This window comes from Camellia sinensis, chromosome 7 (assembly GCF_055761805.1).
Source record: "Camellia sinensis isolate YWXY chromosome 7, ASM5576180v1, whole genome shotgun sequence".
NCBI classification, from domain to species: domain Eukaryota; kingdom Viridiplantae; phylum Streptophyta; class Magnoliopsida; order Ericales; family Theaceae; genus Camellia; species Camellia sinensis.
This window is the reverse complement of record NC_138967.1, coordinates 73,687,750-73,810,770: the sequence shown is the minus strand read 5'-3', so window position 1 is coordinate 73,810,770 and position 123,021 is coordinate 73,687,750. Positions and strand designations below refer to the sequence as shown.

General features: G+C 40.2%; 1 protein-coding gene across 2 annotated transcripts; it reads right to left on the bottom strand.

The window, feature by feature from the left end:
- Positions 1 to 1,550: 1,550 nt before the first annotated feature.
- Positions 1,551 to 65,784, bottom strand: LOC114257547 (ion channel CASTOR). 2 transcript variants are annotated; one of them, XM_028197310.2, is made up of 12 exons: positions 65,305 to 65,784; positions 64,888 to 64,959; positions 57,636 to 58,250; positions 57,307 to 57,489; positions 54,120 to 54,179; positions 53,834 to 54,037; positions 53,382 to 53,630; positions 52,089 to 52,187; positions 51,629 to 51,823; positions 50,858 to 50,950; positions 17,948 to 18,214; positions 1,551 to 2,839 (listed from the first exon to the last, which is right to left on the bottom strand). In XM_028197310.2, exons 1-12 carry the CDS (start codon positions 65,695 to 65,697, stop codon positions 2,621 to 2,623), a joined length of 2,649 nt encoding a protein of 882 aa, XP_028053111.2. In that variant the 5' UTR covers positions 65,698 to 65,784; the 3' UTR covers positions 1,551 to 2,620. The 2 variants fall into 2 exon arrangements, with proteins under 2 accessions (XP_028053111.2, XP_028053112.2); XM_028197311.2 differs by lacking the exon at positions 52,089 to 52,187 and adding an exon at positions 52,245 to 52,343 and having other exon boundaries at positions 65,305 to 65,760.
- Positions 65,785 to 123,021: the final 57,237 nt, after the last annotated feature.

Below are 123,021 nucleotides of genomic sequence, written 5' to 3'. Positions count from 1 at the left end.
AAAGCACGCTTGATATGATGGAATGGGCTGGAATGGAATAACCATCCTAGCTTTATGTTCCGGCAAGCATAAAATATTATAGCCAATTACAAATTGTCACATACTACAAAAGTCTACAAAATATAACACAATTATTTGCAAATCAAATCTTGCTATGTGTCTAATTAGTCTTAAATCAAGATTACATGGTAGTCAAATCACAAGTTGCCATGTGTCAAAATGATGCAATCTTCAAGATGACAAGCCTTGGGTTAATCAAATTAAACCACTCATCACATTGAGTTGATCAAGACAATAAAATTATGGCACGTTATTAAAGTGATATTTTGATAGTTATCTCTAAATGAATTAGAAATAATTATCAAAGAAATTGAAATCTATTAAGACTCTCCTTCATTCATGCTTATAAATAATGTTGATCTCAAACATGACTTTACATAACAATTCTACATATAAAAATCATGTAGAGAGAAAAATTTACATCAATTCATGAGAGAAAGTTTCATCCGATTCAAGCCTTTAAAGCTCCAAAGGTCTTTGTGCCAAAGTCTATCAAACTCCATAAAGCATAAAACTCGGAGGAACAAATCAACGTTCGCCATGAAATTCTATAAATTTAGTTTCTTCTTCTACTAAATTGATGAAGATACTACAAATCTGATTTGAGAATAAACTATAAAGCTCTCAGGTTAAAATTCTACAAATTCGTTATTTTCTTCGCGTTACATAGAGGAGATTTGGCTGTGTGATTCGAGAACAAAATGTCAAGCACTTGAATAAACTTTTTGAAGAGAAGAATCAAAAGATTAGTTTCTTTGATTAGAAAATTCATTTGAGATTGTACTCGTTTTATTCAAAATTAATAATTTTATATTTTGTCACTTTATTTTTCTGTCTTTATTTTTGCAGGCAAAAAATTTGTGTTCAAATTTTGGAAGACGTAGTGCCTTTGCCCCCACTGAGGTTGAGAAGGTTGTTGACTTGTTCAACGTCATGAGAGAAACACTCTTCTTTTCCCCAAAAATTTCGAAGAATATGTGTAGACTTCAAAGTTGACTTGTGAAGAGAAGAGATACGAGGCAGAGATTGTCCAACTGGACATGCTAAATTTGTACACAAATTTCTATCTGCAAAATAAAAACAGAAAAGTAGAGTAACAAAATATAAATTTATTGATTTAAAATAACTTGATTACAATCTCTGAGAAATTCTTGTACAAAAGAATGATCATCTGATTATTCTCTTCAAAAATTTGATTTGAGTGCTTGACCGTTTGTTCCCAAATCGAACGGCGAAATCTCCTCCAAATAACACGAAGAAGATAACAAATTTGTAGAACTTTGACTTGAGAGCTTGACGGCTTTTACCCAAATCAAAGAGGGATTCAACTTCATTTGGCCATTCTGCTCACAAGCTTCAATTTACTTCACTTCCAAAATAGCTGAATGAATCAAAAGGTGACTTGATACAGATATTGTGAATGTTGTTGACCCTTGTACCTTTAGTCTAAATAGGATTTACTATGTATTCCCTATGATACATCAGCAAAGTAAAACAGATAAATCAATATAAGCCAGTAATATCAATTAATTTACAACCAAAACCAGATGCAGTATATTCACATCCGTCAAGTAGAACTATCATACAAATGACATTCAAAAACATGCATTAACTTACCTAACTCACTGGCACAAAGGATTGTTTCAGAGTACGTTACATTATCACACTATATCCTCGTGTGCACTCACTCTAATGAAAGGAAAATAAAATTAGAAAGGCAGAAGCGCCATTCATATCTGCCAAAATGGAACTATCATTTGAATATTATTCATTTTGCACTAGCTCACTGAAATATAGGATTCTTTTGGAATACATTATCGTTTCACTATATACAAAATCCCTTTTAGCCTCGTGCAAAAAAGAAAAGATTACAAACAATTTTGATTTGTGTAGAACATCAATTATGTTATTATAATAAGAAGCATATAAAATAAAATTTGAACTCAGTAATTCCTTCGATAGCTTTACCTGACCGATATGTTTGAATTTGTGACACACGGAGTTTGACAGAAATGTTCGTCCTTTTTTCTCAATCATGTGTCATATCATAATGTTAGATCCTTTGTTCCTATCCTCTTCAGTTATGTATAGGACAGTCACATGACACATGGAGAAAACACGACATTCCTATCAGAACCCCTATGCCACAATTCAAGCCACAACATATTGGTCAGGCAGACAGGCTTTGACAGTGCCTCAATGAGAGAACTTACCTTCATAAAGACTGAAACCGATCTGCCAATAACCTAAGGATGACAAAGGGCTGGCTGACGAAAATAGTCCACACTGGAAATAAATCAGAAAAGATTCTACATTCAATGCTAAAATTCCAGCTTCATTTTTATTTTTATTTTTATTTTTATTTTTATTTTTATTTTTAATATACTTGATGTTCTACCATCAAAATTGTATGTAACCTTTCTCTTTTTTAAATTTCTTATCGTCTTCTTCTTCTTTTTTTCCCCAAGAAGAGCATGTAAAGCTAAAGGGGATAACCTATATAGTGAAAAATCCACTTGCTAATGATCTCCTCCTTAGTGTGTGACAGAATGAAAAAGCTTCATTCCTTCTCAGCAATTACTACAAAAACATCCTCTAGTGACCACCTCCGCTTCTCATTTTTGCCTGGGGGATTGATAACAGCTTTCTCTGCATTAGCTAGACGGTACCCGATCACAATCTCTCTCCTCTGTCGTGCACGTAGGAGTACTTCATAAAAACTCAGTTCCTCACCATCCTGAAGGTAGAGATCTGCTCGCCTTATATGCATCTCATTGCCCTGGTAAAGTCAAAAAGATTTTATTGATGGCTTAGAGAAGAATATGAAAGAATAGTTGGAATCTGAAAGTGCAAGTTCAAGAACCATAATTATAATGAAAATATGGTATATTAACATATTTGGGGGTCAAATGAAAATGTTGAATGGTTTAGGCTCAGTACTAGTGAATTTCATCGCGATCCTAGTATTAACAGGTTGCCCGCCCTATGTCAGTGTGGCACATTAGATTTGCACAACCTCATCGCTGTCACGACCCACTCTCGGTATCCAAGGGTTAGGCATCGCGACCAGCCAGTAACCGTGGTTACCCAAGGCCGATTTTAGAACTAAACAGATTAACAAACACAAACAGAAGTAATTATTTAAATAGCGTACCAAAATATACATCGGAGCTTCTATTTAATTATAACAAAAAGGCCATTAAACCAAGATTTTCAAAATAAGAAAATAAACTTGTACAAATAGATTTGTAAATATTATAAAAATGCACTATGTGTCTACTCCATAGCCCCATTCCCATAACAAGCCATACACCTCCCTCTCTAATCGTCATCTCCTAAAATTGGTAAACAACTTATAAGCGCATATCGCAAAGTGAGGAGTATTATCGAGAGCATAAAGGTCATAAAATCACCATGAATAAACATTTAGGCCAAAACTAATCAGTCGATAATATTTCAGACAAAATAGATAAGTTGCCTGTGTCCACTTTAGATTACATAAGATAACAGAAAAATGTTTTAGAAATCATGTATATACGGCACCATACGGAACATATAACCATATCCATGGGTAGTACATATCAGAGGGTCACACTAATGGTGACTGCTCGTCACAGGGTCAATGGATCCATAACAAACAGAGGGTCAGCAAAGTGACAATCAAAGGGCCAATGATTATTAAAGTCTCTCAAAGGCATGGGATCTAATGATTATTCACTCTTCCACTCTCCACTTCTTCATTTCTTTCCTTTCCACGACACAACACATGCACAGAGCTCACACACACACACACACACACACATATATATATCAAACTGACCCAACATGCTCATAAACATTTGGCTGCCAGATGTCTTGAAAATTGAAGGTGGCAAACTCCCGTTTCACAAATTACAATTTGACCCTAGAAGTAATAATAATTACACTACTAATTATACTTTTTTATAAAATCATATATTTTGAACCCAACTATAAAATTAAATATAAAATTATAAAATAAATTCTACATTTTTTTCCATTTATAATTAAATAATAGTTACATTTTTCGGGTGACAGTTGCCCAAGCCAGAATTGCAACCCGAGATTTTTCACCCAAACACGACCTGAGTTGGGCCCAAATTGCCTAAGTTTCCCGAATTGCTATAAATTTGAGTGTTCTTTTTTTTTCCCAACTGGGTAGATTAATTTGTTAAAATCGTACTCTACTAACATTTGTTTTAGTAAAAGCATTAATAACATTAAAATAAAGAATTCATATGATGTGAGATATGAGAATTAAGGAACCAATGCACTGCTACAGTGGTCTTTGTAATTTCTGTGAGAAAAGAATATGATAGGATTGGTGTTCTATTACTTGTGTATAAGACATATAGTGAATATGATCTAACGATCCAAATTATTTTAACATTATCCAATAGCTAATAATTTATATTTACATCTAATATTTTTATATATTCATATATACAATTTGGGCTTCGGGTTCCTTAGATTGTTTGGTGTCTTTTCCCAAATCCATCCGAATTTAATTCAGGCTTCTAAATTTCTGTCCAAACCCACACTGAATTCAAAAATATGTTGCTCAAGCCCTAAAAATTTCAAGTTGGGCTCAGATTGCTTAGGTTGAGCCTACCCAAGTTGCACCCCTACAATAAATATCTATAGATGTAATGGTAAAGAAGAGTAATATGATAACCATAAATACAGACGTTAGAGAGAGGGGAAGACCTAAGCCGATATGAGATGCAATAGTGGGGTAAAAACAAAAGGAATCTATTTAATTTAGCTGAGCATATAGCCCTTGATAAAGCATAATGGCGAAAAAAATTCATGTAGCCAACCTCACTTAATTTAGACACAAGGCTTAGTTTGGTTTGGTTATACAGGTTGGTTGTTGTTAAGTGTTAGGGGTAGTTTGGTCTTTATGTATTATTCTTATTAGTATAAGTAGTTGTGTGTAAGGGGAAAACCCTAAGTTTTGAATCAATAATCTACAGAAGCTTTCTCTTGTTCTATTCCTTCTTCTTCTTCTTCTTCTTCTTCTTCTTCTTCTTCTCATCTATACATTTAACATGGTATCAGAGCACTATCTTCCTCCTTGAAGATTGTTCCTTAGAGCCCCATATTGTTCCTGGTACGTCTGTTACAGCCAGAAAAAAAATAATAATAATAAATAAATAAATAAATAAATAAATAAATAAAAAAATAAAAATTTACAGTATGCTCGAAATTTAATGGGTAATCACCCTATAATCTCATTTTGATTGTTTGGTCATTATTGATTGAATTTTCTAATTTTTTTGATTTTTCGTCAAAATTGGGTGATTTTTCGAAAATCACTGTTTGACCCTCTTTTTTCTGGTTTTGTCCCTTCTTCTCCTATCCTTGGGAGCCGACTGGAACCCTAAGGGGGTTTGTTGTCCCTGGTTTGATGTATTTTGGCCCTATCTTGGATTTTTATCGCTGTTTAGATGCTCTGCTTCGGTTTTCTGACTTGTAGTTGATCTGGTTGCTCTGTTCTGGGCTTCTTTTGGACTGTTTTAGCCTTAAAAGGTGTTTGGTGTGCTGGTTGGGTGATTTGTGAACTTGTTTGATATCCGGCTTGTGTTTTTTGCACCCTCTTTTCTCATCTCATGGCTGACAGCTTGGGTCAGGACTCTAAGGGCAAGGAGGAGAGTGGACTGAGTCGTGGTCTGACTCTTGGTGATAGTCCTTCTCTCCAGATTAGTCCGGTCAAACTTAATGGTCTTAATTACTTGATTTGGTCCCGCTCCTGTAGTCTTGCGATTGCCGCCCGGCGTTTGACTGGCTATATTACTGGTAGTAGTTCCCAGCCACCTACTGAGGATAGTACTTTATCTGCTCAATGGATTTCTGAGAATGCTTTGGTTATGACCTGGCTCATCAATTCTATGGAGCCTACCATTAGTCGGACTTTTCTCTTGATGGATACTGCTCACAAGATCTGGATAGCTGCCTCTCAAATGTATTCTCAACAAGGGAATGATGCACAGGCCTATGAATTGCGTAAGACGATTAGGGGTTTGGATCAGAAGGATCGCTCTCTGGCAGTCTACTATGCTGAGTTGAGTGGTTTGTGGCAAGAGCTAGATTTCTACCAGAGTTTCCAGCCAGTTTGCTCCAAGGATGCCACTATGTTTCAGCAGACTGTGGAGAAGGAGCGGGTGTATGACTTTCTTGCTGGTCTGAATTTGGAGTATGATCAGATACGGGTTCAGGTGTTGGGTCGCTCTCCGTTTCCTACATTGCGTGAGGCTTATGCCCTGGTTCAGCAGGAGGAGAGTCGTCGCAGTGCTATGGTGCATGCTCCTGTTCTGGATCGGTCAGCGATGGTTGTCGGCCCCAAGTCACGTGATACTCCACCTTTTCTGCCTCCAGGTGGTGGTAAGGGTCCATTGGTTGATCGGGACCGGTTGAAGTGTGAGTATTGTGGGAAAGATAGACATGATAAAGAACACTGTTGGAAGTTGCATGGCCGCCCTACTCGAGGCCGTGGTCGTGGTGGTGGTGTTCGTCCTCAAGCACATGTTTCTGAGACTACTGCTAGTGCCTCGAATGATGCTAGTTCTCTTTCCCCGGATGAGCTTCACACTCTCAGACGTTTGATGGCTCGACTTGATTCTTCATCTGCCTTAGCTCCTTCCTCTTCTGCCTCTTCCAACTTTGCTCACACAGGTATTTCTGCTAGTGCCCTCAGTGTTTCTTCGTCGTCTCCTTGGATCATTGATTCCGGTGCTACCGATCACATGACGGGTACTTCTAGTTTTTTCCATTCTTATTCACCTAGTTCTGGGCGAGATAAGGTTAGAGTGGCTGATGGCACTTTATCTTCTATCTCCGGCAAGGGTTCTGTTCGTTGCACCTCTTTACTTTCGCTTTCATCTGTTCTTCATGTTCCTAATTTTTCAACTAACTTACTTTCTGTTAGTAGCCTTACTACTGCTCTCAATTGCTCTGTAACCTTTTTTCCGACTCATTGTGTCTTTCAGGAACTGGCTACGGGGAAAATGATTGGCAGTGGTAGAGCACAAAGTGGTCTGTACTTTCTGGATGCCATGCCTGCCTCACCTTTGTCCTCTCAGGCTCTGCAATGCTCTTCTGGCTCCTCCCTTCGTCTCCTTCATCAGTGGCATCGCCGTTTGGGGCATCCTTCCTTTAGCATTTTAGAGAAACTTTTTCCTTTATTAGTTCGTGATTGTCCTAGGAATAACTTTGTTTGTGATGCTTGTGAGCTTGCTAAGCATAAACGTACTTGTTATCCTTCAATTAATAAAAGAAGTACTTTTCCTTTTATGCTTATTCATACCGATGTGTGGGGTCCTTCCCCTGTTGTTTCTACCTCTGGTTATCGATGGTTTGTCACATTCATTGATTGTTATTCCCGTGTGACTTGGCTTTATTTACTTCGCACAAAAAATGAAATTTTCTCATGCTTCAAAAGTTTTCATAAAATGGTATCCAATCTCTTCAATGCTACTATCAAAATTCTTAGGAGTGACAATGGGACTGAGTATGTTGATGGCGCTTTCCGGGCATACCTCGACGACCATGGCATTCTTTATCAGACTAGTTGTGTTGGCACTCCTGAACAGAATGGAGTTGCTGAACGTAAGAATGGCCATCTACTTGAGGTTGCTCGCTCTCTCTTGTTTACCATGAACGTTCCTAAGTCCTTTTGGGGGGATGCGGTTCTTACCGCGGCTTATCTTATTAACCGTATGCCCTCTAGTGTCCTCCACTTCCAAATTCCTCTTGAGCTTCTTCCTGTGACGTATCCCACTTCTTCTCTTCCGCCTCGGGTTTTTGGTAGTGTCTGTTTTGTTCATCTTCACCCTCGGCCTCGTGGGAAGCTTGATCCTAAGGCTGTCCGGTGTGTCTTTCTTGGTTATTCTGCTACTCAGAAAGGCTACAAATGCTATGACCCTCACTCTCATAGGTTGTATGTTAGTATGGATGTCACCTTCCGTGAATCTGAGTCTTTTTTTCCTGGTCCTCCGCCATCTCCTCAGGGGGAGCGTGGTATCGATGAGATTGCGGATGAGACGGCATCATATCAGCATGAGTTGTCTTTTTTCCCTCCTCCTCAACGGGCTGTTATTTGTGGTGAGGGGGAGCCTAGGAGTTCTGTTGATGAGGAGTCGGATATCAGTGGTCGTTTGGACAGAGCTGATCTTAAGACTTATTCACGGCGTCAGAAAGAGCCGGCTTCTCTTGTGCCACCAAGTCAATCATCATCTCCTATGCCAGTTCCACACCCAGTTTCCACTAACTCTTCAGGTAATGATCCTCATCTCATTTCTTCACCTGTTGTTGATGGTCCTATTACGGATGATTTGAGTCTTCCTATTGCTCTCAGAAAGGGGGTTAGAGCTTGTACTCAACACCCTATTTCTAAATTTGTGTCATATGATTCGTTGTCTTCTACGTATCGTGCTTTTGTTTCGTCCCTTTCTTCTGTGTGTATTCCGCAGGGTTGGAAAGAAGCCATCAATGATCCTAAGTGGAAGGTAGCTATGGTAGAAGAGATGCAAGCTTTGAGTAAAAATAACACATGGGAGTTGGTGTCTCTTCCAAATGGGAAACACCCAGTCGGATGTAAGTGGGTGTTCACCATTAAGCACAATGCAGATGGGACGATTGAACGGTACAAAGCAAGACTAGTGGCCAAGGGATTTACCCAAACATATGGAATAGATTATCAAGAAACTTTTGCCCCGGTAGCAAAGATGAATTCCATTCGAACTATTCTGTCATGTGCGGCTAATTTGGGATGGTCTCTACAACAACTAGATGTGAAGAATGCTTTTCTTCATGGGGATTTGGAGGAGGAGGTATATATGGATGTACCTCCAGGATTCTCATCTCAGTCTACAGTTGGAAAGGTTTGTAGATTAAAGAAGGCTTTGTACGGTTTGAAACAATCTCCTAGAGCCTGGTTTGGTAGATTCCTCAAGGCAATGGTGGGATTTGGATATCAGCAAAGCAATGCGGATCACACCTTGTTTGTCAAACGCAATGTACATAAGGTAACAGTGCTTATTGTATACGTGGATGACATAGTTGTGACAGGTAATGATGAGGAGGAGGTGACCCATCTCAAGATGCAGTTAGCCAAGGAGTTTGAGATAAAAGAACTTGGTCCATTAAGATACTTCCTTGGGATTGAAGTTGCTAGATCTGACAAAGGCATCTTTATTTCTCAAAGGAAGTACATTCTAGATCTTCTTGAAGAAACGGGCATGTTGGGCTGCAGACCAACTGATTCACCAATTGAGACTAATCATCATCTTTGTAGTGGAATTGGTGAGCTTGTGGAGAAGGAAAGGTACCAAAGACTTGTGGGAAGACTGATATATCTCTCTCATACTCGTCCAGATATTGCCTATGCAGTTGGAATAGTTAGTTAGTTTATGCATGATCCTCGTGTACCTCATTTGGATGCAGTCTATCGCATTTTGAGGTACCTTAAATCTGCCCCTGGAAAAGGAATTTTGTTCTCTAATCATGGTCACTTGAGGTTGGAAGCATTCACAGATGCAGATTGGGCAGGCTCTATAGATGACCGACGCTCTACATCTGGTTATTGTGCTTTTGTAGGGGGAAATCTAGTTACATGGCGTAGTAAGAAGCAGGGGGTCGTTTCTAGATCTAGTGCTGAAGCTGAATACAGGGCTATGGCACATGGAACATGTGAACTAATGTGGCTTCAATCTTTGTTGAGTGATATAGGGCTTGATTGGAGTGGTCCCATGACTTTGTATTGCGACAACAAGGCTGCTATTAGTATTGCACACAATCCTGTTCAACATGACCGGACTAAGCATATTGAGATTGACAGACATTTCATTAAGGAGAAATTGAATAAGGGTGTGATATGTATGCCTTTTGTTAAGTCTGAAGATCAACTGGCGGATGTTTTTACTAAGGGTCTTAGTAGTAAAGTCTTTCACTCTATTTGTTGCAAGTTGGGCATGAGAAACATCTTTGCACCAACTTTATAGCGATCCCGGGTTTACCCTTGTTGTACAGTGATCCGGACATGTGTCCGTGGATGTTGGTAGTTGTTTATTATCTTGTTTGCATCCTTTTTACTTCGTATTTGAGTTATAGGATGTGTTGGGCGGATTTGTTTCAGCTTGGTTGAGTTTAGAAACCAAAACTAGTTGCCCAGATTTTTGGCCTGTCCGCTCGAGCGGAGGTGTTGGCGCTCGAGCGGGGAATACATCCATCCAGTATCTTGTTGTGCAGTGTTGTGAGCTCGAGCGTAGGGTTGGGAGCTCGAGCGTAGGTCTGTTTCTGCAAAAGTGCTGAGCGAGTGCATTCTGCGCTCGAGCGGGAGGTTGGCCGCTCGAGCGTAAGTCTGTGAGTGGCCGCTCGAGCGGGGTGTTTTACGCTCGAGCGGAGACCTGGGTTAAAGTCCCGAAATTGTGACTTTTCAAATCACTTTTTACTTTCTCTTCTCTCTCTTACTTTTCCAAAAACACCATTGTTGAGTCTCTCTCTCTAGATACTACCTTCTCTCTAGGTTTTGATCTAGTAGGAGTGATTTTCTCACCTTTGGCCTTTACAAAAAGGTTGTTGATCGTCGAGGGCTTCATTTTAATCTGAAAATCTCGGGTTTTGGAGCACGTTGGGTTTTGTCGTCTTCTCCTTTGGGACTCCGAATTTGAGGTAGGGATAACCTACTCCTCTCTATGGGTTTTGTCTTTAAATTTTGGTATTTTGAGATGTTGGGCTTGGTTTGGTAATCTTGTAAAGGTTTGGGGCTTTTGTGTAATTATACAAAAGTTGGGGTTTTATTCATAATAAACCTAGATGCATGTTTGGCATAAAAAAATGGAATGATTGTTGAATCATTGATGAAAATGGGACCTAAGGGTTGAAATGGTAATTATGGAAAATGACCTAATTACATTGTTTAATTAATTGGGATAATTAATTGGTGAGAAATGAGGAAATGAAATGTTGATTGAATATCCATTTGTGCATTTATTTTCTGTTTTAGAAATAACTGCTTTGGGCTATCGGTGGAGGATAGTCGAGATTGTTGTAGACAATGCATGATGATTAGGTAAACGGAAACTAATCAATGGAATGTGTCATGGAACTCGACGGTTGATTGAATACATTAATTGTATGTATTGTGTGATTGTATATAGAACCAAGGTGTTTATATACGTTATGTGTAGAGGAGGAGATAGGGGATGTACTCCGCGGTTTAGGGGAAGATAGGGGATGTACCTCTAAACCGGATAGGTATTTGGAGGAGATAGGGGATGTACTCCGTAGACAGAGCTCATATGCTTGTCTAGAGAAGTGAAGATAGAGCTCATATGCTTATCTTTGTGAAGTGTTGTGAAGTGTGGATACAGCTTGTATGCTTATCTGTGGATATTGTTGATATACATATCTGTTGTGAAGTGTGGATACAGCTTATATGCTTATCTGTGGATATTGTTGATATACATATCTGTTGAGAATGTGAGATATAGTTTTTATACTTATCTGTGGAAATGATGATAGCGCTAGCATGCTTATCTGTTAAAAAGGGAAAATGAAAAGTAATTGGGACTTGTGAGTTGTTAACATAAATATGTAATTTATGTGGTTGAATCAGTGTTGACCAACTATCAATTGCTAATGTTTTAGTCATTGTCCATGGTTGGTTTAGTGTATTTCTACTGGGCTGTGGCTCACCCTATATGGGAATATCATTTTCAGGTACAGGAAGCATGCCACCTCCAAGGACATAGCTGGGAGGCTAGTGGCGGGCATAGTTTTGTTGTTTTACTTTTGATGTATTACATGTAATTTCAAGCCAAGGGCTTAATGTGTAAACGAGTTAGAACTCTTTGTTGTAACCAAGTGTTAACTTGGAAAGCTGTAAGCCCGTAGGGCATTTTGTTATGAGGTTAACATGTAATACTTATGTAATGAAACTCTAATGAATGAAAGAATGTAGTTAGTTTAAATGTAAATGCATGTCTTATCTGATGGGTTTATTGTTATTATTTTGAGGGCGTTACAAACTTGAGGGGGAGTGTTAAGTGTTAGGGGTAGTTTGGTCTTTATGTATGCTGGAAATTTGTGTTAATGCATATAATATGATAGTGGTGTTGGTGGTAGATAGTGGCATGTATAGAATATGATAGTGGTGTTGGTGGTAGATAGTGGCATGTATAGAATATGATATTGGTGGTAGATAGTGGCATGTATATAATATGATAGTGGTAGATAGTGGTAGATAGTGGTAGATAGTGGTAATATATAATATGTATGTGGCATATAATGGGTTATAATGATGTTTGTAATATCTCCTATATAAGGAGTGTCATTTGGTCTTGTAAAATAAGAAGTTTTGAATATAACAGAAATATATTCCTTCTTCCTCATATTTTCGGAGTTCTTCTTCCTCATATTTTCTAAGTTGGTATCAGAGCAACAAAAAACGCAGCAGCCCTAAAACCGTCATAGCCATGTCGGAAGTCACGTCCGAAACCACTTCAACCCCTGCCGCTGCCATTCCGGTGAAAACGTCCAACTCTCACTCTGTCCAAATCACCACCATCCGCCTAAATGGTGATAATTTTCTCCGCTGGTCACAATCTGTCCGGATGTATATCCGTGGGCAAGGAAAGATCGGTTACATCACTGGTGACAAGAAGGCTCCTGCTGTTAATGATCCGCTGTTCGACAGTTGGGACGCTGAAAACTCCATGGTTATGACATGGTTGGTCAATTCTATGGAGGAGGATATAAGCTCTAATTACATGTGCTATCCTACTGCACAAGAATTGTGGGATAATGTTAGTCAGATGTATTCTGACTTAGGAAATCAATCTCAAGTTTTCGAATTAACTTTGAAGTTGGGAGAGATTCGTCAAGGAGATGATTCCGTCACCAAATATTTCAATTCGTTGAAAAGGTTGTGGCAGGATCTTGACATCTTCAACACATACGAATGGAAATCGGTTGACGACTGCAACCACCACAAGAAAACTGTGGAAGACAGCCGTATTTACAAGTTTCTTGCCGGCCTCAACATTGAGTTCGATGAAGTGCGAGGAAGAATTATTGGCAGACCTCCTCTCCCATCCATTGGCGAAGTATTTGCCGAAGTCAGAAGGGAAGAGAGCCGAAGGAGCGTCATGCTTAAGAAAAAAGGTACTGGTGAATCAATTGAAATTTCTGCTTTAATTAGCGATGCTGCGGCCAACAAGGCTGCAAATTACCAGCGCAGGTTTGATGATAAGCCACGGGTCTGGTGTGATTTTTGCAACAAGCCTCGCCATACACGCGAAACTTGTTGGAAGATCCATGGCAAACCTGTCAACTGGAAAAGCAGCAAACAAGGAGAGAAGAATCGTGGCTTTCCTACCGCTAATGAAGCCAATTCAGGTCCCTTCAACAAAGAGCAGATTGATCAACTCTTAAAGCTGATAAAATCCAACTCCTCATCCGGTACTCCTAGTGTTTTGTTGGCACAAACAGGTAGAAATCCTAAAGCCTTCTCTTGCCTAAACTTCTCTCCGTGGATCATAGATTCCGGTGCCTCCGATCACATGACTAGTTTTTCCCATTTATTTAGTACCTATTTCCCTTGTTCTGGTCATGACAAAATCAGAATAGCCGATGGAAGTTTTTCACCTATTGCAGGAAAAGGATTTATTAAACTAACTGAGGAAATTAATCTCAATGCTGTTCTTCACGTCCCCAACTTAGCCTGTAACCTTTTGTCTGTCAGTAAACTATCTAAGGATTCTAATTGTCGTGTTACATTTTTTGAATCCCATTGTGAATTTCAGGACCAGAACTCGGGGATGATGATTGGGCGTGCTAGGATGCTTGAAGGTCTTTACTACTTTGATGAAGTACCTGTTAGTAATAAAAAAGCTCAGAGCTTTAATAGTACTAGTTCAATCTCTGTTCGAGAAAAAATAATGTTATGGCACTATAGGCTAGGACATCCTAGTTTTCTTTATCTGAAACATTTATTTCCAGAATTATTTAAAGGGATTGATTGTTCTTCTTTTCATTGTGAAAGTTGCATTTTTGCAAAATTTCATCTCTCTACTTATTTGCCAAAACCTTACCAGACTTCCAAACCTTTTTATTTGATTCATAGTGATGTTTGGGGCCCTTCTAAAATCACTACTCTTTCTGGTAAAAGATGGTTTGTTACATTTATTGATGACCATACCCGCTTATGTTGGATTTATTTGATGAACAAAAAATCTGACGTGAAAAATTTATTCACAAATTTTTACAATATGATTGAAAACCAATTTCAAACCAAAATTGGTATTTTACATTCTGATAATGGAACAGAATATTTCAATGAGCAGTTGGGTGAGTTTTTGGAAAAAAAGGGGATTTTTCATCAATCTACATGTCGGGATACCCCTCAACAAAATGGCATTGCAGAACGAAAAAATAAACATCTACTTGAAGTTGCACGTGCTATAATGTTTTACATGCATGTTCCTAAATATTTATGGGGTGAAGCAATTTTAACAGCCTCTTATTTGATAAACAGGATGCCTACAAAGGTGTTAACATACAAAACACCTTTCGATTGTCTCAAAACTTTTTTTCCTGACACGAGGTTGTTTTCTGATTTACCCGCCAAAGTTTTTGGATGTACTGCCTATGTTCATGTTCCTAGTCAATTTCGTTCAAAACTTGACCCCCGTGCTATAAAATGTGTTTTTTTGGGATATTCCTCAAACAAAAAGGGGTATAAGTGTTTCGATCCTCAAACCAAGAAATTTCATGTGAGTATGGATGTGTCATTTGTGGAAACAAAATCCTATTTCCCCAACACTTCTCTTCAGGGGGAGACAAGTGGAGTAGAAGACCGTTTTTGGGATATTTCTATCCCGCTCCCCAATGTCATTTATCCTACACAAAAACCACATCTGTCTGATAATGATCACTTAGGAGAACCAAGTTCTATGGTGCCTAGTCAAGAAGATTCTTGTTTAGGGGGAGAAGTATTACAAAATGATCTAAATCCTGAGCTTCAGGTTTATACTAGGAAGCGATTTCATCTGAAGAATAATGACCTGAATGTCCATCCTAATGACCCGAATGTCCACCCGAGTTCTGGCATCGAAATTTTAGGTAATCCTATTCCTTCTATTTCCGACCTTGATGTTCCTATAGCAATTAGGAAAGGTGTCCGAAATTGTATTAAACATCCTATTGCAAATTACCTCTCCTATCAAAGACTGTCTAAAAACCATAGAGCTTTCACATCTAGGATTTCACACTTGTTTGTTCCAAGAAATATACAGGAAGCATTGGATGATCCGAATTGGAAATTAGCAGTCATGGAGGAGATGAATGCTTTAAGGAGAAGTGGTACTTGGGAGATAGTTGATCTACCCAAAGACAAGAAAACAGTTGGGTGTAAATGGGTGTTTACGATAAAATGTAACGCAGATGGAAGCGTTGAGAGATACAAGGCGAGACTGGTGGCTAAAGGCTTCACTCAAACTTATGGGATCGACTATCAGGAGACGTTTGCTCCTGTTGCTAAAATAAATTCCATCAGAGTACTGTTATCTCTTGCAGTAAATTCAGATTGGCCTCTACATCAACTTGACATTAAGAATGCATTTCTCAATGGTGATCTTGAAGAGGAGGTGTTCATGAGCCTACCGCCGGGATTTGAGCAGAGACTTGGAAGCGACAGAGTATGCAGATTGAACAAGTCATTATACGGACTCAAACAATCACCAAGAGCGTGGTTTGAACGCTTTGGGAAGGCAGTTATCAGTTGTGGCTTCTCGCAGAGTCAAGCAGATCACACAATATTTTATAAACATTCAAAAAACAGTAAAATTGCAATTTTGATTGTTTATGTTGATGACATCATTTTAACTGGTAATGATGAAGCAGAGTTAGCAGCCCTCAAAGAGAAACTCGCAAAAGAATTTCACATTAAGGATCTGGGAGCTCTCAAGTATTTCCTCGGAATGGAATTTGCAAGATCCAAGGAAGGTATATTCGTTAATCAGAGAAAATATGTTCTTGATCTCCTTGGAGAAACAGGTATGCTTGGTTGTAAGATGGTGGAGACTCCGATCGAGCCTAACTTGAAGTTACAAGCTGCTAAGGCTGAAGAAGTCAAAGAGAGGGAACAATATCAGCGACTTGTCGGGAAATTGATTTACTTGTCTCATACGCGGCCTGATATTGCCTTTGCAGTCAGCATGGTAAGTCAGTTCATGCACTCACCAGGGGCAGAGCACTTTGAGGCCGTTTATAAGATCTTAAGATATTTGAAAGGAACTCCAGGGAGAGGCTTACTGTTCAAGAAACATGGACATCTTCAAGTTGAAGTATACACAGATGCAGACTGGGCAGGAAGTGTTACAGACAGGAGATCAACATCCGGATACTGCTCCTTTGTAGGTGGGAACCTAGTTACATGGCGGAGTAAAAAACAGAATGTGGTAGCTAGAAGTAGTGCAGAAGCAGAGTTCAGAGCTGTTGCCCATGGAATCTGTGAAGTAATGTGGATTAAAAGAATTCTTGAAGAATTAAAGCTTTCTCACCCGACACCTATGAAGGTCTATTGTGACAACAAAGCAGCTATATCTATAGCTCATAATCCAGTTCTACATGATCGCACAAAACATATAGAAGTGGATAAACATTTCATCAAGGAGAAAATCAATGCTGGCATAATCTGTATGACCTACCTTCCAACAGGTGAACAATTAGCTGATGTGCTAACGAAGGGACTACACAAGAAGCAATTTGATAAGCTGACTAGCAAGCTGGCTATGGAAGATATCTTCAAACCAGCTTGAGGGGGAGTGCTGGAAATTTGTGTTAATGCATATAATATGATAGTGGTGTTGGTGGTAGATAGTGGCATGTATAGAATATGATAGTGGTGTTGGTGGTAGATAGTGGCATGTATAGAATATGATATTGGTGGTAGATAGTGGCATGTATATAATATGATAGTGGTAGATAGTGGTAGATAGTGGTAATATATAATATGTATGTGGCATATAATGGGTTATAATGATGTTTGTAATATCTCCTATATAAGGAGTGTCATTTGGTCTTGTAAAATAAGAAGTTTTGAATATAACAAAAATATATTCCTTCTTCCTCATATTTTCGGAGTTCTTCTTCCTCATATTTTCTAAGTATGTATTATTCTTATTAGTATAAGTAGTTGTGTGTAAGGGGAAAACCCTAAGTTTTGAATCAATAATCTACAGAAGCTTTCTCTTGTTCTATTCCTTCTTCTTCTTCTTCTTCTTCTTCTTCTCATCTATACATTTAACAGTTGTCTAGATCTATTCATTGCCTGTGGATTTATTTAGCTTACAGGATGTGTGAGGTAAAGATCCTAACCACTCATTAGATCTGTAGAGGAGTTTCAGATACCTCAAGCTCGAGGACGTAGTTATGAGATAAAAAGACCTACTTGTCATATAACTACTGTAGTGAAAGATATATCTTTAGATGATCCATAGGAAAGGTCATATAGTAGAGCTTGTTATTTTATGATATTCTGAATCAACTTGGATAAGATTAGTTACCCAAAAAAAAACTTGGATGAGATACAAGAATACTTTCCTTGGACACTCAAAGCCTATAACACTTCAAAGAGACATCATGTTGACCTTTACCAACTGGAAAAACCCTATTTGTATGCTTTGGTAACTCATGTAGATAAAAGATTCAAATTTTCAGTTCACTATGCAAGTAAATAGTTCTGATATGAGTTATTAGGTAGGAAAATTCTTAAATATGAATGATTTTGGGTCCATCATTAACTTTTAGATAATGAAATGATATGGTGCTATTAAATCAACCACACTCATTAAGCAACAAAAATTACCTCTTCTGCAAACAGCTCTTCCAGTACGTCATTTATTTGGCGGTCTTCAGCAACCATGGCCAATGCCATGCTGACCAGTTCATTTGATAGAACATAATCACTTATCTTTGACATGGATAATAGATTTTTAGTCCGTGGGTCCAAAATCTCACTGATTATAACTGATTTATCTGAAGCCTGCTGCATTTCCCCTATCCAAGAGCCTTGTGAGATGCTAGCTCTGTGTCCTTGGAAAATCTTGGCTTCTCTGTATGGGAGACGCTTAGCCTGAAAAGTTTGAAGATGCATTTCAATTCTCAAAGGTTAGGCTAAAATTCGCAAAGGTAAGTCTTAAATTCTTATGCCATTGTTGTCATCTTCAAATGCAACTATGAAGATTAAGAAATTAATGAGGATGGATTTTTTTCACTCATCTGTTCTTTTCTACAAAGTTGCCAGGTAAAAATTCTCTGGCACAAAAACTGTGCAAAGGTAATAAAAAAGAACTACAAAGATGTCGTTCAGATTTTAATTAGACGAGATTAAAATGAGGACGCATATAAGCTACAATTTCGTTAGCAGAGACAATAGATTGGCGAGGGTGAAAATTAGGAATAATGTAATATTTAAATGTGCAATCTGCTACTTTGCAAAGCAGCTTTGGCTCCTGCAAGGGCAAGGTGTTTTTTTCAACAACACCAAGGCTGCATCAAACAGATTTACATGCAGCCTAAGCTGCTTTGCAATAGCCCAGCCAGATAATTTATAATCGATAAGAGTGAATTTAACTGATTCGGGAACTAGTACTATACACTCCTATCATTTACTTGATCACGGTGGTGATGGTTGTAGTGCTGCCAATGATAACAACAAAAGAGGCTATGGTTAGCCAGTTATCGTGTTGTGTGGTCACAGTGGTGGCAGCAGCAGCCTTGATAATAGTTGAATGTAAATATTTGTAGAAACTAGGGTTAGGATTAAGAAGAAAGAAAAGAAGAAAAGCGAATACGTAGAAATTAGGTTTTGGGTGCTTAAACTAACCCTCCACCTCAGCACTTATATTAAACTCAAGTGGTACAATATGACAATAATAACCCTCATTATAGAATTAAATAACACACGACTATTCTAACAATAATGATAGCAATGGAGAAGTGTATAAAATTCCGAAAACCTTTAGAAGAATTTTCAATAAAAAGCACCAACAAGGACAGGTGACACACAACATACACAGTTTTATATTTATTATATGCCATATATATGAATATTTCATTCAAAAATAATAAAAAAATAATAATAATAACATAACCCTAATTTCTAAAGTTTATAGGAGGCAAGATAAATAGGCATGTTTTGTTATTTTATAGGTAAATCACAAATTATTTTGTTCAAACTTGTAATGTGTTTCACGTGTGTCTAAGTGATAGACAAGTGTGTCCCCAAGTCTCTCTATCTAAATAAAAATTTAGATAGATATGCTTCCAAATATAATATACGAATTAGAAATCAAACATGTAAGAAGTCATAAAGTGGTTCTTCACTGAAGCTTTCCATAAAAAATTTATGAAACCTGTTAGTATAGAAGAAATGAACAACTTAAAGGCATTTTACCACTAAGAACGTCGAAAGGACAATGGTCTAGAAATGTGCCTGAGCATTTTTTGCAGAATATGAAGGGGAGAAAAGGTAAAACTTGACTAATTTTGTTTTCCCTCAAAAATCCCCAAAAGGCTAATATCTTGAACTTGTGACTTTACACAACCTAAGACAAAGGGGATCCATTTTCAATAGCTTGTTCAGTCCCATCCACCATCTACGTATGAATTAGAGAAGAATACAAATAAAATACCAAAACAACATACCAAACTGCAATCAAGAACAATAACAATAAACCAAGAACCCAAGAGTTAATCAACCACACAAGAACTCCAAATTAGTGTGGAAAAACCTCCAATGAAGAGGGAAAAACCATAGGGAAAATTCAAATCAATTCACTATCACCAAAATAGTAAATCGTTTGGGAACATGCTATTTTAGTAACTTTTTGGTTTTTTACGATAAGATGTGCAGAAAAGTAGAGAGACTGATGTGACATCTTATAGTGACATTTTGGCTTTTTGGCTAAAATTAAAAGTTGCCAAACGAAAACACATGCCCATAACTTGAAGTGTTAGAATCTAGATAGAGTACAACAGTTACCTCTCAGGAAGAAATATCATGAACACTCACCACAAAAAAAACCTTTCAAATTAGTGGAGAAAAGCCCAAATCTGGCAAAGACGCTAGGCTCCAATTGGACTTACTACCAGGAGGTGGAATCTCACAAAAACGAAGCTTTTAAGCAAGCAATACAAGCCCCAATAGAACCCAAAACAGTGCCCTCCTCATGGCTCCCCATCTCTCTCTTCTCTCATGTTAGCCAACACAATGAACCCATAGAAAACCAAGGTGAGGATTGTGCCTACTTCCCACATATAGATATGTATATGTATGTATATATAGGAGAGAATGGTCCATGTGAGCTTTTATCAGGAAAAAAAAAAAAACTCCCCCAACCTACTGAATGGATTGATTCTCATATGCCACACAAACTTCATTGTGTTGGAAGGAATGCAGAGAGATGTTTCTAAACAGATGCAAGGAATGCAGGCGATTTATAAAAATGTTAGAAGAATAACAACCCTGAACAGGATTTCAGTACTTTAAAAATAAATTAAATATTTTAAAGTAGAAAATGGTGCCCTACATAGCCCCATAATGAGGCATTGATGTTGAAAAAAACAAAGTGAAAATCGACCAAATAAGAAAAGAAAAATAATAAAGGAGAAACTACATTTTAGAGGGAACTGTTAGATTGTGTTAGAAATATTTCCTATTTAATTCTTATGTATATTTGGTATCTTTAATTATACCTTTAGGTGCTCCTGTAATTATGCAAATGATTTAATATAAAAGGGAATGAGAGACCACACATACCAACTTTTCTCTTCTCAAAATAAACATGGTATTAGAGCCACTCTAAAACCCTAGAAATCACAGCACCACCACACCAGCCACAGCCCCTTGGGGTTCCGACACCAGTCACACCACCACAGCACCAAGTCGCACCACCACAGCACTAGTTGCAGCCACCTAGGGTTCCGACTCCACCAGTCGTAGTCGGCTAGGCTGTTGGCAATCCTAGCCATAGCCTCCTAGGGCTTCAACAGCACCCTAGGACTCATCGGAGCCCCCTTTTCCCAGCCCAGGTCTATCGACAGGTTTGGAGGGCCAATCGAGGGTGTATTTCCTCCCTTCTCAGGCTGCCGATAGCCTTTAAGGAGCCTTGGTTCAGTCGGGTCTCTCTCCCATGGGTCTGGGTTACTATGAAATCCTTAATCTATGACCATTGGTACTTAGTCTCTCTCTTTATGTAATTGTTTTTTTTTTCTTTTTTTTTTTCTTCTGTATCTCTGTTTCTGTCTTCTTCTCAAAAAAAAAATGTACTCTTAAATTCTTTTTGTTTTGGTTGTTGTGTTACTCTTCCGGGTTTGTGATCAGACCAGTGTTTGTTTGTATGGCAGAATTGACTAGTGAGTCTACTACTTCGCAGCCTGCTCCTCAAGGCGCGAGTCCTGTTTTGCCTCCTACTATGACTGATTCTCTCTACTCTGGCCAGAAAATCACCACATCTCTCTTTAATTATCTAGCGTGGTTGTAGAGTTTGACTATTTTTTTAAAGAGCAAAGAGAAGATGAGATATGTTGATGGGTGTGTTCAGCCCTCCAGTACCACAGATCCAGGTTATGATCAGTAGAAGATTACCAATTCTCTTATCATGGGCTGGTTGATACATTCCATGGTTTCGGAGATTAATGAGGGATACTTGTCTATGGACACAACACAGGATATTTGGGAGACTGTGGCCACTACGTATTCTCGCAAAGGCAATTTTTCAAAGACTTCTGAGTTGCGACACTCCATTGACCGGTCCGTCCATCCTCCAATATTTTACTTTTCTTAGCAATGGGTGGAAGGGACTTGATCATCTTCAGGACTACAAGCTTGTTTGTCTCACTGATTTTGCTGGTTACCGAAAATTTGTTGAACAAGTGCGGGTCTTTAAGCTTTTAGAAGGTTTGAATGTGGAGTTTGATCCTGTTCGGAATCATGTGCTTAGTATGGATGTGCTTCCTTCTTCCCAAGAAGCATTTGCTTATGTGCAGAATGAGGATAGTTGTCGTTCTGCTATGCTTCCATCTGCCTCTTCTGATAGATCTGCCCTGGTTTCTGCACCCTCTAGAGATGGGGATTGTGGTTCCCATCCTCTTTTTTAGAAGGATACCCTCTTTTGTGACTATTGTCGTCGCCCTCGCCCTCGCCCCTGCCACACCCGTGAGACTTGTTGGAAGTTGCACGGGCCACCATCTGGGGGTCGTGGAGATTATTCTGGTTTTCGCGGGGGTCGCTCTAGTCAGTCTAGAGGCTGAGGGCCCAATGCCCAAGCCCATCATTCTGATATAGTTGAGCCACAATCCCCAGCTCCGGTTGTTTCTTCTGCTGATATCTCTGATTTTTCTACTTTTGAGTTGGAGGTTGCTCTTCGCCACTTGCTAGACCGTCAGGCATCTAGTTCATCTTCAAGTAACTTTGCCCATCCAGGTAACTTAGCTTCTTCTACAACTGCTTTCCTATCTCATCAAACATTGCCTTGGATTATCGATTCTGGTACTTCAGACCATATGTCTGGATCTTCTGATTTGTTCTCAGCATATACCCCTTCTTCAGGACAGGATAAAGTTCAAATTACTGATGGTACCATTTCTTCTGTGTCTGGGAAAGGTTTAATTCATGCCACTGCTTCCCTTCCTTTATCTTCTGTCCCACATGTTTTCAATTTTAATGTTAATCTTTTATCTTTGAGTCGTCTTACTCGGGACTTAAATTGTAGTGTGACCTTTTTTTCCTGATCATTGTCTATTTCAGAACATTATCACGAGGAAGATGATTGGCAGTGGTAGACACGAGAATGGTCTCTATATCCTGGATCAAGCAGACAAGCTGGCTCATTCATTCATTCAGTTACCCTCTACCAAAGAAGACGTATGGTTGTGGCACCGCCGTCTTGGGTATCCATCTTTTTTGTTACTCAAGCACCTTTTTCCTTCAGTTTTTTTGAAAAATAATGTTTCTGAGTTTCATCGTGAGTCGTGTCAACTTGGAAAACAACATAGAGCTTCTTTTGCTCCTATTAATTAAAGTTTAGTTCCTTTTTCATTTTCATTCTGATGTATGGGGTCCCTCTAGTTTTGTGTCTTTAAAGGGTCAAAGATGGTTTGTCATCTTTATTGATGATTGTTCTCGGACCACCTAGGTGTATCTTATGAAGGACAAATGTGAGATTTTTTCGGTGTTTCAAAATTTTCATAAAATGATTTGCACTCAGTTTGGGGCGGTTGTCAAAATTCTGTGTTTTGATAATGGAGGGGAATACATTGACTCTGGCCTTGCCAATTATTTTGCCACTTATGGTATTATTCACCAAACTTCTTGTACCAATACCCCTCAAAAGAATGGCATTGCAGAGCGTAAAAACCATCTTCTTGATATTGCGCGTTTTCTGTCCTTTGAAATGTGTGTTCCTCGATCATATTGGGGGGACGCTGTTCTCACTGCAGCTTTTATCATCGATCGTCTGCCTACCTAAGTTCTCCACAAACAAACTCCTCTTCAAGTGTTGTTAAGGTCCACATCTTCTGGTCTCTCCATTCCTCCCAAAACCTTTGGGTGTGTGTGACTATTCTCCTACCCGTGGTAAGTTGAATCCTAGGTCTCTTCGGTGTGTCTTATTGGGTTACTCCACCACACAAAAAGGCTACAAGTGTTATCATCCACCCTCTCGGAAATGGTTTGTCTCTATGGATGTGTCTTTCTTTGAGTCTCGGTCCTACTTCCTGTACTCACCGGTGTCCCAGTCATCTCTTCAGGGGGAGCCTTGGTGTGAAACAATTCCTGTATCACTACATGTATCCCTACCATCAGTGATTGAGCAGGTTGAGAATGGTAAGGGTGACCCAGCTATTGAGACTGTTGAGTCCAAATCTGAATCCACGGTGAAAGATGGAAAAGTTTATATCAGGGACAAGGATAGAAAACAAGTTACTTGAGTACAATAGACCAATTCGGATTCTCCACTGCTATCTTCTCCTTCTGATGAGTGTCTAGAATCCTCTTCTGCCAATGAAACTCCAGGTAACTCAATTCTTTCTGATCTAGATATTCCCATTGCTAAAAGGAATGGGGTTAGGTCTTGTACTCAACATCCTATTTCTCATTTCGTCTCCTACAATAATTTGTCTTCTTCCTATAAAGCTTTCTTGTCTAAAGTTTCTTCTGTGAGTCTTCTAATTTTCAGGATGCTCTTTCTACTCCTAAGTGGAAGCATGCCATGATGAAGGAGATGAAAGCTCTTGCTAAAAATGGCACTTGGGAATTGGCTGAGTCACCTAAGAGTAAACGACCTGTTGGATGTAAGTAGGTGTACACTGTGAAGCACAAAGCCGATGGTTCAATTGAACGTTACAAGGCAAGATTGGTGGCCAAGGGCTTTACGCAAACTTATGGAGTAGACTACCAGGAGGCATTTGCACATGTTGTTAAGATGAACTCTGTCAGAGTCCTTCTCTCCTTTGTCTCCAATCTCGACTGGCCTCTCCATCAATTTAATGTGAAGAATGCTTTCCTCAACAGTGATTTGGAAGAAGTGTACATGGACATTCCCCTAGGCTTTGAGGATGTTAAAACCAAAGGCAAAGTGTGCCGACTACGCAAGTCACTTTATGGACTTAAAACAGTCTCATAGGGCTTGGTTTGAGAGATTCACTCAGGCCATGCTGCGATATGGTTTCAAACAGAGTCAAGTTGATCATACTTTGTTTGTGAAACACTCCTCACATGGCAAGATGACAACTCTTATTGTCTATGTAGATGATATTGTACTCATAGGGGATGATGTTGAGGAGGTTCCTCAGTTGAAGGACTATTTGGCAAATGAGTTTGAAATCAAAGACTTAGGCAGCTTGAAGTACTTTCTAGGTATTGAGGTTGCTCAGTCCAAAGATGGCATCTTCATATGTCAAAGAAAGTATGTGCTTGATTTGCTAAAAGAAACTGGAATGCTTGGAAGTAAAGCTTGTGATACACCACTAGAGCTTGGACTGAAGCTTAGTGAGGATCAAGGAGGCGAGCTTGTAGACAAGGGGAGATACAAGAGGCTAGTGGGTAAGCTTATCTACTTATCTCATTCATGTCCTGACATTGCTATTGGAGTGAGTATGGTTGGTCAGTTTATGCATGCTCCACGTGCAATTCACTTAGAGGCAATTATGCAGATTCTAAGGCACTTGAAGTCTTCTCTGGGAAAGGGTCTCTATTTCTCAAAACATGATCATCTTAGTGTGGAGGCAGATACAGATGCTGATTGGGCTGGATCAGTCACTGATAAAAGGTCAACCTCTGGTTGTTGTACCTCTGTTGGAAGAAATCTAATTACTTAGAGAAGCAAGAAACATATTGTAGTTGCGAGGTCCAGTGCAGAGGCTGAATTCAGAGCTATAGCTCAGGGTGTGTGTGAGCTATTATGGATTAGATTATTTTTGAGGGATTTGGGGATTCATCAGACAGATTCGATGAGGCTACACTATAACAATAAGGCAGCCATCAATATAGCTCATAATCCAGTTCAGCATGACAGGACCAAGCATGTGGAGATTGATAGACATTTTATCAAGGAAAAGCTCATTAGTGGCATTATATGTACGCCATTCATGAGGTCTGGGGACCAACTAGCTAATGTTCTCACCAAAGGATTAGGGAATAAACCATTTCGTGACATTCTCAACAAGCTGGGCATGACAAATATCTTCGCACCAGCTTGAGGGGAGAGTGTTAGAATGTGTTAGAAATATGTCCTATTTCATTCTTATGTATATTTGGTATCTTTATTTATGCCTTTAGGTGCTTCTGTAATTATGCAAATGATTTAATGGTCCCGTTTGGTAGAGCTGTGGGAAAGTGATTATACCTTATAGCTTAACAGCTTATAGCATATAACTGTGAACATAAGCTGATTTTTGACTTATAAATTAAGCTTCTCCCCCCTCCCCTCCCAACTCAAAGAATAAGTTGATTTTTAACTTACAAAAAGCTAAAAATTGTATTGTTAAGCTGAACCAAACACATCAAAATAGCTTAAATTAAGCTAAAAGCTGAAATAAGCTGGAAATAAGCCCTACCAAACAGGGCCAATATAAAAGGGGATGAGAGACCACTTATACCTCTAACTTTTCTCTTCTCAAAATAAACAGGAACAACTTAAAATAATTGCAACTTTCATAGAGGCGTAAAAGCAAAAGTTGTGACATAAGACAACTCTCACTTGAACATTCATGAAAGTGCAATTATTTTGAATTGTTCTCACTGAAACACAATTTTCTCAACCAAAAAAGGGATAAATATACTAACCTCCCCTAAGGCTTGGAATAATTACAATAAGTCCCATAGTTTTGGCATACCCACACTGATCTCGCTTGAATTTTAATTCTAATAACAATTTAGCCCACACTGTAAGAAGTCTACTAATTATTTAATGTTAAACTTCATTTATACAATAAAATTCCAATTTAACCCATAATAAGAAGGGTTGATCCAATTAAATGGGTTAAGCCTGTCAACACCAACCCGCTACTACCATGCTAAATCTATCGCCTACTCCATCGAAGCCATACCACCTCCACCTCACTTCCCTATTCCTCTTAGTTGAAGTGTAAAGTATGTAGAAATTAGGGTTTGGGTTAGAGATAGAGAGGGAAGAAGAAAGAAGATTATGGCAATAATAGGCCTAGGGTTATTAAACCAACCCTTCACCTCAGCATTTATTTATATTAAACATAGTATGACAATATGAAAATAGTACCCCTCATTATAGAATTAAAATAGACACACACACACACACACACTATTCTAACACTCCCTCTCAAGCTGGAGCATTGAAATTAAACATGCCCAACTTGGTAGACAAGTGTTGAAAGGAAGAACAAGCTAACAATTTAGTAAGAATATCACCCAGTTGATTATCAGACTGAACATAGAAGAGGAGTTACAAGTTGTTTCCGTAACAACAAATCCTGAATGAAGTGGCAATCAACCTCAATATGCTTAGTGTGTTCATGAAACACCGGATTACTGGCAATGAAGATAGCAGCTTGATTGTCACAACAAGTGCATAGGAGTAGGAACAGGAAAACCAAAATCCTAGAAAAGAGAGCGAACCCATAACATCTCAAAAGCAATATGGGCCATTGCACAATACTCAGCCTTGGCACTAGATCAAGCAACAACATTCTGCTTCTTGCTATGCCACGTAACCAGGTTTTCACCAACAAATGTTCAATAATTAGAAGTAAAATGACGATCACTGCGATTACCATCCAATTAGCATCACTAAAGCCATTGACAGACAAAGAAGTAGAAGGATGATACAATAGTCAGGGGCACTCTCAAGTAACGCAAAATACGACATATCAAAGTGATAATGGCGGGGAGCATGCATAAACTAACTAACCACACTTACAACATATGTAATATATGGACGTGTGACAGTGAGATAAATCAATTTCCCAACTAAACGACCATATCGACCAACATAGGAGAATAATTCACCATGTTCATCATCAAGTTTGGCAGACAAGTCCATAGGAGTATCAATGGGTCAGACACCCAAGAGGCTAGTCTCAGAAAGAAAATCAAGCATGTACTTTCATTGAGAAGGAAAATACTTTCAGAAGAACGAACAATCTCAATCCCAAGAAAATACCAAAGATTCCTCAAGTCCTTGGTATGGAACTGCTAGCTTAAATAGGGTTTCAAATCAACAATCCCAGTACAGTCACAAACAAAGATAATAATGTCATCCACATAAATAATCAAAACAACAATCCCAGCAAAAGATTGGCGAGCAAAAACATAATGATAAGAAGTCAATCACTTAAACCTGTAGGCAAGCATAACAGCACTAAAGCAGTTAAACTAAGTACGAAGAGATTGCTTCAGGCGATACAAAGCCTTCCGCATGCGACAAACAACATGCTCACGACCAGGCACAACATAACCAGGGAGTTGGTCCATATATACCTTCCCTTTCAAATCACCATGGAGAAAGGCATTTTTTATATCAAGCTTATATAAGGGCCAATAACAACTAACGGCAACAGAGTGAAGTATTTGAACAGAATTGAGACAAGCCAAGGGAAAAGGTCTCAAGATAGTCCACACCATATGTTTAGGTGTACCCCTTAGCAACCAGGCGAGCCTTGAGGCGTTCAACAAAGCCATCAAGGAGGTTCACAGTATAAATCCAACGACATCCAACAATAGGCTTTCCAAGAGGAAGAGTAGTGAGCTCCCATGTTTGATTCTGATGAAGAGTTCCTCATCCATAGCATGTTTTCAGCCAGAGGTAGACAAGACTTGCCAATAAGAGATGGGAATAGAAACAGAAGACAAAGTACAAGCAAAGGAAAGAAAAACAGGAGAAACATGAGCATAAGAAACAAATTTTGAAATAGGATGTCGTGTGCAAGCACGTTTACCTCGACGTAAAGTAATACGCAAATCAGCAGAGAGGAGAAGAGGGTGCAGGAACCTCTAACGAAGAAGACAAACCAGCGGAGCTATAAGCAACAAAACATCGAGCTTGGGATCGTTGATAAACTTGCAATGGCAATGAAAGAGGTGGATCAATAATGGGAGGCGGATCAAGAGTGGAAGGTACAAGTGAAGGGGAAGTAGAGGAGAACATATTTGGCACCGGAAGAGTAGGCGTTGGAGTGGGGAAAGAAGGCTTCTCCTCACCACAAGAGATAAGATCAGAAGACAAGTGCTGACCAGGAGAAGAGAAGAAGGGGGTAGACTCAAAAAAGGTTACATCAGCACTGACCAAATAGGGACAAGATTTAGGATGATAACAACAATAACCTTTTTGGCTATGAGCATAACCTAAAAACACCTTCACAGCATGTACCCAAGCCAAGTAATTCAATCCATTCAATTTCTTATTAGCAATAGACTTGGGCAAATCATCATCCCTAACCAACGAAGAGCTAGGCACAGCAGCTGTAACCATTAGAGATTTATCCTCAACCATGAGAACATGAGACACAAAATAATCACCCAACCAGTAGAAGCAAGAACAAGAACCACACCAAACCAGCAAGAGGAGATGTAAACCCAGAACATATAACAATAGCAACAACAACAGCACATGCAGCAGCAGCAACAGCAAAGGGACAAATGAATTCTAGGAGACAGAAAACACTTCTGGTGCATCGAATCACAAAACAAACACCAAATCAAGCCTCAAAGGCTTGAGTTAGCCCCTATAGGGTAGAACCAAGCGATCAAAAACAAGAAACAAGGGCAGAAATCGCAGATCACAGAATAGACCACCATAAATTTGAAAATCATTCAAAAAGCAAAAACTCACATCAAATGGCTTCAATTAATTCCACAAAAATCACCATAAATCTCAAGAGGTAGAAACGAGTCAGACCATGAGTTCACTGGAACACGACGTCCGTATGGAAAGTGATCACGTTGACATCATCATACAGATGATGACGTCAACACGACACATTCACCTCGTGATGATCTCCAAATTCTATTGAGCACTTATTTGAGGAGAATCGGATGCTCTGATATCAAGTTGAAGTGTGAAGTATGTAGGAATTAGGGTTAGGGTTGGAGATAGAGAGAGGAGGAAGAAAGAAGATTATGGCAACAATAGGTTTAGGGTTGTTAACCCAACCCTTCACCTCAGCATTAATTTATATTAAACATAGTATGCCAATACGACAATAGTACCCCTCATTATAGAATTAAATTACACACACACACTATTCTAACACTCTTCCCCCATTTGTTACTCCCTGGTCAAACTCTACCATCTTCCCCTTTTTTTATCTATGTCAACACCATGATTGCCATGGTTTTCCCTCTCAAATCAGTGACGATTCTGAAGGCAATGGACAAAGTGACATTGTGGGATCTGTAGAGGTGGGAATGAGAGAGATGGAGTTACCGCCATTTTTTGTTGTTGCTAGCTGATTTAAGACTTCAATTTTTGGTTGATTTATGACTTTAATTGTTGGTTGTGGTGGCTCACAATGGTGGAGGGTTTTTCTTCTTTGGAAGGTTTGATTTCTAGCTTAATGTTGTGGGAGGAGGTAGTTGGCTTTGTGGAGAGGCCAGTGGGTGATCTCAGCAAGGTGTGTTTTTGTTTTGTGATTTGGTTGTGGCAATGTAGTTTGAGGAATACAAGAGGGGGAAAAGAGAGGGAGCTAGAGGTGGCAATGGAAGAATGGGCATGGAGGGGAAAGGCAGAGAGAGCTGATAGTGGAGATTGGGATAGCAATAGGGGTTGGGGTTGGCGTTGAAGGTTGCCAGTGAATTGTTGTCAACCATTGAAGAGGTTAGTGAATGAAAAGAAAATGACAATTGAAGAGGTCAATAAATTGTTGTTGGCCATGGCAGTTTTGTGGCCAAGAGAAAAGAGATGGGAAACAGAGAAGGGCTTTTTCTCATTTGACCATTAATTGGTAAGGGCAAATTGGTAGAAGTGTTTTTTCTATTAAAGGTGTTAACTTGGAGGGGAGGTCAGTATAATTATGTCAAAACTATAAGGCTAATTGTATTTTTTCCAAATCTTAAGGGAGGTCAATGGTTTATGTTAGAATAGTTATATGTTCGTATGTTATTATTAAGTTGAAGGTACTCTGGTCATTTTGTAACGTCAGGTTTTATATAAATATATTTGCTGGTGTAGAGTAATTCAACAACTCTAAACCATATATTATTATCAGTCTCTTCTCTCTTCTCTCTTTCTTCCTCTCAAACCATAACCCTAAATTTCTCCATTTTACATTCTAACTTGGTATCTGAGCAATCCATTCTCCATCAGATATTGTTCAACAGATTTTGGGCATTGATCTAAGGTGACCAAGACGTGCTAACGTCATCATCTGTACGATGATGTCAGCACTATACAGACAAGTTTTTCACCCCAGGTTCGAAATTGCTTCCTGATGATGATGGTATTTTTTGTGGATTTTTTTGATCACTCGTTACGAGTGTTTTCTATTTTTGAATGATTTTCAAGTTTTTTGGTGTCCCTCTTTGAATCTGCGGTTTGTTGCCTTTCTTGGTTGTTTGTGGGTGCTGATACTTTACTTCTTGTTACTAGTTCATCTTCCCTCTATTGTTGACTTGCGGGATTGTTATAGCTGAGCTTGAAACTAAGGCAACACCACCTATGGCTGTGAGCAAGGATGATGAGATGCCTAAATCTATTACTACTAAAAAATTGAATGGTGCAAATTATATGGCTTGAGCTCATGTAGTTAAAGTTTTCTTACGTGGCAAGAAAAAGTTAGGTTATCTTACTGAACTACCTCCTGCTACTGATTATCCTACTTATGATGATTGGTTTAGTGAGGATTAATGTGCTATGGGGTGGATATGGCATAGCTTAGACCCTCATGTTGCTACTACTGTGGAATTTTGTGACACTGCTAAGCAAAATTTGGGACTCCCTTGTTGAATAATTTTCGAATAAGAGTAATGTCTCTCGGGTCTCTTAGTTATATGAGCAGATTTTTGCCAGTCGCCAATCTGGCTGGTCTCTTTTCAATTATTATAGTGGTCTCAAGAACTTGTGGGATCAATTATTGCAACACAGACCCTTCACTACTGATTTAGCCATACAGAAGCAACATTGGGAAGAGTTTATAATGGCCTCTTTACTCTCCGGCTTGGATCTGATTTACGAGGGTTCAAGGATCAGATTCTCGCTAGTAAGGCTCTACCTTCTGCTACTAATGCCTATTCTCGGCTGTTGTGTTCTTCATTGGGACAGACTCAACCCACCTCTGGGGTTCCTCTTCCTTGTCGTCCTCTGCATTAGTCTCTAGCATTGGTGACCGTGGGCCTAATCAAGGGACCCTCTAGTCAACGGGGCTATTATTCTGGCTTACGAGGTACTCGTGGAGGTAGTTCTTGTGGTGGTGGCTCTCGGGGTGGTTCTCGTGGTGGTGGTCGTAGTGGACTTGGTTCTAGTTCTTGTGGTGATCGCACATGTACTCATTGTGGTTCCCTAGGCCATACTGAACCTTGGTGTTGGCAGAAATATAGCAAACCTAACCATGTGCAGCAGGTTATGGATGCTCTATTCTCGTTTTCCACTGGCCCTATTGCTCCTCCAGTTGATTCTCACGAGGCACTCACTACTCAGATTAGCGAGCTAACCGCCCTTGTCCAATCTCTTCGGCCTAGTCTACCTTCATCCTTTACAGCTACTATGGCTAGTTCAGGTAATATTGTATGTGTGGCTCAGTCCACCCAACCTTGGCTCATAGACTCTGGCACTGGTTCCCATATCTCTGGTAATTCCTCTCTTTTCGATACTCTTAGGCCTGTTACTCATGATATTATCCTTGCTGATGGATCTTATCAACCTATCAGTGGTCAAGGCCCTCTTCATCCAACTCCATCCCTCTCCTTACCCTCTGGTCATTATGTTCCTAAATTTCCATTTAATTTACTTTCTGTTAGTCAACTGACTCAAGCTCTCCACTATTCAATAACCTTTTCCCCCACTTCATGTGTTTTGCAGGACCTCCAGACCAAGAGGATGATTGATTTGGGGCATGAGAAGGATGGCTTGTACTTTTTGGACACTGAGAGCTCTCCTCGTCCTCCGTCTACTGTGTTGAGTGCTACAGTATCTCCCCTACAGTGGCATTTTAGCTTGGGCCATCCCTCATTGGCCAAGCTCAAGTTAGTTGTTCCTAATTTGAGTCATGTTTCTCAGTTTGAGTGTGAAGCTTGTGAATTACAGTGGCATTTTAGCTTGGGCCATCTCTCATTAGCCAAGCTCAAGTTAGTTGTTCCTAATTTGAGTCATGTTTCTCAGTTTGAGTGTGAAGCTTGTGAATTTGGAAAGCATCACCGTAGTTCTTTTCCTAGTCGTAGTGTTAGTGGTGTATCTGAGTCGTTTGATCTTGTCCATACAGATATCTGAGGTCCTTCTCGAACTCCCACTATTAATTGGCTTTTTTTTTTATTTTGTTATTTTTGTAGATGATTATTTTAGAATGACTTGGTTGTTTTTAATCAAATAGAGGTCTGATTTGCCTTCCATCATTTCTAAGTTCTATAATGAAATCTTTACTCAATTTGGGAAACGTATTAAGATATTTCGATCTGATAATGCATTAGAATATATGCAGTCTATTGTGAATACCTTTTGTAATACTCATGGTATTATTCATCAGACTAGTTGTTCTCATACATCCCCCTAAAATGGTGTTGCGAAGCAAAGACACCGTCATTTGCTAGATGTGGCTCACACACTAATGTTTAACATGCATGTTCCCAAGCAGTTTTGGGGTGATGTGCTCACCGCTTGCTCACTTATTAACCGCATGCCATCAATTCTATTACATAACCAGTCTCCCTACTCTCAGTTATACTCAGCATCTTCTCTATTTCCATTGTCTCCTCGTGTTTTTGGTTGTCTGGCCTTTGTCCATGTTCTTAACTCAGGTTTGGATAAGTTATCTCCTCATGCTCGCAAGTGTGTGTTCTTAGGCTATTCTCGTACTCAAAAAAGTTATCGGTGTTATCACCCTAAGTCTCGTAGGTACTTTGTCAGTGCTCATGTTACCTTTTTTGAGGCTACTCCTTTTTTTTCTTCGTCTGGGCAGCAGTTATTTGTTGATCTTCTGTCTCATCGTGAGAGAGAGCCATCCTCTCCCCTACCTACTCTTCGGTGCCTTATCTCCCCTCATCCTCTCTCTCACCTCCCACCAGTATAGATCCTCACCCCAGTTTAGATCCTGCTCTGTTACCTCCCTCTCCTCTGTAGGTTTATCAGTAGTCTCAAGCTCGTCGCATTGTTTCTTATGGCCCGGCCCATTCATCTCTTTTGTCTGAGGCTCCTACATCTCTTGTTCCCTCTGCCAATGTTGTAATGACCCAGAATTTTTTTTTAAAATAGCCAGTGCATAATTTAATTGAGCAACTTTTCGAATTTGACTGCTGTGTAAATTATGTGCAAAAACAGTTCGGTTTTGTATTTTTTTAAAATAGTTACCGATCTCAAAAAATTATGAAATTTTTATATGTTGTTCACATACGAGTCTAGCACGCTGGGTAAAAATTTCAGAATTTATTGATGAGTATTTATTTTATGAAAATTCACGGGCTGATTGGTGTTCGGTCTAGTGTACAGCAAAATTTTGTTATTTAATTTTGAATGTTCAGACCATGACTTGAGATAAATTTGTTGGGTCTATTTTGGTATATAATTGGGTCAAGTTTGGCTTAAGGGTGAAAATTTAATTCAAGACCCATGACTTACATTTAATTTAAAATGAGTTTGTTTAATGACTCATGTTTAACTGTTTGGTCCTTTTTAATTATGTGATTGGTAGTACCACCTTGGGAGTTATTATTTATTATATAGGGTTATAATAAATATTTAAAAGTTGAATTTATGGTGTGTACCATATGGTGAAAAATTATATATTTTATAAAGAATGTAATATATATGTATTGTGTAATGAGCAAAATATTATATTTTGGAGTGTACAAAAATGTTGTATTTTGTGGTGAGAAAAATTATATTACTTTATAATTTATATTATAAAATTCTGAGATATTATTACAAAAATTAAATTATTTTTTTTGAAAAACGCATCATTGAGAAAGCAAACCCACATGGGTTGCTTCCTCCCTTTTTCCTTGTCCCTTCATTCTTTTCCTTTCGTTTTTTTTTTCATTTTGTTGAGTGGGAATTGACAGAGGGTTCTGCCTCTCTCTCTCTCTCTCTCTCTCTCTCTCTATTTCTCCATTGATTCTCAATCTTTGAGCTTGGAATGAGAGTCTTTAGAATGAGAGCTCGTCGTGATCTTCGCAATGGTAGTCTCGGATTCATGATCGGGCATGATGTGCCTTCCAAATCTGTTCTTTATTATTTGAGGCAGAGACTTTCTTCATATTTTTACATTAAAGTTATGTTAGGGTTATTTTGAGAAAATATATCATTATAAGAGGTATTTTGTTTGGTAATTTTTGGAAGAAAAATTATGTTGAAATGTTAAGAATGTTGACATTTTGAGATTGATTTGAAAAAATCATTTTGTGTTGATAATTTTGCAAAGAAATCCGAAAATAAAATTGATAGTTGTATGATTGTATTTACATCATATTATGATTAGATGATTTATTTTGAAAAATATATAGTTGATTTTTTTTTTTATCTTTCAGTTTTGGAATTTATTTTTGAGAAGAAAAATAAATTGATGTTGATGAATATGGTGTAAATTGTTAAGTTGATATTATAGAGTTGTTTTGGGATTAAAAACTTTAAAAGTGTTATATTCATGAAATATGATTATGCTTGAAAGATGAGTTGGGTTAAGTTATGTTTGGTATTATTTTTTTTGAAAAAATGTGAATATAAGAAAATTACTAATTTAGTGGATTAAATTAATTTAGTTAAAAATTTATATCCTTTATGGTTAAAAGTGTGTTATTGAGATTATGCCATAACTTTTAATATAGTAGGATGAAAATGTTAATATTTCATCAGTATGAGATATTGGTGAAATTTATTTTGGTCATTTTGGTTGAAGTAGAACAAAATTTATTGAAAGTTTTGTGTGAGTCAAGACAATTGAGAAATGGATTTTTGATTTTAATAGTTGGAGTATGCTAATATGTTGCTTTTGAACATCAAATTTATATATATGTTTTTTTTTTTTTCAAAATTTAGATGATTTTCGAAATCATCCTTTAATTTGTTTTGAAAATTGATTGTTGGTTCAAGAAGATGAGAGATTTTTCTTGAAAGTGGGTTTACTTTCTTGTTCTTTTTAAAATAGAAATTGAGGGTTTTGAACTATGAGGATTGTAGAGAGATGTTTTTGGTGACTTTCTTTCAATAAATGAAAATGAGTGGTTTTGGTGAGAAAACCTAGAAATTGAGGGGTTTTAAGAAAGATGTTGACAATCTTTGAAGATGTTATATTTATTTTGTAGGCCAAAATAAATGATGTTTGAAAAATTGTTTATTTGTTTACATATAAATTATGATTTTCATGGAATATGAGAATTGTTGAAGTTTTGAAAATTGTTGTTCAAAATGTTGATATAGTTTTGAAGTGACTAAATGGTGGAGATTACTCTAAGTGTGAGAATTTTGTTGTCCCATGGATGAATTGGAATAAAAGTATTTATATTCATCTTGAGAAATTATATTGAAATGAGAAACGAGAATTTTGTTCACAATGGGAATATTGTGTGGAAATATTGAAAGTGGAAGAAATATTACATTGTATTATTAATCATTGCATTGGCATATCAATTCATTTGATAATAAACTTTGAAATTTGATTTGAAAGCTTTGCATTGAGAAAGGAATGTTGGGAAACAAGTTTTCATTAAATGATTTTGGAGTAAATACGGTGGCAAGTCTTGAAAGGTGGTGTGGATGATAGGTGTCGAGCCTTCCAGTTAACACTGGTAAAAATGACAGATTATAGGTGTCGAGCCTTCCAGTTAATACTGGTAAAAATGACAAATTAGTAGTACTTTTATAGTCTACTTGCAGACACCAGCCTAGGGATTACCTGAGTCGTATTTACCATCTTGGAATTTTATTGAAATTGTTGGATTAATGTGTCTTCAAAATGGCATTGTGTGTAAGATTTTCAAAAGATGAGAAAAAAATTTTGAGCATGACATGACATATGCATTCATCTCATAAGACTGTATAAAATGGATTTGATGAATTGTTTAATTATTTGATTCAATTGATAATGAGATAATTGAATGAATTGAAAAGGATGTCCTGTTGCTATTGAAACATATTTATTTATTTTAGTTAACTTCTTGTAGTTAATTAAATAAATTGGTTTTAAGAGATTATGTAATAAAATCATATTGTTTTGACATGATATGATTTCACGTATATGTATGAGTATTTTGGTACCTGCATATCTTCTAATGTTTTAATATGAGATTGTTTGGTAAGCTAGTGGTTGCTCACCCCCTACCTATACATGTATACAGGGAATGCTTTTCGGATTTGAAGATCAAACAATGGATCTTACCATTTCATAAGTGTAGTGTAGTGTAGTGTAGTGATGGATTGTACTACTACTCTTTATTTGGGTTGCGTGCTATTTTTTTGTAAAGAGTAGTGACCTATCGTTTATTGTAAGCCTCAAGGTATTTATTTTATTTGTATGTAAATGTCATTGTTGTATAACGAGAGGGAATGCGCATATTTAATTATTTATTATTTCATCCAAGGATGAAATGTTATTTGTAAATGGACTTAATTAATGAATATTGGCAATGTTATCCAAGTAATAAAATACGGGGCGTGGCAAATGTGGCCTCTGATGAGCTTTCTATTGTCGTCCGCAAAAGTAAACGTACTTGCACCTAACATCCTGTTGCTCATTTTGTTTTGCATGATCGTCTTTCTCCTGGATTTCACTCCTTTGCTTGTAGCTTGTCTAGTATTTCCATTCTCTGTTCTTATCAGCAGGCTATGTCCATATCGGGTTGGAAGAATGCTATGGTTGAGGAAATGAGTGCTCTTCATCAGAATCAGACTTGGGAACTTACACCTTTGCCTTCCGGGAAACCTATTGTTGGTTTTCGTTGGATTTATACTGTCAAGTATCTTCTTGATGGAACTGTTGAGCGCCTTAAGGCTCGCCTAGTGACCAAAGGTTACACCCAAACCTATGGTGTTGATTACCTAGAGACTTTCTCCCCTATGGTTCGCCTTAACTCTATTCGGATTCTCCACTCGGTTGCTATTAGTCAATCAGGGCCCTTATATCAACTTGATATCAAGAATGCCTTTCTTCATGGCTATCTCCAAGAGGAGGTCTATATGGATCAACCTCTATGTTGTTCCTGGTCGTAAGAATCTCATTTGTCGGTTATGGAAGGCCTTGTATGGTCTCAAGTAGTCCCCTCGTGCATGGTTTGATCGGTTCAGTGTTGTTGTGCTTGCATATGGGTTCCGTCGTTCTGCTTCTGATCACTCTGTTTTTGTTCGCCACTTGTCTACTGGGAGTATCATCCTTATTGTCTATGTGGATAACATTATCATTTCTGGCAACGACTCCACTAATATTGCTAATTTAAAGACGTATTTGGATCAACAATTTCACACTAAGGACTCGAGTCATCTTCGGTATTTTCTTGGGATTGAGGTTGCTCAATCATCTCAGGGCTTGTTTATCTTACAACGGAAGTATGTCCTTGATCTTCTCACTGAAACTGGTCTTTTAGGCACTCGTCCTAGTGATACTCTCATGGACTCATGTGTTAAACTTGATGGTGAAACCGGGACCTTGTTTTCTGATCTTGGTCGTTATCGTTGGTTGGTTGGAAAATTGATATATCTCACTGTCACTCGTTTGGATATTACCTATGTTGTGGGTGTGGTCAGTCAATTTATGCATGCTCCTCGCCAACCTCATTTTGATGCTATGTGTCGTATCTTGCAGTACTTGAAAAGCGCCCCAGGTTAGGGTTTGCTCTATCGTCCGTCTTCCTCGTTGTCTGTCACTGGTTTCAGTGATGCCGATTGGGCTGGTAGTAGGACTGATTGACGTTCTACCTCGGACTATTATACCTTTGTTGGGGTAATCTTGTTACTTGGTGTAGTAAGAAACAGACAGTTGTTGCTCGTTCTAGTGCCGAGGCCGAGTATCGTGTCATGGCTCGTACTAAATCTGAGATGTTATGGGTTCACTCTCTTCTATAGGATTTTGGTATTTCTGTTCCCATTCCTATGAGTATGTGTTGTGATAATTAGGTTGCCATATTTATTGCTAATAATTCTATGTTTCATGAGCGTACCAAACATATCGAGGTTGATTGTCATTTCATTCGAGATCTTTTATTACGCAAGCAACTTGTGACTTCATATGTTCGTTCTGAAGATCAATTGGGTGAAATCCTTGTGAAAATAATATTAGTATAGTATATATTATGTGAATATTATTTCCTATTTAGGATTAGGTTTAGAATAAACTTGTATATTCAACTATATTGCATACAATATGTACATATGATTTATATAGCAATTCTAGACCTAATCCTAAATAGGAAACAAGAATAAACCTAAACCAACCCTAAATAGAAAACAATATTCGCATAATATATACTGAAGCTTGGGTAACCAGCTTGGGGTATGATAGAATATCACCCCCTATTTATAAATGAAGATTAGGGTTTACAAGAAAGACAATTACAAGGTGATCCCTGAGGGCACACAATGATTACAGACCCTAGTGTATCTTTCGGCTAATATAATATGCCAACACTTTCGGCTAATATAATATGTTAACACTCCCCCTCAAGCTGGTGCGAAGATATCTCTCATGCCCAGCTTGCCTAATATGTCATGAAATGGTTTATTCCCAATCCCCTTGGTGAGAATGTCAGCAAGTTGTTCACCAGACTGGACAAAAGGAGTACAAATGGTACCACTAGTGAGTTTCTCCTTAATGAAGTGGCGATCAATCTCAACATGTTTTGTCCTGTCATGTTGAACTGGATTGTGAGCGATGTTGATGGCGGCCTTATTGTCACAGTATAACCGCATGGAGTCCGTCTGATCAATACCTAGATCACTCAACAATAATTTGATCCATAAAAGTTCACACACACCTTGTGCCATAGCTCTAAACTCAGCTTCTGCACTTGACCTGGCAACCACATTCTGTTTCTTACTCCTCCAAGTAACTAGGTTGCCGCCAACAAATGTGCAATACCCTGAAGTTGATCTCCTATCAGTTACTGACCCAGCCCAGTTAGCATCTGTATAGGCTTCTACACGAAGATGATCATACTTTGAAAAATACAGACCCTTACCAGGAGCAGACTTCAAATACCTCAAGATTCTCATGACAGCCTCAAAGTGAATCTGATGAGGAGCATGCATAAACTGACTAACTACACTGACAGCAACAGCAATATCAGGACGGGAGTGAGATAGGTAAATGAGCTTACCCACTAATCGTTGATAGCTCCCCCTATCCATAACTTCTCCTCCTTCATCATCCCCCAATTTCTGATTGGGTTCCAGTGGGGTGGCACATGCCTTGCAGCCAAGCATCCCAGTTTCCTTTAACAGGTCAAGCACATATTTTCTTTGTGAGAAAAATATCCCATCCTTAGAGCGAGCAACTTCAATTCTCAGAAAATACTTCAAGCTTCCCAAGTCTTTGATTTCAAACTCTTGAGCTAAATATTTCTTCAACAGAGGTATTTCCCCACTATCATTGCCTGTAAGAACTATGTCATCTACATAAACAATAAGTGCTGTAGTCTTACCGCGTGAGGAATGTTTCACAAACAATGTGTGATCTGCCTGACTTTGTTTGAAGCCATATTTGACCATAGCCTGAGTGAATCTCTCAAACCAAGCCCTTGGAGACTGTTTGAGACCATATAATGACTTCCGAAGTTTGCATACTTTGCCTTCTGTTTGATGATCCTCAAAACCCGGAGGAATGTCCATATATACTTCTTCTTCGAGGTCACCATGGAGAAAAGCATTCTTGACATCAAACTGATAAAGCGGCCAATCTAGATTAGCTGCTAGAGAGAGAAGTACTCTGACTGAATTCATTTTAGCCACGGGTGCAAAGGTCTCCTGATAATCAATGCCATATGTCTGAGTAAACCCTTTTGCCACAAGTCTTGCCTTGTAACGCTCAATAGACTCATCTGCTTTGTGTTTCACAGTATATACCCATTTACATCCCACAGGTCGTTTGCCCGTAGGTAACTCAGTCAATTCCCAAGTGCCATTCTTCCTAAGTGCTTTCATTTCCTCAATCATGGCTAGTTTCCACTCAGAGGTAGCAAGAGCATCCTGAAAATGGTTAGGAATGCTAATAGAGGAAATATTGGACACAAACGCTCTATATGAGGATGACAAATGAGAGTATGATACAAACTGTGAGATAGGATGTTGAGTACAAGATCTCACACCCTTCCTCTTGGCGATAGGAACATCAAGATCAATGGACTCAAGAGATTCAAAGTTACCTAGACTCTCATCAGAAGCAGGAGATGGCAGTGGAGTAGCAGAGACGGTCCCGTGTATCCAGTTAACTTGTTTTCTGTCTATGTCCCGGACATAAACATGCCCGTCCTTGTTCTTGGTGACAGTGGGTTCTAGAGAAGAGGGGGGTGTAAGAACAACTGGTTCCATCATAGGAAGCACAGTAGTAGAGGGTGGTGCAAGAACAACTGGTTCCACCATAGGGGGCACAGGACTCACTTCACACCAAGGCTCCCCCGGAAACGAGGACGGTGACACCGGAGAGGACAAGAAAAAGGACTGGGACTCAAAGAAAGTGACATCCATGGACACAAACCACTTACGAGAAGAAGGGTGGTAACATTTATACCCCTTTTGAGTAGGAGAGTAACCAAGGAAAACACACTTGAGGGAGCGAGGGTCCAACTTACCACGAGAGGGAGAGTGGTTATGGACAAAACAGACACAACCAAATATTTTGGGAGGAATAGAAAACAAGGACGGAGAACCGAGGAGGACGTGAAGCGGAGCCTGTTTGTTCAAGACCTGGGTAGGGAGACGATTAATAAGATGGGCAGCGGTGAGAACAGCGTCGCCCCAATAGGGCCGAGGCACATTCATAAAAAAACACATGCACCGAGCCATGTCAAGAAGATGCCGATTCTTGCGTTCGGCCACCCCATTTTGTTGAGGGGTATTGGTGCAAGAGGTCTGATGGATAATGCCATGAGTAGAGAAATATTGTCTTAACCCAGAATCTATGTATTCCCCGCCATTATCAGAACGAAATATTTTGATAGTGGCCCCAAACTGAGTACAAATCATCTTATGAAAAGTACGAAACACAGAGAAAACCTCACTCTTATCTTTCATGAGATACACCCAAGTAGCACGAGAAAAATCATCAATAAATGTAACAAACCAGCGATGACCTTTCACAGACAGAACACGAGAGGGACCCCAAACATCAGAATGTATTAATGAAAAAGGAACGAAGCTTTTATTCAAACTGGGAGCAAAAGAAGCTCTATGTTGTTTTCCAAGTTGACAAGACTCACAAAGAAAGTCAGACACATGATGATTTGCGAAACTAGAAGGAAATAAATGCTTAAGTAAATGAAATGAGGGATGCCCAAGACGCCGATGCCACAGCCATAAATCAGCGAGGGTAGTAGAAGACGTGGTGGAAGAATAAGCAAGTTTGTCTGGTTGATCGAGGAAGTAGAGACCATTTTCTGCACTACCACTGCCAATCGTCCTCCCCGTGACAAGGTTCTGAAAAAGACAATGATCAGGAAAAAACGTCACACTACAATTCAAATCCTGGGTAAGACGACTTAAGGATAACAGATTAACAGAAAACTTGGGAACATGGAGAACAGAAGATAGATGTATGGTAGGAGTGACTTGGACTAAACCTTTTCCAGAAATGGAAGAAACAGTACCATCGGCAATCCTAACTTTGTCCTGACCTGAAGAGGGCTTATAGACAGAGAAAAGATCAGAAGAGCCAGACATATGATCTGAGGCACCAGAATCAATAATCCAAGGCAAAGATGTATGACACAGGAAAGCACAAGGAGAAGATGCTAAGTTACCTGAGCGGGCAAAGGACGAGGAAGCGGTACTGAGAGCAGTAGAAGATCGGCGGTCCAACAATTGGCGCAAAGCATCCTCCAGCTCAGTATCAGAAGCTTGGGTAACAGAAGGAGAATGAGAATCAAGGGTATCAACGGCACTAGACTGATGAGCCCTGGAATAGGAACCACGTCCTCTAGATTGGCCTGACCGACCTCCTCGAGAACCAGACCGATCACCTCGACCCCCGGATGGAGTCCCATGAAGCTTCCAACACGTCTCACGAGTATGCCGCGGTTTCTTGCAATAATCACAGAATACAGACTCCTTAGCAACAGACGGAGGAGGCAGGCTAAGACCATCTCGAGGAGTAGACAGTAATGCGGAACGGTCAGTAGAGACTGGGGACATCATAGCAGACCGGCGACTCTCCTCATTTTGTACATAGGCAAATGCCTCCTGAAGTGAAGGAAGAGTGTCCATACTCAGAACTCGACCCCTAACTGGATCATACTCCACATTTAGGCCGGCCAAAAATTTAAAGACCCGTTCCCGTGCGATGAATTTCTTGTACCCGACAGAATCAGTAGGGCAAACGGGTTTATAGTCTTCCAGGTGGTCAAGACGTTTCCAGCCGTTGGTGAGGAAAGTGAAGTACTGAAGAACAGTCTGCTCCCCCTGAAGTGAGCTCTCAATAGAGCGGCGCAACTCAAATGCCTGTGAAAAATTCCCTTTGCGGGAATAGGTAACAGCCACAGCCTCCCAAACGTCCTGGGCAGTCTCCATAGACAAGTAGCTCTCACCAAGTTTTGGAACCATCGAATGGATAAGCCAACTCATAATCAAAGAGTTGGTAATCTCCCATTGGTCATAACCTGAGTCAGTGGTACTTGGTGTCTGTATCCTGCCATCAACATACCCCATCTTCCCTCGGCTCTTCAAGAACATAGTCAAACTTTGAGACCATGCAAGGTAGTTCTGACCATTAAATAGAGAGGTGGTGATTTTCAGACTAGAGTTGGGGTTCTCAGTCATGGTAGTAGGTAGAATGGGACTCTCACTCTTTGGCGTTTGAGAAGAAGGGGACACACTGGTGGAATCTGTCATGGATACAATACTACCGAACCCGCAACAAAACTAGTGGTAATCACAAACCCGGAAGGTGGTCGTGGGATAACAGGCACAATGATCACTATAAAGACATACAAAATTAAGAAACCATTTTTTTTTTTTTTTTTTTTTTGTTGTTTTTTTTGTTTTTGTTTTTTTTTTGTTTTTGTTTTTGTTTTTCTTTTCTTTTTTATATATATATATATATATATATGTTGAGTTATTTATATATACATGTATTTATATATAAATATATATATCAAGCTATAGTTATATATATATCAGGATATATATATATATATATATTTATATATACCTGGGTTTGAGATCAGAGGACGACGAGGGGAACGAGGGATGAAGACGACAGAGGACGATGAGGACGATGAAGACGACCGACGAACTGCGGGAGGAGATCGATGAGCTGAGGAGCTGAGACGAAGACGAAGCAGATGAAGACGAGGGCTGAACTGCTGGAGGAGATCGACAAGCGGAGGAGCTGAGACGGAGACGAAGAAGAAGCGGAATGACGATGGTGGCAGAAGATCGATTCAGCAGATGATCCAACTAGGTATGCTTTGAACCCTAGCCCTAGAGGTGATGCTCTGATACCATGAAGCTTGGGTAACCAGCTTGGGGTATGATAGAATATCACCCCCTATTTATAAATGAAGATTAGGGTTTACAAGAAAGACAATTACAAGGTGATCCCTGAGGGCACACAATGATTACAGACCCTAGTGTATCTTTCGGCTAATATAATATGCCAACACTTTCGGCTAATATAATATGTTAACATATACTACACTAATATTGTTCTCACAATCCTCACCAAACCTTTAGCTCGGACTTCTTTTCATCGCTTATCTTTCAAGCTAGGCATGTTTGATCTTTATGCTCCAACTTGAGAGGGCGTGTTAGAATAGTTATATGTTCTTATGTAATTATTTAGTTACGTTGAGGGTACTCTGGTCATTTTGTAATGTTAGGTTTTATATAAATATATTTGCTGGTGTAGAGTATTGCTGGAAATTGTGTTCATGCATATAATATGATAGTGGTGTTGGTGGTAGATAGTGGCATGTATAGAATATGATAGTGGTGTTGGTGGTAGATAGTGGCATGTATATAATATGATAGTGGTGTTGGTGAAGGATAGTGGTATGTATAGAATATGATAGTGGTGTTGGTGGTAGATAGTGGCATGTATATAATATGATAGTGGTAGATAGTGGTAATATATAATATGTAAGTGGCATATAATGGGTTATAATGATGTTTGTAATATCTCCTATATAAGGAGTGTCATTTGGTCTTGTAAGATAAGAAGTTTTGAATATAACAGAAATATATTCCTTCTTCCTCATATTTTCGGAGTTCTTCTTCCTCATATTTTCTAAGTTGGTATCAGAGCAACAAAAAACACAGCAGCCCTAAAACCGTCATAGCCATGTCGGAAGTCACGTCCGGAACCACTTCAACCCCTGCCGCTGCCATTCCGGTGAAAACGTCTAACTCTCACTCTGTCCAAATCACCACCATCCGCCTAAATGGTGATAATTTTCTCCGCTGGTCACAATCTGTCCGGATGTATATCCGTGGGCAAGGAAAGATCGGTTACATCACTGGTGACAAGAAGGCTCCTGCTGTTAATGATCCGCTGTTCGACAATTGGGACGCTGAAAACTCCATGGTTATGACATGGTTGGTCAATTCCATGGAGGAGGATATAAGCTCTAATTACATGTGCTATACTACTGCACAAGAATTGTGGGATAATGTTAGTCAGATGTATTCTGACCTAGGAAATCAATCTCAAGTTTTCGAATTAACTTTGAAGTTGGGAGAGATTCGTCAAGGAGATGATTCCGTCACCAAATATTTCAATTCGTTGAAAAGGTTGTGGCAGGATCTTGACATCTTCAACACATACGAATGGAAATCGATTGACGACTGCAACCACCACAAGAAAACTGTGGAAGACAGCCGTATTTACAAGTTTCTTGCCGGCCTCAACATTGAGTTCGATGAAGTGCGAGGAAGAATTATTGGCAGACCTCCGCTCCCATCCATTGGCGAAGTATTTGCCGTAGTCAGAAGAGAAGAGAGCCGAAGGAGCGTCATGCTTAAGAAAAAAGGTAATGGTGAATCAATTGAAATTTCTGCTTTAATTAGCGATGCTGCGGCCAACAAGGCTGCAAATTACCAGCGCAGGTTTGATGATAAGCCACGGGTCTGGTGTGATTTTTGCAACAAGCCTCGCCATACACGCGAAACGTGTTGGAAGATTCATGGCAAACCTGTCAACTGGAAAAGCAGCAAACAAGGAGAGAAGAATCGTGGCTTTCCTACCGCTAATGAAGCCGATTCAGGTCCCTTCAACAAAGAGCAGATTGATCAACTCTTAAAGCTGATAAAATCCAACTCCTCAACCGGTACTCCTAGTGTTTTGTTGGCACAAACAGGTAGAAATCCTAAAGCCTTCTCTTGCCTAAACTTCTCTCCGTGGATCATAGATTCCGGTGCCTCCGATCACATGACTAGTTTTTCCCATTTATTTAGTACCTATTTCCCTTGTTCTGGTCATGACAAAATCAGAATAGCCGATGGTAGTTTTTCACCTATTGCAGGAAAAGGATTTATTAAACTAACTGAGGAAATTAATCTCAATGCTGTTCTTCACGTCCCCAACTTAGCCTGTAACCTTTTGTCTGTCAGTAAACTATCTAAGGATTCTAATTGTCGTGTTACATTTTTTGAATCCCATTGTGAATTTCAGGACCAGAACTCGGGGATGATGATTGGGCGTGCTAGGATGCTTGAAGGTCTTTACTACTTTGATGAAGTACCTGTTAGTAATAAAAAAGCTCAGAGCTTTAATAGTACCCGTTCAATCTCTGTTCGAGAAAAAATAATGCTATGGCACTATAGGCTAGGACATCCTAGTTTTCTTTATCTGAAACATTTATTTCCAGAATTATTTAAAGGGATTGATTGTTCTTCTTTTCATTGTGAAAGTTGCATTTTTGCAAAATTTCATCTCTCTACTTATTTGCCAAAACCTTACCAGACTTCCAAACCTTTTTATTTGATTCATAGTGATGTTTGGGGCCCTTCTAAAATCACTACTCTTTCTGGTAAAAGATGGTTTGTTACATTTATTGATGACCATACCCGCTTATGTTGGATTTATTTGATGAATAAAAAATCTGACGTGAAAAATTTATTCACAAATTTTTACAATATGATTGAAAACCAATTTCAAACCAAAATTAGTATTTTACATTCTGATAATGGAACAGAATATTTCAATGAGCAGTTAGGTGAGTTTTTGAAAAAAAAAGGGATTTTTCATCAATCTACATGTCGGGATACCCCTCAACAAAATGGCATTGCAGAACGAAAAAATAAACATCTACTTGAAGTAGCACGTGCTATAATGTTTTACATGCATGTTCCTAAATATTTATGGGGTGAAGCAATTTTAACAGCCTCTTATTTGATAAACAGGATGCCTACAAAGGTGTTAACATACAAAACACCTTTTGATTGTCTCAAAACTTTTTTTCCTGACACGAGGTTGTTTTCTGATTTACCCGCCAAAGTTTTTGGATGTACTGCCTATGTTCATGTTCCCAGTCAATTTCGTTCAAAACTTGACCCCCGTGCTATAAAATGTGTTTTTTTGGGTTATTCCTCAAACAAAAAGGGGTATAAGTGCTTCGATCCTCAAAACAAGAAATTTCATGTGAGTATGGATGTGTCATTTGTGGAAACAAAATCCTATTTCCCCAACACTTCTCTTCAGGGGGAGACAAGTGGAGTAGAAGACCGTTTTTGGGATATTTCTATCCCGCTCCCCAATGTCATTTATCCTACACAAAAACCACATCTGTCTGATAATGATCACTTAGGAGAACCAAGTTCTATGGTGCCTAGTCAAGAAGATTCTTGTTTAGGGGGAGAAGTACTACAAAATGATCTAAATCCTGAGCTTCAGGTTTATACTAGGAAGCGATTTCATCTGAGGAATAATGACCCGAATGTCCATCCTAATGACCCGAATGTCCACCCGAGTTCTGGCATTGAAATTTTAGGTAATCCTATTCCTTCTATTTCCGACCTTGATGTACCTATAGCAATTAGGAAAGGTGTCCGAAATTGCATTAAACATCCTATTGCAAATTACCTCTCCTATCAAAGACTGTCTAAAAACCATAGAGCTTTCACATCTAGGATTTCACACTTGTTTGTTCCAAGGAATATACAGGAAGCATTGGATGATCCGAATTGGAAATTAGCAGTCATGGAGGAGATGAATGCTTTAAGGAGAAGTGGTACTTGGGAGATAGTTGATCTACCCAAAGACAAGAAAACAGTTGGGTGTAAATGGGTGTTTACGATAAAATGTAACGCAGATGGAAGCGTTGAGAGATACAAGGCGAGATTGGTAGCTAAAGGCTTCACTCAAACTTATGGGATCGACTATCAGGAGACGTTTGCTCCTGTTGCTAAAATAAATTCCATCAGAGTACTGTTATCTCTTGCAGTAAATTCAGATTGGCCTCTACATCAACTTGACATTAAAAATGCATTTCTCAATGGTGATCTTGAAGAGGAGGTGTTCATGAGCCTACCGCCGGGATTTGAGCAGAGACTTGGAAGTGACAGAGTATGCAGATTGAACAAGTCATTATACGGACTCAAACAATCACCAAGAGCGTGGTTTGAACGCTTTGGGAAGGCAGTTATCAGTTGTGGCTTCTCGCAGAGTCAAGCAGATCACACAATATTTTATAAACATTCAAAAAACAGTAAAATTGCAATTTTGATTGTTTATGTTGATGACATCATTTTAACTGGTAATGATGAAGCAGAGTTAGCAGCCCTCAAAGAGAAACTCGCAAAAGAATTTCACATTAAGGATCTGGGAGCCCTCAAGTATTTCCTCGGAATGGAATTTGCAAGATCCAAGGAAGGTATATTCGTTAATCAGAGAAAATATGTTCTTGATCTCCTTGGAGAAACAGGTATGCTTGGTTGTAAGATGGCGGAGACTCCGATCGAGCCTAACTTGAAGTTACAAGCTGCTAAGGCTGAAAAAGTCAAAGAGAGAGAACAATATCAGCGACTTGTAGGGAAATTGATTTACTTGTCTCATACGCGGCCTGATATTGCCTTTGCAGTCAGCATGGTAAGTCAGTTCATGCACTCACCAGGGGCAGAGCACTTTGAGGCCGTTTATAAGATCTTAAGATATTTGAAAGGAACTCCAGGGAGAGGCTTACTATTCAAGAAACATGGACATCTTCAAGTTGAAGTATACACAGATGCAGACTGGGCAGGAAGTGTTACAGACAGGAGATCAACATCCGGATACTGCTCCTTTGTAGGTGGGAACCTAGTTACATGGCGGAGTAAAAAACAGAATGTGGTAGCTAGAAGTAGTGCAGAAGCAGAGTTCAGAGCTGTTGCCCATGGAATCTGTGAAGTAATGTGGATTAAAAGAATTCTTGAAGAATTAAAGCTTTCTCACCCGACACCTAGGAAGGTCTATTGTGACAACAAAGCAGCTATATCTATAGCTCATAATCCAGTTCTACATGATCGCACAAAACATATAGAAGTGGATAAACATTTCATCAAGGAGAAAATCAATGCTGGCATAATCTGTATGACCTACCTTCCAACAGGTGAACAATTAGCTGATGTGCTAACGAAGGGACTACACAAGAAGCAATTTGATAAGCTGACTAGCAAGCTGGCTATGGAAGATATCTTCAAACCAGCTTGAGGGGGAGTGCTGGAAATTGTGTTCATGCATATAATATGATAGTGGTGTTGGTGGTAGATAGTGGCATGTATAGAATATGATAGTGGTGTTGGTGGTAGATAGTGGTATATATAGAATATGATAGTGGTGTTGGTTGTAGATAGTGGCATGCATAGAATATGATAGTGGTGTTGGTGGTAGATAGTGGCATGTATATAATATGATAGTGGTAGATAGTGGTAATATATAATATGTAAGTGGCATATAAAGGGTTATGATGATGTTTGTAATATCTCCTATATAAGGAGTGTCATTTGGTCTTGTAAGATAAGAAGTTTTGAATATAACAGAAATATATTCCTTCTTCCTCATATTTTCGGAGTTCTTCTTCTTCATATTTTCTAAGTAGTATAATTCAACAACTCTAAACCATATATTATTATCAGTCTCTTTCTCTCTTCTCTCTCTCTTCCTCTTAAACCATAACCCTAAATTTCTCCATTTTACATTCTAACTGTTTATATACCAGAGAGAAAAGAAAAGGAAAAAAAAAAAAAAGAAGTCAGAATAGGTGCATAAGAGAATTAACTTGTTAAGACTTTATGAAGCAGAACAGCTATCAAGAAATCTGTTCAATTTAATTGATTCCAAAACCAGTATGTATGAAGAATTGATCCAAAGAAAAGATCAAAATATCAAAAAGAAAAGAAAGAAAGAGAGAAGATCACAATGGTCATCAAAACCCTAATCTCAAAAAACAGCCACAACCATGTACTCAATGTCAATAATTTATAGCTAACTATTACAATAGATAGCCCTAATATTTGTAATGCTTAAAACCCTAATTTAAAATAGGAAACTAAATCATAACATTACTTGGAAAATTAGTCACTAAAAATGAGAAAATAAATATATTAAGATCCTAATTAAACTATCAATAAAAATAAATAAACATAAAAATAAAATTACAAAATAAATAAAATCTCCATGCCACATTCTGCATCACTTTAACTTGTTAGCAGTAGTTACTAGCATTAGAATGCATGGTTTTGAATATCAAAAGCAAAAACAATAACATGATTGTCATCAGACTACTAATCCAATTTTCAATCTCACTGTGGTTCTAAACAGCCCAAACCATGAAAATGTGTACTTACAAACCGAGGGGGGGGGGGGGGGAAGATGTTAAATATTAAGTTGACAGATATTTGAATAGGTAAACCACACAAAAGTAGTCTTTGATTGACAAAAATCAAGTTCCATGAGTAAGATTGAAGTTCACCCTTCAAAGAAGTACCTGAATATCACGAATCAGTAGCAATGTGGCAAGAGATCTGGAATCAGCTTGAATGGCTGAATCTTCCACTGATTCATCAGCCAAAATTAAGATCTGTACAAATCGGGAAACATATCAATGTATGCGTAATTTAGGAATGAAGACAGATACCCTTCCTGAACCCCACAAATAGCAGCTAAGATCTCTGAGACTGAGAAAGATAATCTCAATCAAAATAAAATAAATACATAAAACCTCATCCACTGGGTTTTAGATAGTCAAAATGATGGTTTTTTAAAAAAAATAATTCAATTTGGTGTAAAAGTATTGTCCATTATATTTATATCCGTAATTTAGGAACGAAGACAGATACCCTTCCTGAATGCCACAAATAGCAGCTAAGATCTCTGAGACTGAGAAAGTTAATCTGATTCAAAAAAAATAAATCAGTGGTATTCTTCTAAAATAATTACAGATTTATGATAAACTTTATACACTTCAATGATTAAAGTCATAAACTTTTTCATAAATCAGTAATTATTTCTGGAGTACTGATTTGTAAATTCCCCCCAAAAAAACTAATCCACTGGGTTTTGGATAGTCAAAATGATGTTTTTTTGAAAAATAATTCTCTTTGCGTAAAGGAATCATCCATTAAATTTGCTCTTTCCCTCGGCAGGCCAGCTTGGTGGTGCCAATCCGTCCATGAAATTCCGTGACTTGTCATTTTTATTGACAGCATTTGATATTATAGTACTGAAGATGTCAGTTTCTAAATTTAAAGCTACTTACTGAATCAAAAGATTCTAATGGAAGACTTTCCAGGTGCCGTCGTATAACAGCATTTCCTTCCCGGTTAATAAGTGATATATTCACCAACTGGTTGATGTCAAGACCACCATCAATAAGCTTCTTTTCCCTCTCCTTTTCAGGAACATCATTGAACATCCACAACTCAGAACCAGGTGCTAAAAAGGCCTCCAATACCTAAAGTAAAATAGCAAAGAAAAATAAATATTCAAGCTGGAACGAAGTATTTTAATCATTCTATTGCAGCACATTGCAGCACCAAGGCAGATGTATGAAGTGAAGGGTTTTGGAAAATAGAGAACTTGATGGCAAGACCAACAGTGGATAGAGGTGATGTAGAGAAAACTTTACAACAATGTTTCTGATGTGTCTACCACCACATTGTGTAAACTGAAAACTGCCCCCAGCCAGGGAGCATGCCATTGATTCCTTTTTACATTACCATAATCATATCTTCCATATCACGCCGCCAACCACAAAAAAGTATCCTTTCTGCAGACTTTGGAACAATGAAGTCTTTGGGTAGATTTCCTCTCCAAACCTGCAGCATTCAGGTGAAGAAAAGAAAGAATCAGGGGCTTTGATAGATAGAACTTACCACAATCATATCATCAATGTCCCGCCTCCATCCACAAAGTAGAATCTTCTGTGGCTTTCTTGCTGGCCGGGCAATTTGCATGAATGGTGCTTCAGTGACCTGAATGATCAAATTGATTATACTTATGTAAGTTTTATTTATGTCACGCCCCACTCACTTAAATTCCATGGAAGGAATCATCTCAATGTGCGCAAAGAAAATGAGCATTTCTTTGTTGAGTGGCCAGGCTACCAGTGACATATTTATTTTGTTTCCTCTTTTCTTTTGCAAGTTGATTTAGCCCAAGATAATGGACACAAAAAATAAGTCTTCTATGACATTTGGCACCCACCTTCTTTTTAAAGGAAAAATAAAAGAAAAAGAAAAAGTTAACGACACAGGGAAGGCAGTTTAGGGCAAAGCTGTATCAGAACTACTAGCATGAGGTGGTCTGTTACATAAATGACGTGCAGTCTAACGGACAATTGAATCAATCGATATGCACCATCATGAAATCACAAGACCAATGATATGAAAAATTAAAGAACATTCGCTTGAAATAATAGAGTTAACTTGATGTTTAGGATTCTTGGTCAGTTAAAATTTGTTCTAGGATCAGGGTTGGCACATCAATGTGATGCTCTAGAACAAGAAGCATGCACAATAGACACAACTTTGATACAGCTATAGAAGTCATATATTTTATCTCTAGTATAAATAAAACGATAATCAATTAAGATAATTATTTCTACTTTAAAAATTGAAGCACACAGATTAATAATCAATCTAAAGATTATGCATGGGTAGTGAATTAAGGAAAAGCACATAAAAATGCCTAACCAAAATCTCAACGCATGAAATCATCGCTTCAACATGAAGCAGATGCAAAGTATTCTTATGATATCTTGGTCAAAGTCAAAATCTAATATTGAAGATTAAGTCCAGCCATTCACGCTTTCATTCATCAATTTCTTCAGTCTCTTTACATACACGCTTTCAGTTTTGCAATTAATATACCCGAATAAAACTCAATTTGGCATAAGATCAAATCCCAAATAAGGCAATTATCTCTTTTGCTCTAGATGGTTAATGGGAAACAATGTAAAAACTATCTAGCAATCTACTTGAAAATTTTATGCTGTAAGACAAGGAAAGCACCGTTGGCAATGTCGTTGGGCTATAAGTATCATCGTCTTCTGCTATAACAAGAACTTCATCGGCTTCTTGTAGAACATAGGAGTCATCAGGATTCAGAATAATTTTTCCACCATAGGATGCAGCCTTGATTCCACAAGGAATAGCATCAGGGAAGCTGATCAACGCATCCTCAAATTGCATTCCATCCAACTGTGGCCATCTTTTGATATAGAACTCACAATTTTCAAACCCAAGGATATCTTCCCAGATCTGCCATGGCCCAGTTGACAAGGAAGAAGCATTAACAACATGTCAGATGAATAGTCAAGAAGAATCTGAGATCTGGACTTACTCGCATACAACAAAGATACAGATTAGTAAACAATATTTATCTGAAGAAATTAATGGTATATACATTGACAGATTCTATTGATACTCTTTTGAGTAACTGCAATTAGGGTAACTAAATTGACCTGCGCAAGGCCTGGCTGACGAGCACATTGAATCATCAGGCGACCAATTACATCATGTGCTACAACAGTTTCAACAAGATCTCCACCAACGAGTTTAACAAGGACCTCATTGTCAAGATCGCTTAGTTCCACCACTATGTGTCCCCGAAGTCCTTCTTTCACTCCAGTTAGGCTTAAAACTGTCCTAAGTGCACGAGCATCACTCTGTGTCAAAAGCAGTTAAAGGTTATCAACCACCATATAAAATCAAGCACATGACATATATCAGTTTCTTCATTAAGGTAACCTGGTCAGCATTTCCATCTTCAGCAAGGACGATTATTGCACGGGCCTTGGAGACGGATACCTATAGAATTCCATGCAGTTAGCATATCAAATAGAGCAGATTACAGAGTCTCAAATATTTTTAAATTAGGATACCATTATTCAACACAAAACCGAAACTTTTATAGCGAGGCAAACACAAATGCATATTGTAACAACTGCTTGAAAGCATGAAGCACAAAAATTAACCAAGTTGAGAACACTTAATTTTGATTTGGTAAAGTCTTACATTTCTAATTTGAATTTCCTTCATAGAGAACTGAACATGTTTCAGAGAAGCTTCTGATTCATGCTGGAAGCACACAGCACAAAAATTAACCAAGTTGAGAACACTTACTTTTGACTTGGTAAAGTCTTACATTTCAAAAATGAATTTCCTTCATACAGAACTGAACATGTTTTCAGAGAAGTTTTTGATTCAAGCTATGGGTGTATGGGTCCACCCCTAATACGTGGCATGGTTGTGCCACATGATCACATCATGGATTCCTCAACAAGCCTTATGCACCATGTTGAGGGTATTTAAGCTCTCTCATTCTTTTAATCTCTTTTCTCTCTCTACTTTAACATGGTATCAAAGCCTCTATAGTCTGAAATCGTGGAAAAGTAATTTTCTTTTAATCAAACCCAAACAAAAAACAACAAACAAAAACAAAACAATGAAGTCTCCTGTTCATCGGCATCATTGTCGATGTAGCCTTCCTGACCATATAGATCAACAATCACCTATTATCACACAAATTTGACTCGAGTTCATCATCAACAATTGTCAAACTAGACCCATCATCCAAATTTGACGATCAATACAGATTCAAATCCACAAGTCATCAACCAAACACCAATTCATGAACTGTTCACCCAAATTCATCACCCATCAACCCAGATTCATCATCACACCATCATGCAACTCAGATTTGTCATATCCCTGCACCATCATCTAGATGCAAGCCCAACCCAGATACCCAGGTTCATCTAGTTAAGCATCTAAGAAGCACAAACATGGACACGTGACACGACACAAACACGCGAACATGCAAATTTGCAAAAAATGCAGGACACGACATGTTGGAGACACGTATAGAACATATAATTTTATATATTTATTATATATCATATTTTTAAATATTAAATATTTATTTTATGTCAAATATTTAATTTATCAAGTTTATTAACCTTAAGTATGTTATTTTAGTAAAAAAAATTAAAATTTTGAAAAAAATGGTCAACATGTCCACAACACGTCCCAACGTGTTTGTAGCGTGTCCGACACATGTCCGTATCCAACAAGTGTCAGACACCTTTACGTCACCTCCGAGGAGGTATCCATGCTTCATAGTTAAGCATCGAACTACTTTTGCCAAAAATAAATAAATAAAGTAATTCCCTGTGATTATTCCCTAATGGCTTTTTGCATATATAGTCATGGTTGTTAGAATTTTACGATTCACAATTCAATTCATACGATTTGATACGAGTTTCAATCAAAATTATTTCATTCATGTTATTGAATCATAAACTGAGAGAACCGTACAATTCAATTGCGATTCACTATGATTCACTACAATTTACTATGATTTAGTTTTGTTCGCATAATGCATGAAATAGCATCGTTTTTACAAAAAAAATAAAAGATCAATTAATTATATTGATATATGTGCTTTTATTTGTATATACATCTATACAATTTAGTTGTATATACATCTATACAATTTAGTTGTATTGATACGATATAGTTACATATATATACAACTTAGCTATGTTGGTAATTATTACATTTTGAACATTATGTGTATTTTTTTTATGTATATATACATATAAAAAATTGTATATTATGCTAAATAAAGTGAATCTTACAATTCACTATTCAATACCATTCACGATTCACTATGCCAAATGATTCACGATTCGATTCGTGATTTGAGAAAAATAGTTGTGAGAGTATTGTTTTACTGTGGGTTTAGTTTTTCTTTTTCTTTTTTTTATTTTTTATTTTTTATTAATCAAGGTTGAGTGTAGACTGGTGTACTTTCTAGTGAAATATTATTGGTTGTTGTTGGTTATGGAAGGTTATTAGTGTGTTGGTAGTGGAGAATTGTGGTTATTCTACTGTGTGATAGGCACAAGTGCTACTATGGATTCTAAATCTGGTATCAATGTCTTGAAACCCAAACTATTGAACAAACTACACAAGAGATTGTGTCAAGGGTCTATGGTTCAACTGTGATGTCATAATTACCTCATAAATATATTTAAAATTATATACAAATAAAAATATAGAAATCAAAATTACTTTGAAAAACCTAAATAGTTTTAAATAGTTTTTCTAATTTTTTTTCTTTATTTCTAATTAAAATAAAAAAATAAAACATAGATAGTAATATAAAAATCACAACATAACAATGTAAATAAGAACGTAGAATTAAAAGGACATATACCAATCTAAAGCAAATAATCTCTGTGTTATGTTTGATGAAATTCCAAAATTCCAATTAGTCTTGCAACTTTTATTCCCCAATTTAATATTAGTAGGTTATAGCTTAACACTTTCCATTGTTGTTGGTATTGTGAGTAGCTTCCCAAATCTTATTGTATTTTCATAATCACTTGTAACTTAGCACTTTCATTGTTGTTAGTATTGTACACTGGTTGAGTACATTGCATTTGATCCACTTAGAAAACACTAACTAGTAATCAAGAAACAATACAAAGGGTGTTGGGTGCCTTGGGTAATCACATGCATTGCTTGGCTTTGTCCCACAGGGGTAAGACAAAGATAAACAAAACATCTCAACACATACATAGTATATGTTGGTGGTTGCTCATTGAGCTCTCATCCCACATTGCTCCAATAGGAGTATAAAGCATCTCACCACAAATATAAATACACTGCAGGCCTCTGAGTACGTTCCTAAGTTGACAGAACTAGTATTTTTTTTAGTTTAATCAAATGATCAATCTGTCTCAGGTCTTTACCACAAAAGTTCCATTCTTCCCAAGTTGTACATCATTTATTTTATTTTGGGATAATCCTAAGTTGTATTTTATTCAGAAGGTTTAGTTTCTTGATTAAAAATCAAGCATTCAAGAAAGACAATTGGATTCATGAAAAATTATAAATTCACTCAAGAGAATAATAACAAATATCACACCTTTTTTAGGTCAGCTAAAATCAGAGGGCTTCCACTTCTGGATATGACGGATGTTCCTCTGAAATCAAACTCCATTTTAGCAATGTCAGTTTCCATCTCTTCTTTGTCTCGCTCAGCCATCACTACAACAATCCCTCCACCCAAACTTTCATTGGCTATGGCAAGTTGATTTAATAGTGATCCCTGAGTTCATAATAGTATTTTCAATGGATGAGCATACTACATTTTTCAGGCAAAGTCTGCATGCATTTATGCAAAATTTACAATGATTCTCGCTGAACTTCTGCTGGATCTGTCACAAATGAATAAGCTGTGAATCGAAACCTTACCAATTTATCACTCCAACCAAGAATTAGAGTATGGTTTTGCTCAACCACCTCACTTCTTCCTTTCCTCAATGAGTCAAGCTTCTCGGAAATTGCATCAGAGACAAGTCCAAGCATCATAGCAAATATAAGCATCCCACCAAAGCTAATGGATACTGAAACTAGCCTTGGACCAACACCTTCAGAATTAGTGTGATTGCCTGAGTCTGCTACATACGTCCAAGATAACCAAAGGCTGTCGGCTAAGCTATCATCTGTCACACCAAAGAGTGCCAGCCCACCAAGACAAATTAGTAGTAGGGTTGCTATTAACAATGCCAAAGGCTTAGCGTATGGGTGGACTGATAAAAACACATCTACCCTATATGCTAACTGCTTGTTTAAAGACACTTCTTCTGCAATGTTGTCTGATGACGATCTTCTTGATTTTGAGACATGCTCAACATACTTGAAGAAAAGAAAAGGGATAGATAAAATTGTAAGTAAGGCAATTAGAACAGAAATTTTCAAGCTTTTGTTAGGAAGATGATCACTCTCCTGTGGTATTGAATTGATAATATCCACAGAATCCACCAAAGTGCAAGCCCGTAATCTAACATTGAGCTTGGAAATGTGATCCTGCAAGAAAAATCCGCATTATATCTAGAAAGGATTTACGAGTTAACAAGTCCAATATAGACCTATGTGAAACAATTGACAACTAATACTAGTCCACAAACATGGTCAACAAAATACACAGAAATGTTACCAACCATTTGATTGAATCAATTGTTCATTTAACCTAAAAATTTTGTTATGGAATCCTTGTTAAACTGTTATGCAAATTTAGAAGTTCTACTGGCGATATGTGGCACTCTGCAGCCGAAGTCCACGGCAGCCCACTCTATCAACGTTGACCTGATGGTAACCCTTTTCATTTTGGCAACTTCACTCAATTATTAGTATTCAACACGATAGTGCTATGTCCATACACAATACTAAGACGTTCTAATCCAACCTATAGGTTGCCCTCTCTATTCTTCGAACCACAAAGCTGCAACCTATCTGATCCTATGAAGCACGGATACTCCAAAATGGCCCCCGTACGCGTATCGGATATGTATCAGATATGGATACGCACCTGATACGGCGGGATACGTATCAGATACGGCAAAAAAGTATCCTATTTTTTAAAAAAAATTTTAAATTTTGGATACGTTTAGGATACGCGAGGATACTTCAAGGATATGGTCGGGATACTTTCGGGATACGGCGGGGCAAAAAAATAATTTTAAAAACTTATAATGGGAGTCAAACTATAAAATAACCAAAGTAAGGTAAAATAAAATCAAAAAAACAAATCAACCAAACCCTACGTAATAGCGATAGCAGCAGCAAAGGAGAAGAGGAGTCGTCGTCGTCGTCGTCGTCGTCGTCGTCTCTATCAACCAACTAGCAACTCATCGATCGATCAGGTTCGTCCCTCTCTCTCTCCCTCTTGCTCGATTTCACTCTCTCTCTTTCTCCCTCTCCCTCTCCCTCTCGCTCTCGCTCGATCTCTCTGGTCTGGATGGACAGATCTCGCTTGATCTGACTCTCTCTCCCTCTCTCAGTTGATCTCTCCCTCTCCCTCTATCTCTCGCTCTCCCTGTCGACCTCTGTAGACTTAGATTGTAATGCAACTTGTTTTTTGGCCCCATTTGATATACATTTTTTTTATTGGTATATTGTCTCTGTCTGTAACCTTTTGGCCCATTTGATATCATATATATATATATATATATATTAGCTTTTATATTTATAAAATTTTTGATTATTAGTTTAAAAGAATTAAATTAAAATAAGTTGAAAATGTGTTTGGTTATGAAAAAAGTTGAACCTATTTGGCATGCAAAAAATATAAAAAATGTCCTAAAAAGTTATAATTAAAATAAATATATGTCACTTTATTTGTTCATACATATTTAAGGATTTCAAACACCATAAATTAATTTCTTTTGTATGCTACATTACTAAAAATTGTAAAAATAATGGCTCTGTTTGGCAGAGTTTTTGAACTTTAATTCTACCCTTTAATTTGAGTGTGTTGTTTGGTTACAGCTTTAGAAAATTAATTTCACACCTACTTTTCAAAACACTCACTTTTCAATATCATATGTTACATCACTCAATTCACACTCTTTTCAAAACTCATAACCAAATAATTTTTCCACACTCAAATCATAATTTCAAAACTCACAAACTCAAATTACAACTCTATTCTCAAATCATAATTCTAAGACTCTACCAAACACAACCAATATTTTTATGAACGTATCCCCACCGTACCCGTATCCTAGTTTTTCAAATTTTATCGTATCGCCGTATCTGTATCATATCATACCCGTATCCCGTATCCGTGCTTCCTAGATCTGATCCCATACTCACATAGATTGCGTCCGATTCTATACTTGACATCGTGGCTGGCTCTGATACCACTTTGGTACATAAGAATCCTTCTTTCATATTTTTGGACTTTGGACAAAGCAAGTAGAATAGAAGGGTCACTTCAAGGGGAACCAAGCCTCTACTAACACAGTCAGAATTTGGATCAAAAGTACCTTATTTATTGATGATACCTCCTATTTATACATCAGCTCAAACAACTAATAGCTAAGGACCCACTAACATTCCAATACTAATGTATAAGACTCGACTAACAACATGCATATGACGAGAGTGAGCTCTCAAGCTCAAAAAAGAACTAAGGATATGGAAGACAAGGAAGCAACAAAGATTCTTCTAATCCTATGCCCCTAAACTAGTGAGGTTGGATTTTCCTCATTTTAATGGTGTTAAAGACCCTACTAGCAGCTAGTTATGTTGGGCTGAAGAATTTTTTCAAATCCACAAGTGACTTTGGCATCCTTCCATTAGGAAGCAGATGTGCAACTATAGCACCAATTGATTATGCAAGATATGGCCCTTATTTCATACAAAGTTTTCAAATAAGGTTGCACTCTCTTTTATGGTCCTAATGAACTTAATCAAGAGCAAGAGCATGGTATATACTGTGGAACATGCAATTGCACAAATGGAAACAATAAAGTCAGAGGAATAGTGCAGCAATAATTCAGCAAAGAGTTTCTCCATAATTGAAGAATTCCTTCTACATGTAGATATTTTATCATTCTTTGCTTCTCTGTACAAAGTTACCATATTTAGATATATTTCATTGTGAATTGTATACTCAAGTATTATTATATAAACAGATTAGTCCCTCAATGATTGTGTGGACTATTTCCCATAGAATTCTGTTTCTTTGCTAAGAGTTCTATTTCTATAGGTCCAACTCAAATTCTATGACAGTTTCGACAAACTCAACCAGCTTCAACAAATTAGCTTGGTGAAAGACTACATGTAGCTTTAAAAGCTACTCGCTAAGGTGGATCATCTACCCCAAGATCGGCAAGTGAGTTGTTTTGTTCAGTGGGTGAAGGACAACATCAGAGCTGATGTTCTAGTTGGGGGTCCGTCTTTGTTGACTGCAATTGACTTGGATCGATTATATGAAGCAAGAAATGTATACCTACTTAGAGCAATGGTGCCCAATGACCAAGGGGACAAATCCACGATGACCATTACTGCCATTGAAAGATTGTTCACAATAGAGTTACAAGAATAGTGAAAAAAAGGGTTATGCTATAATTATAATGAGAAATTCAGCCCTGGACATTATAAAAAGCTTTTCCTATTAGAATGCTTTGAGGAAGATGATGGAGATGTCATTATGGATGTAAAATGTGGTGGAAGTGTTGGTATAAGTGGCCCACCAATAACCTAGAACATGCTCTTAAAAACAATGGCGAATTTAAGGGGAAAGGGATGATACACGTGCCTTATAATTTGCTACATTGAAGACTTTCCAAATTATCAGCTTTTTCGTTGTTCTATTTTTATGGGTTGTTATGTAATTCAAGTCCCACACTAGTCATGTTGTTAGTTGAGTCTAATTTGCTAGCATTGGAATGTTAGCGGGTCCTTATCTATTAGTTGTTTGAAATTATGTATACAATAGGAGGATATCATCAATAGAGAAGGTAGCTTTTGATCCAAATTCTAACAGTGTGTTATTGGAGGCTTGGGTTCCCTCAAAGTGACCCACTTCTATTCTACTTGCTCTTTCCGAAGTCCGAAAATAGGGAAGCAGGATTTGTATTTACCAGAATGTTTTGGGATTTGTAAGTTTTGGGCTTTGCTTAAAGTTGACTTATTATAGTCCTTGTAAGAAAATGCATATATTTCTTAGAGCATCTCAGCCCAAACCTTCAAAATTTAGGGGTTGTTTGGGATGATCTAAATAAGTGCACTTTTTGACTTTTTATAAAATATGGGTTGGGTTTGAAGTGATGTGGCAGAGAGGTGATGTGATTTAAATAAGATGATGTGACTTAAATAGGATAGTGACTTTTTGACTTTTTTGTGTTATGCCAAACTTACCCTTAGTATGTCAAATCTTTTTGAAGGCTATGTCAATTTGACATGAAAGCTCTCCACCTAATATGTCAATTCTATTATTATATTATTTTTAAAATTTAAACTCTTTGGATGCTTTAATTAAAGACAAAAGAAACTGAGGGGAAAAAATAAATAAAAAGGCATCAAGGGTCTTCATATCAAAATTGGCATGAAAGGGTGATGCCAAAAGCCACATCAACTTTTGGCACACCGGGTAGAGTTGATACTTGTTAAAATCAATGTATAAAAAGAAATAGAGAATTGTATTATTGATTGATATATGTTGATATATTACAATAATTCCTATATATAGAAGAGAGGATGTGGGAAGAGAATAGGTGAGTGTGTAGTAGGTATGGAGTAGGTGAGCAGTAAGTGGAGAGTAGGTGAAGTAGGTGAGTGTGTAGTAGGTGGTAGTGGTAGGTGTGTAGTAGGTGAATTTTAACAGCCCCCCGCAAACTCAAGGGGGATAGGAACTAACCAACTTGAGTTTGGAGAGAGTAACAAAACAAGAAAATACATAAAAATAAAAGAGGATAGGAGACACTGTATGGTCGTGTCAGACCATTAGTGAAGACACTGGATGGTGGTGTCATAACGTTGTAGAGGACACTGTATGGTGGTGTCATAACGTTGTAGAGGACACTGGATGGCGGTGTCAGACCGATGTAAAAGACAGTTTAGGAGGTCATGGCGGACCGTTGTAGCAGACAATGTTATGACAGTTGTTGTGACAGTTTACAGAGTCTTGCTGGACCCTTGTAGAAACTAACCGGAATCAATGTCGGGACAGTTTACAGAGTCTTGTCGGACCCCTAAAAAGTCGCACCCTCAAAAGGTGTGCCCAATTTGTCAAAAGGCGTGCCATCAAAAGGCGTGCCCAATCCATAAAAAGGTGTGCCGGACATGATGGCGAGGCGCGTGACTACCTTGGCTTGCGCGCCCGTTTTGTCGTCTGGCGTCAAGTGGCGCGCGATGCGCCTGTCTGCCTCGGCTATTTAACCAAGACGGAGGCTGAGGCTGAGGCTGAGGCAGAGACAAACCAATTGAAACCTCTTCGTTCTCTGAGAGCTTGTCGCTAAGAGCTGCAAATCTTGAAACACTCTGTAAACACTCTGTAACCAACCCTTCTCTGAAACACTCAGCAACCCATAACATGGCCTCGTCTTCCCGTGGTCTGCTCACTCTCTTTCCCGACCTCAACGAGTCAACAAGAGAGATAACTGGTGCGGTGGCCAGTGAACCTCAACCAAGCGCCTCTGGTTTTGCTCCGTTGAACTTTCCGATGCGGTCTGTGGAGCAAAAAATGGCGGTGCAAACGGATATTGAGGCCAATCAGTATACTTTGAAGTCATGTGTGGAGACCATGACGGCGGTCACAAACCTGTCGCACCGGCTGCAGAGTAGGACAAATGAGGTGCAGCAGTTAAACGCCCAACTGGCTCTGCTCCAGCGCATGTATAAGGATGCGCGAGCAGAGATAAGTGTGCTAAAGGCGGAAAATAAGGAGCTGAAGCGGAAGGCCACCGTGATGTTCCGATTTGGAGGTTCAAGAACGCAGACCATCAAGCAGTGGTGAACTCAAAGAGCAGCAGATTATCCATAGCCATATTCCAGAACCCAGCTCCAGAGGCAATAGGGTACCCATTAAAGATCAGAGAAGGAGAGAAGTCAATAATGGAGGAACCAATCACCTTCCCAGACATGTACAGAAGGAAGATGAGCAAAGACCTTGAACTTGCTAGGCTCAAGAAGCTTGCCAAAGAGCAGCAGCACTTGGAGAAAACCAAATTAAGAAAACCAAATCAGTGGCTGTCGTGTGGGCCGACGGAGTGAGGTATGTGTAGATGTCCGGCGGGCGGCCAAGGCGAGACTGCCGCCCGCCGGTGAAGCAGAATGACTAGATTGTTAACCTCGCTCTGATACCATGTTAAAATCAATGTATAAAAAGAAATAGAGAATTGTATTATTGATTGATATATGTTGATATATTACAATAATTCCTATATATAGAAGAGAGGATGTGGGAAGAGAATAGGTGAGTGTGTAGTAGGTATGGAGTAGGTGAGGAGTAAGTGGAGAGTAGGTGAAGTAGGTGAGTGTGTAGTAGGTGGTAGTGGTAGGTGTGTAGTAGGTGAATTTTAACAATACTTGATGCCAAAATATGGCTGTTGTAGTGCCACATTATATTTGAAATATCGGATAAGGTTCCTTAATTTCTAAAATTCAAATATTCCCTCAAATCATCACTCATTCTGGCGAGAGATATAAAAGAACTGAAAATTCCGTGAACTTCCACTCTCTGCTAGCTGAAACATGATAATGCAAAAACAGAAAGAAGTATGATATCCAAATGCCCAACATTTTAATACACACAACAAAACCCTTGAATCAATTTATTGTTTTGATTGAGTTTTGACTTATACATAACAAATTAATGGTATAGCTTAATATCACCAACCATTGATTTTAAATGTTCATCATATACACTCTGACAACTACTTACTAGCACAAGGGTATATCCATGCATTCATAGATAAGACACACATCTTGCATTCACAAACCAAGTAGTGTATAAAACTCAGCAATTTACTTATCAAACACATTGAGGGCACACTTTATGCTTCAAAATTTCAGAGCTAGCCACAACTAGTTGCAAACTTTGACAGCCACACAATGTCAAAAATCAAACATGCTTAATTTTTCCAACACAAACACAAATACAGAGAAATTTGGAACTTTGTATATATTATTCTTCATTAAGCTAATAATTTGTTACCTGTAGATCAATGATCTGATTTTGATAAGAAAAAATCTTGTGTAGTAGAGACGAAAATGCAGTTATCAAAATCTGCAACCAAACACAAAATTAATATAAATAATAGTTGAAATTTGAAAATAATTTCATAATTGAAACAATAACAAAGGGGGAAAAAATTAAAATTTAAAATTGATATACTAATTACAGACCTATTTAATGGAGAGTATCTAAATTGAAAAATTCAATATACACCCTTTTTAAAACGGTGTAATATGTCATTTTCTTCTTTAGTTATCATTTATGAGTTTTTTTTTTTTTTTTTTCGCGTATGGCACGTGTTTTCCATCTAAATTACTTCAATATATTCATTTATTTATATACATTTATTTGAACATATACGAACTCTAGTATATGTTAGAGAGAGAGAGAGCTCACGGGCAGTAAAAAAGCCATCCGCCAGCGAACCTTGTTGAGCTGGAAAGCGCCGATGCCGGAAGACTTGTTCCCGAGGGATGATGTGACTTCGAATTTCTGTGGATTGGAAGGCGAAACGGCATGGCGATGGTCGGACCTCTGGGTCCGGCGAGCGAAGTCGACGCGACGGCGGATTCCGGCATACTTGGGGTCAGTTGGAGGTGATAGGGTCTGAAAGGAGGAGTGTTTGGGGTCGGAGTCGTAGGGTCTTTGAGCCCTGGGGTATGTGGAGAAGCGCCGGGTGGGGGTTCTGGGGAGGTGGTGGTGAGAGGAGTGGATGAACGACGGCGATGGGAAGAACCAGTCTCTGCCCGTCGACGGTGACGGTGACGGTGACTCCGAGTCGAGGGACATTGTTAGAATTAAGGGCGACGTTGAGGGCTTTCACTGTTAATTAACCCGTTTGGGACGTTGACTGAGAGATTTATTGTTATTATTATTATTTTATTATTTTAGTGAGGCTTTCCCCATATTAAGCTTAATTTTTAGGGACTTTTTCTTAAATAAGATAAAATAGTAAATCAATTCCTAAACTAAATCTAGTTTTCAAAGATTTCCCAGAATGAGCTAACTCGCGGTTCACAATTGCGATTTCAACATTTTTTCGCTTGCCCCGCGTGGAAGTGGGCAAAACTTAAATTCGTGGTTACAAAAAGCGCTTTCGATTAACAAATCGTGGTTACAAAACGCGATTTTAATTAATTTTTTTTGCTTTTGAACTCGCTGTTACAAACAGCGATTTTATCCAAAAGCATTCTTAATTTTTTTTGCTTTTGAACTCGCTATTAGAAACAGCGATTTTATCCAAAAACATTCTTAATTTTTTTTGCTTTTGAACTCGCTGTTAGAAACAGCGATTTTATCCAAAAAACATTTTGTTCTTAATTCGTTGTTGAGAACCACGAGACCTTTCTGAACTCGCTGTTTGTAACCACGAGTTTAACAAAAATCATTTTTCTTATGAACTCACTGTTCCAAACGACGTTTTATGAAAAGCAAAAAAAATCATATTCCAAACGACGCTGTGAACTCGCTCTTTGTAACCACGAGTTTAACAAAAATCATTTTTCTTCTGAACTCGCTGTTCCAAACGACGTTTTATGAACACAATTAACCACTCACTTTCAAACCACGCTTTTTTGCTAAAAATTTTTTCTCCTATAATTGTTGTTATGAACCACGCTTTTAGCGTAATTTTTTTTTTTTAGTTTCAATTTAACTGAACTGTAAAGAAGAAAATTTTTTTTTGTTTGTTTCCGTTGTCATTGTTTTGGTGATAATGTATTTCAGAATAATTTTTTGGGTTAAAATTGTTTTACTAAAACCGTTCTCATGTAAAAATTTTTTTCTTTTCTCTTGTCTTTATTTTGGATTAGAATGTGTAATTCAGCATTTTTTTTTTGTTTGACTAAAGTAAATTTATTTTATTTTTCCTTGTGTTTGTTTTGGGTTAGAAGGTAATAATGTAATTCATAAATTTTTTGAGCTTTAGTAAAGCCGTTTTGATGTAAATTTTTTATTTTATTTTTTTTTCTTTGTTTTGGGTTAGAAGGTGTTATTCAGTAATTTGTTTGGGCTTTAATAAAGCCGTTTTCATTTAAATATATATATTTTTTCTTTTGTCTTTGTTTTGGGTTAGAAGGTGATAATGTAATTCATAAATTTCTTTTCGCTTTACTAAAGCCATTTTCGTATAAATTTTTTTATTTTTTATTTTTTTCTCTTATCTTTGTTTTGGGTTAGAATGTGTTATTCAGAAATTTGTTTTGGCTTTACTAAAGCCGTTTTCATGTAAATAATATACATTTTTTTTTCTGTTGTCTTTGTTTTGGGTTAGAAGGTGATAATGTAATTCATAAATTTCTTTCGCTTTACTAAAGCCGTTTTCATGTAAATTTTTTTATTTTTTATTTTTTTCTCTTGTCTTTGTTTTGGGTTAGAATGTGTTATTCAGAAATTTGTTTTGGCTTTACTAAAGCCGTTTTCATTTAAATCATTTTTTTTTTCTGTTGTCTTTGTTTTAGGTTATAAGGTGATAATTTAATTCATAAAACCTTGAGGAAAAAACACATAAGTCTCCCACAAAAATACATAAGTAGTACAGACATAAGTCTCGGACAACAATACATTGTGGACACCATGAACTGAACACACAATACATAGATAAACATAACAGTTAGACAGACAAATATTAGCCAGACAATCTGACAAACTCATTACGGAAACACTTACTCTAATACAGACATTGCATATTAATGCATGACCTAATATTGGCGAAGTGTAAACATTAACACCTAATTCGCGCTTAAATCGGTAGGTGGCTCAGAGTCCGAACAATCCGAAAGCTCAGCGTCAGAGACAAGCTGAGGATCCTCCATGATACCCTTGATAGCCGCATCATTTGGTTCTGTTTTGTTCTTCTGGGCATTCTTCTTAACTATGTATAGCTGCATATCGCGGGCTAACCTACGGCCCATTTGAGAAATCTCACGTTGTAGTCTTTCACATAGTCGATCAACATTATCAGGATCTTCCTTTTGGATCTCAACAGAACGTGCTTTTGGCACCTTCAGTCGATTTTCCCGACATAATCTTTCCATTTGCACTCGCTCTATAAATAGTGCGGGCCACTTCAGAAGTCTAGCATTTACTAAACCATATCCTGTTTGATTATCTGATGGATCCTCCACCAAACCACATGGATCTCGATAGTACTTGGGCATGACAAAATGTCGCTTCCCAAACCTATCATGATAAGCACAAGAGGCATCTAACAAAGGAAATGGTGTTTCATCTTCAGCATCGCCACTTCGTCTTCCCCCTCCTCATCGTGAATTGTCACCCCTTTGCAAGTTCCTACCACCTCTGCGATTCCCACTTCCTCCCATGAACCATGTAGCCATGCTAATTTTTTAAAACAAATGAATGATAATTTCGTAGGGCGAAATGAGTTGTAAGGTTGTGTCTTCACCTTTAGTCGTTTATATAGTTGGTTATGAACAGCTTTAGAAAGATGGCCCTGCATGACAATCCCACATATACGAACAAGGTATGAGTTGTCAGTAGAATGAAAAAACAGAGAAAAGGAAATATTGTGTACTAAGTCACGTGACTTGACAATCCATCTGCATATACCGACAAAGTAAGGCATGCTCACTGTAAGGTAAATCAGTGAATTCACTGTTGCCATGTGACTTTCTGAATTGAGAATCGCACATATATTAATAAGAAATGAGTTGTCATTGTAAGCAAAAAATCGAGCAAAAAATCGAGAAAACCAAAGTCTGTGCACCAAGTCACATGACTTGACAATCTGTCTGCATATACTGACAAAATAAGGGCATGCTCCTTGTAAGGTAAATCAGTGAATTCACTGTTGCCATGTCACTTTCTGAATTGAGAATCCCACATACATCAAATTGGTGTTGAGGTAAATTTGTTTGTGTATAATTAATTGTAAATAGTGATTTTGACAAGCAAATCAAGTAAAATCAATTGGGTTTTAAATTCCTTACTAGAGTCATCATTTTGACTGGACTTCTAGAAATTGGAAGGCGACTCTTTCTTCTTTCCCGATGGAGATTGAAATTCTTTACATACAGGATCCCTATTTCACGAGCCCCAGTTAGGAGAAGCTTTTCACCGAACTACCTGTTCTGTTTTATGTGTTGTTCAAGGCGGTTGTTCGTTTGTATGAACTTTATTTAGTTCCCCAATTGGACCAACCACTTGGCTTTGAGCTTGTTTGTCCAGCCCCCCAAGTTTAGTTATCTGTCAACCCCCCGTTCCTTACTAGAGTCATCATTTTGACTGGACTTCCAGGAATTGGAAGGCGACTCTTTCTTCTTTCCCGATAGAGATTGAAATTCTTTCCCGACTCTTTCTGTTTTATGTGTTTTAAGTATTCACATAATTCAACATACATTAATCCATTTGTTAATCCAAAACATTCATTAACTCATTGTAATTCAATAAAGAAAGTCATGAACTAATAAATGTGCAGTTATAAATGTAGTTATTTCATAAATTTCAGGTTCATAAAACAAATACTTGAAATACATCCGTACGTTAGATGAACAACAACATTGTCTTACACTCTAGTAACGAAGATATGAGACAACATACAAATATATATGAAAGATAAAGGTGTTTGATTTCTCATTCCTCATCTGACATGTAGTAGTCAGAGAGATATTTGTCATTGTTTAAGACATTATTTCGCTCAATCACTGTCAAATCTCTGTTGCTTGCTTCTGCCATTTCGGTGGCTAGCTGAAGCATGAAATGTCGACATCTCCGCATCAACATTCTGTTGTTCTCCTTCTTAATTCTGCTAACTGCTTTTTCATAGTCACTAACATTTCGTCTAGCCATCGTCAATGAACGACGATGAGGTACCGGTGCCCCAAAGTTACGTAGATCATTAAACAATCCTTCTTGCTCCGTTACCCTGAACGCCCATTCAGCTCGGATACCAGCATAATAATCCTTCGGACTCGAATACTTTTCGCTCTTGTAGTCATAAGTAAATGGAGGTAGCAGCCACACTTTCGGATTTCTTTGCTGGCGTGAACTTCCTGCACCTCTTAAAGACATTGTTCATAAAATAAACAAACAAATAATAATAGTAATTGTAGATATATTACTATTGTTATGGCTTGAACAAACATCATACTGGGGGTGTCGCAATTTATAGAAATCATACTGAGGGTTAACTAGAGATGATCTAGTGACGATAATGCATGCTGGGGCACTATGGAAGAAGTGATACCCGTGATATTATTTTTTAGCTTTTCATTTCATGCAATCCTGAGTACCCGTGACTTTGTGTACCTGTGATGTAGTCACGGACGTGGTTGTCAGATAAAATCATAATTGTAAGTCAGAGGATGACAATGCAATCCCTTTATATTGGAGCAGTGAGTTGTCAAATAAAACAACATGCAGTGAGTTGTCATGCGTATGCCAACTGACATGCTTACTTTTTTAATACAGTAAGTAGTCACTTCAAATTGACGATTTCAGTACAAATTGGTGTTTTCAAAAAATTATAAATGAAATTAAATGCTTAAATTTTCTTTGTTTTAAAGTAATATTCTTTATAAACAGTCTACATTTTATCTTATTTTCACTTAATGAACTTCACAGTCATCCCATTTTCTTCTCTTTGCATTTTTTGCTTCTTTTTATATTCGGTAAATTACACTTTACTCCTTCAGTCCATCACATAATTGTTTATCAACATTATTGCCGTGTGGTCGTATTAATGTGACTTAGATGAATTCTGAAATGTGATAAAAAAAATAAAGCATTTATTCGCGCTGCAGAAAGTCACATGCATCACGTAATGTGAGGAAAAAAGTGACAAAGTATATAAGCATGGCAAAGTCAGAAAGTCACATGCATTACTGCATCACTGCATAAAGTGACATGCATCACTGCATCACTGCACAAAGTCAGATGTATCACTGCATCGCTGCACAAAGTCAGATGCATCACTGCATCGCTGCACAAAGTCACATAGCATCTGAGGAAAAAACAAAGCATCCAAATTATTACGTATGTTCAAGTAATTGCTGAGCATCACTGACAAATGTTGGATGTACCACTGCGCCGAGCTACAATTTATTATCATACCATACCTACTGTGCCCTTGTGAATTATGCAATCTATTAAAATTTTGTAGGGGTGTCATAACAAAATAACAATAAATTAATAAATATGTCAATACACCTAAAAAGTAAAAACAAATTTCTGAATAAATATTTCAAAAAATTTCAGGCAGAGAAAATTGACTAATTCAGACGTTTAGTCCGTTGATCAGCTTGGTTTTTATTTTATTATTATTTTTTTTTGTTTTTACTTTTTGTTTTGGAATATCAATAAATTATGCAATTCATAAAAGTCGAAGTGACAACTCCTATCAAGTTGATGCATAGTTGTTCAGGTCATAAAAGTTGACATGACAACTCTGATGCATTGTTGTTTACAATAATTTCATACATACAACTACCATGTGTATATATGGTATAAATATCACATCATACCACAACAAAAGTTTTACAACTATTTCGAGCGATATCATCATGAGATATACGGTGGTTGATCTATATTCAGCAATGGGTCGCTATTGGGTTGCAGATGGAGATGAATTTGAATACCCAATAAATCCAAATTTGCGTTACTCACGTGCCACCGTCAATACCATGAGAGCTGAGTGGGAATTTCGCAAAACTCGAGCAAACGTTCTCGTTGAGCTATTGTAGACACTCCATTTTTGACCGACCTTAAGACTCAGACGTCACTGATTGAGCGCTTGGTGATGTTGCATAATGTGCTCGTTTGGAAATTTCAGAGATGCGGCCGTGAGCCCTGCCTCCGGACTTCCGAACCCTCTTTTGTGCTTTTTCTCGATTTGCGAACCAGGCTCGGTTTTCTTTGTTTATTTTCCTGAGGGGAGGGAGAGGTCCCGTAGACCATCTCTCGGTGGCCGTGGGCTACATTTTGTGGCCGTAGGCCATTTTTCCCATTTCGGAGCCCGGTTTCCGATTTTTTCGGGACCGTTGGCCGTGTGCCCCGGTCCGGGACCGCTTAACCATCTCCATTTGCTCTAAATTTTGGCATACATCTTATTTACCCCCTTTTGAGGGAGACTGGGGTCTGAGAAACCCACTTCGTGGCCGAATGCCACTTTCGGTGCTTAACAGCCCATTTTCGGGACCCCGAACTACGCGTTTTGGCCCCCGAACATTCGTTTTGCAACGGTTTTCGTTCATTTTTGGCAGGTACCTCTGTTTTATCACTGGGAAGGCCGTAGAAGGGTTGGAGGCCAGTAATTATTGCAGCAACCAGTTATATATCCTCCGACGCCCTCCGATGCCTGTTTTTCACACTTCCGGGCTAATGTTGAACACCTTGGGCCCACTTTCTTGAACTTTGAACCACATACTTGTGATGTACACACATGGGAGGACCCTAAAAGTTGGTGGCCGGCCACTAATGTTGCTTGACCCTTTTGAACCCCTCCTTCCGGGCTAATGTTGAACACCTTGGGGCCACTTTCTTGAACTTTGAACCACATACTTGTGATGTACACACATGGGAGGACCCTAAAAGTTGGTGGCCGGCCACTAATGTTGCTTGACCCTTTTGAACCCCACCTTCCGGGCTAATGTTGAACACCTTGGGGCCACTTTCTTGAACTTTGAACCACATACTTGTGATGTACACACATGGGAGGACACCATTATGTGGTGGCCAGCCACTAAACCAACTTGACCCTTTTGACCCCTAGCCGGCCGGCTAGGGGATGTGGCCGGCCGGCCACCTGAAACAAAAATACCTGGTCGGCCATGATCCTCACACTGTTCACTTTACAGCTGTATAGCTTTATCCCCCAGAAAATATTCCAATCCGGGGGATATTTTGTGGGGGAAAGCTTGCCTATTTTTCCCCACCTTTTGCCCCTCCTTTACTCTCCCTTTTTTGTCCATATAATCAGCTGGCAACATTGCATACAAGGGTTAGAAAATTTACTCCTCAAGCTTGAATACAAAACTCCCTCTCCATCTCCCTCATTTCCTTGAAAATCTTCAAGCTCTACACTACCATTTCTTCTACACCACCAAGCTCTACCACCACCACTCCAATCCAGCAGTAAGGGGAGGAATTCCAGCAGCTAAGAGGCAACAAATTTGGTCCAAGAAGCAACAAAAGAATTGGTCTTCAAGGATGAGTTACAATTTCCCCTTTTTGGCCCATTTCTTGTATCTTTTGCAAGCCATACATGCTTATTGTTTTGAGCTCCGACCAAAACTGAAAAGGTCATTTTTTTGAGCTCATTTTCATGTCTCATTAAGGGCTCAACCCTGTTTGAGCCCTCCATCTTGCACTTGCTTCAATACCCCCTTTGTATGTCAATATTTTGCATGCTTTTTTTTAACCTAAGTGTGATCTATTTTGGAGTTTCTCATGAACTGTAAGTAGGCTTATTTTGAGCCCCTCTTCAACATTGAAGAAGGGCTCATCTTTGTTTGGGACCTCCATGTACCACTTATCTTTATATCCATCTTTGGTCCCCTATTCTTGTATGACTTGGAAGCCTATCTTGGTTCCATTTTTGGTCATTTTACAGAGCTAGAAAAGTTCTTATTTTGGCCCATTATTCATGCTTCATTAAGGGCCTTTCATGGTTTGAGGCATATTTTACGCACTTCATGTTATATCTCTCTTTTAATCCCCATTTTTGCATGATTTGTTAGCCTATCTTGCTTCGGTTTTTGGCCTTTTTACAGTACTAAAAATAGTCTTATTTTGGCCCATTCTTCATGTTTAATCAAGGGTCTTTGGCTGTTTGATGAATATTTTGCATACTTTGTGTTATAGCCACTTTTGAGCCTCATTTTGCATTGCATTTCTAGCATGTTTGTATACTATTTTGGAGTTTTTACAGTTCTGTAAATAGTCATATTTTTGGTCCCTCTTCAATGTTGTAGAAGGTAATTTTTCATTTTGGGCTTTGCATATACCACTTGCCTCTTTGGCCACCTTTTGGCCCTTTTCCTTGCATGGGAGTGCAGCCATACCTGTGTTTGTTTTTGAGGTTTTTACAGTTCTGTAAATGTGCTTATTTTTGGCCCCTCTTCAATGTTGTTGAAGGGCCCTAACCTATTTGGAGTTAGCAGCTGTGAGTTGCTTCATAATCTCATGTTTAGGGCCATTTTTGCATGCCATTGTTGCCCTATCTTTGCTTGCTGTTTGGCCATGATTTGTACTGGAAAAATGCTTATTTTGGGCTGTCTTGCTTCTGTCTTTTCATTCCATGTACCAATTATGCATGCTTTGTATAGCTGTAGTTCATCCTATGCGCCTAATTTGCATTTCGGGAGAGATTCCATGCATCGGGTGTGTTTTCGCCTCATTTCGAGGCTGTTTTCCCCCACATTTCATTGCTGAAAATCCATTAGCATGTCTATATGTCATTTCCATGCCATTGCATTGCGTATGCCACCGCCTTGGTTTGCGTGCCCGTGTGCACGCATTTCGAGGCACTTCATTTTCATCCATCGGCCTCTTATGTGAGTGTGGCTAAGGCTCTCTCATGTTAGTATAAGTCCATGTTGCATTCTATATGTCATTTCCATGCCATATTGCATTGCGTATGTCATCGCCTCGGTTTGCGTGCCCGTGTGCACGCATTTCGAGGCACTTCATTTTCATCCATCGGCCTCTTATGTGAGTGTGGCTGAGGCTCTCTCATGTTAGTATAAGTCCATGTTGCATTCTATATGTCATTTCCATGCCATACTGCATTGCGTATGTCATCGCCTCGATTTGCGTGCCCGTGTGCACGCATTTCGAGGCACTTCATTTTCATCCATCGGACTCTTATGTGAGTGTGGCTGAGGCTCTCTCATGTTAGTATAAGTCCATGTTGCATTCTATATGTCATTTCCATGCCATATTGCATTGCGTATGTCATCGCCTCGATTTGCGTGCCCGTGTGCACGCATTTCGAGGCACTTCATTTTCATCCACCGGCCTCTTATGTGAGTGTGACTGAATCTCTCTCATATTAGTGTAAGCCCATATCACATTTCCATGTCATTTACATTGCATATGCCATTGCCTCGTTTTGCGTGCCCGTGTGCACGCATTTCGAGGCATCTCATTTTTACAGCATAGTGCATACTAGGTTGTATCTTAGATCGCATTCTGTTATTTTCTCGGTTTGCGTGCCCGTGTGCACGCATTTCGAGGCATGTCATTCCATAGCATTGTGTATGTTAGGATTGTATCTTAGTTGCATTTCATGCATATCATGCATATTGCATCGTGTTCGGGATAGGAGTTAGCCCGGACACGGGAAACGAGGTGCGTTTCGTACTCCGAGTGACGGAACCTGTCTCAATTCTCTAGTCACCGACACTCCGGATTACCCATGATGGAGTTAGGTTCTTGTTGTGTTGACACGTGCATTCATTCTATATTGAGTTGCACATTTCGACCCCTCTGCCATCATGCATAGATATGCGTGATTGGTGGCACAAGGATCGAGGCATGCATATATTTGTGAAAATACATTGCTATGTCCCTTTCCTGCTCTCTGTTGCAGCAAAATCAGGAATCAACGGTCTTTCGAGGTTTGGCACGCATTTCAAGAACAGGCGCAAACAGAGGCTAATTGGGATTTCCGCGCAAGGCAGCCTAAACATACATCATTCATCAGAAGCAAGGCAGTCCCTGGCTTGCACGCCAGTTTTACAGCGTTCTTGGTTAATTTGATTAATTAATTAGGAATTTGTATATTATTTGGACTGTAATATTTGGACTGTAATATTCTTTTATTTGGGACTGTATATTTATTTGGACCCTTTGCGTGAGGGCACAACTGTAATAAGTGTGCGTGTGTGTGTTGTATGTCTTCCAACCCCGCGTCTTTCTCCCTTTTATTTATCCGCTTATGATGGTTAGATTAGGGCATATTTCAATTAGCATACAGTATGACAGCATGTTTGCATTCATTCATCTGTTTTGCATGCATCGGGCTCGGCGCATCACACTAACTGCATTGTATTTTCAATTCCAAATTGAATACATGTTAGCTGTAGCATTCCATATGCCATGTTTAGAATAGCCGAGCATACTATAGGTTGCATTTTTTCATGTGTTGCATTAGGCATTTCTGTATACTTAGGGTCATGCATGATTTCTAATGTGATTTCCATTTTGGCTTGGAGTACTCGGTAAGTTTTATGCTTTAGCATCCTTGCATGCGTGTGAGTGACTGCCATGATAGCATGCTTACTATGAGGCTATGTGCTTACATGATATATCTGCCTGAATGCCTGTGGGTGAAGGTTGGGTTACTTAATTTGGAATAAATCATCAAATGTTTCAAGCCTACCTGCGGGTAGCAAACCATTTTCAAAAAGCGAACATGAAATGTTTTGTTCCAATTCAGGCGATCCAGTCTATACTTGTATGCTGTGCGCATCACATAGTAACCTAGGCTAATAACCGGAATAAGGATACACAAAGTTTTCAAAAATAGATATCACGGTTAGTAGAGGCCGATCTTTGATCGGGCGAGCGGGGGTGCTCACGAAGTGACCTTCCCCAATCGTACCCAAGTTCCCGAGCCGAGGCAACTTTGGTGATGACGGACACGTGGCCTTTGGCACCGAGTCAGGGTTTCCTAAATTTCCCATTAAAAAAAACATTTAGGTGGCGACTCTGTATCTGGCAAAGCAGTCCATGTTTGGCACTTCTTTCAAAAATCTGTTTTTCTCAAAACGATTTGCGGGATTTGGACTCTTTGGTTCAGACTTAGAACCGTGACAAATTTGAGAGTCCTGAGCTGTAGTGACCCCAATATGAACAGAACGGGACTTACACTCCCGGGGCGTTCGGGGACGTCTACAGTTTCTGGCGACTCTGCTGGGGATTTAGAGAACTTGACTCGAACTCGTGATATCTGTTTTTTGACTACACTTGTGTGATTCTTTGCATTGCATTTGCATTGGTGCGCCTAGGACACCGTGTTTGCCATCTGCTATTCCTGAACGGTTTGCCGGAGGCTTGTCTTGTCAAGGCATGACCATAAGGCTGACCGGTTGTGGGCTCTGCCAGTATGGGAACACAAACCCCAGTTTTACCGGGGCACCCTCTTTGACCTTTCGACCTAGTGCGTATTCGGATCCATAGTGACCATTCCAAATTAGGACAGGTTGCTTACCCGTTTATAGGTTGTTTGAAACCGCTGCGTGCGTAGTGAAACCCTAGCCCCTGACAAAATAGGACAGGGAAACCCTACCCCAACATAGGGGTGTTTTGGCTCTCACTTATCTGTTATGTGCTTTAGAGTGCGTCTCTACAGGAATGCATATATCAGTATATGAGTTTGGGCATCAAGCCTGCGGGCATCAGTTCAGTATTGTCAGTATCAGGCCTGCGGGCATCAGTTCAGTATATGAGTTTGGGCATCAGGCCTGCGGGCATCAGTTCAGTATTATGAGTATCAGGCTTGCGGGCATCAGCCAGCATTTGAGAATTAGTTATCTGCGGGTATCAGATTCTGTTTTAGGGGACAGTGATACAGGGATAATAATCAGTGTTTTGAGGACAGTGTGTATTCAGCTTATTGACTGTGTGTTGTTATGCCCGGCTGTGTGTCATGCATTTTATTTTAAGCTGTTATGCTGTCCGTTTATCTGTTTATTTATTTCCTTTTCGCTTTATTTATCTTTTGCTAGGTCAGTTCTAGCACAATTGCTTCCAACCCAACAGGCATTCCCCAAGCACTTTGGACACGAGGTCGTCGACTCAATCGATCTGAGGATCTAATCGACGGACAGCCAGTGTTCCATTCTCTACCCCCCGTTACCAAAAGAAAGCCGAAAAAGCGCAGTGTGTTAGAACAGAGGTTGTCAGAGCAGTGGGTTACTTCATCAGAGGACTATAGGACTGAGGTCTCAATTACTGCTATAGAAACAGACATACCAGTTAGACAGATGGATCAGCAAAATACATCAGGGATAGAGGCCCTAATGCGCCAGATGCAGGAGAGCATGAGACAGATGCATGATGATGCCACCCGTCAAACGGAGTTCTCCAAACAGCAGGCCGCAATCATGGCCCAACAGGCCGAACTAATCACCAGACTGCAACAGCAGAATGCGGCATCTGCTTCACACCAAATTCCTCCTTCGGCAGGGGCTCCATTACCTGAGCAAACACCTACTGTTCAGAACGCTCCGCCAAACACCCAGAACGCTGTGCCAAATCTCCAAAACTTGCAAGAGGACACGAATCTTCCAACGGGGCCAGCTCCGCCCCCGCTTCCACCACAACTGTCCAAAGTCCATGCACCCAATCGCCCCGACTCTCCCTTCGAGTTCGAGGTTGATCATACAGCTCTGAAATTGAGCAAACTTGAGAAGCTCTTCAAGAAATCCCAAGGGGTCAAGGCTATGCCGGATATCGAAGACGGATATACCGAGGAGGCCGTGACACTCCCCGATAGGTTCAAAATGCCACAAATCGACCGCTTTGACGGGTCCGGCGACCCCATGGTCCATCTCCGACTATTCGCAGACATCTTGCGGCCAATGGGCCTAACACGACCACAGAAGCTTTCACTATTCGGCCGAACCCTGTCGGGTGTGGCCGCCCACTGGTACGCAAAGTTACAAGATGAAGTGAAAAAGAATTGGGATGAAATGGCTGAGGCCTTTGTCGCGCAATATTCGTACAACACTCAGATCGAGATCACAACCCGTGATCTTGAAACGACAAGGCAAGAGCCCAAGGAAACTTTCTCGGACTTTGTAATCCGATGGAGGGCAAAGGCGTCAATGATGACTTTAAGGCCCACTGACAAAGATCAAATCCGGATGATTGTGCGCAATCTCCACCCAAAGTTGATGCAGAGAATGATTGTAGTCCCCTTTCCTACTTTCGCAGATTTACACGAGATGGGGGTGCAAATCGAAGATGCAATGAAACAAGGTCTGTTTGACCACGATAGGGAGCAACCGAGGAGGACTTTCAACCGTAACAACAATGCGGGCCCGAGAGGCGCTGCAAATACAAGAGCCTCGGAAGTCAGTATGGTCACCACCACTCCCCCTCCCCCTCCAAGGCCCATGGCTGCCACACCCTTCTCCGGCGCGTCCAGAAGCAACACACAAACCACCAGATTCCAACCTCGAGGCCAAAGAACCTTCACCCCATTATATATGCCCCTGTCCAAAGCTCTAGGGGTATTGATCAGGAAAAAGCATTTGAAACCCCTGGAGCCGAAGCCACTACCGAATCCACTCCCTCCCTCTCATGACCCAGCAAAGTACTGCGCGTATCACCAACAACACGGTCACGACATCGACCGTTGTTTCAGATTGCGTCATGAGATCCAAGATCTTATTGACAAACAGGTGATCGCGCCTCCTGATAAACCCAATGTCACAACCAACCCTCTCCCACCACATAACCAAGCTCCCCCTCCCAATAGAATCAATTTTATCCAGACTGGGGTCGTGTCTTACGATCCTAGCATCTATATTACTCCCACCCACCTACCCAAGCCGGAGGTGTTCCTCCCCGATTGCACTGACTTCTTGTGCATGGTGGACATCTCCAAAACCCAACCAGAGCCGATGGTGGTGACCGTCGAAGATGGGGCAGGGCAGATTTCGGGAGAGAATGGGGTTGTTGAATCCGGGACCGGACAAAGTTTTGCTGGGGGAGCCTATGATCCAAGCGAGTACATCCTATCAACGAGCCGAATTGGGCTAGGTATAGAATTGCCAGAGACAGGAGAGCTATGCATGATCCGGGGGGATGGATCTGGGCCAGGGGCAGATGATCTGACAGCCGTAGAGGAGGACTTTGCCAACCTGCAATTTTTCGATGACCAGGAACCGGGGAATTCGGCAATCAACTGGTTCGACTATGAGGAATCGGCAGAGGCCACTGGATGGCTCGAGGATCAACCAGACGAAGTGGGGGAAGCCCAACCAGAACAGAGCCCGGCAGGGGCAGAGGTATCAGCTGTGGCCGGAATGGCCGAAAGTCAAGTTGTATCGCCGGAGAGCGCCGATGTTAAGAATTCCGCTCGAGACTTGGGCATTATGGATACAGGAATTGTTGAACAACCAGCTGTACTGATGCAGCTGGAACGAGAAAAGTTTGAGGATGCTGAGAGAATTAGGAAAGCTAAGGGCCCTGAGGGGACTGAAAGCGCTGTGTGCACGAAGATGGAGAATGCTGCGAGCATGTGGACAGAGAGTACTGCAAGTACAACTAAATCGGAGCCAGACAGGTGTCTGTTGGCTGCCGACGGAATGTGGTGGGAAGACGATGACTTATGTCTTGCCCACACGGATGAAGACTGGGGAAATAATCAACTGGATGACACTTGGTACCTCGATGAGGTTGACCATATGACGAGAAGTGGGCGGTACTTCAAACCCCCACACCTGGACCAACCCGAGGCATCCGGGAAGGATAGAGAAGCGGAGAAACAGAAGGAGAAGCAGATTGAAGAGGAAGCTGTGCTGAAACAGTTAAAAAAGATACAAGCAGACATCTCCATCTGGGGACTGCTAATGGCATCACGAGTACATAGGGAAGCTGTCCTGTCTGCTATGGACAAGTCCAAACTCTCCATAGATACCACGCCTGAACAGCTGGTTGGGCTGGTTTTTCCGGGAGGAGGTTCCCCGGCATTAACCTTTTCGGACAAGGAACTACCGCCTAAGGGCACAAATCATAACAAACCTCTCTATATTTCTGTGGAATGTAGAGATAAGTGGATACCGGTGGTACTTGTTGATACCGGGTCTGCGATTAATGTCTGCCCGACCAGAACGGCATATGCAATCGGGTTGAAGCCCGTGGACTTCGTCCCAACTACTCAAGTGATCAGAGCATACGACAATACCAGCAGAGAAGTGATGGGGACTGTTAAAATTCAAACCAAGGTTGGTCCAGGACAACACAGCATTGAATTTCATATCTTGGACGTTCCCGCAACCTTTAACCTACTTTTGGGGCGACCGTGGTTGCACCAGGTCAAAGCAGTCTCTTCCACTCTACATCAGATGCTAAAGTACCCTCACGGGAAAGAGGTAGCGATCGTCTTTGGGAATTCATCAATCCATCCGCCGCCGGAAGTGTCCACACCTGTCTTGGAGATCGAGCACGGCACGGAGGATGTGTTTTTGTCGGGGTTCACTTTGGCCGAGGCTCAAGTGGTGCAGAATGTCATGGCTGTGAATGAAGGTATGTACGTCAGTGCTCAATCTGTCTACCTCATGAACAAGCTACAACATATCCCCGGAATGGGATTAGGAAGAAGCGGCCGGAAGGGCGTCGCGGTATCGGCCGAAGTGCCACACAACCCTCACACCTTTGGATTGGGTTATCTGCCCACCAAAGAGGACTGGGTGAGAAAAGGGAAAGAAATGGCCGGAAGGGCCAGAGCAAAGAAGGCTGGGAAGCCATTTGAGTTAATGCATAGGCCCATCTGGGGCACCCTAAACGGACGCTTTGTCCGAGAGGGGGAAGACTTTCCATTCTGCGGCTTCCCAGAACCATGGCTGAACGCGGAGAAGAAGCGCGTGCCTGGTTTCGAAATCTTCTTCGACTTACAATTACCTGGGGATGACGTTGCCGAAGCGCAGACAGACCCACCAACTGAAGTTGAGCAGTGTAAAGCAGTGGATTCTGAGAGTACCGAGCTTGAAATGGGGGTAGCACTGGCGTGTCTACTTTCAGATCCTCCGATCGACCAAGAGTGCTTGGGGGATAACTCTTCGGTTTCCATGATTGGAGATGAAATAGCTGCGGGCTTTCCAGCGCCGATCTTGGATGCATCTATCGCACCTTCTCTCATCTGGCAATATGAAGAAGGCTTTTTATCTAGCAGCTCCGGGTCAGGTAGTGAGCCGGAATCTGATTCCACCGAATCTTGTGCGTCGAAATCAGATTCCAGCTCGACTGAGTCTGAGTCCGGTATTCCTGGGGGTGATGACCCGGATGCCATAGTCGTGTCTAGGTCGTCATTTTCATTTTCTTTTGAGTCTGTTGTAACAGAGGAATCTGACGGCTTGGAAATATTTAATGAGAATGATGCGGATGTGGTTTCTGAGTATTTTTCTGTGCCTTTGATTTATTGCTTAAATCAGGATTTTTAAAACTTTGATGAAAACAACGAGGGAGAAATTCCTCCAGTTTTGCAACGGTTAATTGATCAAGAGCAGGAAAGATTTGTTAAACCTTTAATGGATGAAATCACTACTGTGAATGTTGGTACTGAGAAGGACCCGCGGCTGGTCCAGATCGGGTCCACGTTGTCTTCGGAGGAACGCGAGCGCTTAGTCGCTTTATTAAAAGATTTCAAAGATGTTTTCGCGTGGTCTTACGAAGACATGCCTGGAATCGATCCTGAGATTGTACAGCACCGGATCCCTCTTGATCCCGAGGCCCGACCTGTCAAACAAAAACTCAGAAGGATCCGCCCGGACTGGGCTCTCAAAATTAAGGATGAAGTCACCAAGCAAATTGACGCAGGGTTCCTGCTGGTGTCCGAATACCCAACATGGTTGGCCAACATTGTTCCGGTGCCAAAGAAGGATGGCAGAATTCGAGTCTGTGTAGACTTCAGAGATTTGAACAGGGCCAGTCCGAAGGATGATTTTCCCTTGCCACACATTGATGAATTGGTGGATTTCACGGCAGGACACGCCTTGCTTTCGTTTATGGATGGTTTCTCAGGCTATAATCAGATAGTAATGGCACCCGAAGACCGGGAGAAGACTGCGTTCACTACCCCGTGGGGTACATATTGTTATAGAGTGATGCCATTTGGGTTGAAGAATGCTGGAGCTACTTATCAACGGGCAGCAACTACAATATTGCATGATATGATCCATAAAGAGGTCGAGGTGTATGTGGACGACATGATTGTCAAGTCCAAAGAAAGAGAAGGCCACTACACCGCCTTACAAAAATTCTTTCAAAGGATTAGAGAGTTTCGGCTGCGATTGAATCCCCAGAAGTGCACGTTTGGTGTTACAGCAGGGAAGATGCTAGGGTTTCTGATTACACAAAGGGGCATCGAGGTCGACCCTTCCAAAATCAAGGCCATCTTAGAAATGCCACCACCAAGGACTGAAAAGGAGGTGCGAGGCTTTCTAGGTAAAGTGCAATTCATAAGACGATTTATCTCTAAATTAACCTTGACTTGTGAACCACTTTTTGGTCTCCTGAAGAAAGGAAAGAAATTCCAATGGGACGGTCGATGTCAAGCAGCTTTTGAACAGATCAAAGAATATCTACAGAACCCACCCGTGTTGTCACCACCAGAGCCGGGGAGACCGTTGATATTATACCTTTCGGTAACTGAGACTACCATGGGCTGCATGCTCGCGCAGGAGTCAGAAGACAAAGTGGAAAGGGCCATCTACTATCTGAGCAAAAAGATGCTGGATTACGAGACCCGCTATACACCACTGGAGAAGGCTTATTTGGCCTTGGTATGAGCAACCAGGAAGCTGCGGCACTACCTGTTAGCTCACTCTGTAATGTTGGTTTCACGATTGGATCCCATCAAATATCTTTTCGAGAAACCAGCACTTACGGGTAGGCTAGCTCGTTGGCTGCTGTTGCTTCCGAATTTGATTTGAAATATGTAACGCGCAAGTCAGTAAAAGGAAGAGCGGTAGCAGAGTTCCTTGCCGACCACCCGGTTGAGGGGGATGAAGCGGTTGAGTACCTATTCCCAGATGAAGCCATTCTGCACGTCGAAGATGAAACTTGGACGATGTACTTTGACGTAGCGTCAAACCAGTATGGGTATGGGATAGGGGTGTTGCTGATAGCGCCTGACGATTCCCGTATCCCTTTAGCATTCAAGCTCCAGTTCAAAGTCTCGAACAATGAGGCAGAGTATGAGGCATGTATTGCTGGCCTGGAAGCAGCCCTAGAACTAGGAGCAAGACGGTTGGACGTCATTGGGGACTCAAACCTTGTTGTGTCTCAAGCAAAAGGGGATTGGAAAGTCAAGGAGGAAAGGATGATAATTTACCACCAAACCTTGGATTTGTTAATTCCTCGGTTTGAGAAGCTAAATTTCACCCACCTCGTAAGAGAGAACAACAGGTTCGCAGATTCACTAGCAACTCTATCTTCCATGATAGACATCCCGTCCGGAGTCCGGATGCGTCCAGTCATTATTGATCAAAAGTTTGCGCCAGCATACGAGTCGATTTCCGCCATAGATGAGGTTCAAGACGGCAACCCCTGGTATTACGACATCTGGAACTTCTTGGAAAAGGAGACATATCCACTAGGGGCAAATGCCAAGGATAAGAGGGCCATCAGAAGAATGGCTGCTCAGTTCATTATCTGCGGGGGTAAGCTGTATAAAAGGGGTCATCTGGGAATGCATAAGCTCTGTGTAGAAGCTGAAGAGTCGAAGCGCCTGATGGAGGCCATCCATGGGGGGGAGTGCGGTGCACACATGAATGGAGTAATGCTGGCCAGAAAGATCCTCAGACAGGGCTACTACTGGTCAACCATGGAGGAGGATTGTATTAGTTTTGTTCGGCGATGCCACAAGTGTCAAATTCATGCAAACCGCATGAACATCCCGCCGTCAAAGCTGTACAACATGACTTCACCATGGCCTTTTTCAGTTTGGGGAATTGATGTGATCGGAGCTGTTACCCCGAAGGGGTCAAACGGGCATGAGTTTATCCTGGTAGCGATAGATTATTTCACAAAGTGGGTCGAGGCCCAATCATACGCGGTGTTGAAGGCGTCGCACGTCGCAAAGTTCATCAGAAACAACATCATCTGTCGCTACGGGGTGCCAAACGAGATAATTTCAGATAATGGTTCCCACTTCAAGAAAGAAGTGATAGACTTGTTGGAAAAATACAATGTGGCTTTCCATAAGTCATCTACATACCGGCCGCAAACCAACGGAGCGGTTGAGGCCGCCAACAAGAATATCAAGCATATACTGCAGAAGATGGTGGGAACCTACCGAGATTGGCCAGACAAGTTGCCATTTGCTCTGTGGGGCTACAGGACTTCAATCAGAACTTCTACTGGAGCGACTCCATATTCATTGGTTTATGGAATGGAGGCTGTTCTACCCATCGAGATTGAGGTTCCGTCGTTACGAGTATTGGCTGAATGCCAAATAGCCGAAGCAGATTGGCAGCAAAGCAGATTCGAAGAACTCATGCTCTTTGATGAAAGAAGACTGAAAGCACTGTACCACATCCAAGGCTATCAACGCAGAATTGCCCGGGCTTTCAATAAGAAGGTTAAGTCCAGGAATCTGAAAGAAGGAGATTTGGTGCTCAAAGACAACCGAGCTCCCATCCACGACCCAAGGGGCAAGTTCAAACCCAATTGGACTGGTCCTTACATCATCAAAGATATCTGGTCAGGTGGAGCTGTGGTTCTGATGGATCTAGATGGCTTGGAGTTCTCACAACCGATCAATATGGACAAGTTGAAGAAATATTACCCTTGAGAGGCTCGCTAGGCCGAAAACCCGAAAGGGCGACCTAGGCAAGAGTCAGAGCACAAAAAATTAGAAAATATAAAAACTGAGCTCGCAAGGTTAAAAACCCGCAAAGGGCGGCCTTGGCAAAAGTTAGAGCGCAAAAGGAGAGTGAAAATACTCGAGTGAACCTCGGCCTGAACTACGTAAGGCTTGATTCCCATCTTTGGGATACGTAGGCAACTTCACCTTGAAGTTCAGCCATAAACTTTTCCCCAATCAACTCTGTCCATTTTGATAATCTCAGTCATCTTTATCGATCAGCATTTATCGCGATCTCCGGTACAATGCTGTTCAGACTAGGGACAACTTTCCGTTGCCGCAACGGTGCAAAGTTACTTAGACTAGGGGCAACTTTCCGTTGCCATGCAGTGCCGCATTGTTCTTCAGACTAAGGATAACTTTCCAGTTGCAGGGATCTGGGGTTGTGCATCTCAGTGACAGATCTTCGGCGTGTCTAGTTCTGATCCACATCGAAAATAGTTTTGAAAAGTTTTAATAAAAGTTGACTTTGTTCAAATTAATCTTTTTACGACTAAGACCATTTTTGGACCAAAGCGGAAAATTTTCAGTAACACAACCTTCAATTTCATTGATTTCAAAACTGAGTTCTCCTGCTCTAGCATTACAATCGAGGTTGCTTTTTAGTACATTCATAAAGAAAACTTGAAAATGCTAAAATAAGCAATAAATTTGGGGCATAGTTGAGTCAAGTATCTCTGCGTCCCCTCCCAGAGCTGGACGAAGCATCTGATGCCAAGCTAGGCCCAACCTGTGCCTCATCGTTGAGCCAATCTAAGCACTCATCGGACAAAGTGCAACTGAAAGTAGAAGCAGGGGCCAGGAACTCTCTAGTCCTCCATGCTGTGGCATATCGGGCAAGCTGTGCACCCCGGACCGGGAAAGCAGCTGGGTACTCAATCCCCTCCGGTGGGCAGGTCTGATCATGACCAAACTGACGCAGGAACCGGAACGGAAAATAGAATACGCAGTGGGTTAGACCAATCAATTGGATCCCAATCAGCCGGGACATACTATAGCTCATTGCCGGGAGGTTGAGCCAAGGACAACGTCAAGCGATGCGGTCTGCGGACAAATTGCACATCCAATCAAACCACCACCTTTCGTCAAGAGCATTGACTAGACGCTGCCGAAATAAGTAGCCTCGAGCTGAATAGGCCGGGCAAGAGTCCACAACCTGCAACTTGTCTATTAACCATACCTAGGGGAGGGATGGAAAATGAGAGAATAAAGAACAGAGAGATGTACGATGAGAGAAAAGTAAGACAAGGGTTTTGTGAGAAAAACCGAGCCTGAGGGTCGAGTGATGTGAGCAAATATATATGTAAGGTTGGGTGGGAAACATTACCTGCAGCAGTAGTGGACTCCCAGCAAACCTAGTCGCCTCCCGGCGATAGACAGAATCTAAACCCATCAGCGTCTCGGCCAAGGTCATAGCGACGTAGCTCTTGCCCTCTCTCAAGCCTTGGGCGACTTCAATCAGGCGAATGCTAGCTCCGCCGAAGCCCGAGGAAAGCAGAAAGTGAGACAACAAACACAAGCAGAGGGCGTGTTGCCAAAAACCCTGCCAATAATGGTTGTTGCGGTCACCGGCGTCGGAAAAACGATGGATCAAGCCTAGGATGTCCAGTTCCCCACTGCAGATCAGAGATCGAGCATCATGCGCCGTGAGCCCACACATCCGCCCTAAAGCCTGGGCATGGCCAAAACGGAGCTGGGGCAAGATCACTTCAGAGCATTCAGACTCCATCAAAACCTGAAAATCTTCGAAAGTGGGACATATCTCTTGGCCGCCGAAGCTAAAAACGTGCGTCACTGGGTTCCAGAACCTTGTCGCGGCATGGAGAAAAGGGAGCTGTAGTGGAGTACGGCTCAGCGTGAATAGTGCATTCGAGCCGAAACCCCGGAAGTTCAGCTTTTCCGAGCCATCTAGAGAAGAGATCCAAGATGTGAGATTTTCCGCGAGAAACGCCTCCATCTTTGTGTAAAACTAAGATGAAATGAATGTTCCCGAAGTTGAGGCTTTTATAGAGGGAAAAACACTATTCACGGGGACACGTGTCAAAAACTAGGTGGCTGCAGGAATAAGTGGCCGGCCGGCCACATTTTCTGGCTGGCCGGCCATTCTCTTTTTCAAAAACTGGCCGGCCGGCTCCCACTCTCCATAAAATTGGCCGGCCGGCTCCCAAAGGTGGCCGGCCGGCTCCCAAAGGTGGCCGGCAATGCTCCAGTGTATCTCCTTGGCCCTGTTTTACCCTTCGAGGGAAAGTTTCAAGCATTTCCATGCAACGGGAGAGTCAAAGGCCTTCATTTCCCTCTGTTTCGGATGCGTTCCGGTGCCCAGATCGTCCGAAGTACACTCTGTTGTTGTTTTTTTTTTGATTATCGAGTTGTTGTTTTGATTATCGAGTTGTTGTTTTTCTTATCGAGTTGTTTGTCGAGCGGACGTGTTTCGTGTTTTCGAGTCATTGCTCTCTGTTTAAACAATCTTTGTTTAAGTCTTGTTTATTTACGTTGTCAACACTGTTGTTTTTGCTTATCGAGTTGTAAACTTCCTAAGGTTCTGTTATATCTTAGTAAGTTGAGTTGCTTAGTTTGTTGCGTCGGTTCACTACCTGACTTGGTGATTACACAATGCACATTCCCATTCAATTTCATTTTTGTGCAAAATAAAATGATGCGATACGATGCTAAAAGTTTAAAATACAAACACCTTATCAAAAGTTGTTTCATTCCATCATGTTTTACAACGAATAAAGGTACAAGTTTTACAAAAAATAAAACTGCCTAACAATGTGCAAAGTGCTACAAACTACTAGCAAAAAGAAAAATAAAGCAGGAAACAGCAGCATCAATGTCCTCGGGAGCGGGAATGAGAAGTACTCCTCATCCTCTTCTGCGGAACAACCTCTGCACCATCATCATCATCCGGGTCGGAGCTGTCATCCTTAGAATCCCCCTCAGCCTCGCCTCTATTCCCCGAACCAAGACCGGAGCCCCCTTCCTCAGCAGATGTCTCTGACTAGCGGTCGGTAACCTTCTCCTTGGGCTCCGTTTCTACAACGCGTGCCCTACGTCTGCGGGAGGACCCTCCTCGAGTTCCTCGAAAAGGACTGGATGGCCCAGCTCCTCGAAAAGGCCTGGATGGCCCAGCTCCCTGAGAAGGCCCAGATGGCCCAGCTCCGTAAAAAGGCCCAGATGGCCCAGCTCCCCAAGGAGGCCCAGGTGGCCCGGCCCGCGACGGAGCATATACAGGAGGCATCTGAAAATGAAAAGTTCAAATACATCAGTTCAAATATGAAAATCAGATACGAGTACAGTATATGAGTAGGGTGTGTATCGGATATGCTCTACAATACAGAAGAATGCTCAAAACCAGTGTGTCATCAGGAGTGTGATAAATGCAAGAAAAATGAACGGTACCTGCACACCCATAACAGATAAGTGTGTCTCTCTCCGAAGAACCATGCCCTCAAGTGCGGCCATCACCCCGAGAATCTCGTCCACATACTCAGCCGGAGGCTGCAGATACAAAGGCAAAACTATCAGTAAAGGAATGAATGTCTAAGTACTCGACTGATAAATCAAAGCTATAAATCATACCGGTGGTGAATCAGGATCCCTGACATATCTATGGTCAGGAAGTGGAGGCTCTAGCGGAATCTGGTAAGGAGTCCCAAAACGTCATCCCGTCAACTCTGACGGCATGTCCGGCCATCCAGGATGAGGATAAGTCGGAGTAATCGGAGAAACCGGTCTACCCCTACCTCTAGATGTACCAGCCCCGCTGGTGGAAGGAGCGTCTACAGCCCGAGCCCGGGCCTGGCCCGAGGATGACATACCAGCAGGCCTCGTCATCGGGGTACGAGCTCCCGTCAATGGAGGCATCAAATATGTGTGACGGTAAGTGGCGTAGTCCCCCTCCTCAAGATATAGTAAAGCATCACTACCCAACATGGCGCCGACTACCTCCGAGAAAGAGAGTCTGTCAGCAGTCCGCATACTGACTGGAGGTACTGCGGGAGGATCCTGAGAAAGATACCCCCATACCTGACGTAGAAAGCGTTCCCCCAAAAACCATGCCCTGCCAACCGGCCCTTCGAGCAGGACCCTATACTGGGAGATGCCCGATCCTCCGGTATACTGAAATCGGAGACCATCACCCAGGGGCGCCCAGGGCTGCCATGTGATCTGCGGATAATAAGTGAATAAACCAATCAGAAGTCAGGAACGTGCAGGGCAAATCAGAGATAAAAATGGGAAGAACTGAGGGTTCTGAAGTACCTCCGATGGGCGCACAGTGTCAAAATACTGTCGCAGATAAATGAGAGTCTCTCGGGGTCTCGGCCGGTGTGGGCCCTCGAACATCAGTGAATATGGGGTCATGGGGGGCCCTGCCACCTCCAACTCTGGGGCTAATGCTGGAAAGTATACATAGACCCATAGCTGAGAAAAACAGTGCAGAATGTAAGTACAAAATGCTGAGAGCAAAATACAGACTGTAAAGTGCGCTGTTTGTGCAATGTACAAGTAATGAAGAGCAGAAATGTAAATCGAGGGGATAGAAAAGTACCTCCCAGGCTCTCCAATAACCGCCAAGTAAGTCTCCCCGCCCACGGGAGGTCGCGCTCATATAGTAGTAAAGGGTAGCCAGGCCGGCGCCACCCCAGTCATATCGACTGACCTGTGATAGGTCAACCAGAGCGCTCAGTAAGTATAGCCCGACTGTGTTCCCTCTATCGGCGAACAGGGTAGTCCCGAAGAGGAACATAAGGAAACCACGGGCGTACTGCTCCGTCTCCTCAGGAGTCTCGGGCACCATCTCCGCCCGCCGGAAGTGGGAAGAGAACCAAGTATATCGGACTCTCCCAGAAACCCTGTCGACAGGCGGGCGAGCCCCCAGCAGATATGTCCAAGCAGCCTCCCACTCGCCCATGTCCTCGTCATAGGGGATGGACCAACCTCCTATGTCTAGGCCGGTCAACACAGCGAAGTCTAGAGGGGTCATAGTCATGTCCCCGGTGGTAGAGAAATGAAAGGAGTTGGTGGTGTCCCACCATCTCTCTACCAATGCCGCCATCAGTGTCCTCCTGGCAGGACAACGTGACAACCCAATGCAGAAGGCCCCGAACCCTGCCAAGTCTACTAAATCTCGGAGACCCTCCGGGAGCTCAGCGTACCAGTCCCGCGCGGCGGTGGAACCATATCCCCGTACGCTGCGAGAACCAACCTGCATTCAGAATGAATACATGTGTCAATAATGAAATGAAATAGGCTGCGTGCCAATGAAATGAAATGGGCTACGTGCCAATGAAATGAAATGGGCTGCGTGCTCATGAAATGAAATGGGCTGTGTGCCGATGAAGTGAAGTAAGCTGCATGCAAATAAAATGAATGAGCCGTGTGTTCAGAAGTGAGGTGTACGAACTGTGTGTTCAGTGTAAGCTACTTTCAACTAGTGTGGGCTGCGTGTTCACTATCAATCTGGGCTGCGTATTCAGGAAATTTAAGTTTGGGCTGCGTGTTCAACTTTCAATCAGTGTGGGCTGCGTGTTCACTATCAATCTGGGCTGGGTGTTCGGGAAATTAAGTTTGGGCTGCGTGTTCAACTTTCAATCAGTGTGGGCTGCATGTTCACTATCAATCTGGGCTGCGTGTTCGGGAAATTAAGTTTGGGCTGCGTGTCCAACTTTCAATCAGTGTGGGCTGCGTGTTCACTATCAATCTGGGCTGCGTGTTCAGGAAGTTAAAGTTTGGGCTGCGTGTTCAATTTTCAATCAGTGTGGGCTGCATGTTCACTATCGATCTGGGCTGCATGTTCAGGAAATTTAAGTTTGGGCTGCGTGTTCAACTTTCAATCAGTGTGGGCTGCGTGTTCACTATCAATCTGGGCTGCGTGTTCAGGAAATTTAAGTTTGGGCTGCGTGTTCAACTTTCAATCAGTGTGGGCTGCGTGTTCACTATCAATCTGGGCTGCGTGTTCAGGAAATTTAAGTTTGGGCTGCGTGTTCAACTTTCAATCAGTATGGGCTGCGTGTTCACTATCAATCTGGGCTGCGTGTTCGGGAAATTAAGTTTGGGCTGCGTGTTCAACTTTCAATCTGTGTGGGCTGCGTGTTCACTATCAATCTGGGCTGCGTGTTCAGGAAGTTAAAGTTTGGGCTGCGTGTTCAACTTTTAATCAGTGTGGGCTGTATGTTCACTATCGATCTGGGCTGCGTGTTCAGGAAATTTAAGTTTGGGCTGCGTGTTCAACTTTCAACTAGTGTGGGCTGCGTGTTCACTATCAATCTGGGCTGCGTGTTCAGGAAATTAAAGTTTGGGCTGCGTGTTCAACTTTCAATCAGTGTGGGCTGCATGTTCACTATCGATCTGGGCTGCGTGTTCAGGAAATTAAAGTTTGGGCTGCGTGTTCAACTCTCAATTAGTGTGGGCTGCGTGTTCACTATCAATCTGGGCTGCGTGTTCAGAAAATCAGAGTTTGGGCTGTGCGTTCTACTCTAAGTCAGTGAGTGCTATATGTTCACCATTTTAATTCGGGCTGTGTGTTCGACAAATCAAAGTGTGAGCCGTGTGTTCATTTCTTAACTAATGTGTGCCGTGCGTTCGCAATCAATTAATGAGCCGAGTGTTCATAAATTCAAGTGTTTAAGCTACAGATTCAAGATGCAAATAAAGTACTATGTCATAAGCTAAACTGTGTGTTCAAGCATGGCAAAAGCACGAATTGTACGAAAAATGCGAAAAATGAAGTAAATACCTCTCGGGCCTCATGGGAGAGGTGATGCTCTGGCTCTCGGAGAAACAGATCCCCAGGTGCTCGCTCATCAAAATCAGTGAAATGACGGAAAACGGCACGCGGAAGGACATGTGCTGGCAGAGCGTACCTCTCGGGAATAAAAGGTCGGACCCTCGGAGGCAAAGTCATGGGATCAAAATCGTCCCCGGCACCCAGAAAGCCCCCACCATGCGGAGAATTACCCGTCATTTTCAGAAAATCTGCAAAAGGAGCAAAAATGAGCGAAAATGAGTCAAAATTGGAAAGAGTCAACAAAAGTCAACTCTCGGGAAAGGAAAAAGTCAACAAAAGTCAACTCCCGAGAAAATCTTCCAAATATTGAGACAAACTCACCTCAAGTGGCGGAAATGAGAAAAGAAGCTCCGAAACCAAAATTTAATCAGTTCAAAGTGCTTGAAACTGAGTATTTTTATGGAAACAACTTGCGTGGGGCGTTGGAAAACGCATATGGAACTCAGATCTGGAGAAGAAAGTGGTGTAGGAGGCAAGAAAAGAGAAGATCTCGGCTGCATTTATAGGCTCCAAGTCTTGGGATGAAGGAGCATAAAGAAAGGAGGTGAAAGGACCAAAATGCCCTCGGATTTGGTCATATAGCCGGCCGGCCACCTTTTCCAGCCGGCCGGCCATTTCCTTTTTGGAAAATCGGCCAGCCAGCCATTCTCTTTTTGTAAAACCAGCCGGCCACCTCCCATCCCTCATAAAATTGGCCGGCCATGTCCCTCACAGGCTCACCTAGCTCCCTGCAAATTTTGAGGAAGATTGGAGTTCCCGGGACCTGAAAAAGTTCAAGAAAAGTACACTTCCGGTCGCGAAATTGCTCCGCCGGAACTTCAGCTTCAGGATCTGACATGTGTCTCATCATCATTCATCAAAATCAAAGTGTATCCTTTTTGAATGAGTTGTAGCCTTTCCAGGAAGTGGATCAGAGGCCGTGATCGAGTCGCCTTCGCCGAAACACGCATTTCCGTACTCGTTAGTTCATGACAAACGGGCACCCTGATTTATGCTCGCTTTGTACTCTCATGCACATAACTTGCATTCTCATGAGCATACTTACATTTTTATGCACATTTCTTAATATTGGCATACCTCTATGCTTGAGCATACGTTGTCACGCATGTTCCACTCTTGCATTGCGATGCATTCACTCACCGGCACTGCGTGTGTCAAACTTCCAGAATCACATTGAATATATGTTGGTAGCATATTGTACTTGTTACAATTTCTCTCTTTTGCAGGCACGATATTGTATGTACGGTTCAATTGAGGCTGGTGCGACCAGACGAATCGCGCAGGTATCGTATCTTCTCCGTGTGAGACGTGGCGGGGATTGAATAATCCTCCGCATTCTTAACTGCATGAAATGTAGTTGTTGCTTTGCATTCTTGCTTAAAACTGTTGCATCTATTTGCGAATACTTGCTTCATTACAGCTTGCTGCATTTGCATGATCATTGAGTTATGTTCGGCTTCTTGCATATCGCTTTGCTTTTTGCCCCCCTGCCTGCGGGCACATCTTTGTTTACTTTGTACGTTTGTCTAAGTCTTCGGCCTTGTCAAAAATGGGTCGTCTCTGGGCTTTGACATTCACTCCCGTCACTTGTGACTTTCGAGTTCTGTCAAAGAGGGGCAACTGTAGACACCCCATTTTTGACCGACCTTAAGACTCAGACGTCACTGATTGAGCGCTTGGTGATGTTGCATAATGTGTTCGTTCGGAAATTTCAGAGTTGCGGCCGTGAGCCCTGCCTCCGGACTTCCGAACCCTCTTTTGTGCTTTTTCTCGGTTTACGAACCAGGCTCGGTTTTCTTTGTTTCTTTTCCTGAGGGGAGGGAGAGGTCCCGTAGACCATCTCTCGGTGGCCGTGGGCTACATTTTGTGGCCGTAGGCCATTTTTCCCATTTCGGAGCCCGGTTTCCGATTTTTTCGGGACCGTTGGCCGTGTTCGGGACCGCTTAACCATCTCCATTTGCTCTAAATTTTGGCATACATCTTATTTACCCCCTTTTGAGGGACACTGGGGTCTGAGAAACCCACTTCGTGGCCGAATGCCACTTTCGGTGCTTAACAGCCCATTTTCGGGACCCCGAACTGCGCGTTTTGGCCCCCGAACATTCGTTTTGCAACGGTTTTCGTTCATTTTTGGCAGGTACCTCTGTTTTATCACTGGGAAGGCCGTAGAAGGGTGGGAGGCCAGTAATTGTTGCAGCAACCAGTTATATATCCTCCGACGCCCTCCGATGCCCGTTTTTCACACTTCCGGGCTAATGTTGCACACCTTGGGGCCACTTTCTTGAACTTTGAACCACATACTTGTGATGTACACACATGGGAGGACCCTAAAAGTTGGTGGCCGGCCACTAATGTTGCTTGACCCTTTTGAACCCCTCTTTCCGGGCTAATGTTGAACACCTTGGGGCCACTTTCTTGAACTTTGAACCACATACTTGTGATGTACACACATGGGAGGACACCATTATGTGGTGGCCGGCCACTAAACCAACTTGACCCTTTTGACCCCTAGCCGGCCGGCCACCTGAAACAAAAATACCTGGCCGGCCATGTTCCTCACACTGTTCACTTTACAGCTGTATAGCTTTATCCCCCAGAAAATATCCCAATCCGGGGGATATTTTGTGGGGAAAAACTTGCCTATTTTCCCCCACCTTTTGCCCCTCCTTTACTCCCCCTTTTTTGTCCATATAATCAGCTGGCAACATTGCATACAAGGGTTAGAAAATTTACTCCTCAAGCTTGAATACAAAACTCCCTTTCCATCTCCCTCATTTCCTTGAAAATCTTCAAGTTCTATACTACCATTTCTTCTACACCACCAAGCTCTACCACCACCACTCCAATCCAGCAGCAAGGGGAGGAATTCCAGCAGCTAAGAGGCAACAAATTTGGTCCAAGAAGCAACAAAAGAATTGGTCTTCAAGGGTGAGTTATAATTTCCCCTTTTTGGCCCATTTCTTGTATCTTTTGCAAGCCATACATGCTTATTGTTTTGAGCTCCAACCAAAACTGAAAAGGTCATTTTTTTGAGCTCATTTTCATGTCTCATTAAGGGCTCAACCCTGTTTGAGCCCTCCATCTTGCACTTGCTTCAATACCCTCTTTGTATGTCAATATTGTGCATGCTTTTTTTTAACCTAAGTGTGATCTATTTTGGAGTTTCTCATGAACTGTAAGTAGGCTTATTTTGAGCCCCTCTTCAACATTGAAGAAGGGCTCATCTTTGTTTGGGACCTCCATGTACCACTTGTCTTTATATCCATCTTTGGTCCCCTATTCTTGTATGACTTGGCAGCCTATCTTGGTTCCATTTTTGGTCATTTTACAGAGCTACAAAAGTTCTTATTTTGGCCCATTCTTCATGTTTAATTAAGGGCCTTTCATGGTTTGAGGCATATTTTACGCACTTCATGTTATATCTCTCTTTTAATCCCCATTTTTGCATGAATTGTTAGCCTATCTTGCTTCGGTTTTTGGCCTTTTTACAGTACTAAAAATAGTCTTATTTTGGCCCATTATTCATGTTTAATCAAGGGTCTTTGACTGTTTGATGAATATTTTGCATACTTTGTGTTATAGCCACTTTTGAGCCTCATTTTGCATTGCATTTCTAGCATGTTTGTATACTGTTTTGGAGTTTTTACAGTTCTGCAAATAGTCATATTTTTGGTCCCTCTTCAATGTTGTAGAAGGTAATTTTTCAGTTTGGGCTTTGCATATACCACTTGCCTCTTTGGCCACCTTTTGGCCCTTTTTCTTGCATGGGAGTGCAGCCATACCTGTGTTTGTTTTTGAGGTTTTTACAGTTCTGTAAATGTGCTTATTTTTGGCCCCTCTTCAATGTTGTTGAAGGGCCCTAACCTATTTGGAGTTAGCAGCTGTGAGTTGCTTCATAATCTCATGTTTAGGGCCATTTTTGCATGCCATTGTTGCCCTATCTAACTCATAATCTCATGTTTAGGGCCATTTTTGCATGCCACTGTTGCCCTATCTTTGCTTGCTATTTGGCCATGATTTGTACTGGAAAAATGCTTATTTTGGGGCTGTCTTGCTTCTGTCTTTTCATTCCATGTACCAATTATGCATGCTTTGTATAGCTGTAGTTCATCCTATGCGCCTAATTTGCATTTCGGGAGAGATTCCATGCATCGGGTGTGTTTTCGCCTCATTTCGGGGCTGTTTTCCCCCACATTTCATTGCTGAAAATCCATTAGCATGTCTATGTCATTTCCATGCCATTGCATTGCATATGTCACCGCCTCAGTTTGCGTGCCCGTGTGCACGCATTTCGAGGCACTTCATTTTCATCCATCGGCCTCTTATGTGAGTGTGGCTGAGGCTCTCTCATGTTAGTATAAGTCCATGTTGCATTCTATATGTCATTTCCATGCCATATTGCATTGCGTATGTCATCGCCTCGGTTTGCGTGCCCGTGTGCACGCATTTCGAGGCACTTCATTTTCATCCATCGGCCTCTTATGTGAGTGTGGCTGAGGCTCTCTCATGTTAGTATAAGTCCATGTTGCATTCTATATGTCATTTCCATGCCATACTGCATTGCGTATGTCATCGCCTCGATTTGCGTGCCCGTGTGCACGCATTTCGAGGCACTTCATTTTCATCCATCGGACTCTTATATGAGTGTGGCTGAGGCTCTCTCATGTTAGTATAAGTCCATGTTGCATTCTATATGTCATTTCCATGCCATATTGCATTGCGTATGTCATCGCCTCGATTTGCGTGCCCGTGTGCACGCATTTCGAGGCACTTCATTTTCATCCACCGGCCTCTTATGTGAGTGTGACTGAATCTCTCTCATATTAGTGTAAGCCCATATCACATTTCCATGTCATTTACATTGCATATGCCATTGCCTCGTTTTGCGTGCCCGTGTGCACGCATTTCGAGGCATCTCATTTTTACAGCATAGTGCATACTAGGTTGTATCTTAGATCGCATTCTGTTATTTTCTCGGTTTGCGTACCCGTGTGCACGCATTTCGAGGCATGTCATTCCATAGCATTGTGTATGTTAGGATTGTATCTTAGTTGCATTTCATGCATATCATGCATATTGCATCGTGTTCGGGATAGGAGTTAGCCCGGACACGGGAAACGAGGTGCGTTTTGTACTCCGAGTGACGGAACCTGTCTCAATTCCCTAGTCACCGACACTCCGGATTACCCATGATGGAGTTAGGTTCTTGTTGTGTTTACACGTGCATTCATTCTATATTGAGTTGCACATTTCGACCCCTCTGCCATCATGCATAGATATGCGTGATTGGTGGCACGAGGATCGAGGCATGCATATATTTGTGAAAATACATTGCTATGCCCCTTTCCTGCTCTCTGTTGCAGCAAAATCAGGAATCAACGGTCTTTCGAGGTTTGGCACGCATTTCAAGAACAGGCGCAAACAGAGGCTAATTGGGGCATCCCGGTGGATTTCCGCTCAAGGCAGCCTAAACATACATCATTCATCAGAAGCAAGGCAGTCCCTGGCTTGCACGCCAGTTTTACAGCTTTCTTGGTTAATTTGATTAATTAATTAGGAATTTGTATATTATTTGGACTGTAATATTCTTTTATTTGGGACTGTATATTTATTTGGACCCTCTGCGCGAGGGCACAACTGTAATAAGTGTGCGTGTGTGTGTTGTATGTCTTCCAACCCCACGTCTTTCTCCCTTTTATTTATTCGCTTATGATGGTTAGATTAGGGCATATTTCAATTAGCATACAGTATGACAGCATGTTTGCATTCATTCATCTGTTTTGCATGCATCGGGCTCGGCGCATCACACTAACTGCATTGTATTTTCAATTCCAAATTGAATACATGTTAGCTGTAGCATTCCATATGCCATGTTTAGAATAGCCGAGCATACTATAGGTTGCATTTTTGCATGTGTTGCATTAGGCATTTCTGTAAACTTAGGGTCATGCATGATTTCTAATGTGATTTCCATTTTGGCTTGGAGTACTCGGTAAGTTTTATGCTTTAGCATCCTTGCATGCGTGTGAGTGACTGCCATGATAGCATGCTTACTATGAGGCTATGTGCTTATATGATATATCTGCCTGAATGCCTGTGGGTGAAGGTTGGGTTACTTAATTTGGAATAAATCATCAAATGTTTCAAGCCTACCTGCGGGTAGCAAACCATTTTCAAAAAGCGAACATGAAATGTTTTGTTCCAATTCAGGCGATCCAGTCTATACTTGTATGTTGTGTGCATCACATAGTAACCTAGGCTAATAACCGGAATAAGGATACACAAAGTTTTCAAAAATAGATATCACGGTTAGTAGAGGCCGATCTTTGATCGGGCGAGCGGGGGTGCTCACGAAGTGACCTTCCCCAATCGTACCCAAGTTCCCGAGCCGAGGCAACTTTGGTGATGATGGACACGTGGCCTTTGGCACCGAGTCAGGGTTTCCTAAATTTCCCATTAAAAAAAACATTTAGGTGGCGACTCTGTATCTGGAAAAGCAGTCCATGTTTGGCACTTCTTTCAAAAATCTGTTTTTCTCAAAACGATTTGCCAGATTTGGACTCTTTGGTTCAGACTTAGAACCGTGACAAATTTGAGAGTCCTGAGCTGTAGTGACCCCAATATGAACAGAACGGGACTTACACTCCCGGGGCGTTCGGGGACGTCTACAGTTATATCATGAAGTTAATCTTAAATTTCCTCGCCGGTTAGCCATGCGTATGCCAACTGACACTCCACAGTTGTTGCAAAGGGCATTGCATCATATCCGCGACGAGGTTAATCGCATGACCCAACGTTTGCAAAGATCCGGACTAATGAAGATCGCAAATGAGCGTGCCGAAGATGGGTTAATGGATGATGCACACCAGTACTACGCCTGGAGCATGGATGTTATGTATGAATCTGATATTGAGATGTCAGATGATGATGATAATGAATGAAATTGTTTGGATGAATGCCCAGGGCATTTCTGTAATGCATGCAATTTGTAATGCTTATCCACGACTTATCAATGAAGGGAGATATTTCAATTGTTTTCGCATATTTCTTGTAATTCTTCCTTTACTTTCTCTCTGTTATTGTTATTTTGAAAAACGCTACTTGAACTACACTTTCATGTTTTTATGCATTATTGATGTGGAATATAATAATGATACTTAATGAAGTACATGTTCATATAACAAATAGTTGAAATACACGTTTAAGCTAAATGAACAAAAATATATATGTCTACATTTTGTTTGGTTATCATTGGTTTGTACCTGAAAAAAAGACAGTGAATGCAATCATTCAGAAAAGTGAAAGAAAAGGTAAAACAAAATTATGTGTTTGTTTAGATATTTATTTTGTTTCCTTTTTATTCATATTTCTCCCCACAAGTATCCATTATGTAATGTTTATATTTTTTTTCCAGATTTTTTTTGTATAAAATTTTTACTAACCAGTAGCAACACAAGTGGTCCTCCAATCTCGTTCAATAATAAAATCCTATGAATTCTTATCCTTTTTTTCTGTTTTCGTTGTCATTTTTATGGAAATCATCAAAACAAGTAAGAATAAAAAATTGTAAAATTATATTTTTCGAATAAATAAGTATGACACATTTACATCATCTGTACAAGTTTGATATACAAAAACTATAACAAAAACTATAAATAAAATTAACTATACACTCCACATCACACCCGCTAATGCCCTAACCTGCCCCTAGTCCCACAACCCTGACCGTGGACCTCCCTTCTCGGTCTCCTGCGGTAGACTCTCTGAATATCTGGCTCCCCCAATCGTAAATGCGTATCCTGTGGAGCCTGTGACTGTGACCCCCCTCAACTGCATGTGCTGCCCCTGATCCTGTTTGTGGCGGAAGATCGGATACTGCTGTGAGCTGTGAAACTCCATCATCTGGTGCAGCTGTATCACGATCTGCAGCTGCGGCTCGATCTCTGCCCGCACCCCGACCTCTGCCGCGACGTCCGCCACGACCAAAACCTCAGCCTCTCCCGCGCACTCTGGGGCGGGCTCAATAAGGCCTTCAGCGTCAACGTGGGAGATGTCAGTGAGAACTGCATCCTGTGTACTCATGGTCGCGGTCGAACTGTCTGGTGGTGGTAACTGGGTGGGTGGGGTAACAACGTCATGCATGTATTGGGGCGGTGTCCAATTAGGGTCAGGCACATAAGGTATGCCAGTATGCTGCGTAAGATGTATGTCGAGGGAATCTGCAGATATGTATGGGGTAGTATGTGGTAGGGTGACTGATATCGAAGGAGTTGATGTGGCACGCGCTGAAGTGGAAGGCGCTGACGTGGACGGCGCTGACGTGGATGGCGCTGATGTGTCTGGAGCAGCTGCTGAAGTGTGTACACCGTAGTGGCCGAAATGCAAACGGTCTCCCCGATGGGCAAGCTGGAATGCCTGGTATAATAACTCGCGGATTTCTGCAACGGCCTGCAAGGCATGCTGCCCATCACGTCTCAAATGGGCGTCCTCAGCCAAGTGAAACGACCTCCCAGCTCCAGCCACCTAAACAAACATTCAGACGTATTATTAGGCTACAGTTGACTGAAAGTAAATAAATTATGATTTTAATAATTATCTGACACATAATATGATACTCACCAATGCCTCAAGATAAGGGCCAACTCCCTGATATCCAGACTTAGACACGTGGCTTGGATTCCCGACTAGTAGGTGTGTATGTCGCCGATACCACAACATGTAAGGGTCGGAAGAAGGGATCACCTCATCGCTGTAGCCAGCCTGTACAATACTATCCCGGCGGGCATCCCATAACTGTATATATCGCATATAAAACAGATGCCAGTCAGTGCCAGCTCGGCCACGCCTATCAGTGACGTGTAATTGCCACTCAGTGTCGAACCGATCCGGCACGGACTGCACCTGACCAAACTGTTGGAGGACACGATGGGGGAGATGCCACTCAACCACGTCAAAACAAATAAGTGGCACTCTCACCATCCATATCTCCTGACCCAGTCGGCAGTAGTCGGGGAGCGTACCGAGGACCCCAGCGTAAGGCTGCCAGATAAACTACAATGACGACAAATAAATTAAATTTTGATCGTGAACTCAAAACATATACAATGAAGAAGACAACTAAAACACAATCAAAAAATTTCATACCTCGCCCTCGATCATCCGGTCCAACTGGTCTCTATAAACTACCACTACGTAGGTCGAGACGACCTCGTGCCCATGTCAACCCTCCACCGGCTACCTCGCGGTCCGGTGGCCAACTGCATGTCCCCCTCACCCATAGGCAGCTCACCAAGACCAACCAGTTGCCGCCTAGACGGGGCAATGCGAATCAATCTCTCTCATGCCCAAATCTGCACTAGTTTGAACACAATTACAATACTGACATATGGCATACAATATGAATTGACATGTAATAAAATTGTTACTAACCTGTAGCAACACAAGTGGTCCTCCAATCTCCCTCGTACCCACCTGAGCTGCTCGACATGGCATCCTATACAACCATGCCAAAGCCGCGCTACCCCAGCTGTACTGCCCAATCTCCTCAATGTCTCTCAGCAATGGCAAGTACATCAGCTTGACCAGGTTCTATGACTTATCAGGGAGAAGTACCCCCCCAATAAGCCACAGAATATATGCTCGGGTATGCTGCTGTACCAACTCATCTGGAGCATGATCTGGAAGATGAGCAAAGTGCTCGCCCAGCCACCTCACCCTCACTCTACCTACCTGTAAATCTGCTGGTGTAGGTGCTACTCCCAATAGCTTAGCACATAGGGCAATCCACTACTCCGTCGCGACAGATAGGTCAACTCCAGTAACTGCTCGGCCATCAATCCGAAGACCATATAGGATGGATACGTCCTGCAACGTGACGGTGGCCTCCCCGATCGGGAAATGGAATGTATGAGTCTCTGTGCGCCACCTCTCGACGAGAGCAGTGATGAGTGCGTGGTCCAGTCGAATATGCCCGATACGATACACACCATAGAATCCTGCGCGTAATAGATACTGCAAGACTCTATGGTCCAACGGGTACTCCCACAATCCAGAATCTGCCCGACGGCATGTCAACACGGTGCGTGCCTCATCCTGCACAACAGAATGACCAATTTAAATAATAACATTATCACGAAATATACAACAGAATGCAATGTATTTTAATTGTAGGCGTAAAGTCCAACAAACGTTATTGCATACCGGACGGTCCCACATACTGTCAGCCCGATGTGCCTGTCTGAACAGTGGAACCTCCTCAGGTATATGTGCCATGAAGCCTGTACAACTGAAATATTAGATCATCCATATCAAAATCTCATTTAATCATAACATAATAACAGAGAAAACTGTAATTATTGATTTTGTACTTAACGATGTAAAATACAATGAAGTAAATGTTATGGGTTCGAGAAAAGAAAAATTTATGTGCCACTTACACGGAAGCAATTCGAAATTAATGATTACATTTATGGCATATTTGACAAAACTTAAACATTGATTTTGTAATGCTAAAAGTTTGAATAAATTATAAATTTTGCAAAATACATATAAAATTTTGTAATTGTGAACAATGACTGCAGCATTCCAATTTTTAAAATTTTAATTTATAATAGGTTAAATTTTTTTAAAATTTGTAAATTTTTTAAATTATAAAATGTGAACAATGATTGCAGCATTCGATATTTAATTTATTCAAAAATATGAAATTTTGAAATGGTAGAAGAACTACGTGATTAAGTATAGAATTATGTAATACACATTTTCAATCAAGTACACGGTGAAAAACTAGTACACATTTTCAATAAATTATACAAGTTTGAATAAATTATACATATTTTCAATTTTGCATTACACATTTTTGAATCAAGTACACATTTTGTAATACACATTTTAAATGTACGACCCCGTTTACAAATACAGAATTTAAAAATACATAATTAAATGATCTATTACAAATGAAGAATTTCAAAATGATATATTACAACATGTAAGTATTACATAGTCTTCATCGACCAAGTCGCGCCGGACATGTTCGCCTGTCATGACCTGTCTGGTGGCACTCACTGCAACGAGCTGTCAAACGCCTGTCTGATATATCCATCTCATTCGGAATACGAGCCATAGATGTACGACCCCGTTTTACTTCTCGCAGACGAACTTCATTAGGCAATAAGGTCCACTGCGGATCATCCCAATAATCTTGATGCGGTATTGGATTGAATTTAGTTTCCCAAACCCTCATGTATACAGGAAGCCTATATATTGGATCAACATACTGGAATGGATTGTCACCACATTAAGACATTACAGCGAGCATATGAGAACATGGATAGTGTCTTATCTCATATTTCCCACAACTGCACGTGGGTTAATTCATCCGCACAATCTGTCTATTGCGACCTCGTTCACGGCGAAAAGATGTTTGCACCTCAAATACACGGCGGGGCCTATAAGACAATATTGATACAAACTAATCAAGTTCATGTTTTTAGGTGTAATTAACTTAACAACATAATAATAACAATTTTTTCACATTACAAACTAACCTGTCATACGATATCAACTTGAAAGTATTTCCCCTTGCGATACCCTCCTCCATAGTTCTTTGCATCTCTCCAGGGTATTGGAACTCATTGCGTACATCTGTTTCAGCTTGGGCTCCCATCTCGTCAAAATATTTGACGAGTCGTCGAAATGTAAATTCAACCATAGCTGAAATAGGTAAGTTCCTTGCATCTTTCAAGACGCTGTTGAAGCACTCTGCATCATTATTGGTCAATACCCCCCAGCGATATCCATCGTCATATGCAAGGGCCCAGTCCTCAGGATTCATCTTGTGGACCCAATTAATGGCTTCTTGGTTAATTGCCTGTATCTGATCTAAGTAACCATTACACTTTCGTCGTTGATCAGCACTCCCTGCTTTCCACAGAAGTTGTTTGAGCTCCTTATTTCTGAAATGTGTGTTAAAGTTACTGCAAACATGTCGAAGGCAGTGCCGATGATATCCAACAAATTGGAGCGACGGATTCAGCCAATGCCGCCTCACAGCAGCTAAAATACTCTCAGCTCGATCAGATATCAAAGTCACTCCCTGTCGATCCATGACAATATGTTCCTTGATATTTTGAATGAAGAACGACCAAGACTCCAAACTCTCCCTGTCGACAACAGCGAATGCAAGCGGTAATATTTTGCCATTGGCAGTGACAATCGTTGCTACAAGCAACACATCAGTGTATTTACCGTATAAGAATGTACCATCTATAGTTATAACAGGCCTACAATATCTAAAGCCATCGATGACGGGTTTGAAAGACCAGAAAATAAAGTGGAAGACGGGCATAATGGTTGTATGCCCGGTATATCTGTGCTTCCATGTCACGATGGTGCCAGGATTCGATGTCTGTAATGCATGCATAAATTTAGGCAACTGTCTATATGATTTATCCCAATCACCGAATACCATTTTAATTGCCTTTGCCCTTGCATGCCACGCCTTCTTGTATGATATACTATAGTTCATGGTCTTTTTTATGTCTTCGATGACATTCTTAATGGGCATATCAGGTTCATTCTGCATACGACAATCAAATATGAGTTGGATTATCTGGATGTGAACACTATAAACAAACAAATATGTATATATATGTAAACATTTATTTTTTATACTAACCGCAACTTGTCCCAAAATATAAGAAGCAATGTAACTGGAGCTAATATTAGTGTGGTCCCTGTTCATTCGTAGGTATAAACAATGGTGAGGACCCTTGTACTGCTTTATTTCAAAAAGACCATGTTTCCTACTAAGAGATGCACGCAACCACCAACTGCAGTCGTGCTTGCAAGCAGACACCCAAAGGTCTCGCTTGGAGGTTACGACCTTATACTCTCGATTATTTGTTGCATGGTACAATTTCATAGCATGTAGAAGTTACTTTTTATCAACAAAAACCATTCCTCTATCCAACTCGGGATTTTCAGCGCTCCAGATCCGGTTACGGGGAACGACATCACGGGTACTAATGTCAAAATCACCACCCATGTGAATGCTGTCATAGAAAGGGATTTCAACTCTCGGTGGAATGGGGGCATTTTCAGGATCAACGGGAGCCTGGGCATCATATTCTTCATCATCATCATCATTTGATCCGCCTAATAAATTATCTTCATCACACATGTCATTGTCATCATCGTTTAGGGCAACATCAGGACCATACATGTCACTGTCAGCAAACTGCACCTCGTTCACTGTTTCAGCCATATTACCAGCAACTTCAACCGGAGTGGTATGATGGCTGCATGTGGGCACATCTTCTGTGTTACTGTCAAATTCATACCCATATCCACCACATGAACTTGATTCTACACCATGGCCCTGAAATGACTGTTGTGTGTAGCCCAGTGGATAACATTGATCTGATTCATACATAGGAGACTGAAACGCTGTTCTGTCAATCCCATGCGTCAGCAATGTAGTGAACGGATGAGGATCCATTTGTGTCATGTTCGGGATATTGTGTACAATCTCTTTATGAATGTAGACTTCCAAACAATTTGGTGCTTGAAAAGTTGCACCGATACTTAATACGGTGTTCAACGCCTCATCGTCATTGATTGGTAATATCATGTATTTGCTGTGTGCTTGCCACTGGCGATAAGGATATCTACATTTGAAGGTCAATCGGACACTTTCCCCGTAACTTGCCACCTTTGACGTAAACATCTCCTCCAAATTGCTAAGCGTGGTGCCAATTTGCACCGCATATATCCCTTTCGGCTCAGCATCATATGATACGCCTTCATCGGGATCTCGAATTATGTTTCCCCCCAGTAGAAAATAATTGGAACAGTGTCCATATACTTGCTTCAATTAAGACAAAAAACATTAAAATAGCAACAGTATATTTATATCTCCTTGTACTTGTAAAAGAATTATATGAATTTTAACTCATTCAAGTACAATTACTTGTGACGCAAAAACTGTATTTAAGTAATCATGAATTATAATCCAACAATCATTATTCATTTTTTAATTAAGATATGAGTTAAAATAATGATAATGCTTTAGATTTTTTAGCTTTTTAAGAAAAACATCTTACAACACATACAAAATTAACATCATGCTCTTCTGTTATGCTTTTTACATTACTTATTATGATTAAGATCATGCTCTTGTGCATATTAAATGTAATTCAGCTAAGTTTTAGGTTTAAAAAAAATCGGGGCATTTCCCTAAATAAGCCAAAATAGTAAATCAATTCCCAAACTAAGCCTAGTTTTGAAAGAATTCTCAAAATAGGCTAAATCGTGGTTGTGAACCACGATTTCAACACATATACGCCTGCCTCGCGTGGGTTCAAACCACGCCAACCCTTTTTTTTTTTTTTTTTTCACTCACTCTATACTTTATATATTCATTATGTAATTTTTGTATCAAAAAAAATTAAAACATTTGTTTGGTTAACTAAATTTTTTTTCTATAAAACACAATTTTTTTCAAAATGTCAACATAATTGTTTAAAAGGTATTCAATGTATTTGGTTTGAGTTTTTTGGATTTAGTTGTTTGAAAATTGAGTTTTGTGATTTTCGTATTTTTTTGTTTTTTAATTGTATTCAACATAATTGTATTTTATGTTGTTTTTTAAAAAGTATTCAACATAATTGTTTTTTAAAAAGTATTCAACATAATTGTATTTTTAATATTTTTTTCAGAAAAATATTAATTTTTTCAGCAAAATGTACTCAAAAAATGTACGCTTTTAAAAAATTTTAGTACATTTTAATATATATTTTTTGAGTACGTAAGTCTTTTTTTTTTTTTTGGATAAAATCGTGGTTTATAACAGCGATTTAGGGAAATGCCCCCTAAAAATCTTTTATTAATTTTGGATTAATTTTTTATAAATTATAAAAAAATGATTATAAATTATAAAGTAAAAACATTTGTAATCATTAAATAAATATAATTGATATAAGTTGATTTAGGTAATTGATAAATTATAAATCTAAGTAATTTACATAAACTTATAAGTGTAAGTTGTTAATCTTGTTATTTTGAGTGTAGGTAAACTTATGAATGTAGGAAAATCTAACAATCTTATGAGGTAGGTAAACTTATGAGTGTAGGTAAACCTAACTTTACATCAAAGTAACAATATTTCTAATTTACCTAAATTTCACATCATGACATAAATTATGAGTGTAGGTTGTGACTTTATATAAATTATAAAGTGTTGGTAAACTTGATTTATACATAAAGAAAACTTATTTATACATATTCGTGACCACGCTTGTAAGTAAAATATGTAAAAACGTGTTTTCAAAACACATATTGAACAAAAATTCAAAACCAGCACTCACTCTTCTTTGTCACAGACACTGACACTCACTCTCTCTATCTCTCGCTCTGACACACACACCCACAACACTTACACTCACATGAAACATATATAATTTTTAATATATATAAATTTTATTTTATAAAATTCAGAACAATTAATTTTTTTTTTAATTTAATTTTTCTTTTGAAATAAATTATCTTTCCAATTATTTTTATTTTTTTTCCAATGAATTTTTTTTTTCAAAGGTGGGGGAATGACTGTCATAAATATAAACCTCAGGGGTGTCAGCGTAATTTACCAAAAACCAAAAATTACATTTTCAGAATTAAAGTAAAAAAATAATCATTTTATATAGTTGATTATTATTTGCTATTATCAATTATTATTATTATATATATTTAATATTGGTCTGAATTTTACAAAATAAAATTTATATATATTAAAAATTATATATATTTGATGTGAGTGTTGTGGGTGTGTGTGTTAGAGAGAGGGATAGAGAGGGTGTTTGTGAGTGTCTGTGACAAACAAGAATGAGTGCTAGTTTTGAATTCTTTGTTGAATTTTTACATTTTGATTAGAAGTGATTATTATTCACGGGTCAACAGTAAAACCGTGGTTTGCAACCACGTTTTCTGAAGATAGAAAGAATTACTTAACAAAAGCATGGTTATGTATAAATCAAATTTCCTTAATCAAATTTACTTTAAAAAAATAATTACTTCAAAATTTATGTATAAATAAAATTTCCTTAAAAACGTGATTTGTAACCTAGACAGATATATCAATAATTTTGAATATGAAGACATTACGAAGATTCTTCTTTTATTTTTCTGTTCATATAATTTTATAGTATAATTTGTATCAAGTATTGTATTTATTTTTTTTGTTCATATAATTTTGTAACAAGTCATACAAAAATCTTAAATCATAGTGTAACTTTTTTCTATGAAATTATTATTTTTTTCATTGAGTTCAAATAACTCGACTGATTTTGTATGACTTGTTCTTAATTTTTATTTCAAACATTGTTCACGTCCTTTTTTTATAACTGGTGGTCCAATTAGTGAGATTTATGGACAATTAAAGAGAAGTTAATTTTATTTGCTCAAGCTTCTGCCAATAGGGACCTTAATGACAAAGTTATTTGGTAGGTTATTTCCTATGACATTATTCCCTAACTTAGGGAAATAATCTCATCCGAAATAACGTAGGAAATAACTTAGAGAAATAACGTACGAAATAGCATAAATAAAAAATTAATGAGCTCTCATAATTTTAAGCAATATAAAAAACATAACAAAAAAATTATCGACCTGAATCGAGTCAAACTTGATTTTCATTAATATTAAAGAGCTCTCATTATGTGTTAAAAATTATGTATGCTCCTTTCAGATCTCAAGTTGAACTCTCAGTATGTGTCATGTTTATAGGTATTAATTGAGATTTGTCGGATCTATGCGGAAGGGACGTTTGGTGCGGATTGTAAGATTAGTCGATAAATACGTAAACTAATTCAGGCATCCGACTATCATAAAAAGTTAAAACTTAATTGAATAAACATAATACAGGCGCATAGAGAATAAGTCAATTGGATAATTCAAATGGGTAAAAATTATCGAGAATGACTCATTTTATAAATCAAATATTTTAATTTTTTCAAACATAATTCCTAAACAAATTTTTTTTTTTTATATCAAATGTTTTCATAATAGCATTTTCCATGACGACTTGAAAGGCCTCTTTTGGCAAAGAGGTAAAAAGTAATTTTTTGACTTCTAATTTTTTGTGGATCAAATTATTCGACCTCTAATGTTTATATCAATTTTTTTGTGGATCACTTCTAAAAAGTCATTTATTTATATCAAATTTATAAAAGGGAATGTCATGAAATTTAAGGAGGAAAAACTTGAAAATGAAATTCAACCCTAAATGGGGCATGAAATTCAAGTAAACTATACTTTTTATATTTAACCACAATTAGATTTGAATTTAGTGCATAAATTTAGTCAAACCAATTTTTCTTATCGTAGGGGCATGTGGCATCAATGGCATATTTTAAAGTTTTCTTTCTTTAAAAAAAAATTTAGTGTACAACTTAAAGGGTCACCCATACAAAATATTAACAATCACAATCACTCTTTAAAAAAATTTAACAAGAAAATGAAAGAAGGCCTACACCGACATGAAATTCAATTATCTGACTTTTCTATTTTGCCATATCCGTATCTCCAAAATATATATATATATATATTTGTTCCTGGCCAAAATGACGAGAAAACTTCCATAGCAATTTCTTATCACAAATTTTGTTCCTTACTTTTCAATTTCTTGTTCTTACTTAAAAAATTGAAATTTAGAAAAAAAATATTTTTGTTACTCTATTAATTTTAAGTTATTACTACTCCACGTCACCTAATTAATAATAATTTTTACAGCCAAATTAACGTTTCTCTTTCTTATGTAATTAATTAACAGCATTAAAATTCAACAAATTATCTATAATTAAACACATTCAACAAATTCAACAAATTATCTATAGCAAAAGATTTCACATTCAACAGATTATCTATAATTAAAATTCAACAAATTATCTATAATTAAACACATTCAACAAATTCTCTATAATTAAAATTCAACACATTCAACATTCACATTCAACAAATTATCTATAGTTAAAATTTCACAAATATAAACCCTAACCCTAACCCCACATTCATGAACCCTAACCCCAATTTATTCACATTTTCACAAATACAAATATATTCAAAAATATGTAAAGTAGATGATAGAAGCCATACCAACGAGAGAGAGATGGTACTAAAGCAGAGGGAGCTCGACAAAGAGAGAAAGCAGGGAGCACAGTGACAGAGAGAGGAGTAAGAGCGAGAGAAAGATAGGAGAGGGAGCGAGAGAGAGACAGCAGAGGGAGAGGGAGACAGCAGAGAGGAGTAAGCGTGAATGCAAAGCACGGGGCTGGGGGGAGATTATATACAAGTTTTAAAATTGTGGTTGTGAACCACGAGTTCATTTAATGGCAAAAAATTTGGGCAAAAATCGCGGTTATAAAAAGCGAGTTCAGAACAAAAAAGTTTTGCTAAAATCATGGTTTGGAAAAGCGAGTTCGAAAAAAATCGTGGTTACAAATAGCGAGTTCAGAACAAATTTTTTTTCAACAAAAACGGGGTTGTGAACAGCGAATTTAGAACATAATTTTTTTCGATGAACTCGTGGTTTGTAACAGCGAGTTCAAAGGAAAGAAAAGTTAATTAAAATCGCGTTTTATAACCACGATTTATTAATCGAAAGCGCTTTTTGTAACCACGAATTTAAGATTTCCCAACTTTCACCCGGGACAGGCGGAAAAATGTTGAAATCGCGATTATGAACCGCGAGTTAGCTTATTCTGGGAATTCTTTGAAAACTAGGCTTAGTTTGGGAATTGATTTACTATTTTAGCTTATTTAGGGAAATGGCCCTAATTTCTATCTTAATTCCCAAATTAGGCCTAGTTTGGACGAATTTCTCAAACTAGGCTAAAGCACTATTACAAATCGCGCTTTCACAGTTTGGAGCCGAAAATGTAGTGAATAGTGAAAGCACTATTCAAAAAAAAGCTTTTAATTTATGTGCAAATTTTTTTTCTAAATAAAACGCTATTTTTAATAGCAATTTCTATCTAATTTGTTGTAATGAAAACGCTATTAGGAATAGCGCTTTCTGCGTCCATTCATTTTGTGAAGAAAACATTATTTGTAATAACGGTGATCAAGTTTTCTTGAAAATATCACCTAGGCGAGGTTTGATGAGGTTTGGGAAGAGTGGGAAGTTATCCCCTCGTTTTATTGGGCCTTTTGAGATCCTTGAGAGGATTGGCGAGGTTGCTTATCGTTTAGCGTTGCCGCCGCAGTTGTTCGGAGTTCATGACGTGTTTCATGTGAGTATGCTTCGGAAGTATGAGCTGGATCCATCGCATGTGTTAAATTGGACCGACTTAGAGGTAGATGAGGATGCCTCATATGAGAAGAGACCGGTTCGAGTCTTGGATAGGCGGGATCAAGTCCTGCGTGGCAAGACCATCCCTTTGGTAAAGGTTTTGTGGAAACATCACGGAGTGGAGGAAGCCACTTGGAAACGTGAGTTGGAAGTCCGCGAGAAATATTCGGACTTGTTTATTGATGAGTAATCTTGTATTTAGATTTTGTAATATTGCTGGACTTAAGAGCTTTATATATGTCTTAAGTTGTAAAACATTGGTAACGTTTTGGTTTAATGGAAGTATGTTGTAGAACTTACCCTGATATGGGAGTTGATTATGATATTGCATATGTTGGCCATATTGTAGAATTGGAGTTATATCATGTATATTGATTATGATATGAACTGTGAACCATGTATGTTGAAAATGGTTGGAAATGGAAGGAAATTGCATGATGATAATGCACCTATAATATAACTGTGTTTTGCCTCTTGAAAAGAGATGGAATTGACCGGTAATAGGTCGGGTTGTTTAATATTATGTTGTAATATTATTGAGAATGGAGAAAACCTGTTTTTGAAAAACTTGTGTTTAATTTCGGGGACGAAATTCTTTAAGGGGGGGAGGTTATAGCGATCCCGGTTTCCCCTTTTCTTTAACTGTTGTATCCGGACTTAGGTTCCGTGGAGTTGGTTGTCATGTATATCTTGTTTACGTCCTTTACTCCTTGCATTCGAGTCTTGGGTTGTGTTGGGTGAGTTTGGTACAGGTTGGTTGGACTTAGAAACCAAGAGTAGTTGCCCAGATTTTGGCCTTCACGCTCGAGCGGGGATTTTGACGCTCGAGCGGGCCATTCGTTGTTGTCTGTCCGCTCGAGCGGGGTTTTCGACGCTCGAGCGTAGTTTTCCATCTTCCAGTATCTCCTCTGCAGAGTTGTGCGCTCGAGCTGGAGTTTTGACGCTCGAGCGGGTTGTTGTGTGTGACACTCGAGCGGGAGGGTTGACGCTCGAGCGGAGACCTGGTTCTGTAAAAGTTCTGGAAGTGTGTATTCGCCGCTCGAGCGGGAATGTTGACGCTCGAGCGGGAGTCTGTGAGTGACGCTTGAGCGGGGCGTTGGACGCTCGAGCGGGGCGACTGGGTTAAAGCTCCGTGTTTTGACTTTTCAAATCACTTTTTCCATTTCTCTTCTCTCTCTTACTTTTTCAAAAATCCCATTGTTGAGCTTCTCACTCTAGGACTCTACCTTCTCTCTAGGTATTGATCTAGTAGGAGTGATTTGCTCACCTTTGGCCTTTACAAAAGAGTTGTTGATCGTCGAGGGCTACCTTTTGATTCGAAAAGTTTGTGGTTTGGAGCACTTCGGTTTTCTTTCTCTTCTCGGTTGGGAGTCATCTTTTAAGGTAGGGATAACCTGCTCCTTACTATGGGTTTTGTCTTTAAATTTTAGTAGTTTGAGATGTTGGAGTTGGTTCGGTAATTTTGTGAAAGTTTGAGACTTTTGTGCAAATTTACAAAGTTGGGGTTTAACTATATATAAGCCTAGACGCATGTTTGGCACGAAAAAATGGAATTAATGTTAAAACATTAATGAAAATGGAACCTAAGGGTTGAAATGTAAATTATGGATAATGCCCTAATTACATTGATTGATTAATTTGTATAATTAATTGTTGGAAATGAGGAATTGAATTGAGAATGTGGAAATTGGAAAGGGAATGGGTTAAAGGGTGTAGTTGGATTTTTGTCACTCACCTAGTTGGAAATGTCGATTTTTTATCCATTTATTGCATTTATTTTTTGTATAGAAATAACTGCTTTGGGCTATCGGTGGAGGATAGTCTTGATTGTTGTAGACAATACATGACGATTAGGCAAACTGAAACTAATCACTGGAATGTGTCAATGAGATTGACGGTTGAATGAATACATTAAATGTTATGTATTGTGTGATGATGTGTATAATTGTTGTTTATATGCATTGTGTTGTGTTGGAGGAGATAGGGGATGTACTCCACGGTTTAGGGAAAGATAGGGGATGGACCTCTAAACCGGATGTTGTGGGAGGAGATAGGGGATGGACTCCGTAGATAGAGCTCATATGCTTATCTAGCGATGTATTGACAGAGCTCATATGCTTGTCATTGGAAGTGTGATAGTGCTCATATGCATATCTGTGGAAGTGATGATATAGCTTGTATGCTTATCTGTTGTTGTGTGATATAGCTAGTATGCTTATCTATTATGAAATGGGAAGTGTTTGATATGAGTTACTGTCTCATATGAGTTGTTGGCCAGGTTCCGAGCCATGGTTATAAATTGAGAATTGAAAAGAACTGGAAAATGAATTGTAACATGGACTTGTATGTCATGAAACTGAAAAGGGTGATAAGAGAAAGTATCAGTGTTGGCCATCTATCAACTGCTAATCTTTTAGTCATTGTTCATATTTGGTTTTGTGCATTTCTACTGGGTTGTGGCTCACCCTGTATGGGAATATCATTTTCAGGTACAAGTAGCATGCCACCTCCAAGGACATAGCTTGAGAGGCTAGAGGCAGACACACTTTTGTTGTCTTATTTCTTTTTGATGTATTACATGTAAATTCAAGCCAAGGGCTTAATATGTAAATGAGTTAGTACTCTTTTGTTGTAACCAAGTGTTAACTTGGAAAGGTGTAAGCCTTTAGGGCATTTGCTTTTGTCGTTAACATGTAATATTTTTTTGTAATGGAATTCTGATGAATAGAATGATGTGGAGTTTTTGTATATCAATGCATGTCTCTATTGATGAGTTTAATATTTTTATTTTGAGGGCGTTACAACTTGGTATCGGAGCGTACCGGGTTCGAATACTTTGGGTACGTGGGAAGTGATTAGGATCACAATGGGTTTGTCTCGCTTGATAGAGACTTAGATGTAGTGCCATATGCTATGTGCTTAATTGATAACGTGCTTAATTGATAACATGCTTATGTGACTATGTGGGTATGGGATTTAATTTCTAGGATGTTGATTGGATTCTTGGGTTTCTGGGAGTCTTGTTGGATAGGCACTTGATCAATGTTGTTTTTAACCGGAACTCTAGTAACGCCTCGGGACTATCATTATCCAGAGATGAAATTCGTAAGTGCTTATGTGTTTATGTGCTTACGTGGAGTGAATTACAGTTGTCCATGCATTAGGACGTGAGTGTTTAGTTTTGGCACATTTGTGAATGTGCTAACATTCTATATTACCTTTATTAGGATGTCAGGGCGAGGAAGAGGTGCTAGGCGTGGTAGGCCTGCGAGGCAGGAAGCACCTTTACCGGACGATATTCCGGCAGTGCAGGAGGGTGCGGGTCAGGCCAACGTGGCCGAGCCAGCGGGCCAGCAGGCTATGAGTGCCTTGGCACGAGAGATAGCAGGGGCTTTGGGTATTCTCAGGGCTGGGAATCAGGTAGCTGAGGCAGGACCTTCTTTCTTGAAGAGGGAGTTCTTCCGGTCTAACCCGGACGAGTTTGTTGGGGATCCAAAGGAACCACTGAAGGCTGACGAGTGGTTGGAATAGATGAGTAAGACGTTCAAGATGCTTGGCATCGAGGACGGGGCACTGAAAGTGACCTTGGCATCCTTCCAGCTGAAGGGAGATGCGGGTCAATGGTGGAAGTACGAGAAGGCTCGTGTTGGTGGTACATGGGAGGCGTTTGTAAATGCTTTCCAGGAGAGGTTCTTGTCTGCAGTTGCTAGGGAGAAGCTGAGCGATCAGTTTAGCCGGCTTAATCAGCAGGGTATGTCTGTGGCAGAGTTTGAGGCCACTTTCACTAGTTTGTCCAGATTTGCACCTGAGTTGGTGGCGTCCGAGGAACGCCGTTGCTATGAGTTTGAGCGGAAGTTGAGGCGGGGCCTCAAGCTGAGAGTTGGTGGGTCTTACATCCGAGAGTATAGACATTTAGTGGATGCTGCAGCTCATATGGAGCTCATGATGCAGGAGGAGGATGAGGGGCAGAGAGGCTCCAAGAGGAGCCAAGATGGCCAGGGTGATGGCAGGAGACAGAGGGGTTATAACCCTTAGCAGTCTCAGGGTGGAGTTGCTAGATCGACCTTTCCGGTGCCGAGTGCAGGCTCGGGGAGAGGTAGTCAGGGAGGCCTAACTTGTTTTGCGTGTGGCCAGCTGGGTCACAAGTCTTCAGTTTGCCCGCAGAAGGGAGGGGGTCAGCGAGCTGCTTCTTCTTCAACTAGACCTCAAGGCCAGAGTCAGGGCAGAGGCCAGCCTTTGTCTTGCTATCAGTGTGGTCAGCCTGGGCACCTGAAGAGGTATTGCCCGCAGTTGAGTGCTACCTCAGGAGCGTCTGGTTCTAGGCAGACGCAGGGTTTTCAGCTAGCTCAGTCTGTGCAGGCCTCGAGGGCCAATCCGGGAGCTTCGTCATCCCAGTCTGTGCAGCAGTCTTTTGCTCCGAGAGGTGAGCAGATGGATCAGAGGCCTACAGGGCGCGTGTATGCTGTTACCGCGCAGGATTTAGTACCGGCTCCATCAGTAGTGAGAGGTATTTTTCTGTTTTGTAGCTCGGTTGCTAGTGTGTTGATTGACACGGGTGCATCTTATTCTTTTGTATCTGCTGCATTTGCATCTGTTTTGGAATTGGAGTTGGCACAGTTAGCATCTCCTATTTGTGTAGTGTCACCTCTTGGGGGTGAGTTGATCTTGAAACAAGGTGTTAGAGGTTGTGATATAGAAGTCGCCGACCATAGGCTTCCTTTTCCGTTTGTTATCATGCCCATGACGGGTTTTGATGTTATTTTGGGTATGGATTGGCTATCGTCATACCGGGCTGTTATCGATTGCTATCGCCAGAGGGTCACGTTATGTACCTTGAGCGGGGAGTGGTTCCATTTCTTGGGAGACCGGGTTGGTAGTGTTTTGCCACTGGGGTATGATTCGCGAGGGCGAAGTGAGCTTAGTGGTCTACTTGCTAACGTTGAGAGTGGTGAGTGTGGTGAGACCCAGCTTGTGTTGCCGAGGGTGGTTTGTGAGTATTCGGATGTCTTTCCCGAAGACCTTGTTAGTTTGCCACCTCACCGAGAGATAGAGTTCTCTATTGATTTAGTGCCCGGCACGGCGCCGATTTCTATGGCACCTTATCGTTTTGCTCCAGCAGAGTTGGTTGAGTTGAAAGTTCAGCTCCAGGAATTGCTAGATAAGGGTTTTGTTCGCCCTAGTGTTTCACCGTGGGGAACACTGGCCCTCTTTGCTAAAAAGAAAGATGGTGCCTTGAGATTGTGTATAGACTACCGGAAGTTGAATCGAGCTACAGTGAAGAATAAGTACCCTATGCCCCGTATAGATGATCTGTTTGACAGTTGAAGGGTTCCCGTTGTTTCTCTAAGATAGACTTGAGATCGGGTTACCACCAATTGAGGGTCAGGGAGGAAGATATTCCTAAGACGGCATTCCGTACACGGTATGGCCATTATGAGTTTCTGGTGATGCCATTCGGGCTTACCAATGCACCGGCAGTCTTTATGGACTTGATGAACCGGATTTTCCGGGAATTCTTGGATCATTTGTAGTCGTTTTCGTGGACGACATCCTTATCTATTCGCCTTCTGAGGAGGAGCATGAAGAACACTTGAGAGTGGTGCTTGAGTTGCTTAGAGCCCATAGGCTGTATGCCAAGTTTGGGAAGTGCGAGTTCTGGCTGAGGGAAGTCAAATTCTTAGGCCACGTAGTATTCGGGGAAGGGGTGTCTGTTGATGCATCCAAGGTTGAGGCAGTGCAAGATTGGGCACAGCCTAAGAGTGTGTTTGAGATCCGCAGTTTTCTGGGATTAGCTGGGTATTACCAACGGTTTGTGAAGGATTTTTCCAGACTAGCTTCGCCATTGACTAGATTGACGCGGAAAGGGGTCAAGTTTGTATGGAGTGAGACTTGTGAAAAGTCGTTCCAAGAGCTGAAAGTTAGATTGACCACCGCTCCGGTATTGATTATTCCGGAGAGAGGGTTGGGTTATGCGGTTTATTGTGATGCCTCACGAGAGGGTTTGGGTTGTGTGTTGATGCAAGAGGGGAAAGTGGTAGCTTATGGCTCACGTCAGTTGAAAATTCACGAGAAGAATTACCCTACACACGACCTAGAGTTAGTAGTAGTGATTTTTGCCTTGAAGATTTGGAGGCACTACCTTTATGGTGAGAAGTTCGAGGTGTTCTCGGACCACAAGAGTTTGAAGTATCTGTTTACACAGAGAGACTTGAATTTGAGGCAGAGAAGATGGATGGAGTTCATTGAGGACTATGATTTTGAGTTGCATTATCACCCGGGAAAGGCCAATGTTGTGGCCGATGCCCTTAGTAGGAAATCCATTAGTGATGTAGCTTGTATAGCCATTCGGGAATGGGGTGTACTTGGCGAGTTTGATTTGCATCTGGGCGAATTTGTTGAGGCTGCGGCCTTGTTTTCTGTTGTTGCACAGCCCACACTTGTGACTAGAGTGTTAGAGGCACAGAGAGGTGACCTTGAGGTAGAATCCCTCCGAGAGAAGATCTTAGTTGGGAAGGTTGAGAAGGGTTTGACAGTGTATCCCGACCAGAGTGTGAGATACCGAGACCGTTTGTTTGTGCCGGAGTCTTGTCGAGAAGAAGTACTCCGAGAGTTCCATCATTCACGCCTTGCGGTGCATCCGGGAGGCACTAAGATGTATCGAGATTTGGGTCGCCAATTTTGGTGGCGAGGTATGAAAAGAGATGTGGCTGTTTTCGTATCGAAGTGCCTTACTTGCCAGCAAGTGAAGGCCGAACATCAGAGGCCAGTGAGTTTGTTGCAACCCTTGCCTATTGCCGAGTGGAAGTGGGAGCATGTCACTATGGACTTCGTTGTAAGTCTTCCGAGGACTCAGCGGGGTAGTGATGCTATTTAGGTGGTTGTAGACCGGTTGACTAAGTCGGCGCATTTCATTCCTATGCGCGTGAGAGATTCTGTAGATCATTTTGCCGACTTGTATATTCGGGACATAGTGAGATTGCACGGGGTCCCAGTGACGATCGTCTCAGATAGAGATCCTCGTTTTACTGCTAGGTTGTGGCAGAGTTTGCAGAGTGCCTTGGGCACTAAGTTGACCTTTAGTACGGCTTATCATCCGCAGACTGACGGGCAGTCCGAGCGTACTATTCAGATCCTTGAGGATATGCTTCGAGGGTGTGTCCTAGACTTCAGTGGGACGTGGGAGAGGCACTTGCCATTGGTGGAGTTTGCCTACAACAACAGTTTTCAGACTAGTATCGGTATGGCACCGTTTGAGGCCTTGTATGGCCGACCGTGTAGGTCTCCAGTTTGTTGGGCCGAGGTGGGTGATGCACCTTTGTTGGGTCCGGAGTTGGTTAGGGAGACGACGGAGAAAGTTAAACTTATCCGTAAGAGGCTTGTTACAGCCCAGAGTCGTCAGAAATCTTATGCCGACCGTAGAAGAAGGCCTTTGCCGTTTGAGGTAGGTGATCACGTTTTCTTGAAAATATCACCTAGGTGAGGTTTGATGAGGTTTGGGAAGAGTGGGAAGTTATCCCCTCGTTTTATTGGGCCTTTTGAGATCCTTGAGAGGATTAGCGAGGTTGCTTATCGTTTAGCGTTGCCGCCGCAGTTGTCCGGAGTTCATGACGTGTTTCATGTGAGTATGCTTCGGAAGTATGAGCCGGATCCATCGCATGTGTTAGATTGGACCGACTTAGAGGTAGATGAGGATGCCTCATATGAGGAGAGACCGGTTCGGGTCTTGGATAGGCGGGATCAAGTCCTGCGTGGCAAGACCATCCCTTTGGTAAAGGTTTTGTGGAAACATCACGGAGTGGAGGAAACCACTTGGGAACGTGAGTTGGAAGTCCGCGAGAAATATCCGGACTTGTTTATTGATGAGTAATCTTGTATTTAGATTTTGTAATATTGCTGGACTTAAGAGCTTTATATATGTCTTAAGTTGTAAAACATTGGTAACGTGTTGGTTTAATGGAAGTATGTTGTAGAACTTACCCTGATATGGGAGTTGATTATGATATTGCATATGTTGGCCATATTGTAGAATTGGAGTTATATCATATATATTGATTATGATATGAACTGTGAACCATGTATGTTGAAAATGGTTGGAAATGGAAGGAAATTGCATGATGATAATGCACCTATAATATAACTGTGTTTTGCCTCTTGAAAAGAGATGGAATTAACCGGTAATGGGTCAGGTTGTTTAATATTATGTTGTAATATTATTGAGAATGGAGAAAACCTGTTTTTGAAAAACTTGTGTTTAATTTCGGGGACGAAATTCTTTAAGGGGGGGAGGTTATAGTGATCCCGGTTTCCCCTTTTCTTTAACTGTTGTATCCGGACTTAGGTCTCGTGGAGTTGGTTGTCGTGTATATCTTGTTTACATCCTTTACTCCTTGCATTCGAGTCTTGGGTTGTGTTGGGCGAGTTTGGTACAGGTTGGTTGGACTTAGAAACCAAGAGTAGTTGCCCAGATTTTGGCCTTCACGCTCGAGCGGGGTTTTCGACGCTCGAGCGTAGTTTTCCATCTTCCAGTATCTCCTCTGCAGAGTTGTGCGCTCGAGCGGGAGTTTTGATGCTCGAGCGGGTTGTTGTGTGTGATGCTCGAGCGGGAGAGTTGACGCTCGAGCGGAGACCTGGTTCTGTAAAAGTTCTGGAAGTGTGTATTCGCCGCTCGAGCAGGAATGTTGACGCTCGAGCGGGAGTCTGTGAGTGACGCTCGAGCGGGGCGTTGGACGCTCGAACGGGGCGACTGGGTTAAAGCTCCGTGTTTTGACTTTTCAAATCACTTTTTCCATTTCTCTTCTCTCTCTTACTTTTCCAAAAATCCCATTGTTGAGCTTCTCACTCTAGGACTCTACCTTCTCTCTAGGTATTGATCTAGTAGGAGTGATTTGCTCACCTTTGGCCTTTACAAAAGAGTTGTTGATCGTCGAGGGCTACCTTTTGATCCGAAAAGTTTGTGGTTTGGAGCATTTCGGTTTTCTTCGTCTTCTCGGTTGGGAGTCATCTTTTAAGGTAAGGATAACCTACTCCTTACTATGGGTTTTGTCTTTAAATTTTAGTAGTTTGAGATGTTGGAGTTGGTTCGGTAATTTTGTGAAGGTTTGAGACTTTTGTGCAAATTTACAAAGTTGGGGTTTAACTATATAAAAGCCTAGACGCATGTTTGGCATTGAAAAGTGGAATTAATGTTAAAACATTAATGAAAATGGAACCTAAGGGTTGAAATGTAAATTATGGATAATGCCCTAATTACATTGATTGATTAATTTGTATAATTAATTGTTGGAAATGAGGAATTGAATTGAGAATGTGGAAATTGGAAAGGGAATGGGTTAAAGAGTGTAGTTGGATTTTTGTCACTCACCTCGTTGGAAATGTCGATTTTATATCCATTTGTTGCATTTATTTTTTGTATCGAAATAACTGCTTTGGGCTATCGGTGGAGGATAGTCTTGATTGTTGTAAATAATGCATGGCGATTAGGCAAACTGAAACTAATCACTGGAATGTGTCAATGAGATTGACGGTTGAATGAATACATTAAATGTTATGTATTGTGTGATGATGTGTATAATTGTTGTTTATATGCATTGTGTTGTGTTGGAGGAGATAGGGGATGTACTCCACGGTTTAGGGGAGGATAGGGGATGGACCTCTAAACCGGATGTTGTGGGAGGAGATAGGGGATGGACTCCGTAGATAGAGCTCATATGCTTATCTAGCGATGTATTGACAGAGCTCATATGCTTGTCATTGGAAGTGTGATAGTGCTCATATGCATATCTGTGGAAGTGATGATATAGCTTGTATGCTTATCTGTTGTTGTGTGATATAGCTAGTATGCTTATCTATTATGAAATGGGAAGTGTTTGATATGAGTTACTGTCTCATATGAGTTGTTGGTCAGGTTCTGAGCCATGGTTGTAAATTGAGAATTGAAAGGAACTGGAAAATGAATTGTAACATGGACTTGTATGTCATGAAACTGAAAAGGGTGATAAGAGAAAGTATCAGTGTTGGCCATCTATCAACTGCTAATCTTTTAGTCATTGTTCATATTTGGTTTTGTGTATTTCTACTGGGCTGTGGCTCACCCTATATGGGAATATCATTTTCAGGTACAGGTAGCATGCCACCTCCAAGGACATAGCTTGGGAGGCTAGAGGCGGACACACTTTTGTTGTCTTATTTCTTTTTGATGTATTACATGTAAATTCAAGCCAAGAGCTTAATATGTAAATGAGTTAGTACTCTTTTGTTGTAACCAAGTGTTAACTTGGAAAGGTGTAAGCCTTTAGGGCATTTGCTTTTGTCGTTAACATGTAATATTTTTTTGTAATGGAATTCTGATGAATAGAAGGATGTGGAGTTTTTGTATATCAATGCATGTCTCTATTGATGGGTTTAATATTTTTATTTTGAGGGCATTACAGTTTCACTGTGCACTTACAAAGGCGCCATTTGGAATAACGCTTTCAGTGCTTATATAACACACCCAAGCCGACGTTTTTTACACTTTATATTCACTGATCAAACTCAGACGCGATCTCCCTCTGCTCTCACACTCTCTCGCTGTCGATCTCCCTCTGCTCTCACACTCTCTCGCTCTCGATCTCCCTCTGCTCAACTCTCACTGTCGCTCTCGCTCTCTCTCTGCTCTCACTCTCTGTCTCTGCTTTCTCTCTGTTTCTGTGGTATGGCATCTAGTTCTATCTTTTTTTCTGAATTTTATGTATTTATTTGTTGTGTTTGTGAAAATGTGATTGTGTAGTTGAAAATGTGAATGTGTGTTTGTGAAAGTGTGAATGTTAGGGTTTTAAATGTCAATTATTAAATGTGTTGGTTGTAATTTGTTAGGGTTTTATCAGTGTTGTGAAAATGTTAGGGTTTGGAATTTTGCTTCTGAATCAGAAATCAGAAATTATGCTTGTGAATAATTTGAAATGTCTATATTTTGAAATCATCTTCTGAAGAAAATATAGACATCTTCTTCACCTATATTTGTTCACCTATATTTGAGCTAGATGCCATGCTTGTTGAATTGGAATATAGACATTTTGAGCTAAATGTCTATATTTGATCTATACACAAGATCATCTTCTTCACCTATATTTGTTGAATTGGAATTATGAAATGTCTATATTTGAAATTTGAAATCAGAAATTGGAATTTTGAAATTATGCTTGTGAATCAAAATGTCTATATTTTTTTTGGAATTTTGAATTGTGAATAAATCAACCTATATTTGTTGAATTGGGAATTTTATTTTTTGCTTGTTAAGAGGAATTGAAAGGAAATTAGGGTTTGAAATTAGGGTTTTAAAAGTAATTTTTTTTTAATTAAGAATAAAATTAAAAAAATTGAAATTCATATAATTGATAATTGTTAATGTCATATTATGGAATTCATATAATTGAGAATTGAAAT

Coding starts and splice junctions, on each gene's coding strand:
- LOC114257547 (XM_028197310.2), bottom strand. CDS start 65,697: ATGTCCCTCGACTCGGAGTCACCGTCACCGTCACCGTCGACGGGCAGA. Junction 64,960..65,304: donor GGATGGCTTTTTTACTGCCC/GTGAGCTCTCTC, acceptor GTTTGGTTGCAG/ATTTTGATAACTGCATTTTC. Junction 57,490..57,635: donor TTGGTTGGAGTGATAAATTG/GTAAGGTTTCGA, acceptor TTATGAACTCAG/GGATCACTATTAAATCAACT.